The 144,179-nt window shown below is 37.2% G+C and overlaps 8 protein-coding genes across 15 annotated transcripts in view; 4 read left to right on the forward strand and 4 right to left on the reverse strand.

Moving 5' to 3' along the window:
* Positions 1-2,560: 2,560 nt before the first annotated feature.
* On the reverse strand, positions 2,561-11,642 carry LOC139975784 (uncharacterized). Of its 2 annotated transcripts, XM_071983951.1 has the most exons (3): positions 11,189-11,642; positions 9,824-9,988; positions 2,561-6,728 (listed from the first exon to the last, which is right to left on the reverse strand). In XM_071983951.1, the coding sequence occupies exon 3, from the start codon at positions 6,665-6,667 to the stop codon at positions 4,472-4,474; it is 2,196 nt and encodes a 731-aa protein (XP_071840052.1). In that variant the 5' UTR covers positions 6,668-6,728; positions 9,824-9,988; positions 11,189-11,642; the 3' UTR covers positions 2,561-4,471. The 2 variants fall into 2 exon arrangements, with proteins under 2 accessions (XP_071840052.1, XP_071840051.1); XM_071983950.1 differs by lacking the exon at positions 9,824-9,988.
* Positions 11,643-11,742: 100 nt separating this feature from the next.
* On the forward strand, positions 11,743-42,935 carry LOC139975787 (DDB1- and CUL4-associated factor 17-like). 3 transcript variants are annotated; one of them, XM_071983959.1, is made up of 15 exons: positions 11,743-11,761; positions 21,590-21,749; positions 22,912-22,973; positions 23,244-23,285; positions 24,843-24,939; positions 25,936-26,072; positions 27,325-27,388; positions 28,610-28,696; positions 29,558-29,665; positions 30,663-30,732; positions 31,717-31,850; positions 32,869-32,978; positions 34,503-34,704; positions 37,847-38,011; positions 38,470-42,935. In XM_071983959.1, the coding sequence occupies exons 2-15, from the start codon at positions 21,630-21,632 to the stop codon at positions 38,605-38,607; spliced, it is 1,536 nt and encodes a 511-aa protein (XP_071840060.1). In that variant the 5' UTR covers positions 11,743-11,761; positions 21,590-21,629; the 3' UTR covers positions 38,608-42,935. The 3 variants fall into 3 exon arrangements, with proteins under 3 accessions (XP_071840060.1, XP_071840058.1, XP_071840059.1); XM_071983957.1 differs by lacking the exon at positions 11,743-11,761 and adding an exon at positions 19,805-20,224; XM_071983958.1 differs by lacking the exon at positions 11,743-11,761 and adding an exon at positions 19,805-19,976.
* Positions 41,949-81,236, reverse strand: LOC139975782 (E3 ubiquitin-protein ligase MIB2-like). Of its 2 annotated transcripts, XM_071983947.1 has the most exons (22): positions 81,000-81,236; positions 74,818-75,068; positions 70,769-70,940; positions 69,233-69,339; positions 66,550-66,744; positions 65,671-65,816; positions 64,371-64,478; positions 63,661-63,765; positions 63,055-63,238; positions 60,866-60,999; positions 60,179-60,327; positions 59,543-59,699; positions 58,419-58,573; positions 58,125-58,251; positions 57,087-57,296; positions 55,678-55,847; positions 54,394-54,464; positions 53,131-53,297; positions 51,445-51,562; positions 50,533-50,598; positions 49,206-49,265; positions 41,949-45,374 (listed from the first exon to the last, which is right to left on the reverse strand). In XM_071983947.1, exons 2-22 carry the CDS (start codon positions 75,047-75,049, stop codon positions 45,181-45,183), a joined length of 3,027 nt encoding a protein of 1,008 aa, XP_071840048.1. In that variant the 5' UTR covers positions 75,050-75,068; positions 81,000-81,236; the 3' UTR covers positions 41,949-45,180. The 2 variants fall into 2 exon arrangements, with proteins under 2 accessions (XP_071840048.1, XP_071840049.1); XM_071983948.1 differs by lacking the exon at positions 49,206-49,265.
* Positions 81,237-91,889: 10,653 nt separating this feature from the next.
* On the forward strand, positions 91,890-104,534 carry LOC139975788 (protein DDI1 homolog 2-like). The gene is made up of 8 exons (XM_071983960.1): positions 91,890-92,273; positions 92,794-92,994; positions 94,855-94,981; positions 96,763-96,890; positions 97,607-97,735; positions 98,670-98,773; positions 100,125-100,296; positions 101,338-104,534. The coding sequence occupies exons 1-8, from the start codon at positions 92,012-92,014 to the stop codon at positions 101,535-101,537; spliced, it is 1,323 nt and encodes a 440-aa protein (XP_071840061.1). The 5' UTR covers positions 91,890-92,011; the 3' UTR covers positions 101,538-104,534.
* A 2,027-nt stretch (positions 104,535-106,561) lies between these two features.
* Positions 106,562-118,134, reverse strand: LOC139975786 (something about silencing protein 10-like). 2 transcript variants are annotated; one of them, XM_071983956.1, is made up of 13 exons: positions 117,974-118,134; positions 116,404-116,608; positions 115,669-115,876; positions 114,500-114,618; positions 113,664-113,759; positions 112,782-112,838; positions 111,673-111,788; positions 111,146-111,242; positions 110,088-110,318; positions 109,432-109,526; positions 108,568-108,691; positions 107,772-107,879; positions 106,562-107,107 (listed from the first exon to the last, which is right to left on the reverse strand). In XM_071983956.1, the coding sequence occupies exons 1-13, from the start codon at positions 117,991-117,993 to the stop codon at positions 107,018-107,020; spliced, it is 1,566 nt and encodes a 521-aa protein (XP_071840057.1). In that variant the 5' UTR covers positions 117,994-118,134; the 3' UTR covers positions 106,562-107,017. The 2 variants fall into 2 exon arrangements, with proteins under 2 accessions (XP_071840057.1, XP_071840056.1); XM_071983955.1 differs by having other exon boundaries at positions 109,432-109,529.
* An 87-nt stretch (positions 118,135-118,221) lies between these two features.
* LOC139975790 (peroxisome biogenesis factor 10-like) lies at positions 118,222-126,297 on the forward strand. Of its 2 annotated transcripts, none has more exons than XM_071983963.1 (8): positions 118,222-118,408; positions 119,115-119,255; positions 120,180-120,260; positions 121,231-121,307; positions 121,908-122,159; positions 123,065-123,222; positions 124,175-124,301; positions 125,256-126,297. In XM_071983963.1, exons 2-8 carry the CDS (start codon positions 119,144-119,146, stop codon positions 125,328-125,330), a joined length of 882 nt encoding a protein of 293 aa, XP_071840064.1. In that variant the 5' UTR covers positions 118,222-118,408; positions 119,115-119,143; the 3' UTR covers positions 125,331-126,297. The 2 variants fall into 2 exon arrangements, with proteins under 2 accessions (XP_071840064.1, XP_071840065.1); XM_071983964.1 differs by lacking the exon at positions 118,222-118,408 and adding an exon at positions 118,513-118,624.
* A 151-nt stretch (positions 126,298-126,448) lies between these two features.
* On the reverse strand, positions 126,449-134,829 carry LOC139975785 (membrane-associated transporter protein-like). Of its 2 annotated transcripts, none has more exons than XM_071983954.1 (7): positions 134,710-134,829; positions 133,352-134,026; positions 131,912-132,067; positions 131,154-131,693; positions 130,563-130,673; positions 129,241-129,441; positions 126,449-128,432 (listed from the first exon to the last, which is right to left on the reverse strand). In XM_071983954.1, the coding sequence occupies exons 2-7, from the start codon at positions 134,010-134,012 to the stop codon at positions 128,227-128,229; spliced, it is 1,875 nt and encodes a 624-aa protein (XP_071840055.1). In that variant the 5' UTR covers positions 134,013-134,026; positions 134,710-134,829; the 3' UTR covers positions 126,449-128,226. The 2 variants fall into 2 exon arrangements, with proteins under 2 accessions (XP_071840055.1, XP_071840054.1); XM_071983953.1 differs by having other exon boundaries at positions 129,233-129,441.
* An 840-nt stretch (positions 134,830-135,669) lies between these two features.
* Positions 135,670-144,179, forward strand: part of LOC139975783 (sulfoquinovosidase-like) — a 14,762-nt gene continuing 6,252 nt past the window's right edge. Inside the window, exons 1-4 of the mRNA XM_071983949.1 lie at positions 135,670-136,058; positions 141,462-141,650; positions 142,050-142,254; positions 142,545-142,726. Coding sequence (XP_071840050.1) covers positions 135,762-136,058; positions 141,462-141,650; positions 142,050-142,254; positions 142,545-142,726 — 873 coding nt within the window. The 5' untranslated portion in view covers positions 135,670-135,761. The remainder of the gene's footprint in view (positions 136,059-141,461; positions 141,651-142,049; positions 142,255-142,544; positions 142,727-144,179) is intronic.

Consider the following 144,179-nt stretch of genomic DNA (forward strand, 5'->3'; position numbering starts at 1 on the left):
ATTTGTCATGAAAACATACTGTAAGTAGGTAAATTTGAATGGTTTTTGTTGTACAGTATCCACAAAATACCTGCGTTGGTTATGTTTTTATTTATTTTATTCTTTTTGTATACACTGTTTGCATGTTCTCAGAAATGTTCTCAGACTTAGTCGTTTACAAATAGCTACAGCAAGAATTATTCTCAATCAAGGGCGGCGGAACCGGGGGGCACAGGGGGCACGTGCCCCCCCCCCCCACTTTTCCTCAGGTTAAAAATGTGCCCTTTTCCTACATCAAAATTGAGGTGTCTCAAGTTAGCAAGAGGCCAGGGAACCAGAATGAACACTCAGGAAGGGCCGTTTCCGGCCATCTGAGGGGTTTGTAAAACCAAAAATTTTCTTGTACGCTCCGCGCCAACCGATGGTGGCGCTCCGCTCAGATACAACTTTGCATACAGCATACAGCATACAACTTTGCAAATCCTGGCTACGCCCCTGACTTTTAATGAATTTCTGTGGGTCAAACTCAAAGCTATTTCGAATGGAAAAAAAATTGGTTAACATATTAACAAGAAATAAACTCTAATTCGGAAGATTCCTACATTAGCAACTAGCATGATTTCACCTCATTTTGTCTCAAAAGAAAACTTGTTCCTTGTTTCCCAATTTGCACATTGGATATTGCAGTGCTAGTATGCATATTTTCCTTGAGGGGGGGGGGGGGGGCGGGGCGGGGCGGGACGGGACGTTGATGGAGTGATGTGTATACGCAAATAAGTTAATACAATAAGAGTTATCAAGGGTACTAAATATAAGGCTGCATCAGTCCAATCGAATTTCTGCAAAGTGCCCTTTGATGTCGGTGCCCCCCCAGATTAAAAGTGCTTCCGCCGCCCTTGTTCTCAATGCAACATTTGATGATCGATCTGAAGACCTTTTTAAAACTTTAAACTGGTTCTCACTCGAAAAAAACGTTTAAAATGTAAAAGATTGTCAATGGTGTATAGGTCTTTAAATGGTCTGGCTCCACAGTATGTTGTGGAAATGTTCCGCCACACAAATAATATACATAACCACTCTCTAAGGTCCACCACACGAAATAATTTATTTTTAGAGGTTGGTAATACCCAGTATCACCAGAAAACATTTTCATATGTTATAATGTTGCTGCTAAGGAATGGAACGAATATCAAAGGAGTGTAAGAATGCGCGAAGTCTTTAACTTACTTTTAAACGTTCTATGTAGGACTTTAACTAATTTATTATGCTCTAATTTCTTTTCATTGATTGTTCCATGTTGTATTTTATGTCATAGTCAATTTTTATTTTTATTTTCATTGTCGTCTTATATTTTTTTATTATTATTATTATTATTTTATATGATTATATTTTTTCTTATCACTATTAGTTATTTTATTTCAGGGCCTCGGGGGAGATTAGCTTTACGCTAACCGAGTACCCTTTAATGTTAAATAAATAAAATATAGACAAGATCAGGGACGGCGGAACCCATTTTGGAGTGGGGGCTGGGACAAAGAAGTTCCTGTATGTATTCCTCTGAAAGGGCAAAAGCAACACGGAGCACCAACGGCCCGCAGTAGAGGTAGGAAGCTATCAAAAGTGACGCAGGGAGGGAGAAAGAAAACGGGTGACCAGTTTTGGTATCTCAGTTACCAGACGCATTTTACTTGGTTTGCTATTTTACAGTGTTTTACGGACACGGGCCCAAATGTCAGTGACACAAAATTGATCATTTTATCTTCAACTTTCACTTTTTCCCAATAGAGGTATAACTTTTTTTCTTGAAACTCCTGTTTTTCACGAACTTTTAAGCCGGTAATATCGATATGTTTGTTTTCTATCTCAAGTTTTTTCGACTGTTTCCGCTTTATTTCGTTTCATTGTTTCGTTGTTGAAGTCTCCAAAATTCGACCATTTAAATTATTTCAAATGTTTGTCGATATTCTCATATTTCCGGACTACCATATCTCCCATATCTATGTGTAAGCCCTAACCAAATAGAGCCACGACACTACTCTTTTTTCAAATGTGTGTGTGTGGGGGGGGGGGGGGGACATTTGATAGTGTCCCCCACCCATCGAAATGTGGGGGGACGCGTCCCCCGCCCCCCCTGGATTGACGCCCATGGGGCAGCCTCCCTTATCGATTGCATAATTTGGTTAATGTTCAATATATATATATATATATATATATATATATATATATATATATATATATATATATATAATGTTATATATATATATGTATAAATGAAAACGTAATGAGAAGGAATATATATATATATATATATATATATGTGTGTGTGTGTATATGTATATATATATATATATATATATATATATATACACATATATATATACACACATACTTATATGTTTAAATGTTTAAATGTATACATGTATCCAAAATATTCAGTTGTTCACTTCATGCTGCAAAAGTGCTAAATATATGAAGTAGATCAAGTACATGATATAGAATACCTGTACGGTAACTTACAGCATGTTGTTACTCGAGTTTCACGCCTGTTTAACAGGGGATTCATAAATCAACACAACGCAGGTAATTATTATAATGTATTCTGATATAGATGAACAATGTAATAAAGTAAAATGCAAAGTCACAGTAAAGTACTGTATATGAGTAAAATGTAAGGTAAGTATATCACAAAGAGGAAGTTGGAGTAACTCTGCATCCTTTTATACTATTATATTATATTAAGGGTACGAAACCCTCCCGCTATCTGCCGGTAGCACTTTGCGTTCACCTGAATATGAATATTTCCAGTTCAAACGTTTGATGTATCCATATCAATGCAATACAAGAAGGAGAACAGATCACAGGCGAAAATTGCGAAATTGGAGAAAACAACCACGTTTGCTCGAAACGTGTCATTTCTAGGCGATAGTTTGCAAAACACATCTTTTTGGTAGTTTTATATGGTTTTATAAAGATTCTTATTCGCTGTCCCAACTGCCTTCTCCTTTGTATCCTTACCCACCCCCACCTCTAAGCGTATGTTTGTTAGTTACTGTTTTTAAATCATCTTGAATGAACGTATTACGAGATTTATAATTTTTTCAGCAGTCTTGTAACGTTTCAATTAAGGCTATTTTAACTGCTTCAAGTGATCCGTTTGAATGCTCCTGCAATGCAGTGGAGTGCATAACTGTTTAGAAAAGTGGGAAGGGACCAAACATGTTTCTACTCCTCTATCTAAAGTGGGTGGCGTCGAACTTCACTCCACCCTTCCTCTGATTATGACACTGCATATTCACACTAGTTTCCTTTTTAACATTATGTCACATAGACAGTGGTTATACATAAGAAGCATGTTAGCTATCAGCCTATCTGACCCTTTCTTTAATATGTTCATATTCTTTAATTTAGTGCAAACTAATGTAAGGTTAATTTCAATATATTATTGCCATATGTCCCAGCCGTCTATGACATTCAAGGAGAGCCGCCAACAAACCGGATCCTTCACATGGCTATTCTGAACATCCAAAGGACGGATATCTATAGGTCCCAATAATCTTTGATGTGATCCAACAGCTATAAACATAGGTTACGTTTTCTGTTTTAAAGTTAAACTTAAAGTTTGAAAACTGGTAACTTCGTATTTGAGAAAGACGGTCTTGCAATTGGATCCCAAAGACTCGGTCTCTGCTATAGAACTGTTACAAATCATCTTTGACCACCACGTTCGCAAAATAGTACTAAACTATGCGCAATATACGGTATTAAGAAACGAAGTATAGCCTATAAGCATTTCGTTCTCGCGGTATTGTGTTTACAGCTATACGTAAAAAAAACCTCCCTTCGGAAATGCATGTATATTGTACGTCCATCTTCGTTGGGTGCAGATATTCTTAAGAAGATACAAGAAAATAGAGCACTAATATATATATATATATATATATATATATATATATATATATATATATATATATATATATATATATATATATATATATATATATATATATACATATATATATATATACATATATGTATATATCATATGTCACAAGTGGTTATTTGAAATGGAGGATCAATATAAATAAAGAGTTGAAATCCAGAAATTATCTGTAATGATATATACTGCACCACATTGTATCACAAAGCCAATATTGCTTATACCCAAGGAATAATATGCCAACCTTGTCTAGAAAATGTGTTAGGCTGTAAAAATATTTATTCATAACAAATGTGCATACTCATATTAACGTAAATTAATCACTATATATAGGAAGACAGTCTTTGTAATGGATATATTAAGATATGGAGATAAACTCCTTAGGAACTAGTTGCCAATTATAATGCAGCTAACAATAACTCTTAGTAATTAGGATTGTAATATTTTCCTATGTCTGTAAAACTCCAGTCGAGCAAATACAGCAACGATAACAACCAATCTGTGTATCGTAACTCGCGATATCATTTTGTTTTAATATGTAATTTCTATACAGCGCTATACAGGTACTAGTCCGTAAGTATACATTTTCCCGGAACTTCCGGTAGCTATCACGAGTTTCTCCTCACCATCTACTACGGATGTGGTAATGCACCATGACTCGTCATCAACGGACATTGTTGTTAGTAATTGCTGACCATCTCGACTGTATTGTGTTAGCACAGTATTTCGCCCCCTATCATCTTCCCATAACATGTAGATGAACCCTCCCATGCCTATGCACACACTGTAAGGTTTTAAGTCAGCTCCACTTAGATTTGGGTTGGTGAATTTATACACCACACTACTCCCTGAAGTCACCATGGTAACTGCATATGAGGTCCTACCCTCATGGTCACAGATCAGAAGATTACCGTCGTGGACAGTGATATCTTGTGATTCCATGATTACATCAGGTAGTACTATAATGTGACTGTAATTCAGCTGATAATCAAATACATACAATTCTCTTCTGTTAGTACCAACAATGATTTGATTCTTGTCGGGATTCATGGTAACAGAACACACAAACCTATCATCTGGCCATGTCTTAGCCATATCACTGATGTTCTTCTTTTGGTAAGAATGGTCAGAAATATTATAAATACCGATTTCATCCGGTATGCTAACTGTCATGACATTAAACCCCGGCAAATTACAACAGAAACGATTTGCACAAACCCTAAATCTCTTATTTCTTTTTAAAACATACTGATTTAATATTTCTCCTTTCATGTTAGTGACAGTGATGTGTGATTTATCTTTTGATGCCCTACCAGTCATAACGATATTACCATCGCCACTACATATCATACCGGTGATATGGTAACCTTTAGCTTTGAACCCTGCAACATCAACAACAGACTCTGCCCTTTCTGTAATTACAACTTTATCAGATATAACTTTTGTCAAATCACTGATGACAAAATCAGATAAAGATTCTAACTCTGGATATTCTTGTTTCATTTCTTCGAGCATACGTTCACTGGCTGCTCTTATGTCGGGGACACACTGTGCGTCTGTCCAATCGTCATTACATGCAAGAATGCTAGAAGACGTTGCTGATAAGTTTTCGAATCGTTTAATAAGTTGCTTACATTTATTTAGTATTTCTTCACATTCCGTTTTGTTTTGACTTGTAAGAAGATCCTTAGCTGTTGTCAAGGTCTTGAAATTACTATCTAACTTCCTGAGTTTTTTGAAGAATCCACCCTCAATTTCTTGACCATTTTCCTTAAATTTTTCCAATTCCTGGTCATATTTTACATCGGTAATTTTCATATTTTCTTGATGTTTCATGATCAATCGCTTCATTTCCTCTTCATGTTTAACAATTATTTCACGTTTTTCACATCTTCTTCTATTTTCTATGTCAGCAGCTCCTTTTTCACGTTCATCGTTACATTCAGCAAGTTTATCCTTTATTTTCTTTGCCTGTTCCTCGTGTTGACTTGTCAACAACAATGTCTTTTTTATAGCATTCTCATTCAATTTTACTAGCGCCATTTGAACCTTCTCGAGTAACGCGTATAGTTTAGTTTTGTGCTGGCTTAGTTCAGCGAGGTTCCGATTCAGTAATGTCCTTTCTTTCTGGGCTAGGTCAGTCACATCTATGAGATCGTGACCTTTGTGCTTACTGTGAGTGCAAACTAAGCAAACTGGTTCATTTTGGCATGTACCACAGCACAATTTGGCTGGTTCTTTTATATGAGAATGGCACCTGGGATCTTCCGTCATTGCAGCTATTTCCTTCATGGTCAGGTTCTTAGCCGCCATATTTTCCAATTTCAGAGTGCTTGGTTGGTGATCAGTAAACATTTTACTACTGAAATGAACCTTGTAACATTCGTTGCATAAAAAATCTCTACATTTAAAACAGTAGGCGGAACATACTACATCCTTTAAACAGCTCACACACTGCTTGAAATCTTTCTTTTCGAATGATTTATGCAATTCTATGAACTCGAGCATACTTTTCATATGAAAATCAGTCTTAAAGCCGTCCAATCCATCCTCTGGTATACAACATCGCTGTTTACAAAGTGGACATTCAATTGTCCCATCATGGCTGGCTTTCATAACTTTTCTCAAGCAATCGTTACAGTATCGATGAAGACATGGTAACTGTTTCGGCTCATTAAATTGATCCAAACAAACAGGGCACTGGAAGAAGTTTTCTGTCAGGCCCTCCATGAAAGGGCTCCAGGTAGCCATGTTGATGAAGGTTGTTAACTCTCACTTGAAAACACTGTACTCAGTTACTGTACGTCACAATCTGTGAAAGAGTGCAGGAAAAGAAAGAGAAGGGTTCAACAAATTATTATCTATGCATGTATTTCATAAAATATGAATGGAAATACAAACATACATGGATAACCCATTCAAACTGATCTGGAAACAGAAGTGCTACTGCATTTCTGACCAGTGTTTAACGCGTCCTTCATCTCCAAACTTTTGGAGAAGGTTGTGTATGAACGACTTGAGCGATACTAGCATACCAATGTCCTTCTCGAACAGTTTGGACGTTGCATTGTAATAGTTTGAGTCAATATCTGTCCAACCGATTTCAAACAGTTTGCATTAATGTCAAGCTTATGGAACCATTACCGCTAGAGCTTGGCGTTCCACACTCCACAGGGATCCGTGCTTTGACTCAAGCTATTCACTATGTACACAATCGTACATAAAAAAGCTTGAATTATCATGTCTATGCGGATGGCACACAAATTTACCTTCATTCAAGCATGTTAATTAATATCTCTGCTAGTAGATGTGTTTTGGAGAATATTGAATATTGCTTTGTTGATATCAAATAGTGGATGACAAGCAATAAACTTAAACTGAATGGTGACAAGATTGAAGTAATCATAATCATAATCTGAAAAACCTTCCCGATGCATTGTCGAGGGCAGAAGGAGTTTCGATTAAATCCGTATCAGCAAGTCAAAACTTGGAGTTTATCTTGATACAGCTCTTAATATGGCTGCACATGTAAACCATATTTTTAATCTCTCTGATCTGCAGTAGGTTGATATTCTGTTTTAATGTATAGAAGTTCTCACTCAATATAATCAGGCTTAAAGTTTAAACTTGATTAAGTTGGCTAATCATTGTACCAACACACAAATGACTTACAAAGCCCAGCTATTAGTATTTAGAGCTCTTGTACTCTATGCATAGATCCACATACCACATGTGAAATCCATCAAAAGTTTGATTTTTTTTTTTTGCTTTAAAACTTTGACCTCTATTGAGCTCAAGTAACCTTTGACCTCCACTGAAAACAACGTACGATTTTTACTCAAGGTGGGGCCACATACCAAGTTCATCAAAGTTTTGATTCGTTTAGTTTGTAAGGTATTCAGACTTTGACCTCTGCAGAAAACCCTTCGGTTCTTAAAGTCAATGTAGGAGTTCCACATATCGAGTATTAAATACATCCAAGACCTACTTTTTGAGTTCAACCGTTTTGACAAGGTTTTCAGACTTTAACCTCTGTTGAACTTAACCTTCACAAAATACAATATGGGTTGGTTCGCTCGATAAGGTGGATTCAAATACCAGATATGCAGTAAACCCAAGCTTTATTTTCGGATCGTGTATACAAGGTTTTCAAAATGTGACCTCTGGTGAACTCAAATAAGATTTGGTGCTTGTACTTGCTTAGTTACATCCACATGCAAAGAATGCAAATCACAAATGACCTTTGACTTCCACAGAAAACAATAGGATTCTTCTACTGAAGAGGTGCATCCACGTACATCACTGAAGTTCACCCACCATACAGTCAGTGGCAGAGCGTCCATACAGTCAGGGGCGGATGCCCCCCCCCCCCCCCCTGACGAACTCAAAAGGACTGCTGGCGCCCTTTTCAGCTTTTTACCACTTTTACTTATTCACGTTTATTGGCTTTTTTCTTGCGCTCTCATCTACCTATTGACATTTGTCACATTTTGTTGGGGTAATTTTCTGACAAAATGCTCTAACAGCTATTTATTCTTCGTTTATCTGCAAATTAGCATGGCCCGGAAAGTGTCATTTCCGGCGATCTAGGGAGTATCTTTACTCAAAAAAATTATGTACGCTCCGCGCCAACCTGTGGTGGCGCTCCGCTTAGATAGTGTCGAAAGCGCCCCTACGGACCATTCTCGCCCCTCTGACCAATACCCCTAGCTCCGCCACTGCATACAGTTCTTGTGTTATTGTGTTTACAAGCCAAGGTGCCACAAACATACATACACGCACACCCACACATACACACCATCATCATCACAAAGATTCCTTTCGCCTTCGGCAAGGAATGATAAAAATGAATGACAAAAAATCACTCGATAAATCAGTGAATAAAAGAAATGCATGAGTTTTATTTTTGCGTGAAGAGCTATACACTGAGTTTTCAGAGTATTTCTAAGTGAGAATTAATGACAATTAACTAGTCAATAAAACTTAACTATCTTTAGCTAGTAGTGTTGAATAATATATACATACATATATATACATTGCATCAGATATAAACCAACTCATTGTGCTATCCTCGTTGCGTAACTATAGTCCTCTGAGTGTTCGGCGTTACATGAGTAATCGAATTAATGCAACTAATGTGAGCAATAATATCAAAACTAATCAATCATTCTTCGCATAAGTAAAACTGGTAACATCACTTTAAAGGGGAAAAATTGGACAGTATATTTTTTAAGCTCCTATTTAGATACCATATTTATTATTTTAACACAGTACTCAGCTACCTCCAGAAAAACATACATTGTTCAACGACACGTAGGCGGGATAATGTCGTTGTGTCGGGTGAGACTGCAATTTGTGTCACAAAAAAGTATAAAAAATAACAAAGAATATGATAAACCTGTACTTCTAGGCTTGTAGGCACTCCCTCCCCCACCCCCACCATCCATGAAAATGTTTCTTATATAGTATACACTCATGTCGGGGATGTCAGGTATTCAGTTGACTAGTTAGAAAAAAAATTGATATTGCAAAAAGCGTGGTAGCCCAGGTGAGCTGCGCTTACGGTGGTGTTACACGGAAATATCCAGGCATCATGATGCTAAATAAAGAAAATCATTAGGCCTATATATGTCACAAAACAAATAACACAAAACGCTCTCCACAGAATTGTCGGGCAAAAATTTGAAAAAGATTCGGGCAAGCTACTGCATATATATATATTTTTTTCTCTTCTTAGGCTGCCCGATTTTTTCAGGACTTTTGCCCGAATTTCTTGTCCTCTGGAAATTTGGGCAGGGGGGAAATCTGCCCCCCTGCGCCCCCCCCCCGGCCTCGTACGCCTATGACACTATTGGCACTGGGAGTTTTTGCAGTTTTAATATTTTCGGTTTTTGGACCATAACTGACCTTTGGTGACCTTTGTGGGCACACAATAGGGCACACCTTCTCCATATGGCAGATATATAGTCCAAGTTTGGCCTCAATCCAACATTCCCTTATTGAGATAGAGCGTACCCAAGCAAGTGTCACAGACGCACACACACGCCAACCTGACTGCATAGGTTCCTTTTGCTAAAGCAAGGAACCAAAAATGAAAATTTCAAGTATTACCACATAAATATTCAAAAAATATACTTTTGTTGCATGTAATGGAGGATTTTGTGAAACCATACATGTCTGCGGTTTGAAAATTCTACAAGGTGTAGACTGTAGAGCATTTACAGAAAATAAGTTTGCTAACATACAAAACTGTCCGACCAAAGCAATTTAATGACTTCATGACATTTAAATAAAAAAAGCTTCTAACAGAAGTTATGGCCTGACTTTAGAATCCGTACCATATGAATGTGCAAGCTTACTTCGAATCGGCCGAAGAACAACTGTATAATCCGGCTGAACGTGTGTGCTCGCACCGGCTTGGTTCAATAGAATAACAGTCGGTGAATAGGTGCGTCGCGTGAATGATTCGCTTGAATGAGAGCGGCATAGTAGGAAATAGGGTTAGGAAATAGGGAATAGTTAAATCCATCGATGTACGTGGTATTTAGTGGTTTTTTCCACCCCGGAAGAAACCTGCGAACCCTGTAACATACTAACGTATGCCAGCCCATGCATCCCGGACGGTGAAAAAGCTAGGCCTATTCAGCGTTACAATGCATATTAACCCTATCCTAGCAATTATGGGACGATTTGCTAGTGTAACTAAAACCTAGGCCATATTCATGCATACAAGAAGTTCAGAACGGAATGTTTTGTTCGAATAGAGAATATTTTGCGATCGCTGTGTTTTTAAAGAAGGAGTTTGTATGAAGGAGTTTGGACAAATACAGTATGTTCATTAGGCCTCTCGTACTAGTTTTGAGATTATGAAAATTTGTATGTCGATTGACACTTAATTTTGGTGACACACCAAACTTTTTTATCAGAATTTGTAAAGGAATCTATCGCATATAGCGTTGTATTGATGATTTCATTTACTGCGGAAAGAAGCCTTCCCCAATTCTTTCAAATCACGATGAAACGATCGATCGTTCTGCAACTTTAATTCACGCTAAAACGATAACATTAGGATAGTTTAAAGTGCCAGTGACAGTGCCAGTGAAATGATAAATACACCATCACGATATTACGACCACGATGCGACGCCCGATATTACGTTAGGTATTTGCTGTAGGCGTAATGGAAACGATATTACGATAGACTCCTCATATTTATTTGTCACGATGCCACGGCCGATTTAATCTGGGCGGTACTGTACATTGTGTGGCTTACCATATCAGGATTTCATCGTCACAATCTTCTTCAGATTCAGCGATGTCGTCATCCTCCAACGGCTGGATGGTCAAATTTCCCATAAAAAGGTCTAACGCCTCATCGGCGTTGTAGTATTTAGCCGTGATGTATGTGCTAAATACGTGAGTAAATCCTGTCACTCATATCAGTACGCGTGTCAGATCTAATTACTCGCTTGGCGTGTGTGTGGTGAGATATTGTCCCTTTTTACGGATGTGTCACCGTAACGAAGACGAAGATAGCGTGCCTAAACGCTACACGACCGGTGTGAAGTTAGAAACGTATTCCTCGTTCTTCTTTCGACATTCGCGAATGACTAACTGCTCCCTATTCAGTTACTTATTCGACAATGGTATCGACGTAACACCTATGGCAAGACGAATGCATTCTTACAAGATGTTCAACATTTGGTCGTGGAAAAGAGGTTTATCTACAAGGGCGACGGAACCGGGGGGGGGGGGGCACAGGGGGCACGTGCCCCCCCACTTTTCCTCAGGTTAAAAATGTGCCCTTTTTTCTACATGAAAATTGTACTCTTGATCACCTTATTAGGTAAGCGATATTTCAGTAAGAGATCTAATCCTAATTTAGAAGTATTAATGAATTTCTGTGGGTCAAACTCAAATGTTTACTACCACAAGGTTTCTAACATTCTGGTGAGTGCCATTCATAGGCGTAGGAGCCCAGTTTGATTTGGGGGGGGGGGGCCTGCCCGGAAAATATAACCGAAATTTTCGTTCAACACGTTAATGTGAATATCATATAGACATGCCAATAACATACAATCGTTTGCCGTGTTATTACCCTTCCATGTTGGTTAGAATTATTGGGGAAGTCTTTACAATAACAATGATAATAATATCAGGTTAACCATTGAAAAACACATTGCAAATTATTTTTCTTTCAGTAGGTGCAGCCCCCCAGCCCCCCGCCTCCTACGCCTATGGTGCCATTATGCATATTCAATTTGCCCAAAAAATCCTAATGCATTTCCAAAAATGCATTGCTATATTTCATTGTGACTTTGTAATAAGCAGAAGCCATTTATAGCCTACTATGAATAATGTGTGTAGTTTTAATATCCCATAACCTACCCCATCCTTTCGTATTTTGACATAGTTCAATTGCTTTCGTGCATGTATCGATCGCGTGTGCAGGGACTTGGATTTTATAATGATTTCACCTCATTTTGTTTCGAAAGAAAACTTGTTCCTTGTTTCACAATTTGCACATATTGCAGTGCTAGTATGCATTTTTTCCTTGGAGGGGGGGGGGGGGCGTTGATGGAATGATGTGTATACGCAAATAAGATAATACAATAAGAGTTATAAATGGTACTAAATATCAGGCTGCATCAGTCCAATCGAATTTCTGCAAAGTGCCCTCGACGTCGGTGCCCCCCCCCCCCCCAGATTAAAAGTGCTTCCGCCGCCCTTGTTTATCTATGGGTCATTTGAAATCTAGTGACAATGTAAATGGGTTTTTTTAAATTGATTTTTTAAATTAATATAACGGGAACTGAAAAAAAAACCATTAGGCCCCAAGCACATCCAGCACGCCTTGGACCACCTAACCAATGGGTAATATGAACTCTAATGACAATTTAGAAAAGTACCATGATGCGTCTTGCCCGGTCCAAAGAGTGCTTGACTAATTAAAATGACCACTAAATCATGATCACTTCGTAAATGAATGTAACGGGACCTGAAAAACACCTTGAGGCCCTAATCAAAACCAACACGTACCACCTAACCGATGGGTCATATGAACTCTACAGACATTGTAGAAGGGTACCATAATGCTTCTTGCCCGGTCAAAAGAGTGCTTGACCAATTTAAATGACCACTTAATCATCACTTCTAATATTAGTGTAACGGGACAACGAATGAAAAACATTTGGGTCCTAATCAAGACCAGCACGCCTTGGACCACCCAACCAATGGGTCATATGAACTCTAAAGACATTTTAGAAGGGTACCATAATGCGTCTTGCCCGGTCCAAAGAGTGCATGACCAATTAAAATGACCACTACATAGTCACTTCTTAAATGATAGTAACTGGACCTGAAAAACACTTTGAGGCCCTAATCAAAACCAGCACGGCTAGGACCACCTAACCAATGGGTCATATGAACTCTAAAGACATTGTAGAAGGGTACCATAAAGCGTCTTGCCCGGTCCAAAGAGTGCTTGACCAATTAAAATGACCACTAAATCATTACTTCTTTATTGATTGTAACGGGACCACGAAAAAGCTTTGGGCCCTAATCCATGCAGCACGCCTTGGATCACCAAACCAATGGGTCACATGAACTCTAAGGACATTGTAGAAGGGTACCCTAATGCGTCTTGCCCAGTCCAAAGAATGCTTGACCAACATAAATGACCACTAAATCATTACTTTTTTAATGAGTGTAACGGGACCACGAAAAAAGCTTTGGGCCCTAATCCATGCAGCACGCTTTAGATCACCAAACCGATGGTTAACATGAACTCTAATGACATTGTTAAAATTACCATAATGCGTCTTGCTCGGTCCAAATAGTGCTTGACCAATTAAATTGACCACTAATTCATCACTAATTAAATTAGTGTAACGGGACAACGAATAAAAAACATTTGGGTCCTAATCAAGACTAGTACGGCTTGGACCACCCAACCAATGGGTCATATGAACTCTAAAGACATTAGAAGACTCCCATAATGCGTCTTGCCCGGTCTCGGCCAAAGAGTGCTTGACCAATTTAAATGACCACTAAATCATTACTTCTTTAATGAGTGTAACGGGACCATGAAAAAGCTTTGGGCCATAATCCATGCAGCACGCCTTGGATCACCAAACCGATGGTTAACATGAACTCTAAGGACATTGTAGAAGAGTACCATGATGCGTCTTGCCCGGTCCAAAGAGTGCTTGACCAATTAAAATGACCACTAAATCATTACTTCTTTAATGAGTTTAACGGGACAACGAATGAAAACCATTTGGGTCCTAATCAAGACCAGCACGCCTTGGACCACCCAACCAATGAGTCATATGAACTCTAAAGACATTTTAGAAGAGTACCATAATGCGTCTTGCCCGGTCCAAAGAGTGCTTGACCAATTTAAATGACCACTAAATCATCACTTCGTTAATGAATGTAACTGGACCTGAAAAACACATTAAGGCCCTAATCAAGACCAGCACGCTTTGGACTACCCAACCAATGGGTCATATGAACTCTAAAGATATTGTAGAAGGGTACCATAATGCGTCTTGACCGGTCCAAAGAGTGCTGGACCAATTTAAATGACCACTACATCATCACTTCTTAAGAATTTTAATGGTTCGACGCAAGGGAGCAATCACGCTATGGTAAATATGAACTCTCAGCCTAGAGGTAATTCCATGGACGTTAAATGATGGTAGGCAGTCAGTTCGTACATCGGTATCAATTAGTTCGAGCCTTATGTTTAAGCGCTCTTTTACGAGAGAAAACTTCTAGGAAACATCCTGAATGAATCATTCAATTACAATCAGAACGCATGGTCCTTTGTTCCGCTCCGTCACATTTGTCTTATGAAGTATTGAGCAAGGGCGTAGGAACCATTCCGCCCCACCCCCCCCCCCCTCTCCGCAAGTCAGAAAACCCCTTTTTCATTTCCAAATGAGAAAAAAAATCTCATTTGGAGCACCAAATTGCATCTAAGGCCAGGTGAAAATGCAAAATTATTTACAAAATGGAGTGGGTGTTGAAGTGTGCTATATTGCACCAAATTGCATCTGAGGCCACCTGGAAATGCAAAAAAATTCCCTCCCCTTAGACCCCTCCCCCAGGCCGGCCATCAGTCTTCAGCCCCCCCCCCACTCAAAAGTACCTTCCTACGCCACTGGTATTGAGTAATAGTAAATGAAACATCTTTGCACATAGATTGGTAAAAGTGTATCAATTCTACCAGATTAAAGTAATTTCGGCATAGTACCGTCCATTTCCATCCAATCAGAGAATAAATGGGGAGGGGTGGGGGAGGGGTGGGGGAGGGGGTGGATATTAAGCATGTAATATTTCTCCTGACTTCTATTCTTCCATAATTGACTCAGCATATCCGAATTTATATTTACCGAAGAATTATTACATTAAATACAATTGTAAGTGATTAGACCGTGTAATTTTGTCTTAATTTAACAAATGCGAAATTGACCTTAAATCTGGCACTTTTGTTAATGGATTGAATGTGTATTGTGTATTGAGTAAAATTTGTATAGCTAGATTATGGAAGTTATATTTAATATTTAGGTAACATTGAAAAAAAGGAAATTTACTCAAAACTCACACTTACTCTGGTCTATGTTTAGTTGGAATAAACCCAGTGAAACTTCTTATGGTGGATCTGCCTTCTACACTCCAACAGAAACTTTGTATTGAAAAATCGCTTAGAGAAAGGACAAGCACATGGGAACAAGATAAAATAAAAATGCATAGAATGGCACTATAGGGTAACTTGGATTGGTTTATTACCAACTATGACTAATGGAGACCATAAAGGAATCAGAGAGGGATTTCGGCATAAAATATATGTCTGGGTAGAACTATTTCACTTGAAGACTATTTTGCAAAATAAACTATTAAAATAAGTTTATCTCCGCTTGACCCGAGATGACTGATTGTCTTTGTCAGCTCTAGAATGTAGCAATGGAATCTTTCAGAACCTACGAAGGGGGTAACAGCGTTAGCAAACACTTTCATGGAGAGAGGCAAGAAAACTTCTCTGTTCTTTAAATCTATAAATATGTGACGTGTGAAACGAATAAAAGAACTCAAATTCAGTTCTATGAACGAATAATTAAAAGAAAAACACGGTTTTCATTGCGTTGCCAGTCTACAGAATTAGCATTAAACTTGCGCGCCAAATTAAGGTGTTGCTTTTGTTTTGTATCACCACACTGGTACACAGAGTAAAACTTCTAATAAAGAAAATATTTTTGAATCTAGTGGATAATGTTTGTGCATTAGTCATTTGTATTAGTCAAGCACTCTTTGGACCGGTAAGACACATTATGGGACTCTTCTACATTGTCATTAGAGTTCATGTTACTCATCGGTTTGGTGATCCAAAGCGTGCTGGTTTTGATTAGGGCCATAAGGTGTTTTTCAGGTCCCGTTACATTCATTTAAAAAAATGATGATGTAGTGGTCATTTAAATTGGTCCAGCACTCTTTGGACCGGTCAAGAAGCATTATGGTACCCTTCTACAATATCTTTAGAGTTCATATGACCCATTTGTTAGGTGGTCCAAGGCGTGCTGGTTTGATTAGGGCCTTAAGGTGTTTTTCAGGTCCCGTTACTTTCATTTAAAAAAATGATGATGTAGTGGTCATTTAAATTGGTCCAGCACTCTTTGGACCGGTCAAGAAGCATTATGGTACCCTTCTACAATATCTTTAGAGTTCATATGACCCATTTGTTAGGTGGTCCAAGGCGTGCTGGTTTGATTAGGGCCTTAAGGTGTTTTTCAGGTCCCGTTACTTTCATTTAATAAGCAATGATTTAGTGGTCATTTAAATTGGTCAAGCACTTTTGGGGACGGGGGATATGTCCCCGCAATATTTTAGGTGGGGGATATAGTATCTAATATCCCTCTCAATATTTGGTGGCATAGTTTTTTTTGTGGCTATAAATAGAAAATAATGCGTGAGATTATTTATCCAAATCATATTTGGCGGTGGCTAAAACATGCTCAAGAGGTAAGAGACTCTTCGTGGTCGTTTCTGTGACCTGTGACCGTATAGCAATTTGTCACTATACTGATTATTATCATAACGTCTGTTCATCTCTTGTGTATAGTGTCAGTACGTACAATCATATATGATCCACATCGATATGGGTTCACTGGATTTCCATTTGGCCTGTTTCCTACAAGATTTCTAACTGCAGGCGCGTAGCCAAGGGGGGCGGGGCGAAGGGGGCGACCGCCCCCCCCCCCTCGAGCATATTTTTTTTTTTATGATATCGCTAGTAAATTCAAAATAGAAAATGCTTAGATGCAACTTACAAGGCCTGGGAAGCGATCGGGGAGGCATTTTCGGCCAAAATTTTCTTTTACGCTTCGCGCCAACTTATGGTGGCGCTACGCTTAGATAGTTTGCCTACAAGCTTCAACCCTCCATTGGCAAATTCCTCCGGCTACGCACCTGTCCGGCCGTGTCACAATTTGTTACTTAGTATCACCAAAAAACGTCACAGATGTATATATATATATATATATATATATTTAGAAATGAATTAGCTAGATGGACCGCATCCGTAATGAAATTTGGTTTCGAATCCCGGTGGAGGCTGGAAGTTTTTTCACTGTTCTTGATTTTCCAACTCATTACGATTTTCATTTATATATATATATATATATATATATATATATATATATATATATATATATATATATATATATATATATATTATTAGAGAAAACCAGAGAAATAAGATATGACTCATAATTGACAAATAAGGAGTAAGTTTTAGAAAATAAAACTTACTCCTTATTTTTCAATTATGAGTCATATCTTATTTCTCTGGTTTTCTCTAATAATAGTTTCTTTTGGAGTAAACGTGGATTTTCGTTATATTATATTATATATATATATATATATATATATATATATATATATATATATATATATATATATATATATATATATATATATATACCAATTTCAATACTGAAAACTGTGTCGGTTTTCATGTTGGTTTACTGTGTAAAGGCCCATATATATATATATATATATATATATATATATATATATATATATATATATATATATATATATATATATATATATGGGCCTTTACACAGTAAAATAACATGAAAACCGACACAGTTTTCAGTATTGAAATTGGTATTTTCTTTGTTCTATTATAGGATGAGTGTTAGTTATTTGAAGCAGAGAGATAGCATAGAAAGTTTCAACATCCTACTTGAATTTTGAAATTTTGGTCCATTGGAATCCTATGGGAAAAATAACGGGCGCACATTGACATACACCAGAAATATAAAACGGTTGTAACACATTGACATACATCACATGGCAGGCAATTTTTCATAAAGTTTAAAACATATATAGTCTTGGACATTTTCCTATGATGGCATATAGTCATACCTGCCACACAACCAAACGAGAGCAATATATGTGATGCATAGCTCCCAACTCTTGAGAAGGCAAATGCTGGTCCATGCCACGAACGGACGCTTGCGCGGTTCAGCCGGTTTGGGTGTTAGAATGCGAGTCCAATCCGCGAAATGCGGGTCAGTTGGGAGCTCTGGTAATGCATATCAGGCTTAGTAGCGCATGAAATAGGTAACGGTCGAACAGTATGTCAAAAATGTTCGACCGTTATAAATGTACCACAAAAATTGCGAAACTCAAAAAGTATACAGTGCATGTAGTCCCTTTTGTGTATACAGATTCCTACCATGAAATAGTTGATAAAACCATGGAAGCTTCATTTGATGATGCACATGGGGGTATAGTGGTACGTTTGAAAAAGATAGACACACACATGAATGACATTTTTGTATGTCAAACTTCTTAAAATTTGCCACCTGTGCCCCATGTGCACCAAAAAATGATGTTTTCAGTGTTTATATAAACCAATACTGGCTAAGATTCTGAGTGCAGTAACATGGATCATATACATTTTAAATCTTATGAGTTATGCCATTTTTTAACCTAAATTTATAACGGTCGAACATTTTTGACATGTTCGCCCGTTAGGCCTATCTATTTCATGCTGTACTGAGCGTGATATATACATCATATATTACTCTAATTTGGTTGTGAGTTAGACATCATGGGAAAAGGTCAAAGACTATAAGTATGTTTCAAACTTTATGAAAAATTGTCAGCTGTGTGATGTATGTCAATGTTTTGCAACCGTTGTAATTTCTTGCCGTATGTCGATGTTCAACCGTTATTTTCCTATAGGATTCTAATGGACCATTTTTTTCAAAATTCAAGTAGGAAGTTGAAACTTTTTACTCTAGCTCTTTGCTTCAAATGAGTAATATTGAACATTACAGAAAATTGGAAATATCAATTTTAGGGGTGGAAAACCTCTATGTTATCATTTCGTGTTGGTTTACTGCAGTGGCGTAGGAAGGTACTTTTGAGTGGGCGGGGGGGGGCTGAAGACTGATGGCCGGCCTGGGGGAGGGGTCTAAGGGGAGGGAATTTTTTTGCATTTCCAGGTGGCCTCAGATGCAAATTGGTGCAATATAGCACACTTCACCCACTAACACCCACTCCATTTTGTAAACAATTTTGCATTTTCACCTGGCCTTAGATGCAATTTGGTGCTCCAAATGAGATTTTTTTCTCATTTGGAAATGAAAAAGGGGTTTTCTGACTTGCGAACGGGGGGCGGAATTATACTTCCGCCCCCATATTTTTCACTGGGGGGGGGGGGCTGGCGCCCCCAGCACCCCCGGTTCCTACGCCCTTGGTTTACTGTATATTATGTGCCCATATATATTTATATATTTGATAAATCTGAATCCTGGGATCAATCATGGGATGAATCCTGTGATGAATCCTGGGATGAATCCTGTGATGAATCCTGGGATAGCTTCAGGTTGATCAAGCAGTATCATTAAACTACTAAAACGACCATTCCATGTCCGAATTCTTGCTCGCCGCAGAGCCATGTTATTAACTTATTGTTCCCTGCATTGGTGTCATTAGTTTCACTTTAGTGAAAATCATAAGTGATTAATGGAAGAAACATTGATGTAAGGATTACACAACTTTCTGTTCACTATTTTCGTTACCATCTAACACCTCGAAGTGTTGTCGACTTCTACAGCGGTACATACACTTACTGCATGTATCCCTTTCGAGAAACATGTACAGAGAGTGCAGTGTGCTTTGTATTGATGTGTGCACAGGGTAGTACTGTCGGTGATATACCTTCGGAGTGGTGAATGGGCCCTTACTACATGTGTATTATGCAAAGCCTAATGTTTGAAGTCTACTCTTTGTAAGTGATTTCCAAGTTATGCTTTGCATTATACATTAGGAATAACTTCATGCATTTAGGGCATAGGTGTAGCCTACTATTAGTAATACTATACTGTATTTTATTAAATTTATGTTAGGCTAATCTAATTAGATAGGCCTAGATGTAGGTAGTATTATTTCGCTCACCAACCTAGCTTAAAGGCATTGAAGACTCGCCCCAAACTGCGACAGCAGCTGTATGTACTGACTTTACACTAGTGTCTAATTACCGATGGTAGCAAGCTGTGTGTGTATTTTCTGGGATCGATGGTGGTGTCTAACACTTCTGTTACACCTCATTCCAAACTAGGTCAGATTACCGGCATTAGACGTTTCTTTTTGCGCGAGTCTTCACACCCTTTAACCTAATGTGAAGTATCAATTCCCTTTGTAAGGGACTTGTGATACATGACATAATATCATCATGATCATACAGTTGTACAGTCTCAATGTATGGGGCCTGGGGTTGAGAGTAGGCAAGATCAAGGTGTTTTGTTTTTGTGCCTACTATAGGCTCTATCTTGCTTCTTGGATGACTTTTTAAAAAAAAGCAATTTATTCCTACATAGCTGAATTGAAGTGTCATTATCTGACATGATAATAACAATATAAATCAAATTCTAGATTCACTTAAAAGTGTATTGTACAGTAAGTGGTTTCCGATTCCTAATATGGAAATTTATGGACTATACTGTATCCTAACCTGTGACATTGCCTACAGGTCAATGAAATTTACCACACCTCTCAATCTCATAAGACAAAATATAAAGATAAATAAGTAATGAAACAAACTGCATTTCAAACCAAACATGATGTAGGACATACAATATTTGTTTGAACTTTCCCAAGCACTCACCCTCATTTCAGTCATGTAACTACTGCATTGAATTCTTACCATTCTTAATTATTTTTTTCTTTCTGCAAATATTCCTATCCATAACAAATTAAATGTCATGTAACTTTGACATAACATTATAAACAACAACTATGTATACATGACAAATACATGCCAAGTACTTTCACCAGAACTGTGTGACAAAAGGTCAAGAGAACTCAATGAATAAACTAGCTCACGATACTGTATAACACTCATAGTGCCCAGATTACCAAACAGCAATGTTTCCCTCTGCTGATGGAAAAAAAGTTGCATCGTACATCCAAGCAGTCATAAATGTTTTTGAGCAATTAATTACGAAGTTTCGTTAAACATCTCCAGAATGGGCAAAATGAATAGGGATTAGGGTGGAAGAGGGGGGGGGGGGGATGGGGAGGAAGGGATTGAGGCATGACAGGAGGATGTCTAGGAAAGAGAACTGTTCATATTTTTCTTGTTTCTCAATTCCAGGTGATGAATTGGCTTTACAGTGTAAACGGAGAATTTTGTGATGTCTTGCTTGGTTACCAGTGAGACTAACATTTTGAAAGACCTACGAAACCTGCAAGTGTCACCATGGGGAAACATACTGAGAAAGAAACAGCAGATTATGAAGAAAATGATATGCCAGGTAAAAAAATTACTCTTTAAAGAGACAAAAAGAGTAAAGGTTTTTTACTAGAATGTCTGGACATGAATAAAGAACTGTGAATGTACTGTATCAAAAGTGAGTATTTGTGTATATGAAGTATGAGTATATGAAGTTTGAGAGTTTTAACATAAATTTGTTTCTCATAAACTGATGAAAATAGTATTATATTGTGTACAAAAACCACTATGTTTCACTCGCATATTTTGTGTTACAATTTATCCATTTTGCATATTTGTGTGTGGACTTTGTTTTAGCGATAACAGATAAATTATCCCCTGCCATCATGTGTCTCGGCAACTACCTTTTGGGGACCATGAGCTACGACTCATAAATTGAGGGATATGACAAGGGGTTATCATTCTAAAGGTATACTTGGACTTCTCTCCAACCAATATCATGTCTTTAATAGTCCTATGTGATACTGTACCTGGGAATGATTTGGAGTTTTTTTTAACTTGATAACCATGTCTTTGTTGATCTATGCTATGACAGACTGGTAATTAAACTTAACTGTGTACTATTTCTATATATTCGTTTCATAAAGAATTTCAATTTCAATAGCATATACAGTATATACAGGTAAACAATTTGTCTATTTTTTTTATTTTTTATTAATTTATTAATTTTTTTTTTTTTTAAACTATATTCTTCACTTTTTAGATCTCTTACACGTCTTACGTTTTTTGGCATACCTTAACATTCTTGTTAAATTTTTATATTCTTACATATTTTTCAGATATCTTCAGATATTTTATAAAATTCTCTCTCATATTTATTACGGTTGAACGTTTTGATTTTCGATGTGTAATATTTTTATACATTGGTTGAATAAATTATTTGAATTTTTTATTTAAATTTAATATTTTTAGTTTGGGCAAATAGATCAAAAGTGGTGGTTTGTCAGCAAATTTTCACTAGAGCTCCAATATCTACAGCATATATCATTAATCATGAACGTACAAACCTTATGGTAATGTGTTATTTGATTCAAGTGAGGATGTGGGGATGGGTTATGTTTTTTTTTGGAGTGGATTGGGGAATGGGAGAGTGGCAGTGAGGTTCATGCATCCCTTTCCTGCACGCCCCTGATCAACATCACCACTACCCAATAAATCAATAACTTTACTCCTTTTATTGCCAGGAATCATCCAAGTTCAAACCAATTTGGGAGGAGAAATCACCAAAAGCTATCTTTTATGAGAGGTAAAATATCTTCAAAGATATGTAAACAGTATGTGCAGATGATGCACCTTAGAAACCTAACACACATGACAGGACCAACTGCTAGATCAATGGATAGCTCCATTGTCCCGGTTAACAGTGTAAATAAAAAGTGTATAAATAAATGTCTAAATTTCATTTTGTTTTACAAATGAATTCCTCAATAAAAGGCAAGAAAACTCTTTGTTTTTTGTAAGCTATTTCTGTTGTGTTTCGAGACTGTAATTCCTTCTTCATTTATTTTTCTTACAGTGATAGAATCTATACCAATGATTACAGAAAATGCTATTACAGGTTTGTGTTTTTCGATGTTTCTATGTTCATCCCGCGAAAGTGTCCATTAGCTATAGGTTGCATCCAAAAACCTGTGGTTTGTACTGAACAGCAGGTTTTTTCCAGTCGGTTAGCTGAGTGATCAGTCCCATCTTTTCGCACCTTAGTTCAGCTGCCTATTCGTCTGTTATGCAACTCATCACACAGCTAGTAGCCAAATCACTATCAGATCAAGGCAGACATGACAAGGTGTGAACAAATCAACTCTTCCAAACTCACCAATCTCAGTCTGTTTGCAGGAGAGATAAAGTTTCAGTAAGTTGAGGTCAAGAGAGCTGAAAATGCAACCTATGGTTAATGGACTAACTTGTCATGTTATGTTTACTACGCAGCTTTCATAAATCATTTCTCCTCCTGTTTATATGTCTCTTATTGGTAATTAGAGTATTAACACATTAATTTCTCATCATTTTAACAATTTCCAAATGTAACCCACTATATGTGAAATTCAGGAATTTCCGGATATTTTACCAACGGTACTCAGTGATTAACTTCCATTCTGAAAATTTAGAGACAAAATTTTAGTTCTTTGTTAAAGACATAAATTTCCATTAAACCTTAGTGTCAGTCTGTCAGGGATGCAGGCTTCCAAGATTATCTTGTGCATTAATATTATTATGCATGTGGGGGCCGGGGGGGGGGGGGGTTGGGTAGTGGGGTGGAAATGCATGACACATGTTCTATCAATTGCAAATTAGTGATACAAAATAAGGATTTTGGCAGAGGGGTGGTCATTAATTTCATTTCTGGGAATATTGCAGGAAAGATGTGGCAGTACTAAGACTATTTAAATCTTCTGTGGGACATTATAAAAAGTATACTACTGCTAATTTGTTCAAAGGATGTGATTGAATCCCCAAGAGGCTTTTTAAATAACTGACTTTTTATTCCTTTAATATCTAACACAACTATGAATTCTCTATGTTAATCTTCAAGTAGCATTTAAATTGATGTGGCCATTAATCTTCAAGAAGGTTCAGACAATACAAAGGTTTTAATTCACTGTACTTAGTAATGTTTTGCATTTGATGTGCAACTTGTTTGTATTTATATAGTACATGGTATTGTTTTTGTATATTGTATTGTATTTGCACTTGTACAGTACATTGTATTTGTATTTATATAGTACACTGTGTTGTATTTGTATTTATATAGTACATAACATTGTATTTCAATTTATATAGTACATTGGACATCGTATTTGGATTTATATAGTACATTTGTATTGCATATAGTACATTTGTATTGTATTTGTATTTATATAGTTCATTTGAGTTGTTCTTGTACTTATATAGTACATTGTATTGTATTTGCTATTACATTGTATTTATATAGTACATTTGTAACTTTCTTGTATTTGTGTTGTACTTGTACTTATATAGTACACTGTATTGTATTTGCATTTATATATTACATTGTATTTGTATTTATATAGTACTTTGTATTGTATTTGTATTTATATAGTACATTTGTATTGTTCTTGTATTTATAAAGTATATTTGTATTGTTCTTCTATAGCTTTGGTTGCTCTGGTACACCAGACCTGTTATACAAACTACCCAGCTGTCCAAAAAATGAAAAGATTGAAGATGCCTTGGTCTGCGAGTTCAATACTGTAAGTATGAATCCTGCGGTCCCTGTTTCTCTGATTTATTCTTCATATGAGATTACTATAAACCTCCATATGGAAATATTTGCTAAAGGACTTGTATTGAGGAATGAACACTGAAGGACACAGTCAAACTTGCCATTCATAGAAGAGTGTTAGTTGCTGAGAGTAACACAGCGACAGCACGAACCAGATAGGAAAGGCCCACAATTACAACTGAAATAACCAGCAGCAATCAAACACTTCTCAAACAGAGGCTTGAGACAAAAAAGGACACAAATAAGGGCTGGAAGTATTTTCGGCATCTTGGTTTAATCTTGCAGATGTATTGAGAATATCTTTAAGGTGAAGACAAGGAAACTGATCAAGCGTGAGCAGGATACGTTTATACTCTCTACTTATCAAATTGTCATGATTCTGTGTGTGTAGGTGAGAGAGATTTAATGAGATGGTAAAGGAGGAAAATGAAACTCTGAAGTTGATGACAGTCTAAGACATCTTGTTCCTCTAAGTTGTGTTTTGGTATAATGAGAACAACATATCCATATTTCTAAAATCCAATATGTGAGCTTAGAAGAAATAATCTTTTTTACCCCAATGGTATGACACTTCACAGATTATGGAAGGCTGTATACATGTAACAAGTTGAACATGGGGGTGGGGGGGGTTGGGTAAGGGGTGGGGAGATGTTTTCACTCAGAACAGACCATGGTAACCAAAAGAGGAATTAAAGAATATGATGACCTTGTTCGATCTCTTTAAGGGAACCCTGCAGAGAGAATAACAGATAGTTTGGTGGTACTTGGTGTTGCAAATGTGGTGTTGGTGTTGCAACTCATGATGTTTGGGATTTTTTTTTTTTTCAGTGTAGAGGCCTCTTGTTGAGTAGACTGGTACTCAATGAAATCTGAAGGTATTTTTGTATATAAAGAAATGAATCGTTCTTGTTATTTTAGTAGCCAAGCGGAACATTTTGTCAATATTAATTTCTTCCTTCCACAGGATAAAGTCTCATGTGTGACAGAAGATTACAGGTCACATCTGATAACCCTGTCACGTGACAACTACATTTCTCTGAGTGATCTCGACTCTGGAAGGCCGATGAAAAAAGTCTTTCTTTCTAATAAATTTAAATTCAGGTAACTTTCTAACGATTAATACTTGCCCAGATAGGATCACTTTTTGGTGTGCAGCTCAATATTATCTATATTCTAATGGTGGGTTGATCCAATTTGGGTTCGTGTTTGGAGGCAAATGCTGTTCTTAATCAGTCCAGAGATTCAAATTATGTACAACAGAAAGATTGTTTTATCATTAAAGGAATGAGGAAGTTTGGAATAATTAAAAAAATAAAATGAAATGAAATGAATCATTTGATTTGTAACTTGTTCTGTTGTTGAAAGGAAATGCATGTGATATATTTTATATGGGTGCATTAAAGCATATTATATGATGTCATAAACCAACAAGTTAGTTTGTTGGGGGGTGGTGAGGGGGAATGGCTCCAGTGTGGGTTGTCGCCAAAATGTGTGCACATGTGCTTGTTGGGCAGTTTGCTGAAGAATGAGTTCACATATAATGTTTAATATAATTCCAAAGTAATCCTTATTTTGTCACACTATGGTCAAGGAATTACTGAAACTGTGTTTTGTTTTGGTGTCTGTTAAAATCAACGGCCAAACTCATGACTGCAAAATTATTGATTCCTTTTTTTTTTGGATCGTCTTCTTTGTGTGTGTGTTCAGGATACATTGTCTGAATGTTCTCTCTAAGGAAGATCTTTTTTCAAGTCAGTCAGTCAGTCAGTCAGTCAGTCAGTCAGTCAGTCAGTCAGTCAGTCAGTCAGTCAGTCAGTCAGTCAGTCAGTCAGTCAGTCAGTCAGTCAGTCAGTCAGTCAGTCAGTCAGTCAGTCAGTCAGTCAGTCAGTCAGTCAACTTTATTGAATCCCAGAAGGAAATTACATATCTGCGGTGAGCAATACAATGAATGATACAAAATACAAAGAACATTGATACAATGAATGATACAAAATACAAAAAAAAACATTGATAATATACAACAGTTAAATGCAGTCTAAGCAAAATATACACTTATTAGCTCCAACAGCGCAACTAAGTGGAACGGCCACCCCCCCCCCACCTCGTGAAGTTCTTGTTGTGAATACTAATGGCAGTGCCTATAAACAAAGAACGATGTCTATTTGTGTGTGACGTCATCGGACTCAATAATTTGTCAGTTGTACAGCATTCAGATGGAGATCAAGAGAGGTTTATTTTTGAAACGGTTCTTTCAGCTCATATTTATATATATATATCTACATGTGTATATATGCTTATTTTTTAAATACGTACATAAGGAGTTGTAAGCCTTTTCTCTTTTACCTTTTTGTAGACAACTTTCCTGGAACACTGCCGGGGAAAGTTTTTATGTGAAGGCAAACAACCAATCGCTCTTGGTAAGAAACATTGTTATTCCTTTATATTTTATTTACAGTCAGGGTAACTGCAGTAGTTATCATAGCATAATCCACTATACTCTCCATAAAACTGCAGTTGGTGTTAAATTTGGTGGCAAACTGGTCGTACCGTCGGCGTTTGCAATGATGGTAGGCGGACAAAGCAGCGAAATCAAAGTAGGGATAAGAAAAAAGGAACCAAATCTATGTTCTCTCTTGTTAAAGATATGATTAACCAGCTTAACCTGGTTAACAGATTAATTCCTTAATCGTAACCAACTAACCAATGAATTCTTTGGACAGTTGACTTGTTTTCCAGGCACGTAGCCAAGAGGAGGGGGGGGCGAAGGGGGCAGCCACCCCCCCTTGAGCATATTTTTTTGTATGTTTTTATGATATCGCTAGTAATTTCAAAGAGAAAATGCTAAGATGCAACTTACAAGGCCTGGGAAGTGCCATTTCAAGTCATCTGGGAGGCATTTTTAGCCAACCCCTCCCTTGGCAAATACCTCGCTACGTGCCTGTTGTTATCTGAAACATCATTCCCCCCACACCCCTGGGCCCCTTTTGAATATTTTTGTCTGTGGTTGCCAATAGTTGGAACCGAATTCTTTCACTTGTAAAGTATAGAAAAGTTCCCCGAAAACAAATGCACCATATTTGGGCAGGAAGGATGAAAAATGTGGTAAGATGTTCAGAATGATTGGATCCTCACAATTTAATCACTCAGATATTTTTCTTTTGTTCTATTAGTTATTAATCAAACATTGTCATACAGAGCAAAATTGCCATTGTTTTGTGCCTTCTTCATCATTATTTGATTTACAATTTGGGAATGAAGAAGCTGATAATATGCTATATTATTTTCAAACTGCACCGCATTTGATATCGTTAGGGTATAAGAAAATTATTAAATTTCAATAACAATTCTGCTTTGGGGACAAATGTAAAAGTGTTACTACTAACACAATGTATACAAGCACTCTAATAATCAGTTTCATCACATTTACAATTTCTCGTAATTTGCTTTTTAATGTTTCCAATTGCCATTTTTTTTGTGTTCATTTTGTATTTATTAATTCCACATTAAACAAAAATGAAAGCTATTTCAAGCATTAAAAGTCTTTCCAGGAATTGTGCTGTTGTGAAGGCAAATATTACCATCATTTTGTTATTTTCACAATCTTTTTTTCCATTCTCATTTTCTCTCTTTTTCAACAGAGCAATATTTCGGTACCAGTTGCTACCTTCATTGTGTTCGAAGTCTTTCCATTGAGGTTACATTCCCATATCGCTCTAACAAAGCAGGTAATACTATTAATTAATATTAAATCTGATGGCTTTTTGGCAACCTTCAACTTCTTGCTCGAAAGTCATCAGTCTCATTGGTAAAAATTTTGGAAAGTACTTTCGTGGGAATTCAAGCCCTCACAAATTATTCTCAAACATTGAAGGGTTTAAAATCAGAGACTCAGAGAAGGAAAATGGGTCAAGGGTGGCAGCAAATGATCTCATTTTATATGATTCAGTCTCCTTTTATTCACTCTTTAACATATTAAAGGGTGTGAAGACTCGTGCACAAAGAAATGTCTCATGCTGGTAATCTGACCTACAGTAGTTTCTAATGAGGTGTAACAGAAGTGTTAGACACCACCATCGATCCCAGAAAATACACACACAGCTTGCTACCCTCGGTAATTAGACACAGTCAGATACAGTCGATACATACATTTACAGTCAATACCCACAGCACAGCGATGGACATCTCAGGTCTAGATTAAAGATAACAAGGTACCAAGTTTCATTACTGTCTGCATTTTGTAGCGACAAGAAGAAAACTTCACTTGCAAGCAATCATAAGTTAACTTTTTCAGAGCATGGCACACGGTTTGGGGCGAGTCTTCAATGCCTTTAAGGGGGTGGGGGGGTGGGGGTGATCAATGACCCTCGTTTCTGTTAAGATTGAAGACGATTGAAGAAGATTGAAGACATCATTCTCAGTCTTGTCAGTCTGTATGGAGAAACGAATAACAACATTTGAGCATTATATTAATATTTTAAAAATCAACCTACTAGAAATCAAACATTAACCGCAAATTTAAGTTCAGTTAAAGATTTTCATCGGCAACAGTATTTGTTTGTGTTTTAATTATTCACTTTGCATTACAGGTCTTTAAGAAGTCGATATCTGATGCTTCCATCTTCCAGGGGCTTTTAATTTTGATGCATTCTGGGAATCTTGTCCGACTATTTAGCTATGACAGACTTGTTGAGGAGGTAAGACCCCCCCCCCCTTCCATGTGAGACTCTTCAGTTATGACAGTCATGTTCAAGTTATTAGACTGACTGAATGAATCTTGTCAGACTCGGTGAGGGCATCAAATTTCCTTAATTATAATAGCCAGAGTAACAAAGACTGTTCCACACTGATAGTTTAAACCCCATCTCAGTATCTTGTCCTACACTCAAGATAAGGTTGATTGGATGGAACCTATTTTGACAGGCTAAACTCTTGATTCTTCCCTGGAATGGATCACATTAGGTGGTCGGTGACTTCATAATGACAAAGGCTCTTCAAAAACTTGACTTTTTCTATAATAATAATAATAATAAGACTTATAATGCGCACACACCACTCAAAGAATGTTCATGGCGATATTGACAATTAGAAATGATACAAATAATACAAAACAATGGCAGAAGAAAAACTTAATGGTACAAGATTATATAAAAGCTTTTGTCATTAAGTGGGATTTTATGCTCTTCTTAAAGTTAGAGAGAGTAGATGTTTTTCTGATTTTTAAGGGAAGTTGGTTCCATAAGCATGGGGCAGAAACAATAAATGACCTATCCCCCAAAGAATGTTTGGACTTAATTTCAGATAATAAAAATTGAGAGCTGGATCTTAGATTACGAGTTGCTGGTTTATCTTTGAAACCTGATAAATTTGTATTTTTTTTTATTCAGAGGTGTAGCTTTTCTGTATTACCAATTTTCATTTAAAAAAATTACACAAATATTAATTTTTCTCTTTGAGTAAGTGAGTTGCATATTTCAAATTCCCCCAAAAAATATCAATTTAAAATTTAAACTTCAACTTAGATGCATATAATGACATAATTCACTTCAACCATTCCTGGTGCAATGATGGGTGACTTAATTAATAGATGTTGTGTAAGGGTATCTGCTTCTTTTTCCTTTATTGGTTGACTATAGCACCATCAGATTGTATTAAAACCAAGCTTTACATTAACTTTGCTCTGATTATTTACAGTACACAAACGTAGCTGTCTCTCTTGACAATTTTAGTGCAGATGGCATTCCTATTACTGTCGGGTTAAAAGGTGAGTATATGCACATATATAGTGGAATTGATTGTCCCTTTCCTTCCCTCCCCCCAAACCCACTTGACCCACCTCCCTCTCCATTCTACCCCTCTCCATCCTCATTCTGTTGCTCTCCCTTCCCATTCCTTCTGATAAGTATAAAGCAGGGGTGGGCAACCTTTTTGAATGAATGGGCCAGATATAAGGAGTGAAAAATTGACTGGGCCGCACCTAAGCAACGACCTGCTGTTGATTTCAAACCTTTGATTCCGAGGACTTTCAAGCAATAGGTGTGTGTACTTAATCTGTATGCACAAAACAATAATGTCAATACAGTACAGTTGATAATTAATGGGGATAATAGGCCTACCTGACAGCATCATAAGTGCCGATAAATTCTAAGCAGCTAGCTCGTATTTTGTGATGATGTAAAATAGATTGATTTTTTTCTTTTTCTTGAGACATCTCATGGGCCGCAACCAAATCACTGGCAGGCCACATGTGGCCCGCGGGCCGTAGGTTGCCCCCCATGGTAGAAACTGAGGTTCATATGCTTGGTACTGATAAAGGTGGTACATAACCAAAAACCTTCCCAAACACTCTTTGATTCTGCATTATGGGTCCTCATGCAAAATTGTTCAAAGGTAGACACAACAGTAAAGCATATTGTATTGCTGAGGTTGTAAGCTTTCCAATAAAGATAACAGCTGTTAATCTTAGGCCCTGGACATGGACAGTTTGCTGTTCATATGATGTAAATGAATGGTAGCAACATTAAAAACTTTTAAGTGCTGATGACTTCATAATATTGTTTTATATTTTTGGTCACTTTGTTGATGACAATGACTTAATCATAATTTGTCAGTTTAATCAATGCTTACCAGAGAATAATTTATTTATCCTTGTGTTAATTCACTGAAAATATTCCCTCATTTGGATTGACAGTTCAGAGATAACGTCAGAAAATCATTGTCAAAATCTAACAGTCTTTCCACTTCACAGATTTGCCACCGGTCCTGTTTGAGGTGAAATGTAACGAGCACAACTTGTGGTTAGGGGGAGTCCCCTTGCATTACCTGTACCAACCAAACCACCAAGATGTTTATAAAGTATGTCAACTGAAGACCAACCAAGTGGTGAGTGATAACTAAGGAATTATCTGTCCTCAGATACATATTTTTCCACTCATTATAATACTTTTGAATGTTTTCACTTTCACCCTCTTCACCCATTTTACGGCATGGTCACGTTTTGCCAGTTCTATGACATGTCACATATTTTGCTCATTTTATGACATAGTCACATTTTTTGCCCATTGTCAGTCACATAATGGTGGTCATTACATGACAGAGTCACATTGTCATATGAAGGTTCATGCCCCCTCCTCCCTTCATAAAGAAGTCGGGAAATTTGCCCTGGCCCCTCACCTTTGAAATCGTGTGCATGTCACTGGTAATAGAAATGTTGCAGTTGGGTCGAACTGGAGTAAAGGGGCTGTAACTCATTGTAAAAGTGATGTCTTACCTTGTCTTTTCAATGTCTAGCTTTATGTTGTTGTACAATAATTGATGTCATAGAGTAGATATTGGCTCACAAATATTCCAGACTGTTTGCAATATATTGGTGTACAAACAAAGTGGAAATCCTCCATTCTTGATGTTACAGTAGTTTGTTTCATTCTTAAAGGGTGTGAAGACTCGCGCAAAAAGAAATGTCTAATTCCGGTAATCTGACCTAGTTTCAAATGAGGTGTAACAGAAGTGTTAGACACCACCATCGATCCCAGAAAATACACACACACAGCTTGCTACCATCGGTCATTAGACACTAGTGTACAGTCAGTACATACAGCTGCGGTCAATACCCACATCACAGTGTACAAACAATAGCGATGGACACCTCAGGTACAGCTAAAGATAACAAGGTATCACATATCATTACTGTACTGTCTGCATTTTGCAGCGACACGAACAAAACGTCACTTGCAAGCAACGGAAAGTTAACTTGTTTTTCAGATGGTCGCACGCGGTTTGGGGCGAGTCTTCAATGACTTTAAAGTTACAAGTCCATTTTAATGCGGGGCATTGTTAGCCTTTCTTAGTTGAAAAGTGAATGTTGTAGAATCTAGATGAGTTTTATCTCTTCTCTTACAAGGTTGAGAAGGGCTCAATACCAGTCTCTCTGGATGCTTATGAGACGGATAATCTATTCTTCTTGAGCGATGACTCGAACAGACTTGTACATGTCACAGTCCACTATGCACAGTAAGTATCTCTGCACACATTGTGTACAGATATTATTTACTTCGCTCCTCGCTTACCTGTCTCCTCACAACCTTAGCACCTCATTCTACCGTGTCTAGTATGCACACAACTTGTACAGATATTGTCCACTGTAGTAGGTTCGCATTGGAATATCACTTGCAGTCCCAAGCATTCTTGCAATATGTTAAAAGGAAGATTATTGCAGTTGGAACATTTGCAAAATGAGGTCAAACAACAGCTGGCCACACAAATATTAATAATATAATAATAATAGTCTTAAATTCTGTGTCAGACATTCAGGGAATTTATTGGTATTTGATTCACAGCCTGTCTGCCAAGGTGTATGTGAGAAATTCTTCTTCCAAACCAAACCCATTCGAAATGGCTACTGAGATATTTGCTATTGATTCCTATCATGGGACTCTGCAAGTAGACAATTTAGGGATTTGAAGAATTAAATTTGTTATAATCAGACAATATTTACACATGCAAGTGACAAGTTTTCTGTTGCGTATTTTTTGTTTCATATTATTATGTTTCTTATTCAGATTCAATAGTGCTTTTAATGTGTGCTGTTAATTAGTCTTATTACTCTTGTCCATTGTTACTACAAATCCACTTAAAGAGTACAAGGAGTAAGTTTGTACACCACAGAAATAGCAAACTATATGCTACAAACAGTGAATACTTAATTATGTACCTTTTATATTGCCACCCCGTGACCCTGCCCGCACCCACTACCCCACCCACTACCCCACAATACTAGTATAAAACAGCAATACTACTGTGGTTTACTATTCTGGTGGTTCCATATTATCTCATGGTACAAGTTAACATTTTACGGCTGTGTTTTACTCCATTTGCCCCCACACTTTACTATACAACAGCTTATATATATATAAATATATATACAGTGTTTTTTGTTCTTGGGTTGTGTGCAGGGATGTGCCCAGAATTTCATGAGTACCGGGTATACTGATTGCCGTCCTAGGGGAGGGGTCTAAGGGGATGTTATTCAAGTTTTGAAGGTGCTCAGATGCCAAATGCTGGCACTTGTGTAGCTCTTTAAGCACATACACTAGTTTTGCTAACAATTTACATTTTTTTATTTTTTTTTACTGAAATATATTACGTACCTGGTAAAAGTTATTTGATTGTTTCAAAGAGATTTTACAAGGGACAGATTGATACCCGTAAGTAATGTTTCTTGCAATCGTAACTGATGCATTATTAGTCTGTATGATTTTGGCATATAGGCTAGGCCCAATTTATGTTGAATATATTGTTAGGAATGTTGGGATTTTAGATGAAAATAGTGCTGGGTGGGATTCACAATTTTTAAGACAGTACTGGGCGGTAATTTTTAGTGCTGGGCGGGGCCGCCCAGCATGTGCCCATCCCTGTTTGTGTGTATGTGCTTGTTTCTGTTGTTTTGTTTTTAAGCTGTTTTACTGTCTGTTGCCTGCTGTTCACAATATCTGTTGGATTATACAAGCTCTCTGTTTGTATGCTGTTTTCCTTCAGAATTCTTAAGATTAATATTATGGACAACGGAGCAAGCCGAATAGATGAACTCTTTTCGGTTTTCCCTCACGAGGCTGAAGAAAATGCAACGGAGAACAACTGGTCAAATGAAATGGAAGGCGTAAGGACCTGGGTGATGAGTTCATTCGGAAGAATAATAAAGAGAAGAGTCAGTCAAGACGTGGTAGGAGCCGTCTCAAGTGTGAGTATTATGTAATAATGTATAACACTAACAGTGTTCTAAAACAGAACAGCCTACATTAGTGGTAATATCATCCCTTATGAAGTATGAGTCTAGACTTGATACAGCCTCATGTGTGAGTATTATGTAGTCATGTGTAACACTAACAATGTTCTAAAACAGAACAGCCTACATTAGTGGTAATATCATCCTGTATGAAGTGTGAGTCAAGACTTGATACAGCTTCATGTTTGAGTATTATGTAATAATATATAACACTAACAGTTTTCTAAAACAGAACAGCCTACATTAGTGGTAATATCATCCCTTATGAAGTATGAGTCTAGACTTGATACAGCTTCATGTTTGAGTATTATGTAATCATGTGTAACACTAACAATGTTCTAAAACAGAACAGCCTACTGTACATTAGTGGTAATATCATCCCTTATGAAGTATGAGTCTAGACTTGATACAGCTTCATGTTTGAGTATTATGTAATCATGTGTAACACTAACAATGTTCTAAAACAGAACAGCCTACATTAGTGGTAATATCATCCCTTATGAAGTATGAGTCTAGACTTGATACAGCCTCATGTGTGAGTATTATGTAATCATGTGTAACACTAACAATGTTCTAAAACAGAACAGCCTACTGTACATTAGTGGTAATATCATCCCTTATGAAGTATGAGTGTAGACTTGATACAGCTTCATGTTTGAGTATTATGTAATCATGTGTAACACTAACAATGTTCTAAAACAGAACAGCCTACATAAGTGGTAATATCATCCCTTATGAAGTATGAGTCTAGACTTGATACAGCCTCATGTGTGAGTATTATGTAATCATGTGTAACACTAACAATGTTCTAAAACAGAACAGCCTACATTAGTGGTAATATCATCCCTTATGAAGTATGAGTCTAGACTTGATACAGCCTCATGTGTGAGTATTATGTAATTATGTGTAACACTAACAATGTTCTAAAACAGAACAGCCTACATTAGTGGTAATATCATCCCTTATGAAGTATGAGTCTAGACTTGATACAGCCTCATGTGTGAGTATTATGTAATCATGTGTAACACTAACAATGTTCTAAAACAGAACAGCCTACATTAGTGGTAATATCATCCCTTATGAAGTATGAGTCTAGACTTGATACAGCCTCATGTGTGAGTATTATGTAATCATGTGTAACACTAACAATGTTCTAAAACAGAACAGCCTACATTAGTGGTAATATCATCCCTTATGAAGTATGAGTCTAGACTTGATACAGCTTCATGTTTGAGTATTATGTAATCATGTGTAACACTAACAATGTTCTAAAACAGAACAGCCTACTGTACATTAGTGGTAATATCATCCCTTATGAAGTATGAGTCTAGACTTGATACAGCTTCATGTTTGAGTATTATGTAATCATGTGTAACACTAACAATGTTCTAAAACAGAACAGCCTACTGTACATTAGTGGTAATATCATCCCTTATGAAGTATGAGTCTAGACTTGATACAGCCTCATGTGTGAGTATTATGTAATCATGTGTAACACTAACAATGTTCTAAAACAGAACAGCCTACATTAGTGGTAATATCATCCCTTATGAAGTATGAGTGTAGACTTGATACAGCTTCATGTTTGAGTATTATGTAATCATGTGTAACACTAACAATGTTCTAAAACAGAACAGCCTACATAAGTGGTAATATCATCCCTTATGAAGTATGAGTCTAGACTTGATACAGCCTCATGTGTGAGTATTATGTAATCATGTGTAACACTAACAATGTTCTAAAACAGAACAGCCTACATTAGTGGTAATATCATCCCTTATGAAGTATGAGTCTAGACTTGATACAGCCTCATGTGTGAGTATTATGTAATTATGTGTAACACTAACAATGTTCTAAAACAGAACAGCCTACTGTACATTAGTGGTAATATCATCCCTTATGAAGTATGAGTCTAGACTTGATACAGCCTCATGTGTGAGTATTATGTAATCATGTGTAACACTAACAATGTTCTAAAACAGAACAGCCTACATTAGTGGTAATATCATCCCTTATGAAGTATGAGTCTAGACTTGATACAGCTTCATGTTTGAGTATTATGTAATCATGTGTAACACTAACAATGTTCTAAAACAGAACAGCCTACTGTACATTAGTGGTAATATCATCCCTTATGAAGTATGAGTCTAGACTTGATACAGCTTCATGTTTGAGTATTATGTAATCATGTGTAACACTAACAATGTTCTAAAACAGAACAACCTACATTAGTGGTAATATCATCCCTTATGAAGTATGAGTCTAGACTTGATACAGCTTCATGTTTGAGTATTATGTAATCATGTGTAACACTAACAATGTTCTAAAACAGAACAGCCTACATTAGTGGTAATATCATCCCTTATGAAGTATGAGTCTAGACTTGATACAGCCTCATGTGTGAGTATTATGTAATCATGTGTAACACTAACAATGTTCTAAAACAGAACAGCCTACATTAGTGGTAATATCATCCCTTATGAAGTATGAGTCTAGACTTGATACAGCTCCATGTTTGAGTATTATGTAATCATGTGTAACACTAACAGTGTTCTAAAATGAACACCCTACATCAGTGGCAGTATCATCTGTTAGTGTGTAATAGTGTGTGGTAAACTTAATGTTAGGTTTTCTCATTGTAGATTGTGTAACAAATTGTCCAGTTCAACAATTATGATCTTTTCGATAATGGCCACACTAACATAACAGAAATAAACTGTATCAATTCTATAAAATTATCTTCAATGAGTATGTCCTTTATGAGGTCATTTCTTTACCAGACTGTGTAAAAAGAGTCGTTGAGCTTTAAGATTCAGTTGAATCTTTTCTTTGTGCCACTTGGAAGTTCACAAGTACCGGTGTCATCCTTAGCTGTGTAATTGGTATCTTAGCTCAGAGTTACTAGAACCCTAAGTTTATGTGATTGGTTTTATCGTACACAGAGAATGCTGTGTTAGCAAATCCAATCTTTCAAGTTTCTACCACGATCTCATAAGCATCTTGTACAGAGAGCAATAGCTATCGAAAGTTGAATGGAATACCACATTAGTTTACTCGATGTTTCATTTTGATGGTCTCTTTTCCACTTCCACTTCAGAGAATATTCTCCCTGCAGTACGATAATGACCTCAATCTAATGGTTGCCACATCTCTGGTAGCAGAACAACATAAAACAGGTACAATTGATGCTTTTGTCTGTTTCCATGATGACGATACTGGGCGTAAACTCAAGACAGTGGAACTGGAAGAAGATTGGGATGATGTAAGCTGACCATCAACTTTTAATCTTTTCCAATTTACAGGCATTCGCAGACCAAGCAATGCATATCAATAGAAGAAACTCACACCTGTAGCAAACATAGACATGTCTAACATAATTACACTGCAAAGTTTAGAATTGCAAAACTACTATAGTGTTCGTAAATATCAATATCTGTAATGAGTTTTCAGAAAGGCAATATCAAAAGGAAAAGCTGCAGCAGGTGTAAAATCCCCTGCAGCAAGGCTGCATCAATATAAAACAATAGAGAACAGCTGCTGCAAAGTCCCCTGCAGCGAGGCTGCATGAATATCAAACAATAGAGATTATATATTAGCAGACCAGGAGTGCCTATACACTCTTGCAGCATTTTGCTGCAGCCTAACCCCCTTCAGCATCCTACATTTGACAAATACCCAATGTCATTTTTGCCTTCTAATTTTTTTTATTCTTCTCTCCAGACATATGATCACACAATCACCTTAGATTTGGATACCTTGATCCACACCTACAAAGACTACTCGGGGTATTGCTGTGTTCTGTATCGATTGGATAGATCAATACCTGAAGATAATACAGAAAAGCGACCTAAAAGATGAAAGTTAGATTGAGCTGTGACGAAGTTCATCACCGCAAGCAGAGTAAATTGCAGTTTGGTGGATGCACCTCAGGAAATCTTTTGCCATGGGTTTAAAAGAAACGATCAGAGAAAAATAAAGACTTGCTTTGCACATTTCTCAGTCAGTTATTCAGTTGTTGATTTAACTGCATCCCTTCTGCAGAAACAGAATCTATGCTCAGATGGGTTCAAAGGGTGGCCTTGGTTATAAACCTTTTTGACATCACACAGCAAACATTGGCACAATGTCATTTCCTGAAGCCTGACGCTCTGAGGACGGTTCATTGCTTACCTACCAGTAACACGTTTGATATTGAACAGATATATCACAATACTGAGCTCATCAGTTTTCTGTTCCTGTCAGGCGCGTAGCGTAGGGGGGCTGGGGCAAAGGGGGGCAGCCGAGCATAGTTTAAAAAATTTTTTTAAATGTTTTTATGATATCGCTAGTAATTTCAAAAGAGAAAATGCTAAGATGCAACTTACAAGGCCTGGGAAGTGCCATTTCCAGCAATCTGGGAGGCATTTTCAGCCAAAATTCTCTTGTAAGCTTCGCGCCAACTTATGGTGGCGCTACGCTTACATAGTTTGCAATGCCGTATCTACAGCTCTGATTTTTTGCCCCTCCTTGGCAAATTCCTGGCTACACGCCTGGTTCCTGTTGCTGTGATCATGTCATATTGAGTTAATGCTCCTTGTTGAATGAACAGTAATAGTAATAGCGATAGACTGGAGTCTTTATTACACTCGGAGACTGTCTCATAGAGTTTAGAATAACTGAAGACTTCAGAGAGGTTTAAATGGATAGTCTACAGTGTCAATTACAATTATACATAATATATGTATAAAGCTATACACGTGTGATGGTTAAACTCTATTAGTAAATGGAACCCCTTCTGATATGAAATTATCCAGCATGGATATAGTCTGGGTATTTAGTATTCATTTTGGTTAATCAAATATTGTCTGAAAGTACAAAAGAAGATATATTTCATCAGTGCAACCATGAAATTGACAGACAAAGAAAGGCATGAACTGGGTGATATTTCAAGATGGCTACATGTTATCAAACTTTAAAACAACTGATCTTTATTTCTCAGTAAAAATCCCCCTTCCAGCAGACTTATCGAAGTCATAAATTTGTAGATTCAATTTTTTATGATCAAATAAATGTGTTTAATTATTATTATTACTTTTTTGGTGTTTTGCATAAGTTTTCAACTTTTATATTCTTGTTCAGGATTTTAATCTCTTTGTTTGATATATATTTGTTTACACAACATTTAATGTTATAAATTTTATCACTAAAAAGTAAGTAATGCAGATAACACTATGCATGGTCATCAAAGATCAAAGTTATCTCTAATTGTTCATTTCATGAACTCAGTTACATCTTTAACAATTTCAATTTCAGGCAGAATGGAGTTTGGAGTAGCCCAACAAAGAAATTTTTTGGTTACAACAGGATAAGCAACAGAACGTTTGGCAGATACATTTGAACCCAAGGAGTTTTACTCTTAATGATGTAAACCCTCAACCTTTTGCTAGCCCAAAACTTTTTTTGTCTGAAAAATAAAATATGAAAATTTCAAGTCATTTTAATTGTTTTTAGTCATTACAAGTCATTGTACTTTACATGTTGGACATTTGTACTGTAATGGCAAGGGCGGCGGAAGCACTTTTAATCAGGGGGGTCACCGACATCAAAGGGCAATTTGCAGAAATTCGATTGGACTGATGCAGCCTTATATTTTAATAACTCTTATTGTATTATCTTATTTGCGTATACACATCACTCCATCAACGCCCCCCCCCCCCCCTTCAAGGAAAATATGCATACTAGCACTGCAATGTCCAATGTGCAAATTGGGAAACAAGGAACAAGTTATCTTTTGAGACAAAATGAGGTGAAATTATGCTAGTTGCTAATGTAGGAATCTTCCGAATTAGATTTTATTTCTTGTTAATATCTTAACGAATTTTTTCCAGTCGAAATAGCTTTGAGTTTGACCCACAGAAATTCATTAAAATACAGGGGCAAAGCCAGGAATTGCAAAGTTGCATGCACGATTATCTGAGCGGAGCGCCACCACCGGTCGGCGCGGAGCGTACAAGAAAATTTTTGGTTTACAAATCCCTCAGATGGCCGGAAATGCCCTTCCCGAGTGTTCAGTCTGGTTCCCTGGCCTCTTGCTAACTTGAGACACCTCAATTTTTATGTAGAAAAAGGGCACATTTTTAACCTGAGGAAAAGTGGGGGGGGACACGTGCCCCCTGTCCCCCCCGGTTCCACCGCCGATACTGTCATTACCCCCTCTTCTCCTCCAAGGAAAGCAAATTGGCACTGATGGGCTAAGGAAAATCATGAGTACAATGCGACAGTTGGCTTTTTGAACCAGTATTATATAAATTTTTCATGATTGAACAGAAATTCATGTGCTGCACAATCCTTATAACATTGAAATATCTATGTCATCTCGGTAATAGAAATATCAAACAATGTTGCATTATACAACACAATAGCCAATTGTGTACAAGATGGTGTACTGGAATATCAAACAATGTTGCACTATACTACACAATACCCAATTGTTTACAACATTGTGTACTGGAATATCAAACAATGTTGTTACACTACACAATACCCAATTGTTTACAAGATGGTGTACTTGAATACCAAACAATGTTACACTATATTACACAATACCCAATTGTTCACAAGATGGTGTACTGGAATATCAAACAATGTTACACTATACTACACAATACCCAATTGTTTACAACATGGTGTACTGGAATATCAAACAATGTTGCATTATACTACACAATACCCAATTATTACAAGATGTTTTACTGGAATATCAAACAATGTTACGTTATACTACACAATACCCAATTGTTTACAACATGGTGTACTGGAATATCAAACAATGTTGCATTATACTACACAATACCCAATTATTACAAGATGTTTTACTGGAATATCAAAAAATGTTACGTTATACTACACAATACCCAATTGTTTACAACATGGTGTACTGGAATATCAAACAATGTTGCATTATACTACACAATACCCAATTATTACCAGATGTTTTACTGGAATATCAAACAATGTTACATTATACTACGCAATACCCAATTGCTCACAAGATGGTGTACTGGATCGCGCATTTCATTTTCTTCTGCTGCATGGGTAATTAATTCCTTCTCATAAGTTCGGTCCAATCATGCAACAGCTCTGACTAACCTTTGTTGGCATCCATGTAATGATATCAATAAGTACACTAAAGACAAATGAAGACAATAAGAACAAAACAGTTTGTATTTTTCTTATATTGTGTCTTTTGAAATAAATATACGAGCATGGCCTGGTTATTTGTTTTAATGAAGCAGAAATACTTACCTTTATGATTTATTCAAAAGGCCTACAGTAATTGCACTCGAACCAGAAAGAAAGAATAGGTTTACTTCAATCAGCAACTACGGCCTTAACACCCCATCCCCTCCCCCCCTCCTACCACCCCAAAGTACTACAAAATCATAAAAATCAAACAAAACCATAAATTTCCAGCAAAATTTATGGGAAAGCAATCATTGTGATTATAAATATTGATAATCAGTATTTAGAGAACTTTAATAGTTTCAGATAAAAATGTTTCATAAAAGTTATTTTTCTACATAAATCAATGCTATATGGACAAGCAGTTCATCATTAAATCAAGGTTATTTTATAACAATGTTAACATATGAACCCGAGGCTCAAAACAAACATTAACTTTACTGTTAAGTCATGAACTGGGTTGGTTATAGCTGAAAACAAATGACAGCGACAAGTGGTCTGTATTTAGGATATTGACTAACGAGTCCAAAATGAATATTTGGTAACACAATATGTGGTTCGTTGAGCTTTTGAGTACTGACTATTTTGTGCATACATACAAATATATAAATGTACTTGAACAGACTGCATGACATAAAGATACACTTTTGGTAAGCCCAGTTAAGGTTATACAATGTTGAGTATGATAAAAGCAAAATTTGTGCTATTAACCTTTCATTTGCAAATATTTAAAATTACTGCTTAATTTAATCATTCCTGGTGTTGATGTTCAATAATTAAACGGGTAGATCACATTCTCAAAACCTTGAGTAGCCCCGAATATCCATTAACTCATCGAATATCCATTAACTCATCGAATATCCATTAACTCATCGAATATCCATTAACTCATCGATTATCCATTAACTCATCGAATATGCATTAACTCATCGAATATCCATTAACTCATCGATTATCCATTAACTCATCGAATATCCATTAATTCATCGAATATCCATTACCTCATCGAATCTCCATTAACTCATCGATTATCCATTAACTCATCGAATATCCATTAATTCATCAAATATCCATTACCTCATCGAATATCCATTAATTCATCTAATATCCATTAACTCATCGAATATCCATTAATTCATTAAAACTGGAGGTTTACAGGTTTCCAGTATTAAATCCAACATTTCAGAACACTAAAACAGTTCTCAAACATGGTTTTCCTGGCAATTCCTATTTATTACCCCCCCATCCCTCCACCCCCCAGAGACTTAGGAGTGTTACATTAGTCTCAGTGAGGGTATGTTCTGAGGAAGGATGTAAACTGATTGGTCAAGTTTCAACATGACTGACCATTGTTTTGATTTTCTAAAACATATTTGGGGGCATCAGTGATAACCATTGAGGCAGTCTTCGACTTTAGCCTGAATAGACTTTATATTTCAGAGCAAATTTTTAATGATCGTCAGAGACCACCAAAATTCTATTCGGACAACCAACATCAGCTTACGAGGTTGTACTATGGATAGTTAATTGTTTACAACAAGTTACATTGTAACTTAACACTGCCAAGTATGATAAAGGCATTGAAGAATCGCCCCAAACCACGTGCCGCGCTCTGAAAAAGTTTCCGTTGCTTGCAAGCGAAGTTCTCTTCTTGTTGCTACAAAATGCAGACAGTAATGAAACGTGATACCGTGTTATCTTTAACTGGACCTGAGATGTCCATCACTGCTATGTACACTGTGTTGTGGGTATTGACCACAGCTGTATGTATTGACTGTACACTAGTGTCTAATTACCGACACTAGCAAGCTGTGTGTGTATTTTCTGGGATCGATGGTGGTGTCTTACACTTCTGTAACACCTCATTCGAAACTAGGTCAAATTACCGGCATGAGACGTTTCTTTGTGCGCGAGTCTTCACACCCTTTATATGGCAACATTGGTATCACCCTCCATCACTTTGGAGATATATAAACTAAAACCAAAATAGTGGTAGGCCTAGGATCCACCAAAAGGGTAGTTTTACTGGCCCAAAGCTGGTGTTCTATTCACCAAACTGCAGTGTACAGGTCCATATTGATTGTTCTATGTTATTTCACTATATCGGACAGCCAAAGTGTAATCAGGAAAAATCCTAAAAGACTTTTGTCCTGTTATTACATACTAAACCCTGATAACAGTGTAATTGATTAGTTTGCTGGTCAAACAAATACTTAAACAAAAAAGAAGGCAACAATATTGAACAGTTTTTTAAGTTACTTTTTGCATTTTGTTAATATTACAAGAAAAAATGATCAGGGTAACAGCTTTTGCATTCATTTATTATCTTTAATTTTACACTAATGTAGTTAACAATCCTTCCAATTCAAATCTAAACAGGTACATCTGCAATCTCTCTTCAGGTAATACTCTGTGAGTTAGTTATTAAGAGGTTAACTGTCAACCTAGCACACAAACAGCTCTGCTTTCTAAACAGGTGCTAGGATTCTCAGCCAATCTTCTTAGTTTGCGAAAGCAACGGCTGACGTTTCAAGGACCAAATGGCGACTCCTCCCAGCTGTAAGGAAGCTAGATTTGGTTGTCATGGTAACAAAAGACCATCTCAGTCCTCACTTGAATGATTTTAGATTTCTAAATTTTACATCCAAGCCACAGGCCTTCCTTCAACTGACATTTTCTGCTAGTTGCTTTGTCTTTTGCTTTGTGAGTATCCTGCTTAAAGGACTGGTACTGGATGCAGACATAACCAAAACTATCCCAATGAGGCATTTTCACACGAACACCATTAGTGTCAGTTTCTTTTATCGTTTGAGGAGCGATTCGGTCACTTTCACTGTCTCATGAGGAGTACTACAGGGCCAAGGGTACAATTGGTAGTAACTAGGCAGTTACTCCTGCTTAGGGGTTCCAAGGGATGCTCTCATAACTATAAACCTGAAAATGATTCCTCCTTAAGGTTAGGTGGCAGAAAGATAACATTCATGCCGTAGTCCTTTTTCGTATTCACATTTTCTCCCAGTTAACTCTCTTCCGAGTGGCGATACAGATGCTTGTATTTTCACTTGTGGAGTTAACACATGGCCCATGGGCAGTGCGTCAATTGACGTCTGCTGTCAGAAGGTTTCCATGGATACATCCGGACTGTATCACAGAGTAAACAGCTTGCTGACCTTCTCGTTGTAGCAGGTCCAACCACGACAGACCGCTTTATCACAGAAATAGATTAACTTTCTTTGTAATGGGTTTTCGGCAGATGTGGCATACCCTGAGTGGTTTGGCACATGTCCCGCAGGTGGTATGACCACAGAGAAAAACCACAGAGCTCTCCCTCTCCATGCAGATTGCACACTCCATTTGCCTCCCTTTGTCATTAGAAGTAGTGATCTTTGAGATCTTCTCTTTGTCTGAAGAATAACAAAATGAACCCAAGCGATGAATGTGATGATGTCACTGAATTGGTTAATATACATAAAATGGTTTCAAAAGTTACACCAGACCAACAAGAACATACAGTTCTTGGAAAGCAGACCCAATATCAACTCTATGGTATACATTAACCACACTGATTAGGACAAGTTGCCATTAACTCCATACTGTACAATTAGCTAATCAAAATATGGAAAAACTCCCACCGAGCTTCATACAGTATCAGCTTACCCTATATATCACACATCTTCACAACACATGTATTGTATTTACAATTATGGACAAAGCTGTACATCTTTACCACCATGTAGCACAGGACGAGATCAGTACTAGTTTGATAACATACATCTTACTATACTTGTGGTACAGGCCGAGATCACTTCTAGCTGGATAACATACATCTTCACCACATGGGTGGCACAGGACGAGATCACTTCATGCTTCATACAATACAACTGTCCCATATATACACCACCGAACACTCTCTCGTATGTGTTCTTCTGCATGTTAAACCTACAGTGTATCATATGTAAAAGACAGAGCAATTGACTATGTGTTCCGCACACACAGGAAGCTTACCATACAAATCATACGCATATGCCTACTGCATGAACTACATGGATTAACTTTACCTGCTATATATAACACCATAAAATATATTAATAAAGCATGAAATAAGCTTCAATTTTACAACTAAAATGCATTCCAAAATAGATGACAGCAGTGAAGAAATGCTTTAAAATAAACATGATTACAGAAATGAAATGAATGCCTTGAATTTGCCCATTTTACATATGATGCTCATGATGGTATTTTCAATTAACCTTTTCTATTAAGAGGTCAATTTATGATATGATGCTTGAATTTGGTGGGGGGGGAGGGGGAGAAAGATCTATCAAAGTATGTGTCTGTAATCTAGAGGGAAACAGATTAATGAAGTCCTTTTACAAGGAAAATGACTCCAACATGCAAAAGTTAACCCAGTGGGAGAGTCAACCAGTGGGAGAGTCCCCAGTGGGAGTCACCAGTGGGTAATCTTGGTGAATAACCTCCCATTAATAGGAAACTGACACCAACACACCAAAGATACCCGGTGGGAGAGTTAGCAAGTGGGATAGTCACCCAGTGGGATAGTCACCCAGTGGGATAGTCACCCAGTGGGAGAATCACCCAGTGGGAGGGTCAAAGACATTTACAGAGCTTGAGGGAATCTTTGCAGCTTTTGTGCAGCTCACATGAAACAAGAGGCTCCATATGAACCCAGTTTACACCAAAAAATGTTAAGTTAATAGGTGCACAGACCTATGTCATACACCTAATGTAAAGTTAATAGGTGCACAGACCTATGTCATGACAAGGAGAGCAAAGGAAACATAGCAAATGCAAAGACATCCCTAAGCTGTCCTCCCTTCAAAAGTTTCTAGAGCAAAATCGTTGTATCAAAACCATGAGTAAAAGTGAGGTTTCTAGAGACTTCAGAAAACTTCACCTCAACAATTTTCATATTAGTGGGAGAAAGGTTCCACCATGGAGCTGCATGACATGTCATTGCTGGATATGATTGTGCAATGAAAACTGAGACTAGCTGGAACAGCTTGACCTGTCACTCTGGGTCACCTGAAACATTATCAGTAAGCATACTTCATACTCTGCATGGTTCTTCTCTGTCAGGAATCATGCCACAAAATGCAAACAGCAATTTTTTTTTAGAAAAGTTGCCAAAATTATTTTTAATTGGTTGATGGACTGATTTGCGTTTTCTTTTCTGAGGTTTGCATGAACATTACAGAGGACTAACAAAAGTAGATGCGGTGTGAAAATTGTGGAAAAAGGTAATTTTTACCCCACTTTTTGCTGTTAAGTTCGGCATCCTTTCATGAAACTCACAACCAGATCTTCAGTCTCTCCCCCTCCACTCCCCCCAAAAAAAACAAGACAGTCTCGATAAAGAAAACTCAAAGTTCCCCGGCAACTGCACCAGTTATGCATAACTTGCACACAGTGATTAGTTTCTCAGTACACCACAGAAAATGCAAAGCAACCAGCACCAAATACATAGATAGGTCTAAGAAGCTATTGTTATGTGCACCTAAAGCAATGTGGCAAGCATGGAAATATACATAAATCTGGTGTTAAGTCTCACTAGCTACACAGTAGGAAAGAACATACTGTACCGAGCAAGGAGGATCATGTGACACCCTCCCAGGTGCTACTTACATATTATGTAACCCTTTGTATATGTTCCAAGTGATGAGAGCTTTGTAGAAAGCACAAGGCCATCATGAAGGGAAGTTATGGTAAATTTGCTTTGGTTAAAATGATTATGTTGAGATATACTCTCTCTCTGTCAGAAAAGCTTTAAACAGACAAAGCCTAACGGATTGTGTCATTTTACACACTAGTTACATGCAGATATGGCTAGGATAGTTGTGTTGCTAAGGAACAGCCAATCATGTTGCCTGCTGATTATGTCTAAGTACAAAGCCTAACAGATTGTGTCATCTTACACACTTGTTAACTGCAGATAAGGCTAGGATAGTTGTGTTGCTAAGGAACAGCCAATCATGTTGCCTGCTGATTATGTCTATGTACAAAGCCTTATAGATTGTGTCATCTTACATACCTGTTACATGCAGATATGGCTAGGATAGTTGTGTTGCTAAGGAACAGCCAATCCTGTTGCCTGCTGATTATGTCTATGTACAAAGCCTGATAGATAGTGTCATCTTACACGCTTGTTACATGCAGATATAGCTAGGATAGTTGTGTTGCTAAGGAACAGCCAATCATGTTGTCTGCTGATTATGTCTATGTACAAAGCCTAATAGATAGTGTCATCTTACACACTTGTTACATGCAGATATGGCTAGGATAGTTGTGTTGCTAAGGAACAGCTAATCGTGTTGCCTGCTGATTATATCTATGTACAAAGCCTAATAGATTGTGTCATTTTACACACTTGTTACATACAGATATGGCTAGGACAGTTGTGTTGCTAAGGAACAGCCAATCATGTTGCCTGTTGATTATGTCTATGTACAAAGCCTAATAGATTGTGTCATCTTACACACTTGTTAACTGCAGATAAGGCTGAGATAGTTGTGTTGCTAAGGAACAGCCAATCATGTTGCCCGCTGATTATGTCTATGTACATTGCATACAGTCCTGAAACGCTGCAGGCATTCCATCTGCAGTTCAATCGTGTGACAGATAATAGCCATTTTGGGAATTTAAAATTGTGGTAATAATTGATCAATCGATCACTTTTTAGCTAAGGTTAAAAATCGCTTTAGTTTCAACAGGATCCACTGTGGCAGCTTTAGGATTGTGTGACATGAGTTGCTAAATAGAACACACATTCAAGGAGTACTATAACAGTTAAGTACTACAGAGGAGCACATCACATGACCCTCCATAACTGGTACAGCTGAGTTTTGTTTCATTTGCTGGGAATTGTTAATCATCACTGGTACTAAACCAAAGATTAAGCAACATGTAAACAGATTCCTTCTAAATGATACCATTGGCTGTTTACTACCAACCAGCAGTTATTTCAATTAGGTTGCCAACTTGGTTATCAATTTGACAAAACCCTTCCAAATTATTTTGTTCAAAATGCATTTTAGCATCGTTAGTATATTGAGAAAAGAAATGCATAGCAGTATAACATCAGCTTTGGACGGCTACATAGCATAATTGAAGAGCAGCAGAAAAATAACTATGACTTAGATTTGCATGGTCACCTTTGCTTTTTAAAAGTAATTGCAAAACAATCAATGAAATTTTAGCCTCCTTTCACCAACAATTACCCTTTGACAAACTCTTAGAGAGTGAATTAGCTGAAACACCAGCGACAGCTTTGGCTGAACCTGAAATTAACAAATTCCTGTTAGTATCCAATCAGAGCTCAGGAAACACAAACAGATATGCATATTCAACATTTGATATATAAGCAGTAATATTCAACCTGCAAACAGTATTGTAGATGCTATACTAAGTGCGATGACACCATCGAAAAGTTGACAGAACCTGAAACTTAAGGTAAACGTCCAATCAGATCACACAAATGGCTGACTTATATGAATATCTGACATGTGATAAATAATATGTTACTATACAATCTGCAATGAAATTGTAGAGAGATATTAGAAAAGACACTAGCAACAACTAATGACCAAAATCTAAATTCAGCAAACCTGTTATCTTCCAATCGGCTGTAGGTAGTAGTAGTTTTTTTCAAGGATTAGGTCTGCAGGGTTAATATGTCTCTTCAATGGTTAGAACTGCAGGGGTTATGTTTCTTCAAGGAATAGGACTGCAGGGATTATGTTTCTTCAAGGATTAGGACTGCAGGGATTATGTTCCTTCAAGGAATAGGACTGCAGGGATTATGTTTGTTCAAGGAATAGGACTACAGGGATTATGTTTCTACAATGGTTAGGACTGCAGGCATTATGTTCCTTCAAGGAATAGGACTGCAGGGATTATGTTTGTTCAAGGAATAGGACTGCAGGGATTATGTTTTTTCAAGGATTAGGACTGCAGGGATTATGTTCCTTCAAGGAATAGGACTGCAGGGATTATGTTTGTTCAAGGAATAGGACTACAGGGATTATGTTTCTACAATGGTTAGGACTGCAGGGATTATGTTCCTTCAAGGAATAGGACTGCAGGGATTATGTTCCTTCAAGGAATAGAACTACAGGGATTATGTTTCTTCAAGGCATAGGACCGCAGGGATTATGTTTGTTCAAGGATTAGGACTGCAGGGATTATGTTTCTTCAAGGAATAGGACTGCAGGGATTATGTTTCTTTAAGGATTAGGACTACAGGGACTACGTTTCTTAAAGGATTAGGACTACAGGGTTTATTGTGTTTCTTCAAGCAATAGGACTTCATCAAAATAATTTAAACATCATTAATGACACTATGGATATAGTTTTCTGTTCAAGAGGGTTTTGCTGGCAAGAGAATATAAGCTGTAAGTGCAAATAGCTTCTAAAACTGAAGGGTCATCAAGGTATACTGCCATCACCTTTACATAGCCTACTACATCACTTTCACTAGAGAAACATTGATTAAAGACAGACACGCAACATAAACTTGCAGAAAGTAGAGCGAAATTATGGGCTTACCAGCTGTGATGACTTCTATGATAGGCTCTGAGCACACTGCACACACAGACATTTTCTGAAAACAGTCTAGATTATATAAAAAAAAAGATGTTGAAATATACCATTTTCTTCTTTCGGGGTTTCTTTTTTCTTTTCAAAATTCAAAACTTATACTGAACGATGAGATTCGAAGAGTACGAATCTGCATGCGAGGTGACTGGAGTAAACTTGTCCTTGTAAAGATTTTCTCGGGAAATGTTTTGTTGAGTTTAAAATCCATCATTTCAATTTGAGTGAGGCTCCACCTGCTTTACAAAGAGGACGTGACATGAAGCAAAGATCTGCGAGGATGCTCAATCTATAAAGATTGCCGCACCCTGTCGTAGTGAGACAATTTACTGAATCAAGGAACTCTACAAGAGCTAGTCCGGCCCAATCCTTAACTTTGCTTGAAGTTTGGACTGCAGTTTAAAAATCGAGGTATTTCATCATGTTTAAGTGGTACTTCATCTTTGTCCATTAAGGCCTTATCAGTTAATGAGAATGCTTCTATTATTTCGAAAGTGCCCTTGATAAGTTACTTAAACGAATGTCGGTGCCAAACATCATACAGCTGTATACTAAGAAGTATGAAAATTAATTCATCAATTTATCATTTTATCAATTTTATCAATTAATCAAAGAAAAAAATCAATTAATAAAAAAAAATAATAAAAAAATAATAATAAATAAATAAATAAATAAATAAAAAAAATAAAAAAATAATACTATCCATCACAGTTAAGTGGCTTAAAACTCAAAACGACACCTTGAAAAATTTGATTTACCGATAAACTGTCTAAGAGACAAATAACATCAAAAAGAAACTTGAGACCACTATAGTTTAAAGTTAACTTTTAATATATTCCTGCTGCGTTTCCATTAGAGATTTACCTGCGCACGCTGCTCTATGGCGACATGGTAACAAAGTGACATCAGCGACGTTCGTTTTACAAAGAGAACACTTGCTCTGGTCCGTTGTCTCTATCTTCTCTCTGGATTCTATAGTACCCTGCAACAAAGAAGAGACGAGTAAACGAGAAACATAATCAAAAATACTCGCAGAAAACAGAGCCAATGACAATCCATCACGTTTTGTTTTAAAAGTTTGATTTTTTGTTGCAACAATTTGTCCCAAGGATCACAGAATTTGGCAAAAGGTCTTTGAAACCACTTGCCTTTGATTTTGTATCTAATTTTGTAAATTGTTTTTAATTAATTTTTGTTTGTCTCCCTCAACTAAAATAGGTCACTTTAAAAGGGATATACGATAATAAAGTTTATACACATTATTTGGATGAGTGAATTGCATCAACAGCAAAAAAATGTTTTAGTTTTCTTTTTAAATTTGAAATGATTAAATAACCTTAAAAAGTTGACATGACATTATTTTTTGGGTTGTTAATGTGTGATAAGGTGACCGCATTACAACTTAAGAGTGATTTCAAATATGTCAGGGTTCTTCATTGCATCAGTGAGAGAAAATAGACATCCATGAGATACACATGTATAACATCACCACAAAGTATTCTGTAATGTACTTATCTTAATAACACGAATACATTTTAAAACATTTTCCCAATTATAAATTATTGGTGTAAAACATTTTACCCCAATTTCATTGGATATTCACCCAATCACTGATAACTGCAGCAATAAGGGATATATCAAACTTTCCAGGCAACAACTGAAGGCAAATTTCAGCGGGAGTGGAGTGCACTCAACAGTCATAGAATAAATATAAGTGACATAGTTTAACTGATACAGCTAATATCCAACTAACAACACCTTTGTCTGGAAGAGAATTTTTAATTTGCAATATGTGGCAGTTAGAAACTGTAAGGTTCAGTTTTTTTTCAATTTTGCATATTACATTGGATTCTGGGAATTAATTCTTATCTTTATAAACTTAAAATTAAAGAGTCACCATATTGTGAGTTTTGTGGCTGTAACGAGGATTTATATTTACATTGTCCTTTTGTTGAAAATTTTTGGAGAGAAACGTCTGAAACATGTGTAAAAGATAATTCTATAATGGACCCCTTAAAAATTAATTTTGGGTTAATCGACGACTTAAGACATCCACTCAATTTTTTTATACTGCATGCAAAATATTATTTATTTAATTGTAAATTAGACAATTCTAAACCGAACTATTCTAATTTTGCTAATAAGTTTAAGTTGTTATTAAAAGTAGAAGCAAATATCTTAAAGAAAGAGAACAATGAAGTAAGAATGATTTCTTTTAATAATACTTTTGGGAACTATTTTATGCAAGGTTAACGTTTCTCGTATTCATTATCCCTATACTGTATTATTTATACATTACAATTGTTTGTAAAGAATAACCATGATTATTGTTGTTTAATTCACCTTTGTACCACCTAATCACAAATTTTAAATAAATGATATGGAAAAAAAAAACAACACCTTTGTCTAGAAGAGAAGAAATATATGGGGTAAACATGGAACATTACACAAGTTGGTTGATTTGAAGCAATCTGTTGGGAATTGATGAGCAGTTCAGTCATGAATGCAAACCGTGAAATCACTTTGCATCGACACGGATAACAAACTTACTTTACATACGGGACAGAGAGCAAATAACTGCGAGCATTCCATACAGCAGGTAATGTGTTTACAGGGCTTCAAGCAACAATCAGCCATCTTATGGCAGAGTTTACAGGTGGTAGTGGATACAGACGTTGACATCACTAGTTGTGGCTGCTGGATTGCGTCACTTTCATCTGAAGTTAAAAACAAAGTATCTAGATGAATGGTTATGAGTGCAATAGTGCAAATATTTCATGAGTTGAAAGATGTAATTTGTTCCATTCAACTCGGCTGCGCCTCGTTCAATGGAACAAATTACATCTTTCAACGAATGAAATATTTGCACTATTGCACGAATGGAAACCATTTATTATTTGCTTTATACAACACCTTCAAATTTGGATATAATTGGATGTAAAATGCACTCATGCAACAGATTGTTTTGAACAGACAGGTTCCTCTGCACTCTTACCATTGAAAAAAGTGCTATCAAAATAGTATAACACATGGTTCTATTTCATAGAGTGCAATAAAGCGGATTTTGCATGCAATCGACGAGCAATTGACCAATCAAATGGCCGGAATATAATTAGGTGTTGTATAATAGAGAATATCCAGCCATCAAATACTCTATGCTGTAAACTACAATAGCAGATACAATATAGTCATTGACAGCCTTAACTGTTATCAATTCACACCATGGAAAGGTTTTTAGCTATTGACAAGCATGAAGAAGTATTCCTTCCATAGAATAAACAAGAATATAGTCATTAATAGCCTAAACTGTTATCTATCAACACCACAGAAAGGAAGTTAGATATTCACAAGCCTAAAGAAGTATTCCTTCCATAGAATAAACAAGGTTATAGTCATTAATAGCCTAAACTGTTATCTTTGAACACCACGGAAAGGTAGTTAGCTATTGACAAGCCTACAGAAGTATTCCTTCCATAGAATAAACAAGGTTATAGTCATTAATAGCGCAAACTGTTATCAATCCACACCATGGAAAGGTAGTTAGCTATTGACACGCCTAAAGAAGTATTCCTTCCATAGAATAAACAAGGCTATAGTCATTAATAGCCTAAACTGTTATCTACGAACACCACAGAAAGGTAGTTAGCTATTGACAAGCCTAAAGAAATATTCCTTCCATAGAATAAACAAGGCTATAGTCATTAATAGCCTAAGCTATTATCTCTGAACACCATGGTTATGATTATCTTTCATTACTGTACTACACTGTCCTGTGTCCGATTTATTAGATATAATAGAATTAGGTGGACATACCTGTTATGTTAGCATCCTCTATCACATGTGAACTAGTATCATTCGGAACGGCTATCCTTCGGCCCGGTTGTCTACAGAAAGTGAAATTGCAAAAAAAAGTTTACATATCTGCACTTTACTTGTCTAGAGAAGGTAAAAGATATTTGGAGCTTTTTTTGGCCAGACTTACATAGTTCCTATTAAAGCCAAAAAGAATCTTATTTCTTCGAAAAACAAAATCCTACCTTATTAGACAGAAGTACGAATAAAAACAGGTTGTCAAAAGTTCTAATAAATATTGGATAAAATCCACCAATGTTAGCTTCAATTTGTCGACAAAACCAATGAGAAACATGATCGATTACAAAAATTTGTAAGTAAGATCCTTCTTAAGGCAGAGTTTTCAGTTTTGGGCTTTGGTAAACATTTAATTAATGCTAGTGGTTGTCATAATTTATAAACAATTCAGAACATTAACTGTAACTTCTCATGTTGTTTTTATATAAATAAAACGATAAGCTGAACAGTTTGAACATTAAGGTTCAAACTGGAGAATATTACTACAACACTTAATCAGAGAGAGAACTACTGATACAGTGAAGTCAGCACCCAGTTTTCAACAAAAACTAACTAGAAGAATTCTTACAGAGGTCTTACAGAGGGAGTGATGATGTACCTTTTAACTTACATGCACAGTGATGGTACATCATGAACAATTCTTCACCTGTTTCAAATAAAAGATTTGTTCCCGAAAAAATTTCGAAAGGTTCAGTGTCACATCCAAGGAATGGTCAGTTAATTTTGACATTTCTTGACTTTTCGTCCTGTCATATCTCTCTTTATCATTTTGCTAGTGCGTATTAAGACAAACATCAGAATTAGCTATACGGTTTGAGATGAAGACATTTTCGGGAGGTCAATCTTGGCTTCGGTCTCCTTGCTCCCAGTCTCTTGTTAATCTCCACTGTTTAATCTGTGTTGCAGGTTTAATCCTTGGTTAATCTCCTCTAGCCTTTTCATTTTCTGACTTCCTCTCCCCCTCATTGTCCAATGTTCTATCCAGGTCAAGCCAACTGATTTTGTTCAATTTCAGAGTAAAATGACAATGCTGTGTGTCCATTTAACTTACTTTCTCTGGTTTCCTTTTGAAACTACCTCCCAACTTTTATACACACTATTAAGGAACACAAAAAAACAAGACACTCTCCCTTTATTGAAAATATTTGCACTCCTCATATGTCATTAATTTTTTGCTCAGGTTCTGCCTGATTACCCAGAGGAGCAAAAAGTTACAGTTGTACTAACCTTCTATGCTCCATAAAGAACTTGAGAGCGGATATGCTTCGTTTCTCTTTGACTAAGTCCAGCGCTGATTTACTTTGTGTGTTGAGGTACGATGGATCGGCTCCTTCCTGAATTAAGAAACACGCAAGAGCTACACCAGGCCTGATACTGACACCCAGGGTAGCTTGGATCTAGTCAAGAAAAAACAAAGGCAAACCATCACTGAGACTTTCTAATGGCACAAAAATATACACACCAAAAATGAGGGAGGGAGACATTGACCTACAAGTAACTGTTATTGATGGTAAGCATCGCTGCAGACGTTACTGTAGAGTAATAGTACAATTGTTGTGAAGAGACAGGTGAGTGAGAGGTGATATATGAGAATCTCCTTCTCGATCGAAATGAGTGCTAGGTCAGAATGAGTGTTTGATCAGCATGAATGCTGGGTCAGAATGAGTGCTGGATCAGAATGAGTGTTTGATCAGAATGAGTGCTGGGTCAGAATGAGTGTTTGATCAGAATGATGGCTGGATCAGAATGAGTGTTTGATCAGAATGAGTGCTGGATTACAAAGAGTGTTTGATCAGAATGAGTGTTTGATGAGAATGAATGCTGGGTCAGAATGAGTGCTGGATCAGAATGAGTGTTTGATCAGAATGAGTGCTGGGTCAGAATGAGTGTTTGATCAGAATGAGTGCTAGGTCAGATTGAGTGTTTGATCAGAATGAGTGCTGGATCAGAATGAGTGCTTGATTAGAATGAGTGTTTGATCAGAATGAGTGCTGAATCAGAATGAGTGCTGGATCAGAATGAGTGTTTGATCAGAATGAGTGCTGGATCAGAATGAGTGCTGGATCAGAATGAGTGTTTGATCAGAATGAGTGCTGGATCAGAATGAGTGCTGGATCAGAATGAGCGTTTGATCAGAATGAGTGTTTGATCAGAATGAGGCTGGATCAGAATGAGGCTGGATCAGAATGTATGTTTGATCAGAATGAGTGTTTGATCAGAATGAGTGCTGAATCAGAATGTATGTTTGATCAGAATGAGTGTTTGATCAGAATGAGTGCTTGATCAAAATGAGTGTTTGATCAGAACGAGTGCTGGATCAGCATGGGTGCTGGATCAGAATGAGTGTTTGATCAGAATGAGTGTTTGATCAGAATGAGTGCTTGATCAGAATGAGTGTTTGATCAGAATGAGTGTTTGATCAGAATGAGTGCTGGATCAGAATGAGTGCTGGATCAGAATGAGTGTTTGATCAGAATGAGTGATTAATCAGAATGAGCGCTGGATCAGAATGAGCATTTGATCAGAATGAGTGTTTGATCAGAATGAGTGTTTGATCAGAATGAGTGTTTGATCAGAATGAGTGTTTGATCAGAGTGAGTGCTTGATCATGATGCAAAGTGAAATATAACTCTCACCCCTCTGATGACTGGAAGATTTTCCCCTCCAGGAGAGACAACCGGCTTCATGAGAGCAACATGAAGACAGGTATCTCCATCTTCATCTGACGCCAGTAAGTCTGCACCTCTTGAAACCAGAAGTTCGACAACCGGTACGTGTCCTTGGCTGACGGCTAGGTGAATGGGGGTCTGCAGTCTGTTATTGCGAATGTTGATATCTGCTTGGCCCTATGGGTGTGGACGAAAATGTAAATTACATTGATTAAATCAAGACTCTCATCTATTAATAAATCATAAAACATGCAGTAGTACTCCAAGGGGAAATAAAACAAGAAATATTTACAAAGAAGATGCTTCCATCCAGTTGTAAAGAGTAAAACCCTGAAGTTATCATTGAAGTTTTTCCAAGTATACGTTGATGCGGGATGCCAAACAAAATTATAAATGCAAATTTGCTTCAATATGGCGGTGAGACTTACATACTTATTAATTATGTTAGCGGGGAACAAAAGTATGAAACTTTAATCCACCAAATACGAAATAGGAACAGTGAAGTCATAAATTATTTGGAAGCTTTGCAAATCAGAAACTAAGAGATTACACTTTGTTACTGGAACACAATACTGATCTAGATCTGTGTGAAGGACACAACAAAGATCTAGATCTGTGTGAAGAACACAATATTGATCTAGATCTGTGTGAAGAACACAATACTGATCTAGATCTGTGTGAAGAACATAACACCGATCTAGATCTGTGTTAAGAATATAATACCGATCTAGATCTGTGTTAAGAACATAATACCGATCTAGATCTGTGTTCAGAACACAATACTGATCTAGATCTGTGTGAAGAACACAATATCTTGTGTAATGTACTTAATGGTTTGTAAGCTGCTAAAGGGGTGGAGTGAAGTAGCTGTATCCAAATAGACCTGACCTGTTAGGTAGAATGAAGGGATATTCAATTATGGGTCAGCCTTTTAACAGTGTGTGATTTAAAAATTGATATTAAGAAGTAATGGAAACATATGTTTGCTTTTCAGAGCAAACCTACCGTTGTAAGTAACACTTCCACTACATCCCTATGTCCATTAAGTGATGCTAAATGTAAGGCTGAAAAACCGTCATCTTTCTTCCGGTTCACCAGCTGTCGAGCGGCCCTCACAAGTTTTTCCGTTGCACTGTAAGACAAAAAAAGAATATGCAATCCACAAGAAGTCACAAAAACATTTAGAAAAGGAGCCACGGTTCGACTTTAACCCTACAGTATTCAGTTCTACCTCTAAAACACATACATATTCACCAGCATACTTTACATACAATCCTAAATGAATGCTTGATTGATTACCGTTTATTTCCTTTCAATGCAGCATGTTGCAGGACGTTAAACCCTCGCCGATTGGCTAGAGTGAATTCAGCATTTGCTATATTGGTTAAGATATCGATAGCCTCGGTATTGTCCTTTGCGATAGCATCGTGGAGGGCAGTGTCCCCACAGCAGTCCTGTAAGCAAGGATGAAGACACAGCAACATTAGGTCAGTACATAACCGATAACCTACACTTCTGTGACATCGCTAACACTTTCGACCGTTGTTAGTTAACGATGAAGTTTACCATACAGTTCAGCTTTTACTAGTAACTCATTCATCCCACTGATGACAACCATAAATGGGCACTACATGCCCTCTACCTTATTTTATAGATATGGATTACAAAGTGATTCCATAGATGACAGCTACAAACATGCTGTACCTACCATCTAGGTTACTTTATAGCTAATATGTTCCCAAAATGGATTACACAAGTAATTCCACAGATGACAGCTACAAACAGGCTGTACCTACCATCTAGGTTACTTTATAGCTAATATGTTCCCAAAATGGATTACAAAGTGATTCCACAGATGACAGCTACAAACATGCTGTACCTAACATCTAAGTTTCTTTATAGCTAATATGTACCCCAACATGGATTACAAAGGGATTCCACAGATGACAGTTTCAAACAGGCTATACCTACCATCTAGGTAACTTTATAGCTAATATGTTCCCAACATGGATTACAAAGTGATTCCACAGATGACAGCTACAAACATGCTGTACCTACCATCTAAGTTACTTTAGTTTATATAGGTCCAGCACTGACATCTTAAATGCCAATATTTTCATAAATGATAAAACATAAATAGACTGCAGCAAACATCTATATCACTTTGATAGATCTGTGGTCGACATCTTTCAATACATAGTGGCTCTACTGAAGACGACTATAGAATAGGTTGTGATTTCATTGAGGATATACTTATAGATCAGTGGTTTGACTGATAAAGTGATTTAAATTAAAGATGGTCACACACAGGGATTATCACCTGTGTAGGGTTCACCACTCCTTATAGAGAGTCTAGCACTAATACAGGGTTAACTGCTTACACAGCCTGTGTTAATATTTGTAGACTCATCTGTGGTCCTTACCTGCAGGTTGACATTACATTCTTTCTTGATCAGTTCTTCAACACATTGCATGTAAGACTTGTTGACGGCAACATGCAGACTACTACACTGTCCTTTGTTCACCAGGTTAACCTCTGCTCCGTGTTCTAGAAGGTAACGCACAATACCTGGCTGGTTCCTGAGAAGAGAGGAAGAGAATTTAGGGAGGAAGTTACACACTCATCTCAACTCAATGCATCCAACAGGTGACCATAGCTGACATAACCAGCCACTCATCAACTCATCAAACAGGTGAACATAGCCGACATAACCTGCCACTCATCAACTCATCAAACAGGTGAACATAGCTGACATAACCTGCCACTCATCAACTCATCCAACAGGTGAACATAGCTGACATAACCTACTAAAAGTCAATGGACCTAGCATGGTCTACTTTGGTTCATAGTTAAATAAATGGCTAGCCTTGGGTTCATTTCCTGCGATCTGCTTTAAGTCTCTATTGAAAAGGGTACAGATGCTTGCGCATTTTTTCCACATGTTTCAACATTGATACAGTGAAAGCAGGATATAGTTTGTGCTTTGGTTGGGTTTTGAAACATGAAGCTGCTTTTGATACATTCTAATCTATCGGAATAATCAGCAGATTAAACCTACCCAAACACAGCATAATGAAGAGCCGTGTCCCCCTCTTGATCCGCGATGCTCAAATTCGCTCCGGCCTGCACCAAGATCTTCACCACGTCGACATGTCCCTGATGAGCTGCAACCTGCAGTGCCGTCTTGTTTGAACTCGGCTCGTTGACCTTTACACAGAATGGGGAAAAAAATACAACAGTCATGAGAAACTCATTAATGTCAACTAAACAATTATGTTTCTTATCTCCTCTCTGCTGATTCACTCTCTGAAGGTGAGAAATAAAATTAGTGCAACTTCAATTTTCAGGGCACATAGAAAGCTCGACACAATACAAGTTTCTTGATACTAACGTAGGATTACAGGTGGCATTAGATGGGAACCAAAAGGTAGGAAAGTATAACAAAAATGTGATCAATTATCGTCCACATGGCAATATTCACAGCAAAAGCTGTCTTAAAGCAGCTTTTTGCATTTGGTCGCAGTTTTTCCCACCCTTTTGACAAGTCCATCAAGTTTTTTACATGTATTCATCACAAAACAGCAAACCTCTTGTTTTTTTAATACCGGCAAATGACAAAATCCACTCACAATTAGACACAAAACGGCCCAAATTTTGAGGCCTGAAATACCTGATCTTATATACATAAATGAAAAACTTTCAGTTCCAGGGACTGCTTGATCCATCTAGAAGTAAAGTAACTCACCCATCCAGGTCGTTTTAGCACCAAGTCACCTACGACAGAGACATCCCCTCTTGCCGCAGCGGTCACCAACTTGTCCAGGCAGTCCTCTCCCTTCCTGAGCACTCGAATTCTATCCTTCAGCCGTTGAACGTTACCTGTGGACAGATCAGACATTTTGACCGTGAGCTGTTTTTAAGATCGCTGCCAATATCTTATGTGGATACTTCTGATTCCATGCGAAGCCTTATTGCTACCAAAGACAAGAGTAGCAGCTTGAAAGCAAATGATCCTGTCACACTTACTGAAATGGCTTTCACTCTGATGCAATATGGTGTGATGCTTATCAAATATGATTGTCATCCCAAAACATAAACCAGCTAGCATATATCAATGTTGGTGAAATTGTCCACTGGGGCAGGCTTCAAAAGTGCTTAAAAAACGAGTTTCGTTGCACATATTTAGTACCAAGGTTTGTTGGTTGGAAGTGGTAGAGGGATATCCTGGGAACATTTTTCGCGATGTTGGATGATTGGAGAGGTGTTATTTTCGATTAAACAACAAACAAATGATGTCACTCTTATATGGTGTACGACAATTACAACAAAGCACTTCCTTGTCACAGCAACATGAAAATGGCATTAAATACTCTTGCACTTATTAGAACCTATATGTTTTGTTGACAGTTATAGAGGGATGTCCTGAGATTATCTTAGGAGCTGTGGGATGCTTGGAGGGATGTTATTTTACGTGTTACAAACAACAAATAACCTCACTACGAAGTGTGGGCTAAATTAAAAATCAGCAATAACTATTCACAGCAACATGATAATAGTTTTTAAATGTTACTAAACCTATGTAGAACCAAGGTTTGTTGGTTGGGTGTTGTAAAGAAATGTCCTAAGAATACTTGAAGAGTTGTTGGATGCTAAAAGAGGTAATACTTTACGAGTAAACAATCAACATATGACGTCATATGAGATCATGTGACTTTCCTACAGTATACAGCCATCAAACCTACCTGATGAGGTCATGTGACTTTCCTACAGTATACAGCCATCAAATCTACCTGATGAGGTCATGTGACTTTCCTACAGTATACAGCCATCAAACCTACCCGATGAGGTCATGTGACTCTCCTACAGTATACATCCACCTACCTGATAAGGTCATGTGACTTTCCTACAGTATACAGCCACCTACCTGATGAGGTCATGTGACTTTCATACAGTATATCAAACCTACCTCATGAGGTCATGTGACTCTCCTACAGAATATCAAACCTACCCGATGAGGTCATGTGACTTTCCTACAGTATATCAAACCTACCTGATAAGGTCATGTGACTCTCCTACAGCATATCAAACCTACCTGATAAGGTCATGTGACTCTCCTACAGTATACATCCACCTACCTGATAAGGTCATGTGACTTTCCTACAGTATACAGCCACCTACCTGATGAGGTCATGTGACTCTCCTACAGTATATCAAACCTACCCGATGAGGTCATGTGACTTTCCTACAGTATATCATACCTACCCGATGATGTCATGTGACTTTCATACAGTATATCATACCTACCTGATGAGGTCATGTGACTTTCATACAGTATATCAAACCTACCTGATGAGGTCATGTGACTTTCATACAGTATATCAAACCTACCTGATGAGGTCATGTGACTTTCATACAGTATATCAAACCTACCTGATGAGGTCATGTGACTTTCACACAGTATATCAAACCTACCTGATGAGGTCATGTGACTTTCATACAGTATATCAAACCTACCTGATGAGGTCATGTGACTTTCCTACAGTATATCATACCTACCTGATGATGTCATGTGACTTTCATACAGTATATCAAACCTACCTGATGAGGTCATGTGACTTTCCTACAGTATATCATACCTACCTGATGATGTCATGTGACTTTCATACAGTATATCATACCTACCTGATGAGGTCATGTGACTTTCATACAGTATATCAAACCTACCTGATGAGGTCATGTGACTTTCATACAGTATATCAAACCTACCTGATGAGGTCATGTGACTTTCCTACAGTATATCATACCTACCTGATGATGTCATGTGACTTTCATACAGTATATCAAACCTACCTGATGAGGTCATGTGACTTTCCTACAGTATATCATACCTACCTGATGAGGTCATGTGACTTTCATACAGTATATCAAACCTACCTGATGGATCCTGCTGTTGCTGTTGTGATGATGAGGCCTCTGCAGCTACTGTGACATTGACATCTTGACTGGACTCAACAGCTGTTACACACTCACAGTGATACGTCCAGCTCTGACCATTCACACACACTCTCAGGTCACCATCTTTATAGATCTTGATAACTCTCCCTACTTTACCGAGAGCCTATATAAATAGAAATGAAAAGTCCATGCAAGATAACAAACGGTATAACCAATACTTGAATGTACATATGTACATCATAAACATGCAAGTTGAGTTAGTTTATCTGCGATAGTACTTCTGCCAGCTCCTGTAACAATCAGTGAGCTCTTACCATTACAAGACTCCGTCTGTTATGTGTTAACCAATCAGAGCACGTCTCTTGTTGAAGGGAAATGCCCAATGTTGGCACCCAATGTGTGTCAGTGGGGGGGTCATTATAACTAACCACTGCAGGGAATTTTAAGAAAGCATATATGTTCATGGCTGACTGCAGGAACACATGAGTGTATTAGAGTTGATGCAACCGGTTGTTTAACCCAAACAGTAGTAACAAACAAAACTGACTTCCTTAATACATCTTACAGGTTACAATGTGTACTCACCATTTTCATATCCTCGTGCCATTCGCCGTGGCCGAGCTGTAATTTCCTCAACTTCTCAATATCAGATGTGATGCGTACATTATCATCAACAGAGAATGTTGTCACCTTGAGAAGAAAAGTCAAACCAAAAGTTGGTATAAGGTGTGGATTCATATTAACATGTACTTTGCATTGGGGATCACATTTTCTAAACATGGCACCATTCTGATCAAAACATGTGACATTCAGAAACAATTTGGTATCCCCTCTATTTATATCATCGATCTTATCATCTTAATGTGTCTAAGAGGGGCTCTATTTAGTTTTATCAAATGACTTCTTACTTTAATTTATAGTACATTGTATCAAGCAACTTTGCCAGGATATAACAACCAAAATCAGAATGCTTCATGAGGGCGTACAATGGGCTGTGTTTGATACGCAGGGCAAGTTTGAGCCAAAGTCTGTTTGTCCAGTGACCATAATTCTGTTCAGACAACCAAAAGTGGCTCCATAGGTCATCCGGGGAGGGGGGGTTAGAAGGGGGCGACTAGTAGTTTCCGGCCAAAAATTAAGACCTGGTTGCCTGATAGACAACTAGAAATAAATCCTTAATTTTCCCTGATATGTGTGAAATTATGTGGCATTAAACCAGAATAATTACAACGACAACAAAACAGGGAATTTTTGGGATACCACTGTAATAAAAGAATGAAAGCATAAGTTGATACCTTTGTTAATGCCCCTGGATGAAAGGTCCACTTGATTCCATCACTATACTGCACCCTGATATCCCCTTTCTCTGTTATTCGGTGAACATATCCCTCTTGGCCTACGTACTAAAGGGAAGAAAAGGGTACATCTGTCAAACTGCAACCTGAAATATTTATCAGTACGAAACCCAAACGACCCTGTGGCAAAATTTGATAATGCACATTTACAAACTTGCCAAAAGCAAATGGTTTTAAATGCCATCCAAGGGTGCTCTCTCTGGTTAACAATAAAGCTATAAGGACATGTTTAAGTAGAGTTCATAATAACAACATTTCCGCCTGCAATGGAGAACTGATGTCATTGTCAATTTAGCATGCCAGAATATGGCAAATTTTACAGGTCAACATATTGAAGAAAACAGAAACATTCCCAGCACTAAAAATTTTCCCTTTTTTCGGTTTATGATATAAAATTCTGCCTTAAGACATTATTTCCAGCAGCACCCACACTTTCAGGTGGCAGCAAGACTTCCATGCTATCAAAATAATCAGCAATAACTTTGTATCAGTCACACAAAGGTGAAAAAGAAAAGCAAATTCCATGCAATAATTGACAGTAATCGACTCTGTAGTAAATTCGTGTAGAATCTGATACAAACATAACAGCAACATGCCTTCTTTCTATGCATGGCCAATGGACTTGGACAAGGTTATGTAATGCAAAGTAATGCAAGAAATAGAAGACTGTGAAGGACTTTGGAGAATTTGGAAAATTCAATTATAATGATGGATCAATCAAATACATTTGCAAGGATGAACCTGGGGTAAAAAAAATCACGGAACTTTGCAAAAGTTGCGGTATAGGCTCCAGATTGTTTATGCTACAGTGTTAGGATAATAGTTTTTGTCCCGAGGTAGAAAAGAAATCACGGATATTCCGCGAATTCGCGGAAAAAGCTTGTGCCTGCATTTGCAAGGTAAACAGAGGCACTCACTGCGGTCTAAATATTCCCTTTAACCTCAGAAGTATTGTTATATTATTAATTACAACCTCTAAAACACTAGGCTATTTCTTTCACCTGATGACATTTGCAGTGGACGACTTCCCTCCACAACTGACAGCTGTTTTGCTCGGGGATTACCAAACATTTTGATTTTAACTTTTGACATTTATCTGTAAAACCAGGTGAGTTTTCAGTTGAAGTCTTTTGAATGAGCTGACTGCATTTGGATACCATCACGAGTGTCAACCAAGGTGAGACGGAACTGCACCGTTCCTTTCTAGGTGAGTCGGTAAGAGCTATATATATATACATACCTCTTCCATTTTAGCGTTCCAGCCACCATGGTCTCCTTGCATTATCTTTAATACCGCCACGTCTAGGTTCACCTTCACTTTCTCACCGTGGACAAACGACCACTTCTTGCCATAGGCACTGACAGAATTCTTAGCGACTTTTTGGCCTAATAGAGGAGAAGACAAAAGCCACGAAAAATATGTTTAGAAAGTCAAACAATTGGTCCCAAAATGTTCAAACCAAAGTATGCATTTAATTCTCAAAGCATTCATACAAACTAGCACAAAAATGTCATATGTACATATCTAAATCAGTTCTCGTCAGTTACTGGGACTTAAATCCTCCAAACTCCTTTCAATCTTTGAACAATTTTTACTGGCTAAATTTTGGAAGGAACATGAATGACCTTTAAGCATATTTAATATGACTGTTGGCCTAGGATTACACTCTAACTAAAGATTTGAAATCTTTGTCTGTGGTTTTGCTCAAGTACAAGGAACCCCCTTTGCAGATATCCAAAAGTGACATGAGATATAAAGTCTCCATTCTGAGTTCCCCACAGTGAATTTAAAAATCGTTTACTTATATCGTTTTTCGGCAGGATTCATATTTAAGTATAAAACATATGATTGCAGCTTCTTATCTCCCCAAAAGAAGAGCAAAGTGGCAAAAACAAGAGAGCCCTGTATCTATGATGAATGGATCCCAAAATCAAATGATCAAAACTGTTTCAGATCAAAACTGAACAAAAAGTACAACATAAAAATGGACACTCTCCATACAACTGCCACAAACTCTACTTTTGCAGCAGACAACAGAATAATTACAAATTAAGATTAAGTAATTTTTTGTTTGCCCAGATTGTACGGGCCCTGTTTTTAATTGAGTCTTCTACTCACCCAGTTTCCAAAGGTGATCTTTGTAGTAGGTGCCGCCCTTCACTGAATCGAGACACCTTAGGTCGACTTTACCTTTGTGACCGACTCGATACACGTTAGTATTTCCGTTGGACCACTGAACGTTAGCTACACTACGATCGGACTCGCTGTCCCAGCCCCTGATGTCCTTGATTCGCCCAATCTTTCCGTCACCTCCTACAGGCAGAAAGAAAAATACCATCAAAACATCGGCACACCCACGAAATAAAATCAAAACTAAAGATGGTTTATAGTTATGCCATAGTCTGACGGATCAAACAAATTGCCAAGTTTTTATAGCATTTGATCAAACTTTGTTAGTACAGTAGTTTAAACAACATACTTTCAAAAACACACTAGCTATCCACATCTAGGAGAGAGGAAATACCACCACATGATCACAAGATGGAACAACATACATGAATTTTTTCCTCCCTTTAGATTGGTTTGGATAAATTTTAACCGGAAATGGAGATGCACCTTAGAAAATGTTATCATTCCCTACTGTACTGTATGTCTATGTTATGAGAGCGTGGTGGCCAATTGGCTAATGCGTCGGACTCGTGATCCGAGGATTGCTGGTTCGATTCCTGCTTAAGTTCATTACATTGTGTCCTTGGGCAAGATGCTTTATCTCACTTGCCTCTCTCCACCCAGGGGATAAATGGGTACCTGTGAGGTAACTTGTCACTGGGCGCAGTATATAACTGCTGCCGACTGGAGGGATTGTCTCTGGGACAGGTTATCATTGACCAGGGGTAATATAACGTCTGTAAAGCGCTTTGAGACCTATCGCTGGTATAAAGCGCTATATAAAAAGCAAAATATTATAAAACATAAAAAATATTAATTTCTCAATTACTATTCTGCGGAAACTGTTCCACCAAAGACATGTTGTAAAGTTGTCAACAGATACCGTTCACATGCAGTACTAGTTTCTACATGATACTTCCACTATGACTTCACTATCTCCCAAGGTGACACCCATTAGTTACCCTTCTTTGAATTACATTGAATTGACATTCCATTCCCATTCTGTGATCAACACACTTTGGCAATGCTATGGTACATGAAAGAAAATGTACCATTTTGTACCATGTAAACAATGTACCATGTAAACAAAGTGTTCAATCTTGTACTACTAGGCCTACTTCTTCAGCTTCCCCCTGTCATATAAAAAGAATGCGACGGAAGTGTGAACAGTGCAAACATGGACACAGTTACAATAGACAATTTGAAAGACATGTACCTTACCAATGCAAAAATGCAATAAGAAAGATTTACAAATGAAAAACAAAAGGGAACAATATTCCCCAAAACCTCAATAATATGTCAATTTTTAATGATTACCCAAAAATCTATCAATTAGCATGCATAAAGCAGACAGTTTAATTAACCAATCACTGAGAAATGATATCATATGTACAGCCCTGGTATTTACAGGGGTGGTTTTAACCCTAAAAACTGTCGCCAGACTATTTTGGAGGGTCACCCAAGGAATTATGGAGAAACCAGAAATTGCCAGTATTTCTGGAACAAAAACAAATGAAAATAATCTTGAACAATCAACTTCTTCAAAAATTATTTTGCAACTTAGCACCCTAGGTCACATAAACACCTTTCCTGGGCCACAAACTCTGCTACTTGACGGTGCCAAGATGATGAACCTGAAAATTAGGGTCACCAGGCAACAACGCTTGAATACCAGGGATATACCATATTGATATACATATGACATTGATATACACAGTGACTATTAACTCTATTGACCAAGCTACAGCATACAGCAGGCAGTTACCATTAACGGATAAGTCATAGTCTTAGCAAAACTGCATATTGTTTAGGCAAACAGAGCAAAAAATCAGAACAAATTCTGCAGTCAGAATTCGAATGGTTGGTCTTATGAATTGGAAGGATGATTAAGTGGGTGACATCCCAGAAGTGTGTGTGGGATGGGGGGGGGGGGGTGGGGGCAGTGCCTAAACCTTCCAGTCATGTAGTTTAGGTATAGATTAGAGAACAGAGCAAATTCATTTATGTGGTGTTCCACACATGTCTACAGTCACCGATGCTAAATAATAAACCACAAGAGTGGTGAGGTGTGTTCAAAACTTTGGGCATCTTCCAAGGCACACATTCCATAAATTGCTGTTTATCATCTTCATCGATGACTGTTTCCAATAATGCAAAGCATGTGTGAATTGTGATCACTTCTAGCGGTATCTACTGTAGCACATTTCCCAAGGCACAATAACCAGTATATCATCTAGATGCTGTTAGCTGTACTGTAACTTGCAAGGTCATAGTGTAGTACTCCATTTATGGTTAAATATATGCTGTGATATATCCTCTTACTAACTAGAGAATACATCACCGTACGTTATTTTTATTGTTGATATATTGTTAAACACAAATATTCAAACTCTATTTAACTGTTACTTATTATTGAAATGTGATGGGACCTCGTGATCTGTAACAATATATTGGTACGTTAGTGTTGTTCCACTGCTAGCCATAATAGATGGGTCAATTGACCTACTTCCTCATTTTCTCCCCCTTTCAAAACATTGTCCAGCAAACTGATCAATGGTCACGCCTTTACCATTGACACAAAGCAGGTGCCATTTCCGTTTAAAGACGGGTCCAACATAAAGAGTTAACCTACCATCTTGATTGCCCCAGTCCCAGTCAGGCCCTCGCATAACTTTTGCTCCAGGGACCAGACCTCTGTAGCCTATCTTGATGGCACTGCTTCTAGGTGGCAATTTGACTCTGTGTAAAGAAGCAGAATAACATGAAGAGATAGAGAGCAGGGAATAAGTTATATCAAGTATCGCATTGCAAAATGAGCAATATGTTAAATGGTCAAAGCAAAAGGTTTTCCTTACAGAGGAACCATAGCATCTTATAAGAGACAACATTTTGAAGCCTTCAGAGTTGCTACAGTACACAAACTTTGAGCACTAATTGATTACAAAATTATTTGCTTTTAAACTTTGCAGACAGAGCAGGTTATAATTTATCCAATATCGCATCGCAAAATTTTATGTAAAATTGTCAATCAAAAGTCCAAACATAGTTACAGGGGTCCCAAGTATGAGGCAGGTGATGTAATAACAACTATCAATTCTACAAACGTACGTAATCCATTCTTTGCTCCTTAATCCGCTTCCTTTATAATCATGGTTTATTTGGTTCTAACTCCATCAATGCAATTTACACTTATCTAGCGTCATACTTTCATTGAGTTACATTTTGAACTTTTCATTCCACTGCGAATTATTGCTGACGAAGGTCTCAAGGGGACCGAAAATTCCAATATATTTTCTAAAACATTACTCCTTATTTGTCAATTATGAGTCATATCTTATTTCTCTGGTTTTCTCTAATAATATTTTCTTTTGGAGTAAACATGGATTTTCTTTATAATAATATATAGATATGTACTGTACATGCCCAGGTGTACAGGGGAACCATAGCATCTTATAAGAGACCAACTTGAGAGCCTTCCAAATTGCTAAAAAAAGATTGAACACTAAATTATGGCCTGAATGATAGGTTTAATCAAAGTCTGTATTAATTTATGATTGGTTGGTTCATCAGTCAAGGCTTGTTCTCTAAATTCTTTCCTTGATTTCTGAGCTACAGTATGTACATGAATTTTCACCTTATCTCCTACTGTATAGGAGGAAGTCTTATCTAGGACTGTTTACAGTGTGATAATTTGCTATAAGCAAATTATCATACTGTAAACAGTCCTATAAGACTTCCTGTACCTGGTTTCAAATATACTGTACTGCATTTAAAAACAGAAAGAGAAGTTGGCAACATTTTATTACATTTAGACAACTGGTACAGCTTAACACTATCTGGACACTGCAAAGTGCACATTACGTAGTTTAAATACAACTATTGTACAGGCTGGTACATTGACACATGATTAGAAAGCTATACAATATAACAAAACAAAACTGTATTCAGTTAGGAGTGGAGAGTATGCTAGATTGGATCAGTGGAGGAACAGATATAAAAGGTTACAAATTCTGTGACATGAACACATGAAAAGGATCTCTTCCCACCCCCCCCCCCCCTTTTCTCCTTTCTTTGAAGTCAATTCACAGATTAAGACTTTGATACATATGACTGTGAAGTTGCACTTTCATAGACATACACTGTACAATCAAAACAATGCTTTACTCACCCAACCGAACTGGGTGTGATGTAGAGCAAAAAGTGATGAGAGAGGTCATGTTTGTCGCTATGGTAACAGGATGCACAAAGATCAAAATCCTGACATTGGGTGCAATTGTACCTCATACCCATAAAACCTTGCTTGTTGCAGGCATCACAGAGGATATTGACATGTTGAATACCTGGGGAAGAGGAGAGAGAAAAATAGATTCATGAAGGAATATTATCAGTTTTCAAACCAAGTTATGAATTGCCTTCATGGAGATTGATTGAGAATGCACAGTTTTCAAAGAGCTTTGTCCACGATAAATGCCAAACAATGATGCCATCAATTGAGGGAACAATGAGCATATCTGAAATGACAGAGCTACTGTATGTATGTACAGTACCTGCGTAACCACCTTACTATTGCCCTTACAGTAATTTAATTGATTTAGTGTGTGGCAAGAAAATTAAAGAAGCAGGGATCAGAGACCAAATGACCCGGTTACAACTTGCCAAACAGCCTGAGAAAATATTCCAGTAACTGTTTCTTAATTGCTTTAGTTGTACAGCAAATCAGCCCCATCTCCAACACACTAACAGTACTTTTGCACAAATTGCAATTGATCGAAAGTTAAACACACAAAAACAGACAAAATAAACAATGTGTGCAACCTCGTTACTACAGTATATGATGCTGTTCTGTAACTTCTGTTCATCAAAAGTTCCATAACGATCCATTCAAAAAGGTGAAACTGACCCTGGATACAATGGACTTAGCCCTTGGTTCCAACTTTCTGCCCGAGAGAGGGGGGGGGCCACTATTCACATAAAATGACATCTGGCCCTGGTACACTTCTTTTCAGCCCAGGCTGCAAAGTTCTGATACTTTTGTAAACTACACAGTAAGTCTGTAGGTCTTCATGTTTATCAAACCATCTCATATTTGCAAACTACTGTACTTACACTTCCTTTTGGTCTGACATTGCTTCCAAAACTAAAAGACTGAAAAACTACTTGATTCCCACGTTTGCAAACTACTGTACTAGTACAGTACTTAAGACTAATTACTGTTCTATGTTCTAGGTAAAGAGCTCCTACCAGCATAGAATGTTACTGCCATAAATGTGTCATAAATAATCAGCCATGATTCCATCTTTCATATTAACTGTAGATCTATCATATTACAACAAAACCTAGATGTGCAATAAGCATGTCAACAAATTCTTAATACGTACAGTAATTTTTCCTTCATTACTTGAGACCTGACTAGCCAATTTAATTTTGGATTTAGAATTGAATATCGTCAATTATCAACAATGATGCAGATCAAGACACTATCAGTTAATGATACACTAAGCTTTTCAAGTCCTATTTTGTACAGTAGACGCCCACAGCAAAATGTAACGCACTAGCTGATATGATTGAATAGTGTAGTGACACGGTGAGTGGGGTGCACTTCAATTGGGGTCAAAGCTAGACAATGGTTCCACACAATTCCTTGTACACAGAAATCTAGCATCTAGACAAGTTTGTAGGTTTGTTTAAATATGTGTGTATTGCAGCAAATATTTCAACTACAGGTACTACAGGGCGAAGGTGTTGTAAACTGTGATTTAGTATACCAAAGATAACAACTGAAATTGATATTTTTTGTACTTCATCCACATAAATACATGTATACCCATATATGTTGAACTAGGATATTCTTGTTCCCTTCAATGCTGTCATAAGATACAGTAAAATCACCTCGACTGTAGAGTAGATCTCGAAATTTATCCAAATTGTATATATATTGAAAATATTAAGTACATCTCCTGTGGTAACATGTTATCTGTTAGAATTCACCACAGAATTGCACAGGACTAGAGTACATACAGTACATATGTAGATCTATTACAGGTGCCCAGACATGTACTAAAACGTCCAGGTTCGTAATTCTTTCTTACCTGAGGCAATACACTTTTTTAACTTCTGTGCAAAGCGATCCGGCAACAGTTTGTGATCTGTCACTTGCAGCTCTCTTTGCTGCTTCTGTTACAGTTCTGGTTCTACTTATTTAGTTTTATTCTCGTAGTTGTTCACTAATAGTTTGTTTATTGTATGGTTCTGTTTGTATTCACTACTGTTTTATGTATACTGTCGACGGGAAATCATTTTCCGTTTTTTTGTTTTCTGAAATGGACAGTTTTCTATCTATCTATTATGCTATCAATCTATCTATAGACTCACCCCAGAGAAGAACCAAGCTCATAAACATCACACCATTTTCTAATCTATCATATGATTTTATATAATTTACAGTAGCACATGAATGAATTTTTTTACCTGTAGTAGTGTGAAAACATCTTAAATTACAGTCAAACATTTTGTCTTCAACATCCACCCCACCCCACCCAATAATAACATAAATCATCCCCAAATGTATACATTAACATTAATTATATCATTCTGTACAAGTAATAATCTGAAAAAGAAACACCTCATAGCACAAAATGCACAGTATGGCCTGTCCTAACCATTTGATCTATATTGTACAGTACTGTAGGTCACAGTCTGAGAGTACAAGTTATTAACTGCCTCCATGGGAAATGGTTTGATGTCTAAATTTGTACAAAAAGGTCTGATGAAATGTTCCCTAATGCCCAGAGGGATTCATATGAAATTATTTTCATAAGCCCAGGTGAGAAAAAGACTTGACAGGTTCTTTAACTAAGTACTGTATTAGTATTCAACCTGAGATCAGTTGTTCTGACCTCCACCAGTTCATAATAGCATAATTTACTAGTGGAATCAGTCACTCGACAGTTACAATATGTCAGGGAGCAGTTACTGTACTGTACCATTGCTTCTTGGTCTCAAACAACCAAGCACTAAGTACAGTAAGTACTACAGTATCACTGTCAGTCTGCCAGGGCAAGTTCACCATTGACCCAGCAGATCTGCCAGGGAGGGTTACTGTTGATGACCCAATAAAAGAGTATATACTCTGTTTAATGCTGTCTACAGGGGGATACCAGGGAAGTGATTGGGCTTTCATGAGGATAATGGTTAAAATTAAGTAACAATTGTTGCCCAGACTGGTGCAATGCTACTGTAGTGCACCTACAGTACAGAAAAAAGTTAAATTGCTCTACAAATGACGATCACTAAATAGCGGTACAAGTCTGTGCTCATGTAGAAAGATTCGATGCACAATTACTGATCAAATTACTACAATAATTACACAAACTTTGTATACCAGTACTTTAACAAGAAACATACCAGAGGTCATGCATGGCCGAGCCCATTTAAAGAGGGGAGGGGAGGTGGAGGGTTCACACCAAGATTTCTCTGGCATTTCTTCAGCATTTTGGCATGCTTCAAGTGTAAATTTAGGCGGGCCTGTTCAAATTTTGAATGCTGGTTATTACTAGTTTATGAAGACTAGACTTTGCTAATATTGTTTGTGTTTTTCAAAGCAAATTTTCAGACTTGACTAAAAAAGTGGGGGGGGGAATGTAAATTACAGTATGTATATCCCCATTCCCATCTCTGATACCTGATTTCTGAAGTATGTACTACAAACTTACTTGTGCAGGAAGTGTCTTAAGCTACCGTTGGGGAAAGTACAGTACCTACAACATTTGAAATTGTCCATGACAACTAATCCAATTTTATGAAAGGTCAGCTGAGGTGAACCAATTAAATATTACTTGTTTTGTCTAATTATTCATTACTGCTGATTACAGCAGTAAGTTTACAGCACTTAGTGTGCAGTATATTGAGTCTTAATCTTGGCAATTTTTTCATACTGTAGCATGTTGGTTATTTGCGAGGATACAAATTGATAAGATTGATATCTAGTACAGTACAATACAGTACAGTAATGTACAGTAGAGTTAAGTACAGTACAGTTATGAACAGTACAGTGCAGTACAGTACAGTAATGAACAGTATAGTACAGTTTTGTACAGTGCAGTAATGTACAGTACAGTACTGTACATTACAGAACCATACAGTAATGTACAGTACAGTAATGTACAGTAACGTACAGTACAGTAATGTACAGTACAGTGCAGTGCGAGGTCTACTCACCGACTGTTGCATTGTCATATATGAGGAGGTCGTACGCATTATGGTAACCCATGCGATAGTTTGTTCGGGAACCATTATCCCACTGTACGATGACTGTCTTCTCCGGTGACGTACTGCTGCCCTTCTTGCCCACTTCAACTACTGTGCCAAGATTACCCTCTCCGCCATCTTGGTCGTTCCATCTCCAATCCGGTCCTCTGACCACACGATAACCGACGACTGTACTTTCCATCAACCAAAACTATCAGTGCCTACACAGAAAAGATTAAAGACAAATAGAAAATGTTTTTAACAGTCACAGCTTAAATGACCATTATAAGATATTTATACAGTAAATATTGTTGAACTTTGTTGAGCATTGTTGAACATTGTTGAATTTGGAAAACATTGTTGAACATTGTTGAGCATATTTGAACTTCAAAAACAGTTTCAAACAAGCTTTGCATTTCTTGTTGTTAAATTTGCTAATCAGGCGGTGCAGTACCGCACCATGCTAGAACCATACTGTACTATACTGTAGATGAACCATTAATTACATACTGAAAAGTACAAACAAACATGAGATCTACATTTATTATTGATGAAATTGGAAAAGATTCATGTACATAAAATAATAAATTATTACATTAAATTTGTGTGCCATTGCAGGCATGAAACTCATATTGATTTACGGTACATAAATTGCTAGTGCGAGGCAGCCAAGCAGTATCCACTTTTTATCTCTTTTGCGTGGAGGTTAGATGGCTTCTAAGTTACAATGACATAAAGTTGCAAACCTACACAAATGTCAGTAATAGAATATTGCTTTACTAACATTGAATGCTGCATATGAATGCACATGTATACTGAATGCTTTAATATTCTGTCAAGATCATGCTTTCGTTACTTCCCCCTTTTTTTTTTTTCATTTTTCTCGTTTAACTTGTCTGCAGAATATTGCTGCAAGCATTGTAACAAGTACTAATTCTATAGAATAGGCTGGTTTGTCACCAATCAGAGCTGCCTTTTAGTGCACCTCCTGAATTGCACTCTTTGAATTAAAGTCTGCTCACCATCAAGCCTACTAACAGATCCTGGGAAAACTGTTTTGCTTCTGCTGCCCCACATCTTTGGAACAAAATTACCTGAATTCATAAGGTTCTCTCTTTCTCTCATGTCCTTCAAATCTACTCCAAAAACTCATCTGTACTCAACGAATTCTAATTGACTTTTACCTTTTTTATCTCAATCTTTGTCTGTTACTTGCTTTGTCGTTTCTTACTGTTGTTTCACTGCCAGCACCATGAGCATCTTTTTGACAGATACCGGGTCATTACAAAGGTTCATTGTTATTAATATTATTGTGCAAGTTATTATAAAATTAACGTATTCATAAACAGATCACCAGAAAAGTAATGTTGGCTTCATGATTCCTTGCAATGCTTAGACATTCAATCGCAAATCTAAATTTTCTAGTTTTTGATTAAAAACAAATTTAACGTATGATATTTGTACCTAGTTTATCTCATTATCTATACTAACTTACTAAGTATGAAGTTCATTCAATTAAATTGCTTTTGAAGCCATCATTCTGAAGTTAGCCTCTCTCGACCTTTGACCTCTACGGAAACAATCTACTGTACAGTAGGGTTCTTGTACTCACTAAGGTGGATCCACTCACTAAGGTGGATCCACTCACTCAGGTGGATCCACTCACTAAGGTGGATCCACTCACTAAGGTGGATCCACTCACTAAGAGGGATCCACTCACTAAGGTGGATCCACTCACTACAAGGTGGATCCACTCACTAAGGTGGATCCACTCACTAAAGTGGATCCACATCCTAGTATGTATGTAGTTCATCAAAGGTTTGTTTCCAAGTTGTAATATTTACAAGCATTTCAGACAGCTTGACCTATCAGAGACACTGTTATTACTAGTGTTTACACGGGTCCAAAAATCGGGAACCGGGTACCCGAGGGCCGTTACCCGTCGGGTATCCGGGTACCCGGAAAAAATTGTTTACCCTCGTGTACAGTATCACGATTTTCAAGATATTACATATTGGATGCTGTAATAAATGCATTATATTCTCTACTGACAATGTTTTCATGTTCAAATAAGTTAGTGTAAGATAAGGTATAAAACCTCCCTCAATAATTTTTATATGCTTCTGTTTCTTTCATTAACTTGTTAATAAATAAATTATTTAATTATAATTAGCATTACTACTAACATCGCACTGCCGCCGCTGCTTATGCTAGCTCGTGCACGTCTATTGGATCAAACCATATAGATATCCAATTTAGCTCTTAAACAGTTTTTAATACTACTACTATCTATTGTGCAGGCCCAGGGTTCTCATTAGCCGCGAGATCGCGCAATTTGATCGCATTTGGAATAAACGATTAGTAAAAAGCCAGTTGCGATTACTATTTTTTAGTTATCCAGTCTATAATCCATAAACATCGCGTAAAATTTCTTGTCAGCCTTTCCTTCTTTGAAATAAACGAATGAATAAATAATAATTTCTTCCGCATGGTAGCCTAACACCACACTAAGTCAATGAGAAATCTAGCTAAGCCTAACCATCTGTTTGTTTGCTGGAGATGTGACGCAGTTATAAGACATCCATGGAATCCTTTCGTAATTGCTGTTACGTTCGACCAAATGGTTGCCTAACACCACACTAAGTCAATGGGGGGAGTTTAGCCTAGCCATCTGTTTATTAGCTGAAATTGTGACGCAGTTATAAGATATCTATGGAAAGCTTTTGTTATTGCTGTTATCTTCGAACACGTGGTAGCTTAACAACACTAAGTCTATGGGAAATCAGCCTAACCATCGGTTTGCAATTTTTTTTAAACAATCACACTTTGCGTAGGCCTATGATTCGGGTAATAAATTAGGAACCGGGTAGTATCGCGTCGAACAGGCCCCTTCGTTATTGCTGTTATCTTTGACCACATTGTAGCCTAACACCACACTAAGTCAATGGAAAATCTACCTAACCATCGGTTTGCCAATTTTTTTTTTTTTTTAAATCTCACTTTGCTTAGGATTCGGGTAATAAATTAGGAACCGGGTAGTATCACGTCGGGCGGGTACCCGGGTACCCGGATAACCCGTGCAAACACTAGTTATTACAGTAGGCTACGTTACTTTCCGCCAGTTACAACATGGCAATCTGTCATAAAAAAAAGAGGCTACTTTCTGCTGTAAAACAAAAGGGCATGGCCAACAGCACTTTTTCTCGTAAGTTGGAAACAGTTTTTGTGAGGTACATACATTAGTTACATGGAATAAATTGTAAAGTGTTTCTGTTGGAACTTACTGAATAATCACAGAGCTCTTGTTTTGTTTCCTTTTTAATTTGAATGCAATGGAAATTAGGTTGCAGATTAAACCAATTTACAATAAATGACAGCATTATTTTTATTAATTGTTTCTCAGACTATTTTTTCTCCCTTCTTTTGGCATTTGATTAAATGTGCGGTAAAAGTAACTAGTTCCTTTTATTTTGATTTAACTTTTGTTTGTTATTATTTGTAAGAAAACTCTACAGTAGCTTACTGATAGTGTGAAGGTCATTGACAGTGGATTAGCAAGAAAGGCTCAAGATATGTTAGTTGGTTTTGAAATTCATATAAAATTTTAAAAACCAAAGGAAGGTGATATAAGACAGTTACTACCCGGCATTCAAGCTGAGCATTTCCGCACGGCGGAAATTTGTTGTTATGGTTACGTCTCCTAATCATATAGACCCCTTCGCTTGTTTGTGTGGGACCATCTCAATATTTGTGCCATTTGTTACTGTACAGTTCTGTAGTATTTTTAACAGCATTTTAACAGCATGGAAAAGGTCCAATCCATTGTAACTTCATTACATCTGCTCTTAACGTAGATCAGTCCAATTTTTAAACTATTCAAACTCAAGGTACACATATACCAGCATTGTTACGAACGCAGGATTCCGCGACTAGGATGCAATGTTTTAGCCAGGGACGCAATATTTTTGTTGAGAAACAAACCTTTTAAGTACATGCACTCAAAACTACGCCTTTGCAAAACATAACAAAACATGAAATGAAAGAACATCTTTCTTTCTTCTAAGAAATAACATACTGTAACTTCTCTAAAAAATAATTTATATTCCAATCCTACAGATGATTGTTTGAATATCAAACTTTGAAAAAAAATAAAATCATATCAACTGCAAGTTGTGATACTTCGATACAGCGCAAACATTATAACCATTACAGAGATTGTCATGCTAAAAATAGCCAATGATGCTTTCCCCAAAAAATTTGATTGGTTAATAGTCCCTAACCTATTGTCTAGAAACATTCTTGCACATGCAGTGCTCAATAAACACAAAGTATGTTGTTCAACTGCACATACTTGTAACGTTACTTTTCCCTGTGTAGAGATAGAGATGTTTGTACTATCGCCTATCACATGTGGACACTAAAATGTCATGTAACGTTAGGCCTTGTTGTCGACAAGAAGGGCTCATGGTACAAAGTTGCAATTGAATTGTTTCATCAAAGCCTGCATACTGTATATGGTTATTTGTATACAGGAAAATCTCCCGCTTTGGAATTTGACAGTCAGTTTTGTCATTGTATATTAGTTAAAGGTTTCATCATTTGTTTATATATCATGCACAATATAGGCCAATCACTGTATCCTTCCATTGCAAACAAGCCAATGTGTCGTCAGGATTCATTAAATATAATGTAAAGTTAAATGTGTATTCCTGCAGAGGTCTTTTAAAGTTCATGTTTTCATGGAGGACTGCAGGAATGCAAGTTTTTTTGTGAACCGATGGAAACAATTTTTAAGATGAGTTGCTCTATGGATGCAATTTTTTAAATCCTAGTTACAGTACAATACAACCATACAGGTCTGTTGGGTGAACAATACATTTAAACAATAATATGGAGGTAGACAGTAACTCTGTCCATACTGTAGACTTGTTAACTTCATGTATGGTTCCATCCATATGTACAGTAGCCTAGCTGAACTGCACTGATAGAAACTGTAGTGTGTAGTTGCTCCTTTACAAACACTTTCTCAATATGCAAAATAAACAAAATTTATGCTCCGAAACCTCAACAAGACAGTTAAATTCGGTTCTTTAATAAGAAGAAACATAATTTGTGCTCCACAACCTCAATAAGACAGTTAAATTTGATAAAGTTCTGTAATAAGAAGAAACATAATGTTTGTATTTTTATGCAATGTTATGAATTACATCATCCATTTACAACAATCAAACAGTAACAGCCATTTCAATGTTTGTGAATTTTTTTCTTAATTTTAAATCTTAGGAAAAGTTAGGGAACATGAAAGATCATGCATGTCACCATAGCAACCCTGCCTTGCATACTACAGTAGGCCTATCTACATTTCACTGACAGACAGTGTAAGTTAGGTCTAGTCTATAAGTTATCATGGTTATTGAACGTTTAATTATAGCCTACGCTGCAACCACTATCGAAATGCAAACTTCATCTAGGCCTAACCCTTCAGTCTCAAGGAAAACAGTTGAAATTGCTAGTAGCAGGCTGCTAGTCTTATGCAGTGAAGAATGAGAACATGAGTTTTATATTGGTTTATACTTTATAGGGTCTAGCCTGCTTTAATTAATTAATTCACCAATTTGGTGAAAACATAGCATAGATAGAGTAACAACTTTAATGTTAATGTCATTAGGGCCTAGATTGTTAATTAATGCATAACATATTAACAGACTTTGCCAAGCTTGGGAAGTTTTGTCTTAGGCCTAACTAGTCTAACTGGAACTTCCAGTGGCAATGGAATGAACGTAACTTACGCCTAAGCTACTGTTTTAATTTTACTAAACTAGACCTGGAGTCTTACTTCCATGTTCAAGGCAGTGCCACTTTTCAACTTCCTGCTCTACAGTAGGTTTTTACGAAAGAATGAAATAACTTAGTTGAGGGATAGAAACTAAACAAGCAATACCACAGTATTTCACCCTAGGCCTTCTTCAACTACTACTACTATAGTATTAATTGTACTAGTACAGTAGTACTAGTAATACCAGAACTTAATAATAGCAATGCATAGGCTTGTACACAAGTTGTATCACAAGGCTAGGCCTAACTTAAGACAGTATTATTCTACAGTACCTGTACCATTGGCACTAGTGTATCAGTGTGTTGGCAGAGCTTACCTGATCCTAGGCTCAGCCGATGCAGTGCCAATGCGTTACACTAACTTAGTAATCACACAACAGTGAGCAAACTCAATAAACCAATCCAAAAGTGATGAAGATATTCAAAACGAACAGTTAGATTCAAATGCCATGGTAAAATATTTCTAATTTGGCGAGTCAAGCAAGGACGGGGTACTAGCGTAAACCTACGGACTGCTGAGTCCCGTCGGTGTCATGATACGTTACCTATATAATATTAAAAATAACAAACGAGGTGTTGATGTGTTCCCATATTGTTATGAATCTTGTCGGCTGTATATGAAAAATCTGCTAGCTATGTCGGTAGCTTATGAGGTAAATGGATGCAAACGTCCAAGCCTGTTACGGGGAATGCAAAGGACCATGGCATAATGTGCTATTCAATGCCAATTTCATGATTTCATTATTAGTTTGAGCAAAGAGTGATAATGATTCAAGAAACTCGCATATCTTCAACCAAGCATTTGAACTTGAACAACTTGAACAACAGAAACTGAATGACTGCAAGTGTGAAAACTGTGTGATACTAGGTGCACTTTGGTTATTTTTTTAGTTTTTCGTACAACTTGCGCCCACTGAATTCCAGTACGTGTTCTGGTCCAGTACTTTTGCAGTGTACTTGAGGTCCCGAGTACTAAGTACCAATGTCAGAGTACTGCGTTTATTATTATTATTATTATTATTATTATTATTATTATTATTATTATTATAATTATTACTATTACTATTGTTATTACTATTAATATTATTATTAATATTATTATTATTGTTATCATTATTATTATTATTACTAATATTATTAGTACTATTTTTATTATTATTATTATTATTGTTGTTATTATTATTATAACAAAGATTATATACTTCTTTAAACAATTATTGCCCAATCACCCTTATTTTAAACACCGACTATATATAAGATCGGTGCAAAAACGATTGCCTCTAGATTGAAAGTGGTTACTCAAAAACTTATTGGGCTACAGCAAACTGGTTTCCTCCAAAATAGATTTATAGGAGAAAATATCAGATTCGTTTTAGACCTTTTAGATTACACTTCTCACTATAATATATCGGTGTTTTATTTCTAGTCGATTTTGAATAGTGTTTGATAAACTGGAATGGAACTTTATTTGACAGTACACTCTCCTACTTCCAATTTAACGGTAGTTTTAAAAAGCGGGTTAAAGTCTTCTATATAGTACTGCTTGTATTTGCAATAACGGGCATAGAATATTCAAGAGGTTTCTTCCCGGTTCAAAGTCAGGCAAGGCTGCCCCATAAGTCCGTACTTGTTTATTCTAGTTTCGGAGATATTTGCTTTAAGGATACAGAATAATACTATCATTAAAGGTATCACTATATATTTACAACAGGGACTTATGTTATATGCCGATGATACTACGTTTTTCCCTCGATAGTAGCAGAGAATATATTGACGAGACTCTGCGTATCCTCAATACACTGAATCTTGCGTCCGGTCTATCAATTACTTTTTTTTAAAGTCAAACTTATTTCCGTTAGGCCCGTTCATTACTCGTGCTCCAAATTTTGTAAACACCCTCAATTTAATGTCACACAGGGTCCAGTTAACTTTTTAGGTATTTCTTTTTACGAGTAATGGAAATGACTTCATTGTTTTGCTTGAACTATACGTGCCTAAGCTCTCCAGACTTAAAAGTTGCCTTAATTTATGCCGGTCGTCAAGGGATCTGACCCTTTTATATGACGTAATGTAATTGTCAAGACTTTTGCTCTGTCCTAACTAGTATTTCTCTTTCTAGTTTAGCCAAATCCTCTTAGAGAGTTCATTAAGGATCTAGAAAAAGTCTTCTTTGACTTTAGTGGTTTGGTATTCCCGACAAAATAAAACGTTCGGTTATTATTTATCCAATTATAGCGACGGAGGGCTAAAGGTTACCCACGTCCCTAGCAAACAGTTTAAACTGTATAGGACATGGATTAGAAGATATTGCAATGATAAAAATGGCCCTTGGAAGATTTGTTTCGATATTCACTTGAAATCTTACTGCAAAAAATTGATTTCTCAGAGTAACTATTCTAAGAACGATGTAATCAATATTAAAAAAATCATTTGTGAGGCAAATTGTTTGTGCCTGGGTGCTACATTTCCTTTTGCCCTCCGAAGTAATTTTTGGAAACCAAATGACTTGGAACAACTCATTCATTCGCATTAACAACAGTACTATAATGAATGATCATTTGTTTGATAAAAATATAAAGTTCGTAAGTGATCTTTTTGACAACGAGGGTAGGCCTATATAAGCCTCTAACGTACGATCGTTTTAAAGCTCAATTCCATATAGATTCTTTGCCATTTACTATTTACTTTGGCATAATCAGTTGTATCCCGAAGAAGTTTAGAAGGTCAGGTTGCCAAAGAAACGACTCTTCCAATGTTAATATTGATTGGTATAACAATCTAATGCAGGCCACCTCTATTTCTCAATTAATGTACAATTACCACTTACGTAATATATTTGATTTCCCAACTGCCTTTCCATTTTAAGTTCTTACATAGAATCACGGCAACCAATAAACTCCTTACTTTTATGGGTAAAGTAGATCCTAATTTGTGCGCCTTTCATAACGTCGAAGTTGAGGGTCTAGAACATCTTTTTTTTTTTTTGGGAGTGTCGCGTCACTGCTTCTTTCATTATGTAGATGTAGATATGGTTTCCTAAAGAAACAGTTCTTCTTTTCAAAACAGGGCATTTTCATTGGCTGGAGTCAGGGACGTAGCTAAGGCCTGATGATTGGGGGGTGTAGTGGCTGAAATTCCAACTGGATGGGTTTTGGAGTCAAAAAATTCCGACTGCTGCCTTGTACCCCCCCCCCCCCCCCGCACTCATCGTCAACGATACGGTCAGTGTCAGTTAGACACCCCATCTTTCGAGACTGCACTTTTGTTCCGAACTTTTTGCAATACATTTGTACCTTATGGGGCAAAGTTTTTGCTTATGTTGATGGCACTTTTAAACTTCCGTAGATTAGCATTGCGTGTTTTAATTGTATACCATAGAGACAATGTATATCCCACCGTCGTAGCCAGGAATTTGAAAGGGGAAGCACTTTTTGCGATTGATATGGGGGAGGGGTCTAAGGGGAGGGGGTGTCCCCCTCCCCTTTGGGATTTTTTGAACAATTGAAGGTCCTTAGATGCGATCTGGTGCAATTTGTTGCCAGTTTCATCATTATCATATGATATCATACTATCAGCAGATTTTGTTTCCTGTTTCAATTCTTTTACATGTTCTTTTACATACTATATCAGAAAGACAAACATAGTGCTCTTTTACAATTTTTCCAGAAGGATGATTCTTGTTTATTGTCCAATGTCTGGACTTAAATATATTTGACGAACTTAATTGATGGACAATATAAACTTTCATATTTTGTAAGACAGCCAGATTTGCAGTGGCCTAAATAAATATCGTTATCTCCGTGTATTAACAGTATAATAATTATTTATAGGAAGTGCGTATCACGTACGATTGCTAGCTTAGCTTCATAACATGCTGTTCGTGCAACAACTTAGGACGAATCATAGAACGGATGAGAACGAACTTGTCGTCGTCGTTGTGCATACGGTTCGTGACATTCCATCGAGTGAGGTTAGGTAGGCAATATGAATTTTATTACGCAGTGGCCAACTGCAGGTTTGAAATAGGCTATAGGCTAAATTTATCTAATTGCATCTGCCAAACTAAGTAAGTAGTTGAATCAGTAGGCATGCATGTTATTACGATTATAACCGAGTTAACGGAGCTGACGAGTATTCAAGATCAAAAGAGCACTGACAAAATACTATGCTAAAAAAACAACAGTTTTTAAACATTTTTTTTTCGACACTCAAAGGGGGGAGCAGTCGCTCCCCTGGCTACGTCCCTGGTATATCCTGAACTTACTTTAAGCTAGCGAACAGGGTCGACCCACCCAATAGCAAAATTAATTCATAAATTTTCCGAATTGAAGCTGGCGAACGTTGTATTTTTTTTTAGAGTATTCAAAATCATACGAAGTTTTGTATGGTGGAGTATAAGGATCACGAGATACAATTTCTCAATGTGACGAGGAAAACGTGGTAAATATGACTGATTAAAGGTCAATTTTGATCGAAAATTTTATGTCACTCCCAAATTACAAGAACATATGAAAATAAGAGTGCGACAGTCAGAAAAATTAGAGCGTGACAGTCGGAAATTCCGAATTGAAGCTGGCGACAGTCGGAACTTCCGACAGTCGGAAATTCCGACTGTCGCACTCAAATTTTCCAACTATCGTCATTTTTACCAAGATTGGGGGGGTGAGACACCCCCCACACCCCCCTCTAGCGACGTCCCTGGTTGGAGTACAGGTGTTATACACTCATACAATTTTCTTATTTTACACATGAAGTATTACATTTATGACTGCAGACAAGATAGTCGTGTACCAGATGTAAATGAGTTTTTCTAAATGTTCAAGTTTGCAATTAGCATCGAACGTTTTAATAATTTGAGAGTGTCTAGATCTAGGAAAAATCGTGTTATTTTCTCTGACTTGAAACAAGCTTTTACTCCCTGCCAAGGTCTATTCCAGAAACAAATTGTTATCCATTCAACACTTTTTGCTTGTCTGCGGCTTCGGTTATTATTCGTTTCGTTTCTCTGCCAGAACGCTGCAAGGTGCAGGTGAACTATAATTGTAAATTTGCGAATCATTGTATATGTTACTTGTTGTTAAGAATCATTGTAAATTAAATGCAATCTGAATAAACGGAGGAAAAACAAATAATAATAACGACTATCGTTGCCTTACAATACAGTGTGTTGCACTCCTTGTTTAGACCAGTGACTTTGATCAACTAGCAAGGGCGGCGGAAGCACTTTAAATCTGGGGGGGGGGGGGCACCAACGTCGAAGGGCACTTTGCAGAAATTCGACTGATGCAGCCTGATATTTAGTACCCTTTATAACTCTTATTGTATTATCTTATTTGCGTATAAACATCACTCCATCAACGCCACCCCCCCCCCCCCGAGGAAACAATGCATACTAGCACTGCAATATCTAATGTGCAAATTGGGAAACAAGGAGAAAGACAAAATGAGGTGAAATCATTATAAAGTCCAAGTCCCTGCACACGCGATCGATACATGCATGAAAGCAAATGAAATATGTCAAAATACTGAAAGAAAAATAATTTTCTATGAGTTTTTCAATGGTTAAACTGATATTATTATGATCATTATTATTGTAACGACTTTCCCAATAATTATAACCAATTTGGAAGGGTTATAACACGGGAAATGATTGTATGTTATTGGCATGCGATGTAATAACCAACGCATGCCTATATGATATGCACAATATTGAACGCGCGCGTAGCGCGCGAAAAATCTTGGTAATATTTTTCGGGCAAGTCGTTACAGCCCCCCCCCCCCCCAATCAAATTGGGCTCCTACGCGTGTGGTAGTAAACATTTAAAACTTCCCGAAATATTTCATTCGACGTGGGTTTCGCTTTGTAAACTCTTTATTTATTAAGAAATTTTTAAGTAGAAAAAGGGCACATTTTTAACCTGAGGAAAAGTGGGGGGCACGTGCCCCCTGTGCCCCCCCCGGTTCCGCCGCCCTTGTCAACTAGATATAGGAAGGTATACAAGCAATTAAACTATGCGCGGTATATAAAATACGTTACACTGACAGACAATGCGTAGTCGAACCACAGTACAATACATTCATGGTTCAACGCACTGTAGTAATTCAGGCGAACAAATTTCGTTGAGAGTTAGTTTGGTGACTGATTCTATCAATGAACAATATATTGAGCGATTCCGTTTTTCTGTTTCTTCGCATTGTTTCATTTGGTTAGAAATTAATAAAGAATTATATAATGTAACCGGGTTGATTAATCACCCCCCTATAAAAAATTAACTATAAAGTATTTGTTATTAGAGGGCGCGCGACAATAATAAATAAATCTCTACTCTGTGGAGAAAATTTAATTAAGTCAAGTAAGATTCAAACTCAAGTTTCTCTATGTAAATTCTGCAGACTTTGCATTGGGAGTTATTGTTAACATCGCCTAGCCAGTCTTGTTCGTAAATATCACTAATTAGTCGTTGATCTATGGTCCCTCTGAGCCAAGTCTTAGATAATACAGGGTATTGTCTCTGAGGGGTAGCAAAGAGACCTTCAACAGGGATATTCCAAACATCGGACATTCCACTTATATCTAAAACATTTTTAATTTTTTACTAACCAGGATGAACTGTATACACACCGTTACCATGAAAAGATCTTAAAAGTTTAAGGAACAGATGAGAAAGTTTGTGCTCACTGCTGTTTACTACATCACACTAAAAAGTTACCATCCTAATTTCTATATAGCTTTATTTATTCTATGACGGCCTAATTCTCCATAGGCCATATAGTTGGGCGTGTTCTTAAATAACTTGAGAACATGTTTTAAAAACTTAAGATGAAAAGCTTCGATCTTAGGGAAGTCCCCAAGTCCCAAAATTTCTCAGCCGTATAAAAGAGTGGGAATTAGGACAGTTTGGTCAAACAATTGGATCTGCAAATCCAGGGACAACGACAGGTCACTTGTTTTACTCATTAAACTAAAAAAGGGAACGCCTTGCTTGATTAATTTGCTTATTTACAGCCGTTTGGTAAATTTGTTGTTGTAATTGAATGATACTCCAAGGTAGGCATAATCGTCAACTACCTCATCTATTTCTAATCTTACCCCCTGAGAAAATTACGATTTTAGTCTTATTTGCATTTACAAACATTTTTCAAGTATAACAATAGTTTTTCACACAATTTAATGCACATTGCAGATCATTCGCGTTCTCATCTAGGATAATTGTATCATATTCATGCAATAGAGTAAAGAGTGTAAAGAAAACTTCAACATATTTGTTACTCAACTCACTTTCCATCGAAGATGACATGTCACCTCCGTTAAACCTAATTTGTAAGAATTACTACTGAACCTTGAATCGTTTACAAATATAGTAAACAAGACGAGTGAGAGATTCTCACCTTGCCTATAACTCCAATAATGCAATCAAAATAGTCCGACTTCACATCGTCCTTCATAACACACGATTTGGAATATTTGTTACAAATTATATATAACATTAAGCACTTTGCCATTAATTTTGTTAGCAAAAGTGTTTGACCAAAGTCCTGTAGCACTTAGCTTTTAGACTAAATATGTGCTGGTTACGCAACCACGAGATACATTAGATCAAGGGAAGCGGGATTCAAATCTGTGATGAGTCGCCTGCCTTTGAGAAGATATTATGACACGGTATATTAAAATGAGGACAAACGCAATATTCTATCGTAATCCGCAAGGTAAATATGATCTATTCACCGTACGATAAAAGAGAAATTACGATATGCAAAATGAAAATATATAAAATACAAGTAAGTTAAACATAATTAAAACATGACATTCATCATGGCCTAACATTCTAATGGCCTACTAAACTAATAACTCGGGAGTCGCTCATCTCGTCTAGTATGTATTACTGCATAATGGTTGGCCCCTCAATCTCGTCTAGTATATTATAGTGCAACGGTTGGTCCCTCAGTCCACGAATAACGTCTATTAGTGGGGGTGCATCATGCGTCCTTGGCTACCCGGACCAGGAGTGGGGGTTCCGGCGTCTAAGATAGCCGTCTATAAGGACATCTATAATTACGGTCTCTCGAATAGGTGAAACTACATCAAAGTTCTACATGTATAAAAGCTGTGTAGAAATTAATGAAATTAATTTCTAATGAAACTGGAACAGTTTGGCACAGCCAGGTGCATGGCAGCTTGGAGTGTCTTGGTGAATGGTCACAATGCATTGCCAACACAATAAAAATAAACCAAACAAAGGGCAAGGGGATTAACAATCTCCCACAGTAAACAAACAATTACAAAGCAATTAAAATAAGTATGAAAATATGGGATAATATACAACAAAGATAATCAGTAAGGGTGACACAACAATAATGAAATAGTATAAGCAAATGTCAACCTGATCACCTAATAAAGAGTGACATATATGGTGCACTCATCATGCCTGGTCGGCATGACAACAAGTAAACTGTAAAGTATTAAAATAAAGTGAACCTTCCGAGACGTAGACACTAAATGCACAACTGGTTGCTGAACATACAACTATACTTGCCTATGTTACTCATACAGCAATAACACAGTGCTCCAAAAATAAGTGAAACTGTCTATCCCTATTCGGCATAGCAGTATAAACTAGGAATGTCGTAGGTTAACAAATATATAACTAGAAGCTGGTTGCTCTAATTCCACTACGAACAATATCCAAATAGAGGCGAGTGATTAACTCTAAAATCAATACAACCTCTATGACTTACGTGAAGTCTACAAGTATAAAATAATGTACTACTGGGGAAATCCCTCAGCTAGTAATAATAACAACAGTAGCATACTAACTATGTACTTCAACCCATGCACCTCTTACTAGCTTAGACCACAGGTTGCCATGGCAACTGACACCTCTTGTTAGGCTGCAGGTACCTAAGCGTCCCCTGGGACTAAGAGCAGGCTATAAAACGGAGACTATGTCACCTAGCTTATCTGCTGTAAATATCTGGTCAGATGGAGTCTGTACCAGTGAAGGGTGACTCACATGGCTAAATACATGCTAATACTCTAATCTCTGATAAAGAACAACAAACCTACAATAGTGTCTCGGTTCACAAAATAGTCAATATGCCTACTAACATATTGATACAACGATTGATTCAATATAACGGTTAACAGAAGTTCAGCTATTCCTATCACCATGGCAACTAGTAAAAGTGTAACATTGCATCATGGGATCTAAACATAGCTCAAATAGCGGAAACCAAGTACAACTAAATAAGAACATGAGTACATTACAGTAACGGGTAATGCTAGACGTATCGCAAGAGTACATAATAAACTAAATAAATATCCAAATGTGGGTTCTCGCTAGACCAAATAACCTAAGTACTTTCAATACTCTCCATTTAACTCAATGTAGGTTAGATCATAACAATACACCAGATGGCAAAGGTTGAGGGCATTATAAGTGCCATAATCAACCTTATAAACATACTATAAAGCAACGGATAGCAATAATAATGATCTCACCTGTAGACTCTCTATAGCCATTACAGGTACAAAACGTTTAATTAATAACTTAAGTCTGTGTGCAAGTGGCCATCACAGGAGCAACATAATAATTACAGTCTGTGTGCATGTAGCCATCACAGGATAAATGTAGTAAATGGTAAATGCAACACAATTACACTTAATGAGGGCTGCTAAATATTCTGTGTGCACATTGCCAGCACAGAACTAACATGAATACATTTGCAAGTAAAATACACTATGTATGCACAATGAAAATGAACAAGCTACTGAGGGGTCTGGGGCAAAGTCAAAAGATGAACTCTTACCTGTGTAGAAATTAATGAAATTAATTTCTAATGAAACTGGAACAGTTTGGCACAGCCAGGTGCATGGCAGCTTGGAGTGTCTTGGTGAATGGTAGAGTTGCTTGCAAACTTAGCTGTTTTAAGCCATTTTTTGAACAAAGGGAAGGTTGTTATCCCACCCTACCAGACAAGATTTTACTTAGACTGGCTACCAATACTCCAGGAAGTAGACAAACTGTCTTCCCACATCCTTAACTTACTCCACCAGAGATTCCAGAGAGTGTGAACATACTTACTACACTTAAGGGAGAAATAAGGCAAGGCCTCGTCTTTTAATGTAGGGAATGACAGATAAGTGGTCACTAGCTTAGTGTAACCTTGGAGTAACCTAAATGTGGAACCAGACCACACAGAGACTTAATGGTCCTTCTGGCAGGAATGAGTGTTACCAGAAAATACCACAAATAGATAAAAGGAAATTGGAAAAATAAAAGTGAAGGGGAAGGGTATATTATACAGGGGGACAAAACTATAGACACTACTATTGGGAAATATTAGGGGTGCTACAGTCCAAAGACTCGATCTGTCAACCAGGTCAAATGCTTTTTCGTAGTCTATGAAAGCACAATACACATGGTTTTTCTTTCTTTATTAAACTCTATAGCAGAATAAAGGACAAAAATATGATCCAAGGTCAAATGACCGCTCTGAACCATGCCTGTTCATTCCAATTAGATCTGTACAGTTAATATAATCTTTGATACGATCATTCAATATTGCTGTAAACAGCTTTCCCATACAACCTAGGAGAGTAATTCCCCTATATTGTTGTCTACGTCATCTTTTGAACCTCTTCCTTTATAGATAGGTTTGATAAGTCTAATAGTCCAAGTAGAGGGCACTACACTTCTTGATAGAACACAATTGAAAAGTTTTGTAATTAGCAATACTACTGGAGGAGTGCAGTTTCTTTGAAATTCATTAATAATTTCATCAGCCCCACACGATTTATTACTTTTCAATTTATTAATTTGATGGATAACTTCCTGGTCAGAAATTGCTCTATTTAGTTCGTCGTTGTTTGAGGACTATTGATATCTGTCTCAGCCTAGAAAACACGCACAGAAGTGATCCTAGTAAACATCTAGCGAGTTACTATCTCTATTGTCACTAGTACAAGATAAACGATTAATAACATTCCAGTATTTCTTTGGATTTGAGTTTTTAAGTTGTCTAATTTCTCAATGTAATGCCTTGAAAAAGCCTTGTTTAGATTTCTTTAAAGTTTTTTTGGTTATGTAGTGCTCGTTTTAAAGGAACGTCTGGTACTCTACGACTACGGTGTGCATGATCTGCTGTCTCATGTAAAGATTGCATAGTAACGTGTTCCACGAAAGAATCCGATGTGCAATGTGTACGTACAGTAGTACCTATCGTAGCGATTTATACCTCAATCAGCAGTAGTCATTGTCAACACTACATATCACCGCGGTTAAACAAATCCGTGAATTTTCAAGAAAAATAGACCTAAACAACCAACAAAATGAAAGTTCATCTAACAACATTTACTGGACATTTCGTTACGATGGAAGTAAGTCCTGACATTGAACTTGAAAATTTCAGAGCCTTATGTGAAGTTGAATGTGACATTCCCTCTGCGGAGTGCTTTATTTCATACAATGGAACGCCATTATTGGATGACAAGAAAACGATAGCATCATACGGGGTGAAGGAAGATGACATGCTTTTGCTGGAAAGAAGAGTTGTTTCGCGGAATCCTCAAAGAAGCCAATCTCAGAGTCAAGGTTGGTTAACAAGAAGCCAAAGGATGAGTTCCACATAAAAAGTGTCTGTGGCCTTCGCTATAGTCTTACAGTATTCTTAACGTTAGGCCTAGTGAAGTGTTAATGTTAGTCTAATTACATTAGGCGAAGGCCCTGTAGTACTGGCAGTACTACATTGGCCTATGAAAGTCTTAGGGCTATTTACAATGAAGAGTCAGTCTTTGGCTAATATGCCACAGTGATGAGACAAGCCTAATGTAAGGAGTAGTTTCCCGTCTTTCAAGAGGGTATGAACTATGAAATAATAAATTAGGCCTACAGTAGGCCTATTGGTACTTGGTAGGCCTACTGTAGGCCCAGTTCAAATGTGTTCCTTTAGTTTAAAGAAGTTAGAGAAACAGGGGCAATCTCATTAGTTGTAAATGTGAAACATGTCACAGAAAAGTGAGTGATTCTTCCTATTTTAGATTTTTGTTTTTAGTTCCATTAGCTATTAAGAAGCTCTGTATTTTAAATCAATATATTTCTTGCTCGACCACAGGTTCTCTACCACTTATAGACTTTGGTGGAATACAACTTCCACCAGGTACCAGTCAACAACCCCAAGGTATGCAACCTTCTATGAGGCAACCAGTAGAGCCTGATGCAGCCACCTTGAGACAGATGCTGCTGTCAAATCCTGGTCAGTTATCTCGTCTGAAGGAAACCAACCCTCCTCTTGCCGATGCTGTAGAGTCATTAGGTAGATAGATTTCATGTCACATTTTGTTGCCACTATCCTTAAACTGTAGCAACTGTCAATGTTGCAGTTTCATTAAGAGGATGTCACCAGAAGAAAGGAGAAAAAATAGGAGGGGGAAGGAGAAGAAATACTAGGGTACTTAGGGCAATTAATAGGGAAAGATGTCATTAGCATATCCCTTCCTAGAGGCTTTATCTTGATATAATCAATGTGTAAAAGTTAGAAGAAACGATGATAGTTAAAGGAAAAGGGAGGGGCGTCGATGGATTTGGGGGGAGAGTAGGAATATTGCGTCAATATTTTTCTCTTACATCAATAAGGTGTTGTGTCCTACAGTATTGCTGCACATTTGCCATATGTAATGTATACTAGCACCAAATAAAAGATTCCTACCTTTCCTCTTAATTACCGAATGTCTGGTTATGGGTTACAAAGTTCTGTAAGTATAGAACAACAGACAGCTAATTTTAAATTTTGATTTTGAAAGATGTTGACCAATGTTTATTTTGCCACTAATGGTACAAGAAGACAGGGTTGGCCGGTTTTTACCGGGCGGTTTTTAAACTGGGAAAAACCTCAAATTATATAGAATTCCTAAAAATTCATGGGGAACTTGTGGAGGAGCATAGAAACTACAAGAAAATGGCATCTTAAGGTAGGGGGTTGGGTTACATCCAAAGAACAGCCTTGATCTAAAACTTTGTGAGTTTACCGATTAGACTATTATAAATAATTCAAATAAATAATATATTGGATGCTCAAATCAACCAACTTTATTTTCCTATCGAGATGCATAATTCCATAATCTAGAGAATGGACAAGTATCAAACTGTTGGTGCCTCCTAGGGCTATGGTTCGTCATATTACACGTCACATTGTCTTGTTACATATATATAATGCGACAACATCACAAAAACATGGAAAGTGAGCAAACGTATTCACAGTGTAACTTTTACAACTCGCTCGCCAAGTAGATCTCTCAAAAGTTCAATGAAAACTACATAGAGTGTACTCTGTTAAATTCTTGCAAACTACAGTATGAACTATGAACATGTTTTTGTGTCTGAAAATATAAGTTACATGAAACTAAAAAATACCTGTATAGTGTTCAACATGTCATGCTCGGCATAACAATTTTGCAAAGTGAATATTAGCTGGACCATGTTTGCATCAAGGTAAACAGTTGGGTCGTGTGAATTGCTCGATAGGGCCATTGTGCGTTTAATACTTGAATTGGGCCCATGTGCCTTACATAGTTTCAAAGCAGTTTCTATTGAGCCCCCTGGATTGAAGTTCACCTCAATAGACTGTTGCCTACTGTATTAATTGAATGAACTGTCTGAGCACAGAATAGGCCTGAAGAATTTAGGAGGGGTGAGTGTCCCAGTGTAGACCTATAATGGTTTGGGCAATAGGCAGTGCATACTGCTAAAGAGATTGTGACAGAATAACTATACATGTGCAATATGAAAAATGCTCTTTTTTTCCACAAAAAGTAGAATTAGGTTGTGATAAAATAGCTCAAAATGAAGCTAAGAAACTCCCATATTCAATAACATATGCCTGTCATGAAACAATATCGTGCCTACTGATGACCCTGCATATTACGGACAAGTAATAATAGTTTTCAAGACAGAGGCGGTTTTTGCCGGTATTTACCAGTTTTTCCCGGTTTTTACCTGGTTTTTCCGCTTAGTGGAAAAAACAGGTTTTTCCCGGGAAAATGCCAACCTTGCAAAAAGACTTCAAGTTTGTTATATATATATGGAAGTCTGACATATCATTTGGAAATCTATTCACTGTTATTTATGTGGTAATGGAGGGACTTTAACATGACAGTTTCATTTCTCATTTAATCAGAAAAATTCACAGAGGTTTTACAAAAACAAAGGAAAGCCAAAGCAGACCAGGAGATGCAAAGAATTAGAATGTTGTCTGCAGATCCATTTGATGCTTCAGCTCAGCAGCTTATAGCAGAAGAAATCAGGTGAATATTTTGGATTTAAATTCACAAGCTTACTGTTAAAAATATTCACATTATGCAATATGTTAAAACATTCAATTAGTAATATTATAATAATCATAAAAAAATCCGGATAAATATGGTTAGATTTTTCGTACTACAATAGTGACATATTAAGAGTCTCCCTGACTGAATAAAGCTAATACAAAAGAAATAATTTGAAAGGATATATTTCATTGGACCTACTGTAGCTTTGAAAATTTACAACACGATTTGACTTTCTTTTGATTTTGCTATGATAAAAATCTTGAAATTATTGAAAGTCTTTCATAACTCATAATTTTGGTCCCTCAACTAGATGCTAAAAATGCCACAATTTTATTACTTTTTGAACTGTTTTGGTTATGCTGATTTTCAGGGACATGCTGGGGCTTTTAACCCACGTTAATTCTATATACTGTGGTTAAGGTACAGAATTATGTCACATGTGTGTTAAGTACTACAGAGAAAGAGATTGTGGTTAATCATTTCAAAAATTTATCACCTGAAGTAGACCAGATTTAAGGAACTTTGTTTTCATTGGGAACAGGTATCATTAGCTTTGAGGGAAGGTAGTCGGGATGTGTGGTAGTGCTGAAAGTTGTAATCGATTAATCGCCAGTAGTCGCGATTACACTTTGGAAGTTCGATTTAATCACGCTTAAAACCTAAGTTGCGATTACTCAACTACATGCTAGCACCTCACATAATCTGCTTTTGAGAAATAGCCTAACTTATCAAAAACAACACTAAAGTAGTTTGTCAGCAAATATCGCAAAGTATACAGGTTCTCAAAAGGCTACACTAGCACTGTGCTGTGTTAAAAATCGGCAAGTACCTGCTCCGGTGAGATCATGTGTTTGCTTGTCAGTAATATGCTGTTCTGCAGTGCAACATTCAGTCCTAGCAACGTTTAATCATTGATCGTAATCGCAAATTCGTAATTTAATAATCTTTTACTATTGCCAAAGTATTTGTCATTTCTTCAGACATGTTTACAATTACTCCATAACTGGCCTAGTTCAGATTTATCCGATGTCTGATAGAGTGTCGATTGCGGTGTGATTTAATTTCAATGCCCAAAATATGTGCCTGTTATCGAGCTAGGCTAGAGCCTAGCCTAGAACGTTGAAAGTCCTTCTACAGCAAACTCTACATACTAAACATCACATCGCTACAAGTTTGTATATCTATTTATTGTTTGCGCGTTTTGCTTTCATTAGCGATAGTAGTTGTAGTCGCCTCGTAGATTCATTCGAAAGTTTTTTATTTACTATGAAGGATTTCAAGAAATGTTGTAGCTTGAAAGTTGTTCACAGTTTTTGTTTGGTAGATGCATTAACATGATTTAGACACCACATGTTAAGACATGAAAGAACAAGTAAAGGCAGTGCACCATGGAGAAAGATTTGTTTTGACTGTATTTCTGCAATGTAAAAATGACAGTGATGACGTCATAACTGTAAACCGAGTAATCGCAAGAAGAGCTATGCGATTAATCGACTGCAAAGGAAAGAGTCGACGATCAGCACCATTGTGGGGGGGGGGGGGGAGGGGAAGGATGAAATGATAGTTATACATGGCATTATGTCATTCTTTCAAGTTTTGCTCGTACCACACTGCGATAAATTTGATGACTGTTGTGATAACTGTGTAACGTTTGCTGATAAACAGATTTTCTATTTAGTGCACACATTTTAAATTTTACCTCTACAAATTTGAAAGGATTTTTTGTCATTGATTATCCTCTGTTTGCTAATTTTCAGGCAGCGGAATGTTAATGACAATATGGAGGTAGCAATCGAACACATGCCAGAGAACTTTGGCCAAGTCATAATGCTCTATATCGACTGCAAGGTCAACGGACACCCTGTCAAGGCATTCGTTGACTCAGGTGAGGAGCCATTGTCCGTAATAAAATATCCAGATATATCCAGACTTTCATAACTGGGAGGTATACTTCCCTGGTATATTAGTTTGGTGTATCATCTTTCATAAAAATGAATAGTCTTGCTAACCTGAAAATTTATATTCGTTTCCAGAAATAGCAGAAATTCACAGAATAGTTTATGCTGAAGCTGAACACTTCTATTGTAGTGGTTTGGATGAGGTTGGGAAAAAGTGGAATACCTTTCTCTACAAACTTGAATGATTCTGACATAAAGTAGCAAATTGGAGAATGCAGACAGTCATGCCAACTCGCTGTCCAGTCAGAGATCTGGTCATAGTTATACACTCCAATTATGAGGGGGTTATGGTGTAAAATTGCCCTCCCCTCCCCTCTTCCACCCTGGAAAAGAAAGGGAAAAAAAAGGCAAAACAATTTACCACCAAGTGTAACTTATGTGTGATCATTATTATTGGAGATAAAAGAGAAACCACCATATGGGAATGGTACTAAATGTCTCCATCTCCCTTCAGTCATCACCTTCAACCCCCCCTTCCCCCTTCCCCATTCCCCTCCTATTCCCCATATATCACTCCATAACAGTGTACTTCTACCATAAACCATTATCATAACTGCCTGTTTTCCAGGTTTTGGAGGAACAATATGGTTTGAATAAAAATGTGAATCTCTGAAGTTTCTGAAGTCTAATTTTGTTTTCAAAGGTGCCCAAATGACCATTATGAGTCAGGCCTGTGCTGAGAGATGCCATATAATGCGACTGGTGGACAAACGCTGGGAAGGCATCGCTAAAGGTGTTGGAACTCAGAAGATCATAGGCAGGGTTCATTTAGGTGAGTACTGTATCTGTGTGTGTGTGTGTCTCTGTGCATGATTTTCTTGAACCACTGTGTATTAACACAACATTACTCTTGAATGGGCAGCCTGTTGTTGCATATCAATGTCCATACTGACCTTTGACACCAACTAGTACCAGATGTGGAGCTTGCAATAGCAAAAGAAAAATGGCTCATGAAAAATTTATCGGTACAGGTATTGGTACAGCCATATATAGAGCATTAAAATGGTAGCATACTGTATAATCATTTTGGACTTTGGTCAGTTTTGTCATGATCTCAAGAAAATATTTATATGAGGGGGCAGAAAAAGGGAGTGGAGATGTGAGCATGATATAAACAGACATAAGACAGTATAAGTGCTACTATGGTTTGTAAGTGTACCTATCAGTTACCTTAAGTCATGTGGATATTACACTGACTCAGACATAACGTTGTTGTGTATTGTCTGTGCCAATAGATACGTTACAGCTGGTATTTAATTTGAATGTTGATACTTGCTCGCAAACTGAAAGTGCAGGCTGAGCACTTGTGGCTCCAGGAATATAACCAGTATCAACATGGGGTGTCCATAACATCATCGCTGCACGTTGCAGTGACAATCTCTAGTACAGGAACCCTAACCATAACATATATGTCAAACAAATTTTTATTTCAGTTTTCTTGGAGATATATACATTCTTCAGTATTATATCTGATTTAAAATCCAAGTTTATGTATGCCAGTATTGACTATCAGTTCTTTGGTCAGAATCACATCATGCAATCACTAAGAGTTTTGAAGAATTATTTTGATGACTAATGGAGAGTTCTTGTCAACACTGAGTCTGTGTCATGTTGATGGTTTGTTGTTATGATATTGAGTAAGTACAGATAAAATAATTATAATCATGTTTGTTGATTTTGTTTGTTTGTCATGTTATTATTTTCAGGTCAGATTGAAATCAGTGGAGTCTTCTTGCACACATCATTTACAATATTAGAAAATCAGCCAATGGACATGCTGTTAGGTCTAGATATGCTGAAGCGACATCAGGTAAGTGTACTTACACCATGTTAATGTACTTACACCATGTTAATGTACTTACAACAGGTTAATGTACTTACACCATGTTAATGTACTTACAACATGTTAATGTATATTCATCATGTTAATGTACTTACACCAGGTAAATGTATTTACATCATGTTAATGTACTTATACTGATTAATGCACTTACACCATGTAAGTGTACTTACATGATGTTAATGTACTTACACCATGTTAATGTACTTACGATGTCAGGTTAATGTACTTAATAATAATAAATGAGACTTATATGGTGTAAGTACATTAACATACTTACACCATGTAAATGTACTTACAACAGGTTAATGTACTTATACCAGATTAATGTACTTACACCCTTGTTAATGTACTTTCACCAGGTTAATGTACTTACAATAGGTTAATGTACTTACACCATGTTAATGTACTTACATCATGTTAATGTACTTACACCATGTTAATGTTCTTACACCAGGTTAATGTACTTACACCATATTAATGTACTTAAACCATGTTAATGTATTTACAACAGGTTAATGCACTTATACAGATTAATGTACTACACCAGGTTAATGTACTTACATCATGTTTATGTACTTACAATGTCAGGTTAATGTACACCATTTTAATGTACTTACACCATGTTAGTGTACTTATACCAGATTATACCAGGTTAATGAACTTACATCATGTTAATGCATTACATCATGTTAATGTACGTACACCATATTAATTTATTTCCACCAGGTTAATGTACTTTCAACAGCTTATTGTTCTTACAAGTACCTGGTACAGTTCACTTTATTCTATATATACCATGTTTGACCAGCTTCATTGATATGATTTAATGCATGTTTGGTTGCAAGAGCTCCATGGTGTTGGGAATTCTGAGGGAATGATTTAACTGGCATTGCATAACAAAATGCTGTGCAAGCAAGGACTTTATTAAACATGCTTGTAGCAGCCTTTGTATCCAGGTTCTTACTATTTTCAATAAATACTAAAATATTTCAATATTTACAGTTTGCATTTCTGAGGTTCCCAATTTAGGTATTATACAAACTGTGCTGTGTTAGTTGCTAATACAGTATCATGACTTTGCATTTGGGCAAGCTGTGATAGTAAAATTTATGAATTTTGTATTCTGAGGTTACCATTTAAGTCCTATTCTAATCAATTATGTTTTGTACCCTTTTGTTTCTAAAATAAATTCTTTTTATGCTAATTAATTCACAAACGGTCTGAAACAGCAAAATTACCCTTCAAAAAGCCTCTTATGTGTAATAAGAAAGAAAGGTCTCATTTTTCACAAATGGCACATTTTTTGGTTAATTTGCAGTGCTGTATCGACTTAAAGCAGAACAAACTACAGATTGGCACCTCCGGATCGGAAACTCCTTTCCTCTCGGAATCCGATCTTCCCCCCTGTGCTCGTCTGAACAGACAAGATGGCCCCGAGTCAGAAGACAGACAGTTAGCTGAAGCGTTAGCGAGATCGGCAGATGGTACAGGTAACAGAAAAACCTTAACGCCTTAACGGTGACACAATACTCAACCATCATGCTTAGTATATATGACAGAGATCTACTTGAAGAACTCCCAAACAGATAAGACAAAAATCTTGTTTTGCTTGGGAGATATCCTAGCATTTAAAAAGTATGACTTGGCACTGTCATTCTGTTAATCTGTGATATCATAGTATCTATAAAATCAGAAACTTTTTAAATTCCTCTTTACTTTTCATCTCATATTCTCAAGAAACCATTCTCATCATGTTGTCAATTCAAGGGTTCAATATTTTATATTCAGCATTTTCAAAACCCATCTCCATTACAGGAAATAGACAGTGTGTATTAGATAAAGAAAAAACACACAAATTTGAAGGACATGATGATGTCATATGAAGACTTGACCAAGTCTTCACCCTTGTTTGTGAAAACAAAACAAAAAATGAAATGTTCATATCTGTAATATCTCCGGAACCAAATAAGAGTTTCCTTAGCATGTTTGGGATAAGTTTTTCCTGACAGTTATCACACTGACCAATAATGCTGGTAGGGTGTGTCTCCTTTGATGCAAATCTAGAACACTTTGCATTTATAGGTCAATTTCTCAATGCTGTTTTAAATGGCCAGTCTGGGCTGAAATGAGTGTCGAATCAACCAAAAATAATTCATGATGCATTTAGCATATTAAGAACTACTGTAATCCATGTGTAAAATGTAACAACAATTCATAAAGGAAGAGAAAAGTTGGAAAGCTATTTTGGTGCCATTTTGTCACGCATGTGTGCCGTTAAAGAGAAAAGTTCAAAGGCTGGGCTGTATCTAATGCAACTCTGGTAGCATCCATGGTAACATGGTATTCAATGTACTGTGGTGAAATGGTTATATAGGGATTGCCACCGAGGAAGGGCTGGAAATTTCAGTTGGTAGATAATCATTTAATCCTGCAGTCACTGGTTCAAATCCTCTGCTGGTGTGTTCTTTGCTGCTAATTCTCGTTTTGTATTTTATTCATTTACCTACTTTTAAACTTTTCTGCTCGTACAGCGGGACCAAGCAACACGAACCAATCCAATGCACAAGCTGAACCAAATCCATCAGTGAAGGAAGAAGACGTCGCCAAATTGGTAGAGATGGGCTTCCTGCGAGATGACGTCCTCAGAGAACTAGCCAATAGCAACGGAGATTCTAATCTCGCTGCAGCAAAGCTGATCGCCAAGTCATTTAAAGCACCCGGCCAGCAATGACGAATAGCGGAATAGGAATGCTGGAGAAACCCTCATGAATATTCAACGGAAGCAGGTAACAGAGGACGAACTGACCAATTGTATAACTAACATTCGAGTTTGATTAACAAGGAAGTAGCAGAAGTGTAAAGAAGTTTTGTAAATGAAAATTGGACGTTATAGACTGCCTGTACAGATTGCAATGCTAACTTATTTGATTTGATCTGACACTGATGATAGTGTGTGTGTAGCATTCGACTGTTTGTCTTTTGGGGAGAAGAAGCTAAAAAGTAGAGTAAATACTTGGTTTTTCTGTGGAGTACTTCAGACAGTACCAGCCCATAGGATGTGGTGATTTGGGAGCAACTTAATACTAACTTGGTGCTTGTCATGTTAAAGAGTAGAACACAGTATTCTGTTCTTATGACTGTGGGGCATTACATCCCGTGGGCACCCACTCCTTTTGCGAACATGCAACCGGTAAAACATTTTTATTACTTTTATTATTAATAATCCTCTTGATTTTTGCCTGTGTGTTCTGAATAGGATAGGCTTACACAACTGCAGCATAAAGTTTGCTTTGAAATTTGATATGTTAATATACCATAATGATTATCCCATTATGCCTTGCTGTAGCTCACTTGATGAAGTGGTTCAAAAAGACATTTCAATTACTTGACAATTTATTTTTACTTTAAATTAAGTGTTTGTTTTGAACTTTGGTCAAATACTAACAAGTGTGTGGATAACATATTTGTCATTATGGCATCATTAGAACTTTAATCCTAGCAAGTAATTGGCTAACCGTATTAAGTAAACTGTTATCTTTACGTGAGGTGGGCTGGATGAGTGTTTTAGTTTTATCTGTTACAGTTATAATAAAGTAAATGAGATTATATTTGATATTACAGCCTTACTTGGTTAAGCTCACTGAATATTACCTCATTAGATTCAATATTTGTCGATTCAATAAGATGAGCAGGTCAGGGGTATTCCCCAATTGAAGGTAACTAATTAATGCTATGTTGAATGGATATAATAAAGGCAAAACCCACTGAAACAAGGATATTGTAAATGCATAATCAATATTGCTGTCAGGTGTGTCGACCAAGCTAGCTCTTTGTGATGTGATTGTGGATGGACGAAGGCATAATAGTTTTACATTCATTTCAAATCTTTCTTGTTTTAAATGTGTAACTGTAATTTGTCAGTGCACAGAAAAAATTAACATTGTAGGAAATTGTGCTCTAAATTGACATTGAAAATGTTGGATATGATTATGCTTTAACATAAAGTTTTTCAATTAGTTTCAAATCCTTTGCATGTTTATATCAAAAGATTCCAAGTGCATAATGGACAACTGCAAAACCTCGCATTGAATTATGCACCATCATGGACAATGTTCTATTAATGTGTCATGGTGGTGGGTGGGGGGGGGGTCATGACAGGGATGAACACAGGAGTGGAGGAATGCTTCTTGTTAGATCTCCTACCATTAGCATCTATATTACAAACATTTTGTTTGCGTTTATTTTATTTCTGTTCCTACCTCTGTATAAGGTTTTCTCTCCTTGGAGATACTGTTTATTTGTGTCTGTTTTCATTCCACTGGGCAGTTAGGCCCCCCTTCTTTCAGATGACTCTTACAGTTTTATTTTTGATAGCTCATATTTTTCTTGTTAGTTTTTTTTAAAGTTTAACTTGTAGGGTGGGTAATGCTGTTAGCTAACTATGTAATTTTTTAAGTTTGTATTTCCTTCTTCTGCACATATTATATTTATACGTTCACAGAATAAAGTTGTTTTAATTGTATCTAGTGGATGGAAAGCAGAAAGAGAGCAATTTTGTCTGCTATAAAAATCCCTTAGGTTAGTAAATAGCATCGACAAATGTATTGCAACATTGAGTGTACATCCTGCATGCAACACAGAAAGTTAAGACACAGCAAGTAAATTCCTAATGGTGTTCAGTTTAGCTTTGCATGACAATGATTGTTAGTGCTAGGATGTTAAAAGGGGGGGGGGGGGGGGAATTCCCCCAGTCATGTTATGGGCGGGGGATTTTGTATTGGGAGATTTAAATATTTTTTTTTGGGGGGGGGAGGGGGAAAAATTCATGGTGTTAGTAGCTAGATGTACGTACATATACGTACAGAGATTTGTGACCAATACACACTGTGCAGTGCCGCACTAACAAAGCCATTTTTTTCTTTTGAGAAAGTTTAGACCAATTACATTACTCCTTACAAAAAATCAACAAAACATTATAATATCCGGCTTGTTATTGGCAAGTTCTGTGAATACGGTAATGGTGCAAGTTGCAGGAAGTACCAGGTATTGTTGGGGGAAATTCCCCCAGAGGAAAATATTTTTGCAGACCCCAACAGATAAATTGCTGGAATCCCGTAGTCGCATGTCCTTATGCGAACACTGATCTCAATGACATAGTAACTCTTGGCTGCTATAAAATTGATGCACAAAACTACTTCCAAATGTCTATACAGCAGCATTTTGTGTTGTTCCACCTGATTACCATGGAGATCTTTAAATCTTTCAAACTTTGATTTCAAATTTGAATAAAATAGAATTTTCTTTGGAATGGTGTTCTTATGGCCTTGTCTTTGATTTGATTTCTGGACGATACTGGTTAATAATCTTAATTATATTATTTAATTAATAGTACTGATTAATACAATTGCTAATTATCTGGTGTCTTTGTGTGGAAAATGCTTACAAGGTGTCTAAATTTTAGAGGTTGCAACCGCAAATCGATCAATACTTGGCAGGGTAACCACAATTGCTTCAGTTAACGAACAATTCAAAATGCTGCTGTAGTAAGATACAATTTCATGTCTGGATTTTTAGTATATCCATTGTAATATCACATGAATAATTATTCATAACGAACGGAAGGTTTTGCAAATAAAAAACTTAAAAACAAAAATATGAAAAACAATTGTGTTAAAACACCAAAATGTGCCTATCACAAAACTTGAAAAATACAATTGGCAATTCCAAAGTGTCTTGTTTGTGTTTTCTTCATTGTTTTGTGCCTACAATCATCATGACATAAGCATAATAGTATGATAGTACATATACATTATAAAATTATGTAACAGATTCATTAACTAACACAAAACCTTCAACACCCACCTCCACCTCTTTAAATCTTGGTTAAACTTTTCACATCTATGTAGAGTTACCATACATATTGATTAACCAGGATTTTCCCTTGGACGTTCAAAATATATCACTGTTTTTTACGACAAGCAAAATGAAATAGGGTGCAAAACCCCACTAGACTATAGACGTAGGAATGAGTTTAAATTAATAGTTGATCATTCTGGCTTATCCAGACTAATTAACCATCTTTTTGGTGAGAAAAACTCCTGGTAAAAATTAAAATTACTGTACAGGCAATTGACGCTGTACTAAACTGGTTAATATAGCTGTAATAAAGTACCATTTGGTATGTAGCCCTTCAAACTCCCAAATTTTCTTTGTAGTTTCTCCCTCCCTTACACCTCTCCCCTAGGATGGGGTGGTCCCACTTTTCAACCAAAGATATATGGTATCCCTAGATGTATGTCATATGCAAGTTAGCAATTGTTCACCCAACAAAACCCCCTGCTGCTTCTTTAAGGCCTTTTTTAATCTTGTTACTTTACAGTGCAATGCTTGATGGTCTTTCCATCCTTTGACCATGCCAGGAAATCTAGCTCACAGTTGCAGCTGGTATCATGGAAGAATGTGTAATATAGTCATATTGATATAAATAATAATGATAATAATCCAACAAGTTTTGAGTCCATTCCAAATTAAGCATGTTAGGCCAAAGCAATAAACCCGAACACCTGTCTTGATTTTTGTTGTTCCATTTGCTCTAGCAGACTCTTGGTTATGTTACGTAAGATAACTCTAAATAAAATAAAACTGTTAGCAAACTGCTTATCCACTAGAGAGCCTGTGTAAGAGAATGTGTAAAAGTAAGTTGGCCTGACGTTTAGATCCAAGCAGGATCTTCTTCAGAGGCTAAATGACAAGTAACAGTAACAGAAGGGACAAAAAAAGATAACTCTCCACACGACATCTGATCTGATTTTAAATCAAGCTCTCTGATTCACTGCTATGTAATTGTACTTGATTGTACTAAAACCTAAACTCTGTTATGGATGTTTGCACCTTCTGCCATCTCTTCACTGTTTTCATTTCCCTATTGAATCTCTTTTTAACTTGGCTATGTTTCTTATGATTATAGTCTTTGTTAAACTTGCCTTGATTTCCTGACCAACAAAAGGTAAATTTGTCCAACCCTAATGTGATCCTCCTACATAGCAACCCTTGGGATGGGTACGACTTTAAACCATAAAAAAATTAATAGATTCTTTAATCTTAATGTTCACTCAGTTAAGATTGTAACCAATTACCCTCACAACTGTGCTCACTGCATGGTCACATGATTATGTTCAGTTCAGTTAATATATTTCGCATATACATAGACATACAAAAACAGTGCAGTAATGGTATATACAGGATACTAGAAAAAACATAAAATGTTTATCAAAGCTAGTATTATGTCTTTACTGATACATCTGTGTAGTAAAACTCTCTGTCTTGGCTGTGTATCCCTGACCTGATATTCTTCATACAGCCTGCCCTCATTACTGTCAATACTACATCAACTCTACACCAACACCTAACTCCACTTGACTGATGGCTAACTTTATATCAAGTTCTCCTGAGCCAGTGCTACAGTTCAGTGACTAAAAATGGAGGCAATAACAGCAATTAAACCTAACATCTGGAAGGTCTTTATATCAAGTTCTCCTGAGCCAGTGCTACAGTTCAGTGACTAAAAATGGAGGCAATAACAGCAATTAAACCTAACATCTGGAAGGTCTTTATATCAAGTTCTCCTGAGCCAGTGCTACAGTTTAGTGACTAAAAATGGAGGCAATAACAGCAATTAAACCTAACCTAACATCTGGAAGGTCTTTATATCAAGTTCTCCTGAGCCAGTGCTACAGTTCAGTGACTAAAAATGGAGGCAATAACAGCAATTAAACCTAACATTTGGAAGGTCTTTATATCAAGTTCTCCTGAGCCAGTGCTACAGTTCAGTGACTAAAAATGGAGGCAATAACAGCAATTAAACCTAACATCTGGAAGGTGGTGGATTCTATTCTTGTCAGGCCAAAGTAAGGTGGGTTTTTCGTCTTCAACAAATCCACCCTTTTCCCATCTTAAATGGTCTTTTAAAGTTGTAAGAAAAAACCCAAGATGAGCTTAAACTGTAAATTGTAAAAGTCACACCACGTGTAAGTGTTATTTATAAACTTTCGGCTTCTCCCACATACAAATGTGTCTGTTTGGCGTCGTAAGATAATTGCCTTCCGGGCCGATGTTATATTTCACAACACCAGCTCTGATTTCTGTCGGCTTTCCACTGTACCAATATACCTCTTTTATCTCACTGTGCTGTATCTGTTTGTTAATGCTATATTACTTCAATTTCACACTCTTCACAACACCAGCTCTTATACCTGACAGTTCCCCACCATACCGCTTGACCTCTGTTCTGGCTTCTTGGACCTACAGAGAAAATGAAAAAAAAAACAACTTCAGCTTTGCTACAACATGATGCACGGATGAGTCTCAGAGAACTTTGGTTCCTAAAGTCAGCTGATGGGTGAAAAGATGTCTTAAATCTATCCAAGCAAATGTCAGTGGTTGTACTTTTGTTACATTATGTCCAATTAACACATGGAGAGCATATATTAGTTTTGAATATGTACACAGTCTATCAGTGATAGGACAAACCTGAAGAAACTAGCCCATAACAAACTAAACTACCGAGGTATTTAATGACCTCCCATCAACAGAAGATATGACCATTCTATTATGACATCAGACAGAATTGACCAAAACAATTGCACACAATCGTTCCCGACAGTACCACCTTCAAAATATTTTTCCTCCATGGTTCAACTCATTAAACCTTTAGGCATAGGAATAACTCATACAATCAGAGCAAACAAGAGAGTGCATTTGATTAAGTATAGCATTTTTTTTTCATCCTTGATTAACTTTGTGGCCAACATTGCTGATCTTTCCAGTCTTTCAAGTATCTGTTACAAGGTTGGAAAAATGTGACTTTGACATTCTGGTCTCCTCTAATTCAACAATCATCTGCAATGAATTGATTGAAACTTGCTTTCACAAGTTCTGTTGTTTTTTACATGTGATAGTTATATACCTGTCCCTTGCGTCTTATTTTGGCCTTCCTGAATTTATTCCGGTGCTTGACCCTAGGGTTTCTTAACTCCTTCTTCTTTCTGGTGGTCAGACCTTTGTTCTTGGAAATCTGAGAGAAAGTGGAGGGGAAGAAAACATGATCGATTTTATAGGTATAAGGTGTAACTTCTGTCAGCGTGAAATATTCTTAAAGAGATACGATACTGCTAGTGTCAATAGATGAAAAACTGACTTTCACTTTTAATTAAAGTAAAATCTGATGAGAGGAGTAATAAGATTATGAGAGGCAACCGACTACTTCAAGGCAGTGGGATGGTAACCAAGACCTTCGATAACACCACAAATCGCACAATTTGGAAATCAAAAAAGAACAAATTTGTGTATATTCGATTCTATTTTTTTCCCATTTTTTTTTCATTTTGTGACAAACCTTTGCTAGACTTTTATCACTTTCTGACAAAAAGCAGTAAAAGTCATTTTGTTCAGACTACTTCTCCCAAGATGAGTCGATTAACTTTCTGTAGAAATTCTCCTCTGAGAGGATTCGAATAGATGGAATGGTTCACCTGGGTTGGTTATGCTAATGCAAAGTATCAATAGCTAGGCTTAAGAATGCCTTAGACAAGTACTATTCCAGCATTGAACTAGCATCTAAGGTTTCTATCCTATTACTCTGTTTTTATTCCAAGAGTCCTTGATAAGGATTTCTTGTCCTTCCTGAGTCTATTCTTCCAATCAGACCAAAAACCAAGTTTATCCAAACCAAATTTTTCCAAGTCAAATAAATGATATTAAACCTGATATGTAATGGCTCGTTTCCCTTCCTCTTCTGTCTGCTTCTCGTTGAGATCTCCATCTCCTTCTTCCAATCCGTCCATCTCTTCACCATCATCATCACCAGCCTCCTCTGGATGTAACTCCCTGTTCAAGGAGAAGTTAACAAGAGGACGATATCATTCCATAAAAATTATCAAGTACAATTTAAGGTAAATAGTTGTATACTATCATTCACACAAACAGTATCTACCTCGGCATACGTCATTCAGAAATCATCAAAATGCACTTTTAGCTTTCCTCTTTCTTTTGTACAAATATTTTTGACAGTGTATAGTCATTGAGGAAAGCAACAAGGCCAACTTGTTATCATAGTTAGGCTTGCCATGATACATCAAATTGAAAGGACACATCCATGAACTAAAGAACACACTTCCTATGGATATATCCTCCACATAAAAGAACATTTCCTATGGATATATCCTTCACAAAGAAGAAAATTTCCTATGGATATATCATTCACAAACAAGAACACACTTCCTATGGATATATCCTTCACAAACAAGAACACACTTCCTATGGATATATCCTTCACAAACAAGAACATCTCCAATGGATATATCCTTCACAAACAAGAACATTTCCTATGGATATTCCCTGGCAAGGGTGTGGATAATTGGGTGAAAGGACACATTTCAGCTCAATTGCAATCAGGACAATTTAATTTCACTCAGCTGTAGCCAGTACACATGCTGTTAAATGCTTTATGTTATTAATAAATTGTTATGTCAGGATGAAGATATCAAGTTAATGGTGCGGAGTTACTTTCTGTAAATCATGTTGTGTTTTGCCAGCAGTCTATTCAAGAAAAGCAAACTGTACGATACCTTAGCATGGATTTCCTTTCCTGTTGCTGAGCTTCTAGTTTCTTGTAATACTCCAGAGCCTTTTGTTCTTGTTCAGTCAATTCGTCCTCCTCCTCCTCCTGTGTTATGAGATGCGGTACAATTTATTAGGCTCTCTGGGTGTTTTATATTGGTTTATATGAATTATTGTTATACTTTGAGAGGAAAATAGCATGTTAGACGGTCTCACACTGGGCAGCAATGCTTCATGTTGTCATACTACCGGTCTCTTCATATAACCTTTGCCCCTTTAGCCCATTGCCATGCAGTTGTCTATTAAAACCTAAATCTAGATGCATGTATGGGGATTCACATGCTATCTGGCAAGTGTTGTGTTGACACACACTCTTGAATTTATTATGTGAGGTTGGAAGGAGAATAATGATCGATTTCTAACATGAATGTATGAAGTAACACCATTCCCCTGAACCATTTCCCTGACAGACAAAGGAGGTGCAGAAATACACACATGAACCCCACCCCCCCCCCACTCCCTGTTTTGTGTGTTCAAGACACTGACACCTATCACACCTCTAAATAGCATCTTCAGAACAGATTATCACTAATATGTTGTACATGGGTTTACACCAGCAAACCAAGACAGAATTCACCCATAGTGGATGAATGATTTATCTTACCTCTCCATTAGTTTTAGTAACATTTATCTCATCTTCATCCAACATAGCTGACAGTTTCTTCTTATTCTTCCTCTTCTTCTTCTTGACCTCCTTCCTCGCTGCCGGTCTCGTCTCCTCTGCTGATGATGATGACGGTGACATCTCCTCGCCCAGGTCGACATCTTTCTCTGATAACAGATGCTCCATCTCTTCCTTCATCTGTTCATCAGCCGGTTTCAACTCATTTATCAACTGGATAAAGAAAACCAGAACCTTACTCTTCAATACAGACTGCTAAACATTGAAATGTTTTTTGAGACAAACTCCTATAAGCTGGCTGTGTCAGCAACAGTATTTTAAAGTACATTGCTAAGAGATTCTTCACTTAAGCTCATTTTAAAGTACCTGACTGTGAGCCAACATGTCCAGTGTAATTTTTGGCTGCTTGTTTCGGTAACGTTGCTCGTTTCCATGTTCCTGTTAATCTTTGCAGAACTAGAGTTCTACTGTTATTAGTTACTTTACCACATGATTCAGAGCAAAGATGATGGTTAGGCCAGACAGGAAATAAAGAGAAACCAATCGTAACTCTTCGCAATAGACACGACCGAGTGAATACCATGAGTAATATATCTTTCAGCAAAAGTTGTGCGAAGACTGAAGTAAGGTATGTTATCTATGGTCCAGAACCAGCAGTTCGAGGCTTAATGAATAAGTAAGGATTATCACTGTACTAGGAAATCTAAAGAAATGGTACGAGTTGCTATGGTAACTGTTATGTGGAATACAACATTTCTTCCTAATTATGGTTACATTATTGCCTATGTGCAGTTATCTATTTTCCATAATAATAAAAATATTAATAATTATAATGATGATGATCATAAAAATAATGAAAATAATAATAATAATATCATAATCATAATGATCATAATAATAATGATAACAATATTTTCTATATTCCATTAACAGTTTATAACAATTTTGCCACAACTTCATGCAAGCTTTCCAGAAAGTATGACATCAGGAATATATTTCTGCTTAATGCCCGATTTCTAAATCTTGTTAAAGGCACAAACCTTTCTGTAGGATAGGATCCTTCCAATCACTGGGTGGTTTTTGACTGAAATATGTTTAGCTTTCATTACCATATACAAGTTAATGTTCAGGCAGTAGCTGTAAGAAGAATTAAAAACAAAAGAACAATAGTCATATCTAATGCATATAAAGGACATACATTGTGGTAATTTGAGACAATCAGTTATGTTAGTGGTGACATTATACAAAGTTTTGAAGAGATGGTTGTAACATGAACATAGTATTGATTCCAATGTTCCAAAAATATTTTTAAAATGGACAAACTACATGAAAAATTATACACAATTCATGTATGACATTTTAGTACTTTTACTGGTCTACAAAAGAGTAAAAAATGTGTGCTCACTTTACTAACTCCTCTCACAAAACAAGAAAGACCTAAATGAAAGAAATCAGTGTTGTTTGTTACATCAAAGGAAGGTTCTGTAAAATGCAGGAAGACAATGCCATTGCTGAAAATCAATTATTGAACTATTTAAAACCTTACAACAGATTCCATTTGACTCACTTGAGATAAAGATGGTACTTGGTTTGAAGGTAGGTGACACCTAGAGTGCCTGGTGGTATTTTCCCAGACTTCACTTGGTCTATTAGGGGTTGTAGTTCATCTTTCAATTCCAGAAGCTGTGAAGGATCAAAAGGTTACTATGCTGGGCATGATTCTTGTGTTAAACAGAGGTTCTCTTCCAAGCTGGAAGTCATTACTTGGTGGTTACAATGTCTACTGAAGTGAACATTTTTACCTCAATTCTCAGAATGGTGCAATTTCATTGTTTTGGTTTTTTTTATCATTGCTTAGAAAGGTGTTATCAGGTATATTTGAATGGAATTATATTACTTTAAGGAAAGGTAGTGGCAGACAGTAAATAGTAATTCCTCCTACTTGCCCCTCCCCCACCCCCACCCCCAATTTTGTTTTTATAAGTTCACAAAGCAAAACTGTAAATTTGGATAATGATACCAAAGTTACCATTCATGCCTCAAAGGTAAATCTCAAAATTATCAAACCTAAAAATTGCTTGTAGCAAATCCCAAGTTACAGAGAATCTATGAACATCACTTCTCCCTAATGAGCAATACTTCATCACTTCTCCCTAATGAGCCATACTTGTGCGACTTGTACCATCTTGGGATCCTCTCTACCACTGGCAAGATATTTGGACCATATAACCGTTCAACATTCATCATGTGATCCCCTCAAAAGTTCTTAGTTAAATGGTTGATTCTCTAGTGGTATATGTATTTTTAATTTTCTTTAGCAATGATTACGTGATTAGCAATGATTAGAGAGCATGTGGCCAATTGGCTAAGGCATCGGACTCATGATCCAAGGATTGCTGGTTCGATTCCTGCCTACTTCATTACGTTGTGTCCTTGGGCAAGATGCTTTATCTCACTTGCCTCTCTCCACCCAGGGGTTCAATGGGTACCTGTGAGGTAACTTGTCATTGGGTGCAGTATATAACTGCTGCCGACTGCAGGGATTGTCTCTGGGACAGGTTATCATTGACCAGGGGAAATATGACGTCTGTAAAGCGCTTTGAGACCTATCGCTGGTATAAAGCGCTATACAAAAAGCAAATATTAAAGCAAATATTATATTATTATTATTATTACCTTTGCTTTACAATCCTCCACAAGTTCCATCATTTCAGGTGATTCCTTTTTAAGAATCTGTTTCACAAAAAGACAAATTAAAATAAACTGATAAGTTATTACAGTTAGTTAATTGCTTAATAAATTAATAGAAATCAAACAACACAGAATCAAAACAAATCTTTAGCACAAAACAATCTAAGTGAGGTCAAAATTGAACTAAAATTACCTTTCTAAAGCAGCTGGTTGAGTTTGGTAGCTAACTTCAAGCATTCTAACCAGTATTGCTCAAAGCAAGATTGCAACTTTTCAAACAATAATGTTAATTAGCAATTCATTAATGACACTTAGTTGTTCCAATTTGTTTTTTATTACATCAGTATGTATCCAAGAAAAATGTTGTCAACTTCCTATCCTCAAGGTTCTATTAATCACAAAATTGAGAAACACGAACATAGCCAGATATATTTCTCATGCTGTGAAGGAGTATTAAAATGCCTTTAAGTGGACACACACCCAATCATCTTGTTAAGCTTATGCAACAGAGATCTTTGTGAAGATCTCACACAAACAGTTAAAAAAAATCTTGCTTGGTCTGGAAGGTATCCTAGTTTAAAAACTATGTTTGAGAGCTGTAATTTTTTCCAATCTGCACAGAGTGCCACTAGGATTTGAAACCTTTTACTTTGTTTTTTTTCTGTTAGCATTTTGAAGGCAGAATTTGAACAGTGTTGACAATTCAACCAATGCCATCAATATTGCAATCAATATGTTAAAATCCCCATTTGAAATCCCCATCTCCATTACAGAAAAACAATTTAATAAGTGCAATAAATGAAGGAAAACAAGAGTGATTTGAGGGCCAAAACTGATGACTTTCAAACACAATCTAATGAATCTCACCTGAAGTTTCTCCTTCTTGGTGAGTTTACTCAAGTCTTTCTTGACTTTAGCTTCTTCATCCTTTAGCTCCGTCTCCTCTTTCTCAGTCTCAACAGTCTTAAAAATTTGAAAATATGAAAATTTGATGAAGTGGTTAATGTGAAAAAATAGAACTGTGTTCAGACAATTACAGATAAAAGTTAAAGGTACAGCCATAGACACTCAGTCCTATTTGCACATGCTTATGTCATGTAAAAGAGCACTGTTAACAAATGCTGCATATAACATACACAATTACTGCTTCTTGTGCAAATATATACACCATTGCATTGAAGGTACAGTACATCACAGAACTTGGAAATTTAACCTTGCGTGGAAAAGAGAACACATTGTCCGTTGAAATTATGGAGTAAAATAAAGAATAAACTCAGTATATATAGTGATTATCTCATTGTATGTATAGTGTTCTCTATGCATACTGTTAACACATGCACATGTAAAATGTAAAAGGAAATATGGTTGAATGAACTACTCTGTTGACCAGTTGAATGAACAAATCTGGTAATTCTTGAAACCTTCATCAGGACACAAAACTGAAGGACACATGTCTTTACCCCTTATCTACTGCCCCTCCCCCCCCCCTTCCAAAAAAGATGATAATTTGCATCCATTGGCCTAATGAATGTTCATTTGAATAAGTATTGCCTAAAGCATGTGGTTACTAAGGTGACAAGACAAACACATGCTTTGTGTGTATAGGTGTGCGAGTTGTGTCATCCACATGAGCCAATATGCATGTATTATGAACTTTCAAAACATCTCCCTGTATAAAAAAGTATATCTTTTTCTGTTATTACCTCAGCTATATCTATAGCAAAGTCTCCCTCATCAAGAGCCTCTGCCATCCTCCTCTGGATCATCCTGGCTTCCTCTTCCTCGGCTGCTTGTTCTTCCTCCTCATCCTCCTGGAGATTATCTGATCAAGAAAAGAAGACAAAACTGTGCTATGACAATGATATATATTGAATGAGCATAAGGTTAAATATATTATAATTAGTAAAAATGATATTATAACTGCAAGCATTTCCACATACTGTACAACGTGAGTGTACATTATACAGTTCCACAAGCCACAGCTCTAGAAGATGTGCTGTTATAACCAGTGTCTCCATTCACCAGTGTTTTGCTTCACTACTGTACATGCAGAACTTCCTAGAGACAATGGGTGTTTCAATTAAAGGATTAGTTTAGGTGTCACAAATGTTTATCTTATATGAAAGAGGACAATACAAGAAACCCAATAGTGAAGAAATTATTCAAATATTTTTTCCGTTAAGGAGATATTCAAGTTTGAAGTTCTATCTGATTGTGTAGAAACTGCTGAAATCAGACTAGCTGTGACGTCATATCCTCACATTCCTGAAAAGTCTTTGTTATTTTATTAAAATATTTTGTAAGATTTAATGACTTACAACCAAAAGATACGTCAGGAGATCTCATATGTGTCAAGGGAAGTTTTTGAGATTTAACATCTGAAGAATGTTTGATTATATTTTTTAGCTTTGTGAAAAGAAATGTAATTATTTTTTAATGAAATATATTGACACATGCTAAGGAAGTGAGGATGTGACATCGCACCCTCACAGTTAGTCTTTATACACCAGTCATTTGCAAACAAATTTTGAAATCTTCAAAGTGTGATATCTCCTTAACAGAGAATGCTATCATGGTAGTTTCTTCACTATTCTGTTTGTCTTTTTAAGCTCTTTCATAAAAGATAGACATGTCAGACACCTGAACCAATCCTTTAAGTCAATATGCCCAAGTGTCACTTATCAGGAGCTGTTAAGTAAATCTCACTGTAGCTATTGGAAAGCTTCTTTCAGATTTCAACACGGATCTTACTGTAGTTTTCTGTGATCTGACACCGTATCACATGAGCTAATGGATACAGTAGTTTCCTATCAATGATAATCCAATGAGCAAAAAAAAATTTAATAAATAATAACTTTGAGATTTTCCTCACCAAGAATATTATCCCCAACAAAATCGGCTCCGTGAAAGAGTCTTCTTTTCTTGCCCCAGGCTTTATCATCTGTTGTGTCATCTTCATCCTCTCCATCTTCTTCAAGGTCACTGCCCATCTCATCAATGTGATGATGCTTTTGAAACTCTTTAGTCTTTTTCTCCAGTTCCTCCTCAGAATCTTCTTCATCCCATCCTAGTACTTCCTCCTGCAATAACACATGAAACGGTTAACATGAAATCAATTTTAATTTTACAGTAACATAAAATCACTTTCTTTTTACAGCAAACTTTAAAGAGTTTTATCAGATATAGGGTAGTTCTACTCCTGTCAATCATGCTGTTCTCAGCAGCAACACTGAAAAAAAACCATTTTCAACAAAATGGTGGAATTATGCCATCATCTTTACAGTAAACCAGGTATCATACCATTCATCACATATATGTCTGCTTTTCCTCTTATTTCAGAAATAGCCTTCTCATTTACAACACTGAAAAAAAAAAATTATTATAAACTATACAGCACATCTAACTTCTTTTACAAATATATCTTTAGAAATATGCATAATTTAAAGGGACTGCACTATAGAAAAAGATTGACTATTGGAACGACTCAATGAGCAAGAAAATGACTACAGTCCAAAGAGATAATGTAGATAGTCCTGTCTCAAGTGATTTAGTTACCAAATCTTTTTTTTAGGAACCATGCTAGTCTCTGTTAAACAGAAAGACAAACCTCGTTATCAGATCTGTCTGCCTTTTGTTGTATAGTTTGGTCCTGGTTTATCAGTATCTTGTCCCGATCATTATGAAACTCGTCGACTTCATCGTAAAAATACTCCTTCGATGACGGATCTGGATCCTTGACATTACGGTAGGATCGTGGATCGTCACTGTCGTAATCCGACTCATTCTTCTGCCACTGTCTTCGCCCTGCTCTCCTGTAGTAATCGGAAAAGTTTGTTAATTATCTATTTTACTACACAACAATTGAGTGGGAAGTAAAAAGGGACATTCCAAGTCAAGCAGAACAGTAGTTCCTATGAGCTTTTTAAAAGTTTATAAAACCACAGAGTTCACACACTACCAATAGAGAACTATATGTACATAATTGTTGCGAAAAGTTAGTGTGATCACCAGACACATTTGTCACATGCAAATCATAAATCAGGGTATAATTGGATTGTTGACCCTAATAGTCGAAGTCAAAAGGTCAAGTTTAAACGATCCAAAATCCGGCCATTTAATCGTTTAGATCATTAAACGTAAATTAGCACAGCAACAGTACTGTATAATACACATGCCATCCTATCCCTTTTTCAAAGTGTACCAAAGCACATGTTTTGAAACCTCCAACAGGTGCTGTGCTGTATTCTGTATACCTTCCCCATCCCCCGCCCCCCCCCCCCCCAATTCGTATAGACTTCCAGATGATTGTGTGTAAATGTACCCATTCCGTGCTCATGATTGGTTGATTAGGCTTAAACCATTTTTGAAGGTGAAAACGCAAGAAACATACTGTGTGTCCCTTCGTTGACCTTTTGCTCGGTACCGTACTTGTAAGCAACAGATGCAAGCGATAAAGATTGTGCAGCAAGAATGTTTAGTTTGAGACCGCGGGGAGTAGTAAGGTATACACGATTAACATTAGCAGCGGGAATATCGGTATCCCTGAGTTTGCGTGAACTGTCTGGGTCGGTATTTTAATAAGGTATTATTTTTACAAAGTGTACGAGGTTGTTTTGGATATATATACCTGGTATTTTCGGTATATTTGTTGATGACAAATTTCGGTATGGTTACTGCATATATATGAAATTACCGGTTTACCGGTAATATTGGTATTACGATGCACCCTAAGACATTGTTAATAAAATCCCTAAGTGCGTCAATTACAACCCACCATGCTACTGTACATGATGTGATTTTCAAAAACAAAAGGAAACAGAAATGTTGTCACGTTCATTTCAAATGACGAGTTCAGTCATTCTTAAGTGACTTAAATTTCACTCCTTGATGCTTCACATTCAACTTCGCTTGGGAAAGACTTGTAGTACAAATAGTACTGTAAACTGTATGTAGCCTAAGCCTACTGCATATATAACCTAACTTATGTCCTTGTCTACGTAGGTTAGAAGTATACTACTAGTACTACTGATTATAGGTCTAGTAGTAGTACTAATACTACTATGTTACTGTTAGTAGTACTGGAAAGATTAGTTCGTGAAACCAGTGCATATGATCTAAAGCTACACAAAATAGAAAACGAGATTACAAGACAAATTGATTGGAAAATAAGCCCACACCTTTGTTTTCGCTGCGACATATCACAAGCTACTGCATCACCCAATAACAGGAATGTCACTCTACAAAATTCAGTTTCACACAACCAAGAATGTAAAACTGCTGTTCGTATTTTTCGACAGCGTGAACGAACTACTGTACTTGTAATGGGTAACTTTCGAGTTTCACGTGTTCACTGTTAATTGCGTAACATGTACTGTACAGTTAAAGCCTCGGCGTACGCGTAAATGTAGGTCAAACCTAGGCCAACGTAAGGTCAAGTAGTAATAAGTAATAATATCAAAGATAATCCACCTTCGGATTGGTAATATATTTGCAATTATACAGTGGCGAAGCAGAATATGCCTGTGCAGACCTAGAAATTGAAAGATATAGAATTAGAAAGCTAGCTCAGTTACCATCCAGGCTCCAGCAGCAGAAGTAGCTTTGCCACTGAGGTAACGTAATTACCATTATTATTACAGTATACTATTATAATACTAGCATCAACCGTTTAGCGGCTGTACAGTAACACGTACAGAATCGTCAATATCATCAAGCTTGCCTAATCTGTTTATATTATACTACTACTTGTACTACAGGTAGCCTAGGCTTTAGCTTTAGCCCAGTCCAAACGTTACTAATATAATCTTAGCAGTACCAATAACTAGCAGGTTGGCTACAATAGCAATTAGTTATCATTTCAACTAGCCTGGCACCAGCTGCATGATCATTAACGTTGGGCCCAATTAAACTGCTACTGCTTTTTGTATTGGGACCCATCTGGAGGAAAGGGAGGGGACATGCAGAATATTGCTGGAAGTATTTTCTAAAAATAATCCTCATGTCAGGAGGAGGATTTTTTTGTGGGGGAGGGGAGTTCTTTCTTGGAGCTAGTGTGTGTGTGTGGAGGGGGGGGGGGTGGTGGTGGTGGGGAGGGTGAGGCAGAGAGAATGACAAATATTGGGGGCCTAGGTTTTTGCCTCGTCATTTGTCCAGCTGCTGGGCACATAACACAAATTTGACTCATTCCCTTGCCGCCCACAAAAATGCACCCATGCTGAAAGCCAGCTAATCTAAGTTTATTCTAGAGATAAATGCAAATATATTTTAAGTTGCCACAAACTGATTTCTACTGACAACCTTAACAAATTTTCTCCATAGTATTAAACCAGATTATCCAGAGGGAGATCATGCACTTTGATTCAGCAGGCCAAGCAGAAATCCTGCGGTCCAGTCAGAAGGACCAGTTTTACATATCACAACTGCGGAGCAAACTAGCCGATGTCTTTCAGTCTTGGGCTGGTAATGCCAGAATACACTATCTGTATATGTTATAATTTTACTGCAATTCATTTATATGGACATACTATTCAACAGACAACACATACAGGGAAATTTAAGTGTTGAAAAAAAAGAGGCAACATACAGTATATCCAAAAATTCATCTTTAAAGGCATTGAAGACTGGCCCCAAACCGAGTGCCGTGCTCTGATAAAGTTAACTTTCCGTTGCTTGCAAGTGAAGTTTTCTGCTAGTCGCTACAAAATGCAGACAGTTATGAAACGTGATACCTTGTTATCTTTAGCTGGACCTGAGATGTCCATCGCTGTATCGTTTGTACACTGTGCTGTGTGTATTGACCGCAGCTGCATGTACTGACAGTACACTAGTGTCTAATTACCGAAGGTAGCAAGCTGTGTGCATATATTCTGGGATCGATGGTGGTGTCTAACACTTCTGTTACACCTCATTCGAAACTAGGTCAGATTACTGGCATTAGACGTTTCTTATTGCGCGAGTCTTCACACCCTTTGAAAAAGAGTTATGAATTCAATGACTTTTCTTGACACGCATTAATAGTGACAGTATTCAACTGTTTTAGTATTTCTTGTTCAGCAAGAGATGTAACCCTTGAAAAAACAGTCAAATGAAATGTGAACAGTCTATGTTAGGAAGATAATAATTTAATCATGTTGTCGTCACACATCTTAATATTCTGAACATCAAAACTTTAAAATTGATTTTAGGTTGCTGATGCCAAACTGGGTATGTGTTCTCCATAGAGGTCTTTCAAAGAAATTAATACAATTCAAAGAATATTTTACTCTTAATAATGTACTTTCCCCATCAGTGTTATTTACTTATTTTACTTTAAAAAATTGTGGGAATAGGAATTAGGTCTTGTGTAAATCCTTTTTTAATAATATGATTTTTCTGTCAAACCAGGTGCCAGAGCTTGGATCAAGTGGCGAGCAGAACTGGACTTGGTGACGGATTGCCTGTACTTTGGTCTCACGACTTTATCTGGCAAGTTCTAACACATCCTGTTGACATCAAATGTATTGTAATTGAGCAATTCAACCGGTAACAGCTAAATGCTTAGCGTAATTTTTAAATCTTATTCAGACATTAAATTGTAGGATAGTACTGTAACCCCTCATGGAAAAGAGTTGATTGGTGGTTTGTACTAGCAGTTGTCTCTAATGTCTTGCGTACATCAACAGTCTGTGTAGTGTTTATTATCTACACTAGTGGTTGTCTGGAATGGCATTAACATGTACCAAAGTAATGTAAGCTGTCATAATATCTACTGTGCTTAAGTTGCAGCTTGTGTTCATTTAAGATGAAACTTAGTCAAATGCTATTGTGGTGCTGTGCTTAAGTTACAGCTTGTGTTCATTTAAGATGAAACTTAGTCAAATGTTACTGTGGTGCTGTGCTTAAGTTACAGCTTGTGTTCATTTAAGATGAATCTTAGTCAATTGTTACTGTGGTGCTGTGCTTAAGTTACAGCTTGTGTTCATTTAAGATGAAAGTTAGTCAAATGTTACTGTGGTGCTGTAGTTACATCCTGCCTGCAGTTTTGAACAAACTGACTAGGCCCATTTGGGAATCTGGACATAGCTTATGTTTACTGTAATAAAATGCTTGGACCTACAAGTTGGGTGTAAGGTATGATCACCAAACTTTTCTATGGGTGGGGGTGGGGTGGGGGGGAATGGGGGGCAGAGATAACCTTCAAACAATGGGTCAAACAATTTTTATACTAATATATAAGTTTTGCTGTATGCTAATACTGTAGGATTACATGTCACAACGTAAATATTGAGGGGTCTTAAATTGGAATTATTCACAAAAGGAAAGGCCACAGTTAGGTGAATACCACTTTTTGTTGCAAAACTATGTTCCTTTGGTGAGCAACATGGTTACTAAGTTACTATCGTATCTAATGGTTTCTCAGTAACAGTGAATTCTCTTGATCTTTGATCGATGTTAGGTCTGCAAACTCTCGGTGAAGAATATGTGAACATTTTACAAGTCGATCACACACAACGTGCTGTGCCGTCGCTTCAGGTGAGTAATAATTAACCCACAAACAAGTAATCTGCTGAGTTACTGCCAGCTAAAGTGAATTGAGGTTGAGAAGTTTTATATCTTGGAGAAGGTGTATAGAGACCCGGGAGGTTCCAAGAATGACATGTTATAGAGTACACCGGAGACGGTCTTTAGTGGTCAACAGCCAGAGTGTGTCCCAGTACTTTATTTTCATTACATCATTAAACACAATACATTGGTATGCATGGCCTTTCCATAAGGTATGTAGGTATGCACGGCCGTTAATAATACGTAGGGTGGTGTGCACACGATCTACATATTGCAAACAAACTTCTTTAATTTGCACATGCCACTAAACTCTTAATATATAACAAGATGGAACATGGTTTGGGGTGAGGTGGGGCAGGTCAGGGGTTTGAGGGAAGGGTAACAGTAGAGGCAAATGTAAGAGCAATCAAATGCATCACATTTTCTATCCGAAAAAGAAGGGAGTCTTCTCTTCCTTTGCTCTAAAGCTTCAAAACTGTGGAACAATATTTCCAAATGACATATCATGAATTCATCAATTTTAACATGTTTGTTACAGAGGAGGATATCTTTTTCTTAAATTGTTTCCAGAGAAGGACCTTCTTAGTATTCACTCATGTGGTCTTTCCATATCTGCTGGATAAATTCCTGTCTCGACTGAGCTACAGGCTGGGAGCGAATCTATCAGTTCCAGTTTTACCTCCGGACTGGAGGGAAAGACTCAAGACAACCCTGCCTCTCGTTCGACATCTCCTTCTCCTCGCACACAGAACCCACATGGCTTTCTTTTATCTGAGCGGGGTCTTCTACCACATAGCAAAACGATCATCAGCAGTTCAGTATGTAAGCAGTCGATTCAAATTCAACGGATGAAAACGAAAATACTTTTTTAATAAGGAAAGCTGCTTGCATTTCTCCACTGAAATTTGTACAATCCTGGACTACTTAAATAAGATGGTTTTTAGACTCTCAAATGAGTCAATCATTTAATGAGTCTGACTAAGGATGTGCTTTCATAATGTCAGTTCATCTGACATTGTGGTATGATTGAAAATGTGAAGAAGCAGAAATTAGAGGTTCATTCGGACGTGAACTTTGGTGGTTCTTCCAAATCTGCTAGGAATTAAGTTTTGTTTGTGGATTTTGTCATTTCTGATTAGACAAATTTCTGTTCAGACAACCAAAATATGCTGTAGGGTGGTGGGGGTGTGGGTTGTCCGGTGAATGACTTGTTGCTGACATCATATTCAAAGTTGCATTAAAACTATAACAGGGCCTACCACCAAATAGGTAACATGATAAGTTGCTGCCACCCCTAAAACTTGTGTTGTATTCACCAACCTACACATGTCTCCTATAGTGTACACACTATAGTGACGTACTAATCATTAACATGTTGCTAAATGTTTTTGTAAATGTAAGACCCAGGCTGAATTGATTAAATGGGAACTTTTCTTGTTTGAAAGGAATGAAAGAATGTCTGCTGAATTTAACCAACCTCTTTACTGAACCTCCAAAGCACCATTATTTGCTATAAGAATCATTTCCATTGGTTAATTATATACATGTAAACATTATAGATCAGTTTGGTGTCATTAGGTTAACAGCAATATATTGTTTCCTTTTTCTGTGTCCTCAGTTTCCTGTTTCCACAAGTTGTCTTTTGCCAGCTAAAATTAACCGATATTGTATCACTGTTGAAATGATTTTTGATAATTATTTCAAGTCTATTTATATCTTTTTGACAGCTCATGGTTAGGAGGGGCCTCTCAAGTGGGTCTCTCAATCCAAGCTTTCGTCTCTTAGGTATTATATCTCTCATTCAGCTCGCTTTAAGCGTTTCATGGCAACTTTATCAGTGGAAGAAAGTCAATGGGGAGAATGAAGACAGGCCAGTCAGTGAAAGGTGAGTTCAATTGTTGAGGTAAAAAAATTTGGTAAATATTTTGAAACCATTTGGAAACAAAAGCTTCATAAACAGCGAGTTTATTTAGCTCAACAATAGTCAATTTTCATTTTGCAGAAGGAAATGAAAGTCCGAATTTGGAAATACTGTAGTGTTTGGATTTGATTTTACTTGTGATTGTTATTATGTATACGGAAAAGTGTCCCAGGTGATGAAATTATGAAAATTTATTTGAAGTATTAACTGCTCTAAAATAAGCATTCATTTGGTAGTAAGATATAGAAGAAGTCTGTCGTAGATGGACAATTTGGAATGCTGCTTTTTGTTGTAATTTTTGGTTGGTACCCAATTGGTCATCATTGGCCAAAACTGCGAGCAACTTGTCAACCAAGCACAAGAAGCTGGGCTTTTAGTGTCAACACTGCTTGCCCCGGTTGGTATAGGGTCAAGGTTCAAGACTTGAACAAGAAGAATGTTGCTTTGATAGGTTTAAAATTACATCTTTGTAAATGTGGTGAGCTGGGGCTTCACAGACTTGGTTAACATGGAATGTCGTTTTGAACAAGCTTGTTGATAATTCCTTTGGTTGTTAGATTTTTAATTTATTCATGACAGCTCTGAAACTCCTTTATATTCCGAGGTAGTAGTCAGACCTCAAAAAAGTCACAAACTTTACTGTTCGTGTGGGGAAGTTAAAGGAGTAGTACCTGGGACATAGTTATTGTGCTACCATTCATGCACAATCGATAAGCTGCATCAAAAGTTGGTAAATTAGATGATTTGGTTATGAAGCACTTGTTGATGGTAAAGTGTGAGTAAGATGTCTGTCGAAGTTGAATCATAAAGACCGTTCTTGATTGACCGTTCTATATTTTGGTCCACTACTGACCACCTTTCAATTGTGACTAATAAAACGTGACGGTTGATTATTCCTTGTTTTTTATCCGTGCAGTTTGGACGAGTCAGTCGATGCTTCGTTACGATGTTCACTCTGTTTGAGCAAGAGAAGAGATACGACTGCTACCCCTTGCGGCCATCTCTTCTGCTGGTATTGCGTTATGGAATGGTGTGCTACAAAAGTAAGTCGAAAGGGTCGTCAATGAAGACCACCTTATTTGGGAAGAGTGCAAAGGTTAGAATAGGATTTTAATTAGTGACCATAGTAAACTAAAACATACCGAGGTAGTCCTTAGTAAATGGCTACTATTTAAATAGATATCCCATGGTCCGATAATATATCTATGTGAAACTTACTGAAGTTAACCTATTTAATCAGTAGGAGTGTTTCATTGGAAACAATTGAATTTTATCCCAAGTATCACGGTTCTAGTTTTTCAGGACTGGGGCTTAATAAGAACTTGAGAAGAGGTAAGAAATATTTGCCTTGGAAACGGATTCAGACCAGAGATCTCAGGAATAAAAATTGTTGTGTTAATTTGACATCACTGGTTTGAATCATGCTCTGACTCAAAATGTCTTTATTCTTGTCAATATGTGTAAAAATTGTTCGAGAAACGGCTGACTCGCTCATTTGTTAGAGCAGAGAACTTCTTAATTTGATATCACTAATTCGAATCATATTCTATCCCAAAATGTCTTTATTTTTGTCAATATGTGTACAACTCACCAGGCAGGGTACCCTTGACGATAGACTAGAGTCAGAGATGACATTTTCAGTTACCTGGTCTTATTCTGGACTGTTCAGTATAAGACCAGCAAATGACGACAAATTGACACAAAATACAACTGTAGATTATTATCGTGGTTTAATTATGCTCATTGCTGTTGGAGTGTTTACCTACATGGGACAACAATTTCACAGTGTTCATTAAAAGTTATCTGCACTACTGGGATACAAAGGGCTCTTCTGGTGGGTATCAATTGAATTGGTGATGAGGTAGAACACCATCTCTGAAGTTAAATATTTAGGGGGAAAAATATAAGTGAGAATAATTGAAACTATTTTGATGAAGTTCTTAGGGAGATACTTTTGGAGTCCATGTTTTAACAAGTCATCCTTGCATTCTTTTCAGCCCGAATGTCCTTTGTGCCGTGAACCTGTTCAGCCGTCCAGACTAATATTCCTACAGAACTACGGAGCACCTTGAAGGTTCTTTCAGCAATCTTAGATGATGTAGCAACCTTGGACATTCACTGAGGAAAGGACGCATTCCCTACGATGTATATATAAAACAGTGCATCAAAGCCGGTGAAGATTAAAAGTGATCCATATGGACTTGTAAAACATTCCAGTCATACGAATCACTGAATAAGATGTGCAGATCTACGGCAGGGCAGCCTAAAATTCCTACAACGTTATTGTCATTTCTAGATGTCTTCCACGCTCTGTCCATCTTTATTACAAGAAGAAATAAGTATTTTCTCATATGTCAAATTAATTTGTGAGTCAATAGTTCACCCATAGCAAAGTCATTGTCTACTCATTAGATATTCATTACAACCAACCCATGTCACCTCTCTACACTCTCATCTTTCCCCTCAAGCATATGATTTGAAATGCAATACATTCAGATCAATGGAGTAGTAGAAAAGCAAGACAGCAAAATTTTAATTTATTATTAGTTTTTTTAATTTATTCAATTCCAACTGGGATTTCCTACTGCAGTTACACTAGCAACAGTTGACTTCTCATTTGAACATCATTTTATAACATTCAAACAGAGAGATTGTTATGAAAAAATCAATAGAGTTCAAGAAAAAATACAATTTCTGTGAAATTAATATATTATGGTAAATTTGATTTCTGACATTGCTTGGTCGGTTTATTCTGAACATATCCATGGGTTAAATTGAATATCAACAATGATAAAGAATTTTACAAATAAAAAAATTAATATATAAAATACAGTACCTTTTGTTTTTATTCCACTTTATTTTGTTTCATGGACAAGCATTTGGTAATTTGTATAATCTAAAAAAAGTATCGTTTTATTATAATTTAAAGAATTAATTTAATTTATGTTCTGACGATTCAAGGTGTGTCTCTGGCTTTTTAATGATATGATTTCAGTAATGTGACAAATCTATAAAAAAATGAATTTAAAATAAATGAAAGTTGAAATTATAGCTTCCAAAAAATTAATTATAATTGAAAGAATGAGGTAATGCAGTATAAGATTCTTGCACACATGCAACGAATCTTCCATTAATAACCTACACATTTACAAGTCTCTTAAATCCTTTACACCAGATTTGAAGACCATTGAGCCATGAAAGGGAAAACATGCTGTGGCCTAGTATTACTAGTATAACTAGCTTGTTGCTGCTTCAACGTATCTCTAAAGCTGGGTTGTAGAAGACTGACAAGGAACAGGTTACCTGTCGTTGACCTACTTTTCGTTAGTTGGCAAGACACTCAAGCACACTTAATGATACACACACACTGAGCAGCTAGTATGCACACACTGAGCAACTGTTGTTCTTTTAAGGACCGTTGCACATAAAATATTCCCGTAATTTCTTGAAACAAGGCAGTTGTGAATTTTCACGAATTGCAGGACTATTTGCAAATTTCAGTTGGGGAAAATGCTACATTGTGGTCTTGGAAGCTGAATCTTGATCTGTTGCAGTCATACCAATATTACCTGACTGTTTTTTATCAAGGTTACAATGGTCAAGGCCATTCTGCTTGTCTATACTGACAATTCATAACTCTAAGCCTATGGTTAAAAAACAACAATTATCGTTCCCTAACATGGTCCTCGAGTTTAACCAAGGTCGTTTCAGGGTCCTCATTGCACAGATGTCAAAGACTACTATCATGAAACAGCTTATAGTCTCTAACATTAGGAGTGGGCACTTCGGTGCCTTCCAATCATAAGGTCCCCGGTTCGAGTCACTCCAAGATTAATGTATGTCGTCCTGTTACAGAGTTGTTGACAATTGACAATTCATAATCATGGACGTTATATGAAATGTAAGAGACTGACTTCGGTCAGCTTGTGGCTTTGATAAGCCAATGAGGCTTCTCTGCGAGTTCCTGCTTGCAGAAGGATCTAAAATACATACATACATACACGCATACACACATACATACTTCATTTGTAGCAGACTGCTAAAATAATACGATGTATCATGAAAAAGCAAGTTTCATTACATTTGAAGAGTGTACGACAATGTTCATTACTTTGTTAAGGAAAATAAAACATAAAAGACAATAGAATAAACATAATTTCTATATGAATGATAGCACACAAAATTAAATTTGTATAACGACTCTGAAGATAATTTGTCTTTGAGACTTTTTTGCGGATGGTTTTTTAAGTGATTGCAGCTGCATAAAATGGTACTGTCAGAGATGAATGATAAAGTTCAATTGCAGAAGAAATGGAATGAAAATAATGAAAAGCATCAAAACTGAATAATCTGAAATGAAATAAAGGGAGATATAATTGAATACTATTTGTAAAATAATTGTCTTTCAGACTTACTGATGGAAGGCTTAATTTCTGCATAGAAATCTTACTATAAGAAAGAAAATGCTTTAATTGGTTTAAACTTTGAAATTTGATAAAGACATTTAACTCTTGAATAAAATATAAAATTAATAGCAGATTTGTTGCATTCTGACCTTATTTACATACTGTTCAAATATAAAATTCGGCTGTTGTCAATGAACGAGTATGCATGGCAAATATTTCCCATGTTCCAGTAGATCTAGGATTCTGGTTTGTGCTCAGATATTATCAGGATGCTTCAAAATTTGACAGTAAAGGAAACAGCTTCACATGTAATCAGCATAACCCCAAAATATTATCAAACTTCAAGATCCACTTTATGGCCACCCTGTAAGCATTTTACCGACCCAGGGCAATACGTAGAATTTTCCTCATTGACATTGGGCGCTTCGGAAGGGTCAGTATCTCTAGACGAGAACTTCTGGAAATGGAATTTCAAGCCAGGTAATATATGTATGGCATCACTGATGAGATTTTAAAATTTCAAGCATTTTGGTCGCCGACTATTTCCCTCCGGGGTTTAATTTCATAAACTACAAACAGGGAGGAGTAAATTGCTGCGAGGAATGCAAGAAGAGAAGACAGGAGGACGATAACGAGATGGCTGCCAAACCAGATCACCAAGGGTCCTACGATGGTGGAGTCGATAATCTGAGCGATAAATATCTGGACACCGATACACGCGATATCCTTTCCGATGCCTCTCCGATAGCCGCGCTTTCCACTCACATACTGAAAGAATTAAAAGGCAGAAGAAAAGTTGCACTGTGCTGATCAAATCAAAGTTAGCTTGGCAACAGAATTGGATAAAAGTATGGATAATAGCTGCCGTCATTTCTTGAAGAGAAGGGAGGGAGGGAGGGAGGGAGGGGGAGTGGTGAAAGAGATGGTGTAGACCAAGAAGTTATCAATCAATCAATCATAAGACATTTATATAGCGCCAAAATCAACAGAAATTGTTCAAAGGCGCTAATACCATAGCGTGTACAACTTAGCCTTGGTCATTGGTAACTTGTCACACCTACACACCAAAATGTGCGCAATTCAATCAATCTCTCCTGGGGCATCACAGTGCACCACAACCAAGTGTCCCCCGGGGGACTTACCTGGTAGTCGTGCTGTAAATATTAGCCGCCACATTAGATATTACAAAAACATCCCTTTCAGCTCTGAATTCTTATCTGTAAAGTCTAATTGTAAAGGGCTGTGGCATCTGCTACAAAAGTGTGGTAGGTTTAAAGCTTTAAGTTTAATCTTTCAAACAGTTACGATATTTAATGCCCGAAAGCCTGTAGTTTCAAAGTCTATTTGATGGCAGGTGGTGACATTACAACGGAACAACTGGAAATTTAAATGTTAAAATGTACATAGCATGCCACTTTTCTCCTCACCTGCCCAACCCAATCCCCAATTTATTCCTCCCCTCCCTCTACTCTCTAATTTTTTCTCCCTCTTTCACTTCCATACTTCCTCTACGTACTTTAACCTCTCGTCACCGCAGAGGCAAGTAACAATAGAAGTGAGACACTGACCTGCTCACTTTCATGATAGACGCTGATGAGGCAGGACGGCAAGGTGAGAAGTATGAAGAACATGACACCAAAGGAAGAACAAAGGACCATTGTTCCGATCGGAGTCCAGGTCACCAGAGCCATGCTTCCCGTACAGATGGCGAAGAACAATTGCCCAAACACGTAGACTGTTCGATGACTCACGTACGACGCCAGTTTTGAATATATCCCTTGAGAGACAGTGAGACGTTACACCAGATTAGAATGTTCACCTTGCAAAATATGATGAATTAAAGTTTATAAGTCCCCCTCACACCCCCCTAAGAAAACTTCCCTAGCCAAGAAATGCACAAAGGTTGATGGGTGCGTGCAGCTCAATTGCTTCCAGCTATTGCTTCTTCCTAGGAAACTGAGGGTAGAGCCAAGATTGTTCATAAGGAGGGTTGGGAAAGGAGTGGGGAGGGAGGTGGGGGGGGGGTAATAACGTAACAAAACATATGTTACTTGATATTCAGAGTTTATACAAAGGTGGCCTGGAACATAAAACAAGTACCAAGATATCATCTGATTGTTACACTGAGATACTAATAGCTCTAAGGAATCAAGCAAACTTATATTGCCACTTTCATGCTAGTCCCACTGGCATCCATGTTATCTCTAAAATTATATTGATTTACTCTATTTAAGGTTGAGTTGTATTCACAAATTTCCTGATACAGGTCTACAGTGAAAATGCTACAAATCCGTTTTGAATTGTTTCAGTTTGGACATTGCACAACACATTACATTACATCAGCCATAATCCATCCTAGGATACTAATGACTGTGGCTTGTTCTGGTAGTCATGGAGGGATAGAATGAGAAATCCTACAAGCTAATAGAATAACCCGAGTTCATTCATTGAATTTTGAAAATGATATTTAGTTGCTGTTTTAATTTAAAAAAATGCATGACGAGAAGTAGTCCATTAACCATACTGTAGGCTGCATTTTTCCGCTCTTTTGACCTCAACTTACTGAAACCTTATCTCTCCTGCGAACAGACAGGTGAGTTTGGAAGAGTTGGTTTGTTCACACCTTGCCATGTCTGCCTTGATCTGATAGTGATTTGGCTACTAGCTGTGTGATGAGTTGCATAATAGACGAATAGGCAGCTCAACTAAGATGCGAAAAGATGGGACTGATCACTCAGTTAACCAACTGGAAAGAAACCTGCCGTTCAGTTCAAATGACGGGTCTTTGGATGCAACATATAGCTAATGGAAACTTTCACGGTATGTGCATTGCAACTGATTCAGCTTTTCATACTTTCATCGGTTATGCTAGCCTTCTGAGAAGTAATATCCCTTTACCTGCAGTTATTGCACATGAGAATGAAAAGATGCAGAGGCCCCAACAACCAACTTGGACACCCTTGTCATAAAGTGCTCTGGCCTCTGACCCCTCAGCTGCCATTGGATTGCCTTCAAAAGAGAAGAAAAGAAATCAATATGACATTAACAATCCAATACCTTAAACCATCTTATTGATCATGGCTGCTTTAATAGGTTAGAGCTTACAAACTATATCAGAGAATCAAAAACCAGAAAAATGAACATTATGAGAGATGTATAGGGTGAGCAAACTTGTACAGACGTCTGAAGTAATCAGGGATATGAAGGCCCTATTAAAGACTGTCTGAAGTAATCAGGGATATGAAGAAGACTTTGAAAGACAGCAGAAACTACAATGTTAATGTTTATCTTAGAGGAAAGGGTCAAAGGAATGTTAAGTTAAAGAAACAATAAACAGTGATGTAATATTCTTTAAAGGAAACTGAAAAAATTAAAGGGAAGTTGATTCTTACACTGATAGGTTGAAATGAACATAGCAGATTTTTGTTAAAACTGTGGATATGAGAGAGATACTAAAATCATTGTCCTATGGCAAAATTTTGAACGAACCTTTGTAAACGGCTTGTGCCATATAGTCGGTAAAGAACAGGAGCACCACCAGATATGACAACCAACCCAGAAAATGATTAAAGCAAAGGTGTGCCAGCTCCCTTGGCATGTAAATAATGGACCTCAGAAGATCCTTTATGGATCCTGGTTCACCTCCATCATCATCATCATCGTCATCAGTGTCATTATCTTCTTCACCACTTTGCGATCCCTCGAAGCCCTGCACCACACTTGGCATGGATCCCTTCAAAGAGTGAATGCGAGTCCTACCAGAACGCAGTTGCCTTTGAATGTTCATGGGATCGGACAAGAGAGGCCTTGTCTCATCCAAGGCGTCTGTGTCCTGTTGGGATGATATCCTCTGGATATCCAAGGCTTGTAAAGGTACCTCAGGGATACTAAACAAGTTAAGTATAAACGAAACAGTAGCCAGAGTTCCAACCATCGTGAAGATGATTCGTTCTTGATGACCGATTACGGAAAGGATTGTTGACTCCCAGTTAATGCCGTTTAAGGTATAACCTAAGCCTCCTCCAACACCTAAATGACAAGAAGGCAAAAAAAAAAAAAAAAAATTAAGAAAACTTATATTTTAGGGGTTGGTGGAATTGGATTATATTCCACCTCTTTTCTCTCCTCAACTGCTATTGTATTAGTACAGATCTTTTATAGTTTGTGTCTCTCTTGTTCAACATGCAAAAATGAAACCACACATATTCTATTTTCATAGCAGCCATAACAAAGATAATATTACCTACCTCCTAGGAGGGTGCGCAAGCTCAGAGCAAATTCTGTGTCTTTGATACAGCAGACATCTATCAAGTACGCCCTGGCTGGACAGTCACCCGAGTTTGCACTGAAGTCCATAAGAAACATACCAAGCAATGTAATGATGAGCCCAATTAAATGACTATCTGAAACAGTCAAAATATGAAACAGATCATTATGCCATGTTACTGTATAAAGCTAAAAAGGTTGCTTACACATGTACGTCTTTTGCATGCAGACACTGTATGACATTGCACGCACTTTCAGCAAGTTGGTTGACTCCAAATGGAGCTACTGTAATAATACTAACTTCCTGCCTGCAACATAATATGAAATCTAAGCTGAGAGCCATGCCTAAGTAGTCACTCGTAATATTAAAGAAGCTGCCTTCCAGACGTTTCAGACCTACAGTATTTATATATTGAATGAAACAAAATAACAAGATTTGCATGCTCCAAGATGGTGACTTTCGTCTGCTTACATAGTCAGCTGCTTGCAATATTCAACTGTGCTGAGGACCCTCTGATCAGCTGTGTAGATAACCAAGGATAGCTTTGTTAGTAAGGGCATGGATGGTATCACATTCTCAGTGTACTGAGACGTAATTGACCAACTTAACGCCTCATTCTGCATTCCATTACGGACACACGCATTACTGGTAACTTTTCATGACTGTCTACCCTGCCTTTTTCCACGGAGACATACAGGTAACCATAGCACACAACCACAGAAATATGATGAGCTGCTTTTCTCTCCAACTTTTGGTCCCTTCACAATTTAAAGGCTGGGCGAATGACTCTGAAACCAACCTTCTATTTAATCATCAAATGAATGACAGACCAACCTAGAATGACATTTCAAGTTTCAACACCATTGGGTCCTTAAAGAAATGTGTAATGTATTGTTTATATCTGATTAGTGGAGCTATAAAAGTCTTAGACTGTTTTTGTGTGTGTGTTTCTGATGAAAATATAGGATGAGGATTTCAGGGTGTGGAAATCTTGCATCATGTGCACAGAATCCAGATTTGCACTGGGCTTGACTTCCTGAGTGTGTTCATATAACTTGCCTGGAAGGCAATTCATCAATGCAACATATGTATTGATGTAGGGGAAAAAAGTGGCTTGTAGCTTACATTTCACATTTATGAACAGTACAGTAAGTTGCAATTTGAAAACTGCAAAGTTCAAGGTTTTTTTTAGTCTGGACATCTCACATAACTTCACAGCAGTTAAGTCCTAGTGACTCTTACACTCACATATTCAGCTTGTCACAGCCACACTTTCAGGTGTGCACGATTCTATCTGTCCGCATTGGGCCATAGTTCATTGCTTAATGATTTTACAAGATATCTTACATCATGTATTTGTGTTCATGCTACCATATACATTTAAGGCTTTCCAGTACGGCACATACAACTATGAACCAACCTTGTGTATCTCCTAAAAGCATTCCAATGTCCCCACCATTCAGCAGAAAAGTCAAACCAATTATCATGCCGATGACAAAGGCTAAAACAAAAGGTCTCCTCCTGCCCCATTTAGACCGGCATCTGTCGCTCAAAGACCCTATGATGGGTGTAAAGATGAAGCCAAGGATGGGACTTATCATCCAGGTGATGCTGTACAGCTGATTCGGGAGTCCCAGCTGTAAAAGGATCGGTGTTACTAATGCTGTCTCTGTTGCATACAATATTTCCAAACCAAATTGGAACATGTTGTTTCTGTACAGCTGCCAAAATGTTCTGCTTGGTGTACGATCTACTTCATCAAACACAGATACATCACTTGTCGATTCTCTATGCAATCTTGGGCTAGCAAGACTATCATTAGACAACTGCATGAAACTAGCATCATCGTTCATCACAGTGATTGAGCGACTCATGCGGTGAGACCAGCTGGTGGTTCGTGATCTTCGAGCTGCTACTGCTCTTTGCTTTTGTTGCTGGAACAAAATGTGAGGATGACCTTCAGGTAGTGATGACCCATAATTCATTCTTCTGCTCCCAGGTGAGGTTGGCATTGATGGAGAAATTTGTGTGTGTTGAATCATGGCAGTCAAACCATCATTGTCACACCTCTCACTAGCCATTATTTCAACCTTTTCTAAACAAAGAAATGAAAAAGAAAGTCAGGATACATGTGGATCACTGCTTTTGTTTCAGGAAGGTTTTAATGTATCAATTAACAGAATTTGATATACATTTTTGACCTGCATTACTCATGACTATAGATGAAACTTGCAAGTAAAGGAATACTAGCCTAGTAGAAATTCAGTGAAATCATGTAGAGTTGCAGGAAAGGCTTGGCCTGTAGAGGTTACTTGTTAGGCCTGGCCTTAAAGTTATCACAAAACCACTATAATCTGAATAAATGGGCATCACAATATCCAGGGACCTACTCTAACCATGCCTAGGCTACAGTGTAGGCTTGTAAATAAATTAGGCCTAAGCAAGTTGGTGCTTTTACTAGTTAGACCAAGTAATATGCAAGCGTTTGTGTGTTTGATATGCTACGCAAGCAGCAATCATTCTTTGCCTACTGTACATATCATTACGTCCAACGCCTGAAGGCGTGTAGCCGTTAGGCCAAGCCTAGCCTGGTAGAACTGTATTGTATACTTCACTTTCTTCTTAAGTGTTGCTAGGCTAGCCTATTTATTTGGTAGCAAGTATTTTAAGGCTTAATCTTAATGACAAAACCCAGATATTACTTCAAATGGTTGCAAATACCACAAAATGCCTTATGCATAAAGCCATATTAGTATTTTATCGTATCATCGGCATTACCTTCGCGTTTTCAGCAAATTAAAACCAACATAGCGATAATAGTGCCTGTTTCCACGCTGAACTGTGTTTGAGGGGTCAGTGTTGTACTACAAAACCTTCCAAGGCCAACACAATCTGAATCTTTCCTTTATGTCAAGCCCAGTGGCGTACCTAGATTGGTTGGCACCAGGGTGGACCCTTCCTTTGCCACCCCGTGAAGGGGATGCCGTCCCGGGGGAGGGTCGTAAGGGGAGGGTATGTTGTTTGTTTATGTAAGGTGGCTTAGATGCAAAACTATACTATTTTTGGCAAAGCTTTGAACATGATTTGAATGCTCATAGTGAATGTTACTTAACTTTTCCGATTCTTTGTTGAAAATATTCAATTTTTAGTAGACAACTTAGATCGGCGGAAATCACCACAATAATTTGAAAACATATGGGAAATTTCCACCTTTCCTCTATAGCTAGCCGATTCTAGCATTGTCATAAATAATTTCAAACCAGAAACATCATTAAAAAAATAGTGTCATTTATGCGAGTAGCTTATATTTTTTAAACAGTAAAGTATTTGTTCGGGGAGGGGTGGCATGGCGCCCCCAGGCTGGTACCCGGGGCGGACCCCTCCTTTTCCCCCCGCATAGTACGCCACTGGTCAAGCAACCGAGCCTACCTGCGCCTGCCATGGATTCCACGTTATGGCAGAGGGCTTACTGTTAATTAGCTATCCGCCACATTAAAAGGTGTTTTCTGGAGTGGTGGAAATCATCTTTTTCTATGGCAGAAACTGCCTTTTTCGTTAACTTTAGAATATATTGTGGGCCTCTGTTGTCGCTTTCACTCCTAAAAAAGGTTATGGACAAACGTACAAATCGATACCTTTGACTGAAATAATCAGTTTTACCCTGGAGGTGATACATCCTTGTTGCGAGTCTTTTCTGTTCACACGCCACCTACAAAGTCATTACAAACACTTTTGGAAGTTTTGAGGTGGGGAGGTTATATAGTGTGTATGTAGGGATATTGTTATAGGTTCATAGGTACTGAACAAGGGTTGATTGCATTCTGCCAAAGATGAAGGTTAACTTGCTGGTATTTTTGCTTCTGTGGAGCACATCCCTTGCCTCTCATAATTTGGAAGTAGTTTCAACCACAGCATTTAACTTATTTGTCGATGGAGTGCTTGTAGTAAACCATTCACCAAATTCACCGTTTGTTCTGGTCGGAAATTCAGATTATGGCTACGTTAGCGAATTTGGCAATTTCAGAATAAAAGATATTTTACAAGAAAAAGTCTTTTTAAATGAATACCGTTCGGTAGAAAATTCAAACGGCACTGAAATCGTTTTCAGCGCTTGTCCTGAAGTTGAGGTAAGTTGGTAAATACTGAATAATTGTACACATCCTTGACGAAGGTTTAGCTTGTATATTGGTTATACTGGAAAATAAAATTACTGCCGTAATGATGATTTGTTGTAAATAACATTTAGTTACCCAACCGTATAGTGTCTATCATTACTATTTTATAACCAGCATCTAGACGACCTGCCAGAAGGAATGGAAAACACCATCAACTGATCCTAACACAGTGGCGCGGGGGGGGGGGGGGTGGGGCAAAGCAGTCGGGTGGGGGGAGGGATTTTGAAGTTTCGAGCTACTTACCTAAATTATAATAGATTTTGCCTCAGAATACACCATTTGAAGTTTCTGTGACCTCATTACAGTCCCCTCCTTTATCAAATCCCTCATTAGCCTCTGGCCCTATATATACACCACAAAAGTTCAATGGGTATTGCTATCCCGAATAATGCCAGGATTAAGGACCATTACCCGCCAAGTCAATAAAGAAATTATGATGAATTACGATTGAATCAAGAGGTAAATTTACGGATGTAACATTGATCATGAGTACTGGCCGGATTCGACTAACTTTCCAGAACTATTTTTTCCCAAACAAGCCGAAATTAACAATGCTTTGGGTCGCACGTTATGGGGCATCTGACCACTGATTGATTCAATAATATACCTACTTATTCCATAGTATTGCAAATCAGTTTTCCTAACAATGTTCCTCAGTGGCGTCGCCAAGCCCCTGACGGGGAGAGGTTTCAAGGGGCAAATCATTTGATACATTGTGGTTTTCATTGTTTCTAGAAGTTATATATATTAGCTTCAATCTGCACAATTTTGAAGGCAAACGTATGTTAATTATAACCAGTATGGCAGTCGGATATGCGCAGCTAGACAACCAGCTAATCATAACCAAGACAGGCGTAAACTTTGTGTACTTATTTTCTCACTGTATTTGTTTGGTAAACTTATATACAAGATAAATGATATATAATAATACTTAAACATTACGAATCTAATCACTAAACTAAATACGATAATGATTGTACTCCGAACAGTGTCATGCTAACATTTTCGGTTATGACGTATATAGAATAAGTATGACTGAGTATGATAGAGACGAGAATAAAGTCGGTTTCATCTAATAACCCTACTACGAAAATGTACCTTCAGATTAACTAACTGGTTAACATATTAATCTAACCGATAACATCAAAGAACTGGAAGATAGAAACTACAAGGGCAAAACAAGTAAATTAATTACAACATGAAGTATATGATCATATCCGATACATAACAAAGACTTGAGACACAAAGTAATGATAACTGTATGCAAACATATTGTATGTGACTGTGCTCTCATGGTACACATTGAGTTACCGGTAAATAAGGTGATTATACTCCTAAGGTGTGATCAACGTTCTAAACAATGCATGTCAACAAAGTAACAGGTCACTTCCAAAATTCTAGTGAACAATTGAGTACTTACGGGCTATTAATTAGCCACGACTACAACTAAAGTTTAGCGGCAAAAGAGAGGCTGGTAGGGGAATAACACGTACAGTGTTGCCACCAATACATAAACACTTGATTCACAAGTAAACAACCTGCTGAAACAAACTATCAAAAATAACTGAGACAACTGTGGCTGGACTGAGGGTAGAACGATGTGACCCCTGCGACTCTAGACCCAACCTACAGGCTTTCAATCTTAGAGTAGAAAGGACACTGCATAATTAATAGGTGTAATTTACAAATCTACAGGGCATAATCTAAAGGGCATAACAACAGCCAAAAGGGTTTCACCATTGTATGAAACACAAGCAACTGTTCTGGACAATAAACACGTAACATGTTGGAGTATGATATAAGACAGCCAAAACTTGTTCAACGGACTTATGCAAGCTTGTTCTCAAAACAAATCCACCGGCGAACAATCGTTGTCAACAATAATATATATCATATGATTTGTTTGATATATAGTATACATTTGATTTTTATGTTATTACATAAATATTTAAGGATGTTACTTTTTATTTTATATATATATTTTATGCTTTTGTTTATCCCTGTGCCGAGGTTTCTATGGTTGACGTTCCATGGGGTATGTGCCCTTCTTGGCCCTTTAACCTGTTATGATATGTATGTTGTTATTTTATGTTATATTGCAATCTCTTAGTATTGACATTGGTTGTAAATCAACTCTGGTCTGGAAGTAAGCGATCCTTGATCAACTCGACCAGGTAGCTTTTCGTTGTTTGAATTCCTGTCACTATCATGTTATTAGAAATTACGCAATACTGATAGGAAACTGAACAAAAAGACAATAAAATGGTTTCACAACATTCTAAAACTATGGCCATATCTAACGTTTAGAGCAATGTGTGAATTAATTTTGAACACATTGTTTTTATTGTTCTGTTAGCAATGTTTAGAGTGTTATAGGTTTAGGATAATTTATTGACTTTGTATACGAGGGCATGATCCCTTACATTACAGAAACTTCAACAGGGGTGCAACTGTAGGCAAAGAATGTGTACGAAACAATGCAAGCACCCGTAGTGCACATACATATATTCTAATCAGCTCAATCTCCCGATGAAATATAGAACTTTTCTACCGGGTTAAAGTAAGAATTACGGATTTCATATATAGCGTTTATTACATGACATACACCGCTGAGGCTATCTGCTAAGCCACTAGAAAATGAAAGCCGCAACATTCGCTTATCTCCTTTCAAGTATATTATTTTGTATATTTTATAGTATGTTGTATTTCACGTACAAGCAATATAACAATATATGTAAGTTATATTACACTTTTAGCTTGGTTAGCGATGCCACTCATGATATGTTTTAAGTGATTTGAGATAACTATATATTTCATAGGAGACAGATGCATATATATATGGTGCTAAGCTGCTAAACATGTTGTTATGCACATATTACTCATTATACCTCGAGTTTTAACTTAATAGTTATGTACATTGGTTCACAAAATATTATATTTGTGATTACGTTAACTGATAGCCTGCAGTGCAGGGCCATAACTTGCGGGGGAGGGCAGGGGCTGCTCCTCCCTCAGAGTTTCCTCTTCCTAAATGAAAGTAGGGCTACGATAATTTGAACGCCTGGACAGTGTCAGCTGCATTTATAAATACAGTTACATGGGACTTAATATCGGAGGCTAACCCAATCGAACCCCATCGACGGCTATAGTTGTGATGGCAATTTCAAGCTGGTTGAGTTCGCAGTGTTTTATCTTTCGCTACTTTAACGACTATACTGTCTGTACTGTGAACTTGTTGCTGTAGTGTCAACAGAAACCTTAGTAATCGTCGAGAAATACAATGAACTTTGAAACCTCACAAAAAAAGTAAACAGTTCTTATAGCTCAATGCAGCCTTTAATACCTTTATCCATCATTATCAGCGTTGTCTGGAAGTTTTTATAATCCTCGATGAAAAAGGCCGAGTTGTAAAAACAGATCATGTGAATTTTTCGCACGCTCCTTGAGCTAAAACTCGCATATCATTCTGTACTGCCCAATGTCAACTTTAATCTCTCTCGGTAATCTCTCTCGGTAAAACCGACAAATCTGTCACCCATAATCATAACTTTTATACTTGGTGACATGATTACACCAAGCAAATTTGAAAGCGAGGTGCATTCTCTCACTCTCATTGGAGGACTCTATCAATTGCCAATGTTTAACGTTCTTGATTTAAAATAAAATTCCACTCAATCTGTCAAAAAATTGCCCTAATTGCAAAATTATATATTTTGTCGGTTTTCGACAGACAGATATCTTGTAAAAAATAATATGAAAATATACATTCATGGAGGTTACAGAACTGAGCCATAATGGCGCAAGGCTTTATAACAAAATGGCGACTCTTGCCTGTTCTACGTCGATAGAGAACAGCTGTAAAGTAGTATACATTGGTTTGAATGGCATAAATAATTATTCGACATTTGGAGGCATAATAATTAATTTCCCATTATTATGTTAATTAGGTAATCAGTGTAGAGAAGAGCATGCGCATGGCGTTCACATGTTTGTTGTCTTGTCATTTATAGTAGAATATAAACCACCAGGCTATAGGTTCTATTGACTGAGCAAGTCAGCCAGACCCTTGTCTTCAAATCGGTGGCGCCTTGCCTGCATGCCTGGCAAGGGAGGCTACAACCAGAGGTCAATCAGTGGCGCAGGAAAACATTGAAAATGGACGGGAATGGGCAAATGTAATAAGTATATAGTGTATTTCCATTCTCAAAAGATAATTATATACGGAAAGGGCAAAACTTGGGGTCCGTTGACATAACTATCCCCAAGGGCCCATCAGACTTCGATGCCCCCCCTACTCCCGCGTAATTATTAATGTTGTGCTTGTTTTGTAACGAGTCATAGCTCGAGTGAATGCTCAAGGTGACGCAACTCGGACTTGCGGAAATGTTAACCATTAAAATAACACAATGATTACAGGTACTCACCTGAATCCGGTCGCGAACTTGCAATGAGTTGAATCGAAGATTCAGATGAAGACTTTAACATATCCAATGACAATAAACAAGCATCGGATCGAGGAATGACATCATCTTCGATAAATTTAATGTTTATTTATTATCTGACAGCTAGAGTAAGTGAGTCATTTTAGACAATGAACATAACGGTTTAATATTAACTTCATATACGGTTATAAAGGGTATTGTCATGTTATGTCATGTTATCTTTAAATATTAAAGATCTTATAGCAACTATGTCGATATTCGACATATTTCACGCTCTCGAGATCGATGATAAGGAGAAAGTTCAGGTTTTTGGTTTTTAGATTTTAGAACGCAGGTGTTCGAACTATACAAGCACGCAGGTAGACGAAGCATACCTTTCTTTGCTTCTTTTCATAATTGGTTACTTGAAACAATGCTCTAATTAATAGTAAAGCTTTTAGGGTTGTGCGTATTTTAGCCAATGATCATTAAATGACATTATAGTAATCTCCATTAGCGATCTAGGACGAGCTCTGTCGTTATCGCGCAGGTTTATCAGATCGGGAGATATCATTGGAATCGTGGACGTGGACGTGCTGTTTATTCCTAAAACTGATTCGACTTATTTTACCATCGATTATTCATCGTGGTTAAACAACATAATTTGATAACCCTCACGTATGACGTTATAGGTCACGTCATACACATGCTTCTGCATCCTTCAACACGTCACTTTACCCACCAATTACACATTTCAGTTACTCCAATCCCTTCACTTCATTTAGCCATGTGTCAATCATGTGCTGGCTTAATACCAGCTACACGACTCCCCAACCTCAGTAGTATGGTATATTATGAAGCCTGCACTTGTGGTTTATGCATAAATTATGCATCTTTTTTTGCATACGGTATCAGATGTCTTATTCTCTTACAGGTGACTGTTTTAATCACAGACGTTGGCGGTTTGACGTATATAACCGTTACACAAGCTTCGAGTAACTTCAACCGCTTCTGGTTCCGAATCATGTCAACCGGAAGTGACGAACATGTTTATGGCGGTGGTGAACAATTTTCATACTTTGATCTAAACGGGAGGAATTATCCACTTTGGCTCCAAGAACAGGTGCAAATTTTAAATTTTACATTACAAACAAAAACATGCATCATCGTGGATTAAAATGATAGTAAGGGGAATTTTGTTTTGGCTAACTGGTGAGAGAAATGATCATATTCTAAACATCCTAGTGAGCTTTGCATTCAATTCCTAAGTATCGTTTTCGAGACACAATTCTGATCCGATTGTCCCCTGTTTGGCTGTTTCATTAAGATGCCAAACAAACACCTCAAAAAATATCAAATAAACAGTGCAAATTGCATTGATTTGCTGGTATAATGATTATCTAAAGATAAGTTTTGTTTTCCTCTCATTCCAACCTTTTCAATATATCAAACCTATTCTAAACTGTAAGGTTAGTTTACTAGTTTGGACCAATACATATTATATTACTTCATACCTTTTCAGGGAGTTGGTAGAAACAAGAGCACATACACGACCTTCTTAGCGGATCAAGACAGTGGGTCTGGGGGAGACTATTACTCAACCTATTGGGTTCAACCAACCTTTGTGTCGTCCAGGAAATACTTTGCTCACTTTACAAGCTCTACTAATGGGCAACTCGATTTCAGGAACGACGGTTTCCACGAGGTTGAAATTTGGAATGCACCAGGTATAGTTTTAAGGGAACATATGAAAAAGCTCCTTCTGACAAGAATATGCATGATACAAGTTTCCTATAGCAGCAGGGCAAGGTATGGGCACAAAGAGGATGATGTTGTTGGCAAAAGATATACACATCAGCACACGCACCGAATGGAAATATATTATTTCCCTATTAACAATATTCTTTCCAGACAGTTACCACCTCTCCAAGTCTTCCAGGTTACTTTTGATAGAAAAGTAGCCCTACCCCATCTAACACTTTATAATTTATTTACACGTTGGGTATATCTCTTTTAGACTCAGAGATATTCCCTGGGCAGCTCGTGATTGGAACGGCAACTACATTTCCAGATCTCTTAACCAAGTTGACTGGGCTCCTTGGTCGTCAGCCCAAGCTGCCTGACTGGTTGTATAACGGCGTCATCTTGGGAGTTCAAGGCGGTACAGAAGCAATGCTAGGGTATCTTGAGCAAGCTCAGGTAAGGTAACATTCATCACTTATACCTTTGCGTGATGAAGTTGCATAGTAAAGATTTCAATTTATAAGAGTTAGCCGGAAGAAAAAACCTGAAAGGAGACATAAACCCAAGCATCATCATGAATCAATGTGAACAACTTCTCCAAACAGTTAAGAAAAATCTTATATCATTGAGGATATATCAAAGATTTAATGTTCCTTCACACAGAAGATATGACATCACCGAGTCTTCTACGAGAACCAAAAGTTGGTCGTCAACATTTTCGGTGGGTCGCAAACATATTCAGGAGTATGAAAATAGATCTACAGTTGTCGAAGCTTGTCAACGGAGATCGATTAAGCTATGTTGTTAACATCAGGTCCATAACTCATGCTAACTTCATGGATTCTGAGCATCGAATCTGACGTGTGGTGAACTGGTGGGTGGTGGCTCATTCCTCATGGATGCCCTGGGTCATTGCTATAATAGTGTGCATAATGCGATCAACTTCATGATTGCATTGTCCTGTGTCTCTTAGTTAGGGTCCAACGGATGTGAGCGTGCATCAGGTCGGGAAATAACGTCAAATACGTTTCTTACACAATTTAGCGAACTAAATAGTGTGATACTTTACAAGAACAAAGCGCCAAGAATGAAACTCTCAGACAAGAAAAGAATATCATTTCTCGAAAGCGCTGAATTATCAAAATAAAAGAAGTGATCGCTTTGGGAGTACCGATAATCTATTGTATTAAAATATTCGATCTATCTCTTGATCGTAGGTTTAGGTAAGTCCACTTACCAAAGTATCAATGTGATACTAAATGTTTACGGGAACAATATTTTAACTTGGGGACTGCTTCCCGCTTCCACCTTCACCTCATTAGGATTATCGACAGCCACAGGAATAACACAAAGTAAATAAATAAACTTGTCATTTGGTATGCCAAGTGCATTGGAAGAAAACGGAACATATTAATTGTTGAGGGCAGCTCATCATAACAGTGACAGTAATAGCATAGGCCTACTGTTATGTATACTCCTCAAGTTTGATGTTCTTTGGCAAAAATTCCTGTCATTGATATATGAATGTCTTTGCATTGAATATTGGTATAGTTCTTAGCATGATTCAACAGTTGATTTCTGATCCAGGTAGGTGTTCTTTACAGGACCTCCTAGTATTCTTTGTTTGTTCTCCCGCAGTAGCCTTATATAAACATGCTGATTTCTACATTCTCCTATATGTTTATATAAGTATTCAACGCGATCACTTAAACTTGCAGCTCAAAATTGCAAGTGTGTTCGGGACAACGACTTTCTGACGTTTGTAAGATCAAGCTGAATAATTATGTAACATATTAATATGCACCGTAGCCGCGACGGAACCTCAGCATCCAACAATTATTTGTTCTGCTGGGATTACAAGTCTATAGTGTAGGTGCCACCACATGTTGTGGCGCCTAACAACAACACT

This window comes from Apostichopus japonicus, chromosome 11 (genome assembly GCF_037975245.1).
Source record: "Apostichopus japonicus isolate 1M-3 chromosome 11, ASM3797524v1, whole genome shotgun sequence".
NCBI lineage: Eukaryota > Metazoa > Echinodermata > Holothuroidea > Aspidochirotida > Stichopodidae > Apostichopus > Apostichopus japonicus.

What these genes read in the sequence shown, in the direction of transcription:
- LOC139975784 (XM_071983950.1), bottom strand. Translation starts at nt 6,667, where the DNA reads ATGGCTACCTGGAGCCCTTTCATGGAGGGCCTGACAGAAAACTTCTTC.
- LOC139975787 (XM_071983959.1), top strand. Translation starts at nt 21,630, where the DNA reads ATGTCTTGCTTGGTTACCAGTGAGACTAACATTTTGAAAGACCTACGA. An exon ending in ATGACAGACTTGTTGAGGAG is followed by an intron (nt 29,666 to 30,662) that starts GTAAGACCCCCC and finishes GATTATTTACAG; the next exon opens with TACACAAACGTAGCTGTCTC. An exon ending in TGGAAGAAGATTGGGATGAT is followed by an intron (nt 38,012 to 38,469) that starts GTAAGCTGACCA and finishes TCTTCTCTCCAG; the next exon opens with ACATATGATCACACAATCAC.
- LOC139975782 (XM_071983947.1), bottom strand. Translation starts at nt 75,049, where the DNA reads ATGGAAAGTACAGTCGTCGGTTATCGTGTGGTCAGAGGACCGGATTGG. An exon ending in AGATCACCTTTGGAAACTGG is followed by an intron (nt 65,817 to 66,549) that starts GTGAGTAGAAGA and finishes CTCCTCTATTAG; the next exon opens with GCCAAAAAGTCGCTAAGAAT. An exon ending in GCAACAGCAGGATCCATCAG is followed by an intron (nt 61,000 to 63,054) that starts GTAGGTTTGATA and finishes ATCTGTCCACAG; the next exon opens with GTAACGTTCAACGGCTGAAG.
- LOC139975788 (XM_071983960.1), top strand. Translation starts at nt 92,012, where the DNA reads ATGAAAGTTCATCTAACAACATTTACTGGACATTTCGTTACGATGGAA. An exon ending in CAAGGCATTCGTTGACTCAG is followed by an intron (nt 96,891 to 97,606) that starts GTGAGGAGCCAT and finishes TTGTTTTCAAAG; the next exon opens with GTGCCCAAATGACCATTATG. An exon ending in ATATGCTGAAGCGACATCAG is followed by an intron (nt 98,774 to 100,124) that starts GTAAGTGTACTT and finishes GTTAATTTGCAG; the next exon opens with TGCTGTATCGACTTAAAGCA.
- LOC139975786 (XM_071983955.1), bottom strand. Translation starts at nt 117,993, where the DNA reads ATGTCGCAGCGAAAACAAAG. An exon ending in CAGACAGATCTGATAACGAG is followed by an intron (nt 115,877 to 116,403) that starts GTTTGTCTTTCT and finishes GTGTTATTGCAG; the next exon opens with GAGGAAGTACTAGGATGGGA. An exon ending in TTACTAAAACTAATGGAGAG is followed by an intron (nt 109,530 to 110,087) that starts GTAAGATAAATC and finishes CTCATAACACAG; the next exon opens with GAGGAGGAGGAGGACGAATT.
- LOC139975790 (XM_071983963.1), top strand. Translation starts at nt 119,144, where the DNA reads ATGCACTTTGATTCAGCAGGCCAAGCAGAAATCCTGCGGTCCAGTCAG. An exon ending in TGTCTTTCAGTCTTGGGCTG is followed by an intron (nt 119,256 to 120,179) that starts GTAATGCCAGAA and finishes CTGTCAAACCAG; the next exon opens with GTGCCAGAGCTTGGATCAAG. An exon ending in GATCATCAGCAGTTCAGTAT is followed by an intron (nt 122,160 to 123,064) that starts GTAAGCAGTCGA and finishes TCTTTTTGACAG; the next exon opens with CTCATGGTTAGGAGGGGCCT.
- LOC139975785 (XM_071983953.1), bottom strand. Translation starts at nt 134,012, where the DNA reads ATGGCTAGTGAGAGGTGTGACAATGATGGTTTGACTGCCATGATTCAA. An exon ending in GCTTTTAGGAGATACACAAG is followed by an intron (nt 132,068 to 133,351) that starts GTTGGTTCATAG and finishes TGACTGTTTCAG; the next exon opens with ATAGTCATTTAATTGGGCTC. An exon ending in CTCATGTGCAATAACTGCAG is followed by an intron (nt 129,442 to 130,562) that starts GTAAAGGGATAT and finishes CTGTCTCTCAAG; the next exon opens with GGATATATTCAAAACTGGCG.